The sequence below is a fragment of the Neoarius graeffei genome, chromosome 1 (genome assembly GCF_027579695.1).
Source record: "Neoarius graeffei isolate fNeoGra1 chromosome 1, fNeoGra1.pri, whole genome shotgun sequence".
NCBI lineage: Eukaryota > Metazoa > Chordata > Actinopteri > Siluriformes > Ariidae > Neoarius > Neoarius graeffei.
This window is the reverse complement of record NC_083569.1, coordinates 74,411,721-74,555,899: the sequence shown is the minus strand read 5'-3', so window position 1 is coordinate 74,555,899 and position 144,179 is coordinate 74,411,721. Positions and strand designations below refer to the sequence as shown.

The 144,179-nt window shown below is 42.0% G+C and overlaps 1 protein-coding gene across 1 annotated transcript; it reads left to right on the top strand.

The window, feature by feature from the left end:
- The first annotated feature begins 64,412 nt into the window (after positions 1 to 64,412).
- serpinh2 (serine (or cysteine) peptidase inhibitor, clade H, member 2) lies at positions 64,413 to 143,442 on the top strand. Its single transcript, XM_060924823.1, has 5 exons — positions 64,413 to 64,668; positions 74,602 to 75,206; positions 97,432 to 97,524; positions 106,726 to 106,958; positions 141,156 to 143,442. The coding sequence occupies exons 2-5, from the start codon at positions 74,612 to 74,614 to the stop codon at positions 141,450 to 141,452; spliced, it is 1,218 nt and encodes a 405-aa protein (XP_060780806.1). The 5' UTR covers positions 64,413 to 64,668; positions 74,602 to 74,611; the 3' UTR covers positions 141,453 to 143,442.
- The last annotated feature ends 737 nt before the right edge of the window (positions 143,443 to 144,179 follow it).

The window sequence follows — 144,179 nt, the reverse complement described above, 5'->3', positions numbered from 1 at the left end:
CAGAACCTGAACCGCAACATGGATAACATCATGGAGAAGCTTTTGGCTTTGCAAAGGAAATGGATTGATTCAGAGACCAGAATGGGGGCGGCACGGTGGTGTAGTGGTTAGCGCTGTCACCTCACAGCAAGAAGGTCCTGGGTTCGAGCCCCGGGGCCGGCGAGGGCCTTTCTGTGTGGAGTTTGCATGTTGTCCGTGTGGGTTTCCTCCGGGTGCTCCGGTTTCCCCCACAGTCCAAAGACATGCAGGTTAGGTTAACTGGTGACTCTAAATTGACAGTAGGTGTGAATGTGAGTGTGAATGGTTGTCTGTGTCTATGTGTCAGCCCTGTGATGACCTGGCGACTTGTCCAGGGTGTACCCCGCCTTTCGCCCATAGTCAGCTGGGATAGGCTCCAGCTTGCCTGCGACCCTGTAGAAGGATAAAGCGGCTAGAGATAATGTGATGTGTGATGTGAGAGACCAGAATGGACAAACAGAGTAGTCGTGTAAAAGAATGCGTCTACTCGCCCCAAGACCCAACAATCCCAATCTTATCTGCTTTCGGCTCCCTCAGACAGCACTGGCCTCGGCCAAGGCCGTTGCTGGGACAACAACTCCCCCTGAAGATCACTGCAGCGAGACACTCTCGCATCCCTTCACCCACTTCCCACGGTCACCGCTTTTACCCCCAGTGTGACAAGCGGGTGCGCGACCAGCGCCATCATGGCTGCAGGAACAGACGGCTGCTTGCTTGCGCTGGGTTACCTCTACCTCCACCCCTCCCCCTACCCCCCGATCACCCCCCCTCAAGTCCCGAGTTTTCATGCTGTAAAGTGTACTTGTGTTATTTTGTGCTTATGTGCTAAGGTGTTTTTTTTTAATGTTCCCACACTGTACTCCTCACAGGAACATAGTGTGGGGGTTGCTTTTTTCTCCTCCCCTCTCATCATGTTACTCTGTATTTTTTCTTTTCATCCCTGTCTTCCTGTCCTGTCTACTCCCTCTCTGTCAATTGTGTGTATGTAAGGACATGATGGTCAATTTCGCTGGTACTTGTGACTAGTGACAATAATGCCGCTTTTCCACTACAAACACGGCTGAGTCGGGCTGAGCTGTGCCGTGCTGAGTCGAGCTGAGCAGGGCTGTTGGAGTTGCATTTCGACTACAACCGCGCTGAACCGTGCTGGCTGGAAGTGGGTGGACACATTGGGTGGAGTTAGCGAAAGTGGGTGGACGTCACGTGATGTCGTTAAGCAGCACAAACAGTGACATCAGTGAGCTTTTAAGCGGTAGTCTCACGACCCGAATAGTAAACAATAAACATGGACATGGAGTCGTTAGTGTTGCTGGTCTTGGTTCTGTGGCTTGTTGTCACCGACAACGCCAACAGATACTGGCAAGAGCGTATAGATGAGGCAAGGCGCATAAGGCTTCAGAAATTCTCGTAATTCGTAATTCTTCTTCTTCCGGGTTTACGGTGTTTACAGATCCCAGCGTGCTCGAGGGGCATGTGTGGGCATGTGAGGACACTCCTCCTCACCAATCAGTGCACAGGGGAGTGTCTGCTCACGCCCCCAGCCTCACTCGGCTCACTTTGGCTCGCTTCAGCCCCACTCCAAAACGGTGCGAGTTTTAGGGGCTAAGCAGGGCTGAAGCGAGCTGAGTCGTGCTGTTTTTTGGTAGTCGAAACGCGAGCCGTGTCGGGCTGAAGTGAGCTGAAGCGAGCTGAAAAAGGGTAGTGGAAAAGGGCCATTAAGGGTTCATTCATTCATTCATTCATTCATTCAAGTGGTAGAAAGTATACCGAGGGAGGAGCACATGCTGATAGGAGCAGATTTCAACAGACATGTTGGCGAGGGAAACAGAGGAGATGAGGACATGATGGGCAGATACAGTGTAAGAGAGAGAAATGTGGAAGGGCAAATGGTGGTTGATTTTTCAAAGAGGGTGAATTTGGCAATAGCCAATACATACTTTGAGAAGAAAGAGCAGCACAGGGTGACGTTTAAGAGTGGAGGAAGATCTACACAGGTAGACTACATACTCTGCAGAAGGGGTAACCTGAAGGAGATTGGAGACTGTAAAGTGATGGCAGGGGAGAGTGTAGCTAGACAACATCAAGTGGTCGTGTGCAGGATGAGCTTGAAAGTGAAAAAGAGGAAGCGTGAAATAGTGGAGCCGAAGATTAAGTGGTGGAAACTAAAAGAGGTTGAACATCAGAAGGAGTTTAGGGAAGAAATGAGACAAGCATTGAGTGAGTGGTCATGGAAGTCTGCCAGAAGATTGGAATACTACTGCTGTACTAGTAAGAGAGGCAGCAAGGAAGGTGCTAGGGTGGTCATCGGGAAGAAGGAAGGAAGACAAGGAGACAAAGAAGGTGGAACAAAGAAGTACAGGAAATTATAAAAGAGAAGAGGCTAGCAAAGAAGAATTGGGACGAGCAGAGAGATGAGGAAAGCAGGCGGTTATACAGAGAGACAAGACAGAAGGCAAAAAGAGCGGTAGCGAAGGCAAAAGCAGATGCATACCAGGAGTTGTACGAAAGACTGGAGACCAAAGAAGGCAAGAAAGATCTGTACAGACTAGCTAGGCAGAGAAACAGGGAATCGAGGGATGTACAGCAGGTAAGAGTGATGAAAGATGTAAATGGAAACGTGCTGACAAACAAAGAGAGTGTATTAAGAAGGTGGAAAGAGTACTTTGAGGATTTATTAAATGAGGAGAATCCAAGAAAGAAAAGGTCAGATTCATTGGAGACCGCAAATCAGGAAGCAGAGTTGGTTAGTAAGGATGAGGTGAGGGCAGCCATGAAAAGAATGAAGACTGGGAAAGCAGTCGGACCAGATGGTATCCCAATTGAGGCTTGGAGATGTTTGGGTGAGACGGCTGTGGAGTTCCTAACGAGATTGTTTCATAAGATCCTAGAGAATGAGAAAATGTCAAATGAATGGAGAGTGTGCTAGTCCCAATATACAAGAATAAGGGAGATGTACAGAGCTGCAGTAATTACAGAGGAATAAAATTGATGAGCCACACCATGAAGCTATGGGAAAGGGTATTGGAGGCGAGATTGAGAAGAGAGGTAGCAATCTGTGAACAGCAGTACAGGTTTATGCCAAGGAAGAGCACATCGGATGCAATTTTTGCTCTAAGAATGTTAATGGAGAAGTACAGAGAAGGCCAGAGAAAGCTACATTGTGTGTTTGTAGACCTGGAAAAGGCATACGATAGAGTGCCAAGAGATGAGTTATGGTATTGTATGAGAAAGAGTGGAGTGAATGAGAAGTATATTAGAGTGGTGCAAGACATGTATGAGAACAGTGAAACAGCAGTGAGGTGTGCAGTTGGAACGACTGAATGGTTCAAGGTGAAGGTGGGACTTCATCAAGGATCTGCTTTGAGTCCTTTTTTGTTTGCCATAGTGATGGATAGCTTGACGGACGAAGTGAGGCAAGAGTCACCATGGAACATGATGTTTGCGGATGATATTGTGATATGTGGTGAAAGTAGAAAGGAGGTTGAGTTGGGTTTGGAGAGATGGAGGTACGCATTGGAACAAAGAGGAATGAAGGTGAGCAGGAGCAAAACAGAATGCATGTGCATCAATGAGAATGGGGATGAGAGTGTAGTGAAAATGCAAGGAGCAGACGTAAAGAAAGTTGGTGAATTCAAGTACCTGGGGTCAACTGTGCAGGAAAATGGGGGCTGCGATAGTGAGGTGAGAAAGAGAGTGCAGGCAGGGTGGAGCAGTTGGAGAAGGATTTCGGGAGTCATTTGTGATGGGAAAGTCCCAGCAAAAGTGAAAGGTAAGCTGTATAAGACAGTAGTGAGACCAGCTGTGATGTATGGATTGGAGACCATACCCTTAACGAAGAGACAGGAGGCAAAGTCGTAGGTGGTGGAGTTGAGGAGTTAAGGTTTGCGATGGGAGTGACAAGGTTGGACAGGATAAGGAACGAGTACATCAGAGGGACAGCACATGTGGAGAGCTTGGGAATTAAGCTAAGAGAGATGAGACTGACATGGTACTGTATGGGCACATCCTGAGAAGAGATGCAGAGCATGTGAGAAGGAGAATGTTGAGGATGGAGCTGCCAGGCAAACAAAAACAAGGAAGGCCAAAGAGGAGATACATGGATGTGGTGAGAGAGGACATGAAAGTGGTAGGTGTGGTCGAGAGGGATGCGGAAGACAGGGAGCAATGGAGACGAAATATCCGCTGTGGCGACCCCTAATCGGGAGCAGCCAAAAGAAGAAGAAGAAGAAGAGAGATGCTCTCAGGACCTCCCTGATCCATGTTGATGCCCCACCTGAAAATCACCCAATGCTGCTGAGAATGGCCCCACATGGATATATCAAAAATCACCATACAATTACAGTGAATAATATCACACAGACATCCTAAAGATGGCCATGGATGTTATTCCTGGCTGTGTTTATTTCCTCTTTCTCATTAGGTTTATTTTTGTATATTAAACTTTAATTTAAATTCTGTACACAGATTTCTGTAAAGCTGTTTTGTGACAATACCCACTGTTTAAAGAACTATATAAATAAAATTGAATTGATTTGAATATGAATCAATATGGTAGAATTAGAGAGAATTTTAAGTTATATTCATAAATAATCATCCCCTTTCCTGCCACAGTGAGCTATGGATGACATTAATAAGGCAGAATATCTGAGGAAAATTTACCAATTTGAGTGATATCAAGGTTGGGCATATACACAGAAACATTCAAAAGGTGTCTCTTTGAGTTGATGGGTTCAAGGATTTGCACATCTTTTACACTCAAAAGGAAATCATATTATCACTCAGTCATATAGACTTTTTTGTATAAAGCACTCCAGGAATGGCCACAGATATGGGCCTCCTAAAACACACACACATTTATATGTATGTATGTATGTATGTATGCATGCGTTTTAGGGCCTCATATATATGTGTGTGTATGTATGTTTTAGGAGCATTATTTAAGCTCAATGCTCTTACAAGTTCATAGAACTAAAAACGTAAAAAATTAACCAACGAAACAAATACACACGGGTGGCACGGTGGTGTCGTGGTTAGCGCTGTCGCCTCACAGCAAGAAGGTTCGGGTTCGAGCCCCGTGGCCGACGAGGGCCTTTCTGTGCGGAGTTTGCATGTTGTCCCTGTGGGTTTCCTCCGGGTGCTCCGGTTTCCCCCAAAGACATGCAGGTTAGGTTAACTGGTGACTCTAAATTGACCGTAGGTGTGAATGTGAGTGTGAATGGTTGTCTGTGTCAGCCCTGTGATGACCTGGCGACTTGTCCAGGGTGTACCCCGCCTTTCGCCCGTAGTCAGCTGGGATAGGCTCCAGCTTGCCTGCGACCCTGTAGAACAGGATAAAGTGGCTACAGATAATGAGATGAGATGAGACAAATACACACAATTTAATACAAGAACTGATTAAAATAATAAGTCTTAAGTTTAGATTTAAACACGTTAATATTCTCAGCATTTCTGACATGGAAAGGCAGAGAGTTCCACAGTTTTGGAGCACAGACAGAAAAAGCTCTGTCACCATAGCTTACAGTGTTTACTTTAGATATGGCTAATAGGTTCTGGTTAGAGGATCTGAGAGTGCAAGCAGGCTTGTAGGGATGGAGTAGGTTAGAAATATAATCAGGAGACATGCCGTTTAATGCCTTCTAAGTCAATAGCAAAACTTTGTAGTTGATTCAAAGTTTAACCGGAAGCCAGTGGAGTTTTTGCAAGACAGGTGTGATGTGATCAGATTTCTTTGATTTTGAAACAAGCCGAGCAACGGTATTTTGCAGTAGCTGGAGTTTAGAAAGATCAGAGTCTGGAAGACCAAATTGAATGCTATTGCAGAAGTCTAGACGGGATGTGACGAAGGCATGTACTTGCTTCTCACAATCATCCTTGTTTAAATATTTGCGTATTCAGCCAGTGTTTCGTATAGCAAAAGATGCAGATTTGCAGATATTATTGATATGTGAGTGCATCCTTAGGTGGCTGTCCAAAGCAATGCCTAGACCGCGGGCGACAGGGACTGGTACAATAACAGAGTCACTCATAGAAATACTAGGTATAAGTTCACGCTGTTTAAACCTAGATGAGAGATGGGCAATCTCAGTCTTGCTAGTGTTACATACAGTACCAGTTTGTTTGCAGTGCACCAGATAAGTATATCCTTAACACAGAGCTCTTGTTTTGCTATTTCGGCAGAACGGTTCCTAGCTGAATCAGTGGTGACATATAGTTGTGTATCGTCTGCATACATCATACAGTCAGTGCCTGTATGATGTAACTGGATATGAATGCATTATTCGGAATGAATAGATGTGCTCTATAGTAATACAAATAAAGTGAATGTTATTCATTACTTCCTTAATATTGTTATCCATTACCTTACTTCTCTGAAAGTAGACTGAAAACAATCATGAAAAAATTAGAATGTCAACAATAAGCTCCCAGTGCCAACACAAGACATATCCAAGTAAAGCAGTTAAATGAGGTTTCCGATTTTAAATATGCAACTGACAATATCATAAGGAATGAGACACTGGTAAAGACACGTGCAGTCTTCAGAAATTCTTTCCTCTTCATAAATGTTACATTCCATATGCTTTTGCTTCCTCCATGTCAATGAAATCATCATATAGTCAGGCATGCTGTACTGTCAGATGCCTTGTCTTCAGAGTCTTTGCTAAGCTTGGAACATTTGTAGACGTTGTTGCTGTTATTTGTCAGCGAGTTCCTCACGTCAGCAGCACAGTTGCTCTCTTCCTGCTGGGCCACAAAAGCAACTGCAGGATCCAAAGCCAAAATGGAGCTCAGGCTTGATCTACAAAAGAGCAGCGCATGATCAGTGTTGGGGCCAGGGTTTCAGCAGAGAGGGAAAAAACAGCTTTCAAAAGACCCACTCGAAAGATACACATGCAGCATAATGACATCCATTCAAGTGTATTCTCTCTCAAGTGTGGTTTTGTGTTTTCTTTCTCTTGTCGCTCTCTCTGGGTCTTCCATTAGTATACAATCTCTTTTCCCTGTTTTTTTAATACATGATGATGGAAATAGGGAGCAAGGGAAAGCAAACTCAAAATACAGGATGACGCACATTGTCAAAAAAAGGACAGCAAATTCACAGATGAAGCACAGAGTCTGAATTGAACGACCGAATGGAAGGGAGAATGAGCGAGAGTCAGAGACAGAAACAGAGAGGGAGGGAGGGACAGAAGGGGTAAAAGGAGAGGTAAAGTGGTATAAGCAGGGGTTCGCCTTCCCTCCTCCTCCTCTCTCGTTATCTTTATTAACACCTGCTGCGCTAACGAGGCTGCCTCTTGGTTGCCACGGCAACAACTTGTCACACAACACCCCTTACTACACACCTGCTTGAATAAACCCCACATATCCGACACATGCATGGCGGCAGGATGGTTAGCACTGTTGCCTCACAGCAAGAAGGTTCTGGGTTTGAGCCCAGTGGCTGATGGGGGCCTTTCTGTGTGGAGTTTGCATGTTCTTCCCGTGTCTGCATGGGTTTCTTCCGGGTGCTCCGGTTTCCCCCAAAGACATGCAGTTAGGTTAACTGGCTACTCTAAATTTTTCATGTGCATGAATGGTCGAGAGGACAAAACCTCTATAATAATCCTGTTGAGGGCAATGGGAAACTACTACTGTCATTCTGCTGTCAGGGCGGTTAGGTTCTACATGTGATTAGGTTAACATGGGGCAGCCATGGCCTGATGTTGGGCTGAAGTGCCCTTGAGCAAGGGCATCTAACCCGCAACTGCTCCCCGGGCGCTGTAGCATGGCTGCCCACTGATCTGGGTATGTGCGTGTGCTCATTGCTCAATTGTATGTGCATGTGTGTGTTCACTGCTTCAGATGGGTTAAACGTAGAGGAGGAATTTCACTGTGTGCTTAAGTCTGTGCTTGAGTGTATGTGTGACAAATAAAGGCTTCTTGGCTTGGCTCATTCTTTCCTAGAAACTCTGATGGATGTCAGAGCAACCATGTCACTGATGTCACTATATATATACACACACACACACAACCATCATACACAACCATCATACAAAACCAGTTGCAAGTCATGATTTTGAGATAAATGAGGAAATACGTTATGTGGGCTAAAATAGCCAAATTTTAGATTTTGAAATAATATCAGAGTATAATGTCTACACTTTCATGTTTTGAAAGAATTTTGCAGGAATTCATACCTTACGACCTTTAAAATGTGCTTTTATTGAGGTGAAGTATTCAAATTCCAGTAGAAATTTATGGAAGGGAAAAAAAGAGCAAATATGCCCTTCAGACTTTGTACCAATGATTTTTTTTTTGTATTTCTGAAGAAAATCCTTCATGCCTGTTATCAAAGTACAGTGGAGATTTCCCACTCATGAGATCCAGTATTCATTTTGGTGTAATTTCAATGAGCTAATAAAATGGTATAAAACAAACTCATCTTTGTGTAAAGAAAATTTGTATTATGATTATGGGATTTAATCTCTTTCTTGCTATGCATGATCTATAAGATTGGCTGCACTACTCCTTTGCATGTACAGTTTCCAACACACAGCCCATTTCCTACTGTATATGACAGTGGCGGAAGAAATCGCATAACCTTAAATGGCAACGACAGACAAAAGTAGAGCAATTTAATTGCACGGATATCTATAGCCATCCTTCCATCCATTATCTGTAGCCGCTTATCCTGTCCTACAGGGTCGCAGGCAAGCTGGAGCCTATCCCAGCTGACTACAGGCGAAAGGCGGGGTACACCCTGGACAAGTCGCCAGGTCATCACAGGGCTGACACATAGACACAGACAACCATTCACACTCACATTCACACCTACGGTCAATTTAGAGTCACCAGTTAACCTAACCTGCACGTCTTTGGACTGTGGGGGAAACCGGAGCACCCGGAGGAAACCCACGCGGACACGGGGAGAACATGCAAACTCCACACAGAAAGGTCCTCGCCAGCCAACGGGCTTTAACCCAGGATCTTCTTGCTGTGAGGCGACAGTGCTAACCACTACACCACCGTACCACCCCGATATCAGTAACAAAGATGAATTTGAGGATGACTTTAACCCCAAAAAAGACTGATTTCAATTTCAAGTTTGTCATGGAAAGTGTAACCTGTGGTGAATTTGCCTCAGTGCTAGTCAAGTTGACCAAGTCGAGTGAGAGAAAGCTTCAAAATTAAGATGAGTCATGTTTTATATCTTGTGGGCAGTTACTATGATCTTTCTGTAGTGTGTTGTGGAAGTTGTTGTTGCGAGGGGCATCATAGACACCATGGGAATAATTATAAATTTAATGAGTATGAGTATATATTCAGAAGTCTTACAGAGGCTTGACATTACATCATTAGTTTTATATGCACTGTGTGGACAATGCACAGCACTGAAGGCACATAAAATGTAAGCAACCATAAACCGGGACAAGAAGTTTCAGTCACATTCAGTTCCAAGACTTTGACAATGTATACAGACACAGATAGACCTTTCTTTTTCATGCCCTTTCATTTTTAAATTGACAAGCATGGGTTGTAATGCCAATAACCTGGCGACTTGTCCAGGGTGTACCCCACCTCTCACCCACAGTCAGCTGGGATAGGCTCCAGCTTGCCTGACACCCTGTAGAACAGGATAAGCGGTTACAGATAATGGATGGATGGGTGGGTTGTAATGCTGAGTGCCTACAGTGGCTGCACATTAAATTTAAACTCAGCTAAATTTCATGAAATAGGCCTAATATCTTTTATTGTATGCTGTATATTTGGTTTCCTACAGCTCAATGAACCCCTCTTTTTTCCAGCTGCATATACTAATCGAGCCTGATGGAACACCATGCCATCACCCCAAGAAATGATCCAGATAGTTTTCCAGTCACGTTTCCCCTCACCTGTACTTCCACTGACTAGGCAACAGTATCTCTACAAACACATCCAAGCCTTTGTTCCTGAGCTCTACAAGAACATAATGTGCCCTAAACCAGATGTGCTGCCTCCAGATGGGCCGAAGGATGAAGAGGTGCAGGTGCAGCTAGATAAAGGACAAGAAGGACAGATTTGAGGTAATGGATGTAGACAAGGACGTGCACAAGGCAGCAGAGGGAGCATGATCATGGGTAAGGCTGTGGCCATGGCAGAGGGGTTGAAGCAGGGGGTCTTCTGTTGTTATTCATGAACTATAGACAACATTTTCAAGGAACTTTAGAATATTGGAGCTTTTGAACTGTAGACCAAGGGAGAAAATACAAAGGGGAAAAAAAAATCCTGTAAAAAAAAATTGTCAATATGTTAATAACATGTGCCTAAAAAGGTATGGTGAAGAAAAATTGTGTGTACATCCGTGAAGCCATAATAAATATGTGCCCTAAATTTAATTTTAATATATTTTTTGAAACGTGTTGCTAGAGTTTATGGAGTAAACCTGACAAGTAGATTTCTCCATTTCTGACTTTTTGTAGAAAGTAAAATCCGACTATTTCAAATGACTATATCTCAGTGGTATATTGGTCAAATTTCTTGATCTATGCATCATTGTAAAGATTTTTTATGGCCTTTCATGAAAACACAATAAGTCAACTTTGAAAAATTGACCCATATGACTTGTTTTGTAATGGAGGGTCTCTCTCTCTCTCTCTCTCTCTCACTCACACGTTTGTGTGTGTATATATATATATATATATATATATATCCATTATCTCTAGCCGCTTTATCCTGTTCTACAGGGTCGCAGGCAAGCTGGAGCCTATCCCAGCTGACTACGGGCGAAAGGCGGGGTACACCCTGGACAAGTCGCCAGGTCATCACAGGGCTGACACATAGACACAGACAACCATTCACACTCACATTCACACCTACGCTCAATTTAGAGTCACCAGTTAACCTAACCTGCATGTCTTTGGACTGTGGGGGAAACTGGAGCACCCAGAGGAAACCCACGCAGACATGGGGAGAACATGCAAACTCCACGCCAGCCGCTGGGGTTGAACCCAGGACCTTCTTGCTGTGAGGTGACAGTGCTAACCACTACACCACCATGCCACCCCATACCGTACCATGAGGAGAGATAACAAAATGGTGGCGCATGTTGCTGAATCAATGGAGGAGGAAATCAACTTGAAAATAAAACCCCCAAAATGATCAAGTATTTAAAAGAAACAGAAATAGCTAAAAGAATATAGCTTTTTGTTGTTGATTTACCCCCAATATCTTCTGTTCCACACTCCAGCCCAGTCAGTGGCGGTAATGCACTTTTAAGTTGGTTTGCCAACCACCAAAAAACCCTAAAGAAGAAGAACAAGAAAACCCCAAAGAGGCAGGGTACACCCTGGACAAGTCGCCAGGTCATCACAGGGCTGACACATAGACACAGACAACCATTCACACTCATTCACACCTACGCTCAATTTAGAGTCACCAGTTAACCTAACCTGCATGTCTTTGGACTGTGGGGGAAACCGGAGCACCCGGAGGAAACCCACGCGGACACGGGGAGAACATGCAAACTCCACACAGAAAGGCCCTCACCGGCTGCTGGGCTCGAACCCAGAACCTTCTTGCTGTGAGGCGACAGTGCTCACCACTACACTCCCATGTCGCCCCTTTCAAGAATTATTATTGTCGCATTTTTCACAAATTGCTCCTGTCATTTCACCGGTTTGTTTACATTCTAAGAGGAAATCATTTTGTCAGACGTTTTGTATAAAGTTTTTATTTATCGAATTTGCAAAAAATAAAAATGCTCTGTTTCTCAAAATACAGCGAATGTGGATAGAATAAAACAATTATTCCACTCAGTCTTGTCATACATGGCTTGTTGGCTATCAGCTCATATACGACTCGATTTCGTGGAATAATTGTTTATATATAATTTGTGAAAGAACACAAATAGAGAACAAATAGGGACTTTGCACATATATTCTTACACACACACACGTGCGTCATATGTCATTTAGTGGTTTCTGTATCTGCTGTATCAGCTGCCAGCTTGATGTGACAAGATAAAATCGTTTTAATGTGTTTGTGTGTGTGTGTAATAAAGCTGTCTGAGCTGATCAATTGAGACCTGTGCATGTGTGTGTGTGTGTGTGTGTGTGTGTGTGTGTGTGTGTGTGTGTGTGTGTGTGTGTTTATCACCTGTTTGGTCTCATGTAGCGCATACATGTGCTGAACAGACAATGTAATTGCACTAATCAAGAAAAGGAAAGAAAAGCAGTGAGAATACACACATTGGCCCATTTATCAGGAAATATAGGTCTAAATAAATAGTGTTTAAGCATAATTACCTATTGAAGCCCGTCTTTTATTATACACAGTTTATTATCTCCATCTCCCCCATCCATCAGTGCACCACCACTGAACAGATATTGTTTGAGAGTTGAACCATTCTCAGCACTGCAGTGACAATCACATGGTAGTGTGTTTGTATGTGTGGAGCTGGTATGAGTGTATCACGTACAGCAGTGTTGCTTGGATATTTAAACACTGTATACATTTACAGGCTACTTTCCACTTACGTATATCTTGTAGCTATTTGTAGAGGCTATAGCTCATCATTTTCCATACACAGTTTGTGCTAATCATGCTCTTGTCCTTCTGAGACAGAGACCGATGTAGATGATGCTGATCAAAGTGAGAACTCATTTCCCTTTTGGAACTTATACTTCTGACATTTTGGCATACACAGATAAATGGGTATTAAATATAGAGGTAAATGGGGTGTCTTTCTGCGCAATTAGACTGGATTTACAGTGGTGCTTGAAAGTTTGTGAACCCTTTAGAATTTCCTACATTTCTGCATAAATATGACCTAAAACATCATCATATTTTCACACAAGTCCTAAAAGTAGATAAAGAGAACCCAGTTAAACAAATGAGACAAAAATATTATACTTGGTCACTTATTTATTGAGGAAAATGATCCAATATTACATATCTGTGAGTGGCAAAAGTATGTGAACCTCTAGGATTAGCAGTTAATTTGAAGGTGAAATTAGAGTCAGGTGTTTTCAATCAATGGGATGACAATCAGGTGTGAGTGGGCACCCTGTTTTATTTAAAGAACAGGGATCTATCAAAGTCTGAGCTTCACAACACATGTTTGTGGAAGTGTATCATGACACGAACAAAGGAGATTTCTGAGGACCTCAGAAAAAGCGTTGTTGATGCTCATCAGGCTGAAAAAGGTTATAAAACCATCTTTAAAGAGTTTGGACTCCACCAATCCACAGTCAGACAGATTGTGTACAAATGGAGGATATTCAAGACCATTGTTACCCTCCCCAGGAGTGGTCGACCAACAAAGATCACTCCATGAGCAAGGTGTGTAATAGTCGGCGAGGTCACAAAGGACCCCAAGGTAACTTCTAAGCAACTGAAGACCTCTCTCACATTAACATTAGCCAATGTTCATGAGTCCACCATCAGGAGAACACTGAACAACAATGGTGTGCATGGCAGGGTTGCAAGGAGAAAGCCACTGCTCTCCAAAAAGAACATTGCTGCTCATCTGCAGTTTGCTAAAGATCATGTGGACAAGCCAGAAGGCTACTGGAAAATGTTTTGTGGACAAATGAGATCAAAATAGAACTTTTTGGTTTCAATGAGAAGCGTTATGTTTGGAGAAAGGAAAGCACTGCATTCCAACATAAGAACCTTATCCCTTCTGTGAAACATGGTGGTGGTAGTATCATGGTTTGGGCCTGTTTTGCTGCATCTGGGCCAGGATGGTTTGCCATCATTGTTGGAACAAGGAATTCTGAATTATACCAGCAAATTCTAAAGGGAAATGTCAGGACATCTGTCCATGAACTGAATCTCAAGAGAAGGTGAGTCATGCAGCAAGACAGCAATCCTAAGCATACAAGTCGTTCTACCAAAGAATGGTTAAAGAAGAATAAAGTTAATGTTTTGGAATGGCCAAGTCAAAGTCCTGACCTTAATCCAATGGAAATGTTGTGGAAGGACCTGAAGTGAGCAGTTCATGTGAGGAAACCCACCAACATCCCAGCGTTGAAGCTGTTCTGTATGGAAGAATGGGCTAAAATTCCTCCAAGCCGGTGTGCAGGACTGATCAACAGTTACCAGAAACGTTTTACGCTACGTTCACACTGCAAGGCTTAATGCTCAATTCCGATTTTTTTGTGAAATCCGTTTTTTTTGTGAGGTCGTTCACATTAACAAATATATGCGACTTGTATGTGATCCTCAGTATGAACGAAAAGCGACCTAAAAGTGTTCCGCATGCGCACTGCAGGATACGACGACGTCACACGCAGTGAGCATGGCCAGTGTTTACGGAAGTAAAACCGCCCGGTTGCGGTATGACTCATCCAATCTAGCTTGAATAGCTGCATCCCCCCAAATGGAAATCAGCTCCCTAACCTCTGCGTCCTTCCATTGAGAAGATTCAGAACCTTCACAGCCCGAAGCGTCCCTCGCATTGATGTCATGCGCAGGGGCGCAGATACGTTTTTGGAACTGGGGGGGACAAAAAACTGGGGGGGACAAAGCTGCCAGCAAACCAACCCCAACCCCGATATGCCTGTCAGACTTGTTGTTAGTAACCATAGCAACCAAGCTCGAGCTCGCAACCTGTGCAGTCTGCGCAGCTCAACCAACCGAATATCAGTCTTTGTTTTGTTTTATGTGAGTTGTTGCAACTATGTATACACTGCCGTGCACCTCAATAAACCGAATGGTAATTAGTCTTTTGATTTTTCCGTGAGGTTTGCCTTATGCAAAGAAAGACAGCATAGATGTTTTTTCCTCCCTATAAGTGGGGGGGACCGAACGAGGTGAATTTAAATATGACCCGTCCCACCCTCTATCTGCGCCCGTGATTATGCGCCATGTTGTTGTAACTTTTTTTGAGAGACCCGCCGCCTACTTCAGCGCAGAATAGTGACGTTTGTGGCTTGTTGATGACGTGTAAGTCGGATGAATGCGACCTGGCGGTTCAGACTGAAGTCGCATATGAAAAGAGCGGATAGGAATCGGAATTAGCACCACATATCCAAACGGCCTGGGTCGGATTTGAAAAAATCGGATCTGTGTCGTTCATATTGTCAATAAAAGATCGGATACAGGTCACATATGGGCGAAAAGATCGGATTTGAGTCACTTCAGCCTGCAGTGTGAACGTAGCTGCACAAGGGGGTCACACCAGATACTGAACGCAAAGGTTCACATACTTTTGCCACTCACAGATATGTAATATTGGATCATTTTCCTCAATAAATAAATGACCAAGTATAATATTTTTGTCTCATTTGTTTAACTGGGTTCTCTTTATCTACTTTTAGGACTTGTGTGAAAATCCGATGATGTTTTAGGTCATATTTATGCAGAAATATAGAAAATTCTAAAGGGTTCACAAACTTTCAAGCACCACTGTAAATGTAATTTTGTCTTTTCTCACTTTTGGGACTAATCCGATTTTAAAATGCTGTAACTTGTACTGAGATATGTACAAAAGAGAAATATATTTCACTTCAGGAAACCATGTAGTTTTCGGATCTACTGTATACAATAGAAAATGCCAAGATTTGCCAGTGTGACGGGGTTTCCCAGGCAGCCACATACACTGTGGGCCAAAGGTTTATGAAAAGCTGACATTCAGACTCTTATACGCTTATTGAGCATCCCAGTCCAGATCTAGTTCCCATTTGCAGTTATAATAACCTCCACTCTCCACTCCGACCTGAACCCTGAACCTCCACAGTTCATTCCAAAGGTTTTCAGCAGGGTTCAGGTCGAAGCTTTGAACAAGGCATTCAACGTCTTCTACACCATCCATGTCTTCATGGCGCTTGTTTAATGCACATGCCTTCTGCTCGTTTTGCGCACAGAGGCATTGTCATGTTGGAACACATTTGGGCTTCTTAGTTACTATCAAGGGAAATTGTCAAGCTACAGTATATAAATTGTGATCTTCCAACAGTTTGTGGAAGATCCACATTGGGTGTGATGATCAGGGGTCAATATACTTTTGGACATATATTGTATATCCAATCAAAACTAAACATGAAAACTAATTTGAACCTACAAATGAGAAAAGATTATAATTTTAATGAGAAAAATAAAAATGAAAATGATAATGACATCAATATACAGAATGGTTGGTCTCAAAATAGGGTCTACAAAGCATAGCCAGGGGCTCTGTGATGATTTTTTTTTTGTCCTTTTTTTAATTTTGGTAAAGAGCTGGAAATCACATCCCACTGCTATCAAATGTATTATATTTCTTATTAAGTTATTGTTATTAGCTGGTTTGACTAAGTTGAATTGAATGAGTTTAACCCAAACCTCAAAGACAAAAACAATTCAGCCAATAAACATATTAATATCAACATGGATCAAAAGCTAATTTTAATATAAATGTTTTATGTGAGTGGAAAGTTCAGGAATAAAAACACTGTGGCTCTAAAAAAAAATAGCCAGGATATTACGCCCGGGGTTGTACAGATGTAAATAATGCGCCTAATATTATAGTAGTTTCATAAAATAACTCTGAACTCAGGAGTTTATTTTACATTAAGGGGTCACTGGCTGCAAAAAGTTTGAGAAGCTCTGATATAGAGTGTGTGATGGAGGATAGAGGAAAGAACTGAAAGAGTGATCTGTAATTGTCTCTTGCGGCTGTCCATTTCTGAAAGTGCAGCTTTGGTCTGTAGTTGTGTGAGAGAGAAACAGACTGGAGATAAATGATGAGAGAGGCCGGGCTGAGGGCAGAAGAATGCAGTATTGGACTCTTTCGTGTGTGTGTGTGTGTGTGTGTGTGTGTGTGTGTGTGTGTGTGTGTGTGCGTGTGTGTGTGTGTGTGTGTGTGTGTGCGTGCATGTGTGCTTGTGTGTGTGTGTGTGTGTGTGTGTGTGTGTGTGTGTGTGTGTGTGTGTGTGTGTGTTAGAAAAAACTGAGTGTGATTGTGGGAGAATCAACATTGGGAATTAACTAGGATAGTTTCATTTTTTTCCTCAAATCATTTTAGCATAAATCACATTATTGACATTGCCGTGTTTAACATATTGCCATAACCTCCTCCAAATGACAATTAATAAATGTATGAAGTCGTTCAAAATTATAATCAACTATTCAATTTAAATTACAGCAGAAAATCTCTCTCTCTCTCTCTCTCTCTCTCTCTCTCTCATCTGTAAATTTCGCTATAACAGTCTTCTTTACAGATGGACTGGTACAAGCACACAGCAGGCCTGCTTAATTATTAACCAGCCAAATCCATAATATGAATATTTAATATAATCATTTGTGTGTCAGCCCTCGCGCAAACACTCATACAGGAATATGGGTGTGTGGGAATGCTCTGTGTGTGTGTGTGTGTGTGTGTGTGTGTGTGTGTGTGTGTGTGTGTGTGTGCGCGCTGATGAGGTCATATATATATATATATATATACAGTGGTGCGAAGATATGAAGTTCATCTTCGAGTGGTGAATATATGTATTCAAGGGTGAGCGAAGCGAACAAGTGAAATATTTTTCAACATAAGAAGATAAACTTCATATCTTCGTGCCACCACGTAACCTTCATTTTATTATATGGACACAAAAAAAAAAAATACACAAGTTAACCCTTTGATGCAAAACATGGGTCAAAAGTGACCCGGCTGAGTTTTTATCTTCTATATCTTTGCAATAAATTAATTCCATCATTCAGTATTCAAGGTATTCCTCAATTAACTTGTTTTTGATCATCATGCATCCTTATTTTATTTTTTCCTTTCTTACTTTTTGAATAAAAACCCTTTTTGTATCACTACCCTTCTAATGCACAACATGGGTCAAAAACGACCTGCATTCATTTTCCAGGTTATTTCATGTATGGCTGAGTGTTTCTATGATATACTTTTGAAATAAATTCATTTTGTCATTTACTTTTCCAAATATGCAGTAAATATCTTGTTTTTGTTTAGCACAAATCATCATTTTTATTTTCCCTTTCTTAAGTTATGAACAAGCACAGCTTTTGTAATTCTACATCAAGTTTACACACATGGGTCAGAAATGACCCGCATGCATTTACTACAGCGTTTGGTGGGAACTGTGAATTGTGTCAGACATTTCACAGCTCAGCACAGCGCCCTTTGCCCATCTAATACATGGAAATAATGTTTTACAATTGTTCTAACATTACCTTAGAAAAAAATTGATTATGGTTAGGTTACCTTGAGAGTGAGTAGATTACTTGTCAGAAAGTTACAAGTAATTACTATTAGCTACCGAGCTGTTGACATATTCTACTTTAGTTAGCTAATTTTATTGTAGTTGGGTTAGCTAACTACATTGTTAATAAATAAATAACTGGCCCCATTCACTGCTAAAGTAATTACTTGAAGCAAATTATTATTATAGTATAAAGACATTTAATTTTAAATCACACTTGGATGACCCATGTGTAGTAATATAAAAAGTATTTTTGTTCATAAAGTAGGAAAGAAAAAATTAAATTTATGATTTGTGGTAATTAAAAACAAGATATTTAAAGAATACTTGGAATATTCAATCATAAAATAAATTGATTTCAAAAGATAGAACAAAGAAAAACTCAGTCAGCATGAAATAACCTGGAAAATGAATGCGGGTCATTTTTGACCCATGCTGTGCATTAGAAGGGGTGTGCATGTGTTTTGCATCAAAGGGTTAATCAAACGAATTTGAATTTTGAACCGGTTCACCATTTTGACAACGCGCATGTAGTCAGCAGGAAAACACTGGGAGTGACGTCATCAGAGTGAAATATTGGGAATTATTTCACTCAGGTCCGTGATGTATTTCGTATGAAAAATGCAAGTTTTTCAACACAAGAAGGTAAACTTCATATCTTCAAGCCAACATGTGATTTTCTCTTGATTATATAGACAAATTCACAAACAAAGAATACCCAAATTTATCAAAACAATTCACTGATATCATCCCGAGTGAGGATATTGGAAATTATTCTGTCCACACTCACTGGATATGAGCAATCGCGCACTTTGAATGGCTACTCTATCACGAGGCAATCAGCTCATTTACCATGAGTAGCAAAAAACAAAATGGTGGCTTTGTTATCAAAAACAGTTATTCAACTCAATTTCATCATACATGGCCTGTAGCCGACTCAGCGCTACGCGGCTCATCAGCTATCAGCTCATGTACGACTAGATTTCGTGGAATAACTGTTAAATATTTTACTCAGTGTCCTGGATGTAGTTCATAAGAAATATATGAGTTGCGTATTTCCCAGTAAAGCACTTGTGTGTGTGTGTGTGTGTGTGTGTGTGTGTGTGTGTGTGTGTATATATATATATATATATATATATATATATATATATATATATATATATAGTACTGTACAAAAGTCTTTGCACAGTATTTTTTTTCATACAAACTTTGTTATAGATTTCTATTTTATGACTTCTACATTATCGAGTCAGATACAGTGGTGCTTGAAAGTTTGTGAACCCTTTAGAATTTTCTATAGTTCTGCATAAATATGCCCTAAAACATCATGGGATGACAATCAGGTGTGAGTGGGCACCCTGTTTTATTTAAAGAACAGGGCTCTATCAAAATCTGATCTTCACAACACATGTTTGTGGAAGTGTATCATGACATGAACAAAGGAGATTTCTGAGGACCTCAGAAAAAGTGTCGTTGATGCTCATCAGGCTGGAAAAGGTTACAAACCCATCTCTAAAGAGTTTGGACTCCACCAATCCACAGTCAGACAGATTGTGTACAAATGGAGGAAATTCAAGACCATTGTTACCCTCCCCAGGAGTGGTCGACTAACAAAGATCACTCCAAGAGCAAGGCGTGTAATAGTCAGCGAGGTCACAAAGGACCCCAGGGTAACTTCTAAGCAACTGAAGGCCTCTCTCATATTGGCTAATATTAATGTTCATGAGTCCACCATCAGGAGAACAGTGAATAACAATGGTGTGCATGGCAGGGTTGCAAGGAGAAAGCCACTGCTCTCCAAAAAGAACATTGCTGCTTGTCTGCAGTTTGCTGAAGATCACGTGGACAAGCCAGAAGGCTATTGGAAAATGTTTTGTGGACGGATGAGACCAAAATAGAACTTTCTGGTTTAAATGAGAAGCTTTATGTTTGGAGAAAGGAAAACACTGCATTCCAGCATAAGAACCTTATTCTATCTGTGAAACATGGTGGTGGTAGTATCATGGTTTGGGCCTGTTTTGCTGCATCTGGGCCAGGACGGCTTGCCATCGTTGATGGAACAATGAATTCTGAATTATACCAACGAATTCTAAAGGAAAATGTCAGGACATCTGTCCATGAACTGAATCTCAAGAGAAGGTGGATCATGCAGCAAGACAATGACCCTAAGCACACAAGTCGTTCTACCAAAGAATGGTTAAAGAAGAATAAAATTAATGTTTTGGAATGGCCAAGTCAAAGTCCTGACCTTAATACAATGGAAATGTTGTGGAAGGACCTGAAGCGAGCAGTTCATGTGAGGAAACCCACCAACATTCCAGCATTGAAGCTGTTCTGTATGGAGGAATGGGCTAAAATTCCTCCAAGCCGGTGTGCAGGACTGATCAACAGTTACCAGAAACGTTTAGTTGCAGTTATTGCTGCACAAGGGGGTCACACCAGATACTGAAAGCAAAGGTTCACATACTTTTGCCACTCACAGATATGTAGTATTGGATCATTTTCCTCAATAAATAAATAAATGACCAAGTATAATATTTTTGTCTTATTTGTTTAACTGGGTTCTCTTTATCTACTTTTAGGACTTGTGTGAAAATATGATGATGTTTTAGGTCATATTTATGCAGAAATATAGAACATTCTAAAGGGTTCACAAACTTTCAAGCACCACTGTAATTACAAAAACATTTTAGAGTCCAAACGTTTGTTTTCCAGCAAAAAATTTAATGTTACAGAAAAAAAATGTTTGTATCTGAGCAGCATATTCCATCAGAGATGACTTTTCAGATTAAAAAAGGAAACATAATGAAGGCTGCTGGGTTTTGGTGCAAAATGAAGAAGCGAGTGTGACAGTCAAAGCGTCCAGGAGAACTGTGGCTGCTTCTGTAAGATGCTCACTAAAACCTACAGCTCATTTCCGCATAAAACTGCACTCATTGTACCGGAGACTACTATTTTTTTTAAAGCGAAGGGTCGTCTCACACCAAATATTGAGTTTGTTTGATTTATTATGGCTTACTGCTGTTTATAGTATTATTTTTAATGTTGAAACATTTCATTATTTTTAAGCCATTTTCTGGTCTACAGCACTTCTTTACATGGGCCTAAGACTTTTGCACAGTTTTCATCTCATCTCATCCCATTATCTCTAGCTGCTTTATCCTGTTCTACAGGGTCGCAGGCAAGCTGGAGCCTATATATGCGTTTACAAAATGTTGGGGGTGCATATCAGGTTTGGCTAGGTGTATACATGAAAAAGATAGTGTGTGTGTGTGTGTGTGTGTGTGTGTGTGTGTGTGTGTGTGTGTGTGTCTGTCTGAGAGAGAGAGAGAGAGAGAGAGAGAGAGAACACTGCGTGTAAGGCCTAGATTACATGCTCTTCATGCTCCCTTTCACACACTAACACCACAAATAAACTGTCAAAAAGTTACTGAAAGGGAAAAAGAGAAAGAGACACACAGGCAAGTGACAGAGACAACAAACGGAGGAAAATAAGACTGAATTCAAGAGTTTGAAATGTGCTCCGTGTGTGTGTGTGTGTGTGTGTGTGTGTGTGCACACGCAAGCGTGCGTGCGTGCATGTGTGTGTGTGTGTGTGTGTGTGTGTGTGTCTTGGTTTGGTGCTCAGTGAAATGTGCAGGTGTTTTGGCAGTGAAGGCAATTCACATGACACTCTCTGATATCCTTGTGAATGACACACACACACACACACACACACACACACACACACACACACACACACACACACAGTTCTATTTTTGTGAGGTATTGCTCCTTCATTTTGACCCTAAACCTTAAACCCCAAACCCTAACCTTAGCCTCAGCACCTGAAATCATTTCTTTACTAAACTGCAGCTTTTTACTCTTGGCAAAACGCTTCATCATGGTAAGATGGGTAATGTGTGTCATGTCAGCCCCAAAATTGATGCTGGACTACACTTCTCAGAACACCCTGCGGACTGCAGCACCTATGTGCGACGCTCATCACCACGTTCACAGCCACCGGACTCCTCGTCCTGCACACCTGTTAATGATTACACCCAAACACAGGTGTAAACAGACTCTGAACCTCACCTCCCTCACCTCATTGTGAGGTAACATGTTCACTTAACCTAACCGTGCCTGACATTACGAAGCCTCAAGTTCAAGTTTTCCTTTTGATCTTGTTTTGGTTTCTGGCTTTTGAGTGTTTTTGGAAGTTGTCTCGCTCATACATTCATGTGTTTTGGACTTTAGCCTAACTACTGATGTTTGCTTATCGCCTGACTCAGTGCTTGTTTTTTACTTTGATTTGCTTCATGTTTTGGACTTTTTCCTCTCGGTGCTGAAATAAACTTTATTCTGCATTTGCATCCGCCTCCCTCTCCTGACAAAATGAAGCACTTAGTTGTTGTCGGGCTCCACAGAGAAACTTTAAAAGTTTCCTCAGATGGACAAACTGAAACATTTAGGTTTCTAGATTTAATCTTTTTCCCAGTCTGGGTGCCACACATAAATCACAAATTTAATATATTCCAGTCATCAGAGGGATGGTTGGTCACCACACAGATTGTGTGTATGTGTGTGCATGCTAAACATCAGGCATCCTCAGGGTTTGTTCCTCTGGTGAAACCTGTAAAAATTCTGTATAGAACTTTTTAAAAACACTGAGAACCATCTTTAACCATCAATAAGTTGTATTCAGTCTGTGAGTTTACAAACCAGTTTGGTCGCCGTTCTGCAAAGAGCTAGTGAAACCTTCTCCGACTATTTTTGCTGTTTCGAGACCAATGCATGGTCAAGATACCTTCAGAAAGATGTTCTTTGCAATGGGATAGATCCTTACGCGTTAACAAAGAAGGATTTGGAAAATTATCCAGCCGTTGAGTTCCCCGACATCTCAAACCTGGTGCTGCAGACATCGTTCTACACGGATAAACAGATGAAAATCTGGAAGAGCATGGAGGTGAACAACTTTTTATATGTGGCTGGGTTAAAGATCTGGGGATCAGGACACTACATGATAAATCCTGTATCATTTATGCCCGGGTAAGTAGGCATTTTTGGGCTTTTTGTACACGTCTTTGCGACGGTTGCGAGGATGATACAAATTTTAATATTGGGTGTAAACAAACCACAGCCACTCAATTCTCAATTCTCCCTGCTCTTTTCTTCCAGGTAAATCATTCACATAGATCCACAGAAACACCAAAACATTACGAGATAATGGAAAACGGCAAGAAAAGTCATTTGCACATCCAAACGAAATAAATCAGAGGAATTTACAAACCTTTCGCAAAGTGATCACTGCAAACTCAAGCATTTTTCGACTCTGCACCCTTCAATCACAGTGAATGGTTTAAGAGCCACCTTTCTGGTTATCTTTAGGTAAAATCCGTTGCTCTTTCACTCTTTATCACTTCATGGAGAACCCAAAAGAAACTTTTATCAGTTTCATGGTTTGTTCCATTTGAGTAGCCCAAAACAATGCAAGTCTAGGGCATTTTAACGATTAGCGAGGCGCCCCAGCGATAGTGACGCTTTGTGAACAGTGAGGTCAGCTGACCACCACTTCATGTTTTGCATATTGAATGTGGCGGATGTCAAAGTAACATGCAACCCAGCAACTCACTTATTAAACCTTTTTTTTCTAAGATTGTGGTGTCATTGCCATCATTGGGTCAGAGAGAAGGAAATGAGTTGAGAAGAGGTATGAGTATATGTGGAGGTGTAGAGTAAGTATATGCGATGAAGGGAATACAGTAATGAATACATTTCATTAGTATTGATATTTAAGTATTGCTTTAGGATTTCACAATTTATTGAACGTTAAAGGAACAACTGGATGCTGAAGAGGTAGAAAGAAAGGAAAGTGGATCTCAGGTTGAAATATAGAGGAAAGAGTACTCATCGTATTTTATATATGTATATGATGAGTACTTTATGTTATAAACCATGAGTTGGCCGAGTGGTTAGCATGTCCACCTCTCGACTGGGAGCTCATGTGTTCTACTCACCACTGGGTCATACCAAAGACCATTATAAATATGGTACCTACTGGCATCTGTCAAGGAACGCTCCATACAGATGGAAGTAGGGAGTCAAACTTTGGTGGTTACCAGAGGACTGGCCCCCCACTGTAACCCTAGTTATGTAATAGCCAAGAGGCCAAGGGCTACTGAAACAGAGATCGGCACCACCTAATGCACCTTAAGGCTACATCCACACGACAACGGCAACAAGATTTTTTTTTTTAAATATCGCGTCCACATGGGCAACGGATCAGTAACATTTCAGGTACATGGCAACGCAACGCTTGCTGAAAATGATGCAATACACATGCCACACCACTACGTGCGCTGTAAGACGGTCCCATCGGAGACACCAGAACAATAGAAGAAGTAGACGCATGCGCATAAACCCCTTCTTCTGTAGAATTAGCCACATAAAGTTTTGATTATTAATCAGTAGTGTAAAATGAAATACGCGGAAAGAGGAATGAATGGGGGTAGATGGAAGCCAGTACGCCTACATTCTGATATCCTCCAGAATTCTTTAATGGTCCGGAATAAATTGAATGCTACATGTTGATGGATTACTTTGTTCTTCTACGCCCTTTTTGAGGAATGTATTGTCGGACTTAAACCAACATCTGAAGAGGTGAGATCGCTCCTTTTTTTTTCTTATTTTTGCTGGCGGGATTGTTTTTGTTTTTGGAAAGCGCACGGGCGGTGCACGGTTTGGTACTGCTTCCGCAGTGTTTGGACTAAAGACTCTGCCCTAAGGGCTATTCTCTCTCTCTCTCTCTCTCTCTCTCTCTCTCTCACTTTGCACCATTACACAATAAATATTCACAGTGAAAATATTTTGTAAGCGCGTTTCATGAACCAAGTTATAGGATTTGTTGACAACTCGCATCGAGTTCGTTACACTTCTACCTGGCATGAAGCACTGACAGTCATGTGGTTGTGACGTCATCGTAAACAAATCCGTTCTACTCATCCAGACGACTTCGCAACGGCGCCATTGCCAGATTTTTTCACTCTGGAACCCGTTCTCAAAAGATTTCGTTTTGGGGCACCCAAAACGCCGGTGCCGTGTGGACGCCAAGCCGAAACGATAAACAATTTTATCAGATTCACCTAAATCCGTTGCCGTGTGGACAGGGCCTAAAGGTCCCTGAAAACCTCTTAAGGCTAAGAGTGTCTTTAACTGCCTCTTAAGATCCATTGTTAAGCTAACGTGGTTTTCCCAAACAATATCGTAGCCAAAGTAGTACTTTATGGCCCTTTTCCACTACCCTTTTTCAGCTCACTTCAGCTCGCTTCAGCTCACTTCAGCCCGACACGGCTTGCGTTTCGACTATCTCAAAACAGCACGACTCAGCTCGCTTCAGCCCTGCTTAGCACCCAAAACTCGCACGGTTTTGGAGTGGGGCTGAAGCGAGCCAAACCGAGCTGAGTGAGGCTGGGGGCGTGAGCAGACACTCCCCTGTGCACTGATTGGTGAGGAGGAGTGTCCTCACATGCCCACACACGCCCCGCGAGCACGCTGGGATCTGTAAACACCGTAAACCCGGAAGAAGAAGAATTACGAATTACGAGAATTTCTGAAGCCTTATGCGCCTCGCCTCATCTATACGCTCTTGCCAGTATCTGTTGGCGTTGTCGGTGACAACAAGCCACAGCACCAAGACCAGCAACACTAACGACTCCATGTCCTCCATGTTTATTGTTTACTATCCGGGTCGTGAGACTACCGCTTAAAAGCTCACTGATGTCACTGTTTGCGCCGCTTAACGACATCACGTGACGTCCACCCACTTTCGCTAACTCCACCCAATGTGTCCACCCACTTCCAGCCAGCACGGTTCAGCGCGGTTGTAGTCGAAATGCAACTCCAATAGCCCCGCTCAGCCCGACTCAGCCCAACTCAGCACCGCACGGCTCAGCCCAACTCAGCCGCGTTTGTAGTGGAAAAGCGGCAAAAGTTTGCTCTTAATTTACGATGGACCTGGATCACTCATTCACAACAAAGAGCGTCTCCTCAAAGTCGAATACACAGACTGTGCATGCGCCTCCGAGGGACACTCACAGTTAATGGGCGGAAACTGGTGTTGAATCTGCTGCCAGTCTTCAATTATTTTTCTTGTACATTGCAAGCACATCGAGTTAATTATTAAATAAATATACGCAAAACAGTATGAATATATTTCAATATGTCATTGAATTAAATACGGATATCGCAATGTCACATTGATATTGCGACATTTTGATCAAATTTAACTCCATTAAGCAAGTGATTATCTCATTTAGTGTCATAAATGAGACACATTTCTGCACCTGTAACATTGTGTGTGTGTGTGTATGTGTGTGTGTGTGTGTGTGTCAGGGAGAGCATTGCCAACTTGGCATTGTTGATAAGAGTTGAAATAATCCTGACTGCATGTTTGGGTAACAGTGAAATGAGCGAGCACGGGGAAAACATTTACTTAATTATTTAGCTTATTATTTGCTCATTCTTTCATGTAAACGTTTGTTCATTTAATTAAAATACATGCTTGGAATTAAAAACAAAGTTATTGCTCAAAAATGTAAAATAGTTTCATTTATTAATAACCACATGATATATGTAATATTTAACAATGATACAATATATTAACATATTTTAAGCACTTTATATTTCATTGGATTTTGGTTAAAAATGTACACCATTGTGACCTCATCGACTGGATTTAGCAACTTAAGGGACTACAGTACGAATGCCTTTAGTAATTACTTACGCCTATATCGAGGACATGCGTTGCAAAGAAGCTCTTGAGTAAAGTTGCTCTTAAGAGACTTTCTTATGAGTGAGTTTGGGAAAACCACGTACAGAGACAACGTTCATTGCTTAAGAGAGTCTTTTAAACTCGTTCTTTAGCTCTAAAGTGTAACGCTATCAGGAAACCTGCCCCTGGTTAGTACTGGGACAGGAGACTGCCTGGGAAGATCAGGTCCTGGCATGGGAAGGACTTTTGACTTTTATGTTTTCCATAAATTTATGTCACTATACTGAAACATGTCTCTCCTCATGCATTATCATCTGTATTTACACAGCTTAGGAATATGGATGTGCTACTGCATTAAATCATCATTTTCCCATAATGGCTTAATATTCACTTAATCACATGTTCGTTTCCACGTTGTAAACATGTTGTTTTGGCAGATTTTTCATGCCCTGTGCACCTGCGTCCCATGGCTCCAGGTGTGCGATCTCTGTACGTTTACGTGATAAGGAAACTGATTGCACTCTGCCACCACCCAGCGATCGAGGCTGATCACATGACATGATTTCCCATCAGCACTCATCAGCGCGCTGCGTCACACAACAGCCTGCAGCCCTTGGATTTCAGATGCGCCAGGCTGAATTTCAGAGGCAGTGTTTGATTTGAATCTGAATTTAAATGCTCAACCTCATTATGATTTCCATTATTTAATCAATTATTCATGAGGCAGGCGAATCATGCTTGGCAAACACCCCGTCAGTCCGAGTGTCTTTCGAATGATTTTATGCTTGATTTTGTATCTTTCTTGTGTCTATCTCTCTTTCTGTCTCTCCATCTTTAATTGTATTTTATTGTCTTTCATTCTTTTTTCGTCCGTCCCCCTTTCTTTTGCAGTATGCCTCTGAAGTGGGTCTCTGGAGCACACTTTCTGCAGCTTCATAAAGAATCTTGCCTGCAAGCTTCAATCATAAGTGTGTGCAGAGAGAGAGAGAGAGAGAGGATAGGGTATCCGTGACAAAGAACGAAGGATGGTGAGAGATGGAGAGGTGGCAGATGGAGGGATATGAGAGCTTTGGGGCGCAGTGGAAACAAATGGAGAAACGCTACCTCGGTAACCATCGTATCTGTGATCAATAATGTGTTGACAGTATGAGCGAAATGGACAAATGGGTCGACAAAAAAGGAGATTGCTCATTGGGAATATCTCAGCTTTTCTCATCCAAGCGAAGAGCTTTCAGAGGAGGAAATTATGTTTAAATAAAAACCCCTCTCTTCTACCAACGCACTCCCTCTCTCTCTCTCTCTCTCTCTCTCTCTCCTCCATCCACGGGAAGGTAAATAAAGAGATGTAATGAGAAAAGTTGTGACCGCTGAGGGGGAAAAAGTACCATTGTGCGCATGTATTAGCGGCCACAAATTACAGATGCTAAGAGCACCTCCGCTCTTTGACTCCCCCCTCACCTACTCTTTACCCACCCCTCTGTCCTCAGCAAAGATAAATAGAGCTCTGGAAAAGGATGGAGGGAGGCAAAAAAGAAACCAAGACAAGGATATTGAAAAAGAAACAAATGACCTTCTCTTGTTTTCATTACATTTGGGCCCCTGTTCCTTTGCTCCCTCTCCACCGCTAATGGTTATTTGCCTTGGTGGAAAGGCGGCTGCATTCTCATCGAGAGGAGAGTGCAGAGTAAAGAGAACGACAGGAAGAGCGGTACGAGTGCTGGGGACAGAAGAGAGGAGGGAAAATATTTCATTTAGTTCCATTTTCATCCCTGGTGACACGGATCTGCCTCGTCTGACTGTAATAAGAGAAGTGAGATAGAGGAGGCAAAGGATGGAGGGAGAGAAAGAGAGAATTGCCTGTCAATATTTGCTCCCTTTGGCTCATAGCATGGAAGTTGAAACATTACACAGCATCTCTCCCTGTAAGCCAATTCGATAAAGCCAGGGTTTGTTTGGGAGCATGATGGCTCCAGGGGCAACTCAGGGAAATAACAAGAGATGACGAAGAATGACTGGGGAGATAAATAGATGGTGCTGAGTGTGAGAGGGGGAAAAGAGAGAAATGAACAGATGGACAGACGTGAAGAATCAGAGAGAGAAATGAGGCAATGCAAAAGGGAAAAAAAAAACTTGTTAATGCAAGTAAAAGCACCAGAATGAGCTTTGGATAAAATCTATTTAAGTGCACTACTCTAATGATTAGAGCGTAAAAAGGAAATTAATTTTACATTAATTCAGCTCCTTCGTACATTTGCTGATTTATTACAGTCATTTTTATCAGTGATTAAAAATAATGTTTCGCTCGGTATTTTGGATGATTAGTTGAATAAAATGGAGAGACTCCAAGTCTGTCAAGGTTCAGAATTTAAACAGCTAAAATATATGTTAATAATAACAACAACCTACATAACACACAGCCTGTATTTTCCCCTTCTCCATATTGGTACAAATGTCACTCCTTAGCTAATAATATCACTGTTACTGCCTATAGTGTGAATGCAGGACTCAGGTGAGCAGGTCATGACCTTGTCTCCCACCTGCTTAAGCCATCCATCATACTGAATGGGGGCGGCTACTGGCTGCTTCGAGCTGTCTGTCAACCTGAGTGGGAGGGGTCAGAGGTAACCGTGGTTCCCCATCTGGTTAGGAGGGCTACATCACGGGTGGTTGATGGGGTGAGAGATCGGCCACACCCCTTTCTTCTTTCATTGATCTGAAATATTAAAAGGAGAAGTTACCCCACCCACCCACTGCAACATCCCAGCATGAGACTGATTGGTGTGTTGGGGAGTGGGGTGGGGGGTAATTATGTTTGTATAGACATGGCATTTGCGATAGACAGATGGACCCCTCCCCTGTCTCCATCGTTCTCTCTCACTTACTCACGCAAAGATAAGCTTCTGAAATCCTCCCACTCCTACCTTCATGTTTTACTCACCTTGCATTCTGAGATGTCCATGTCATGACCTTTGTAACCCTACTCTTTACCAGACTGGACAAGCATATGGAGAGAGAGAGAGAGAGAGAGAGAGAGAGATGCGAACCAAAGAGCAGCAACACAAAAACAAACCCTAGACACACTTAGCACATCAGGACATCAAATCTGCAAAACCCTGATCTCTCAGACACCTTGTCAGTAAAGTCTCTTCGTAAGGAAATTGGCGGTGTAATCTGTCACAGGGTATCTGATGCAGAACATTCACAGAACATGTTCAAAACTGATTGCTGAATGCCACCTGCAATGATGGACTACTCCTGATACGGTCTACATCAATTAGACTGCAGCCATCTTACCTGTCATGTACTTGCAATGCAAGCATTTCAGTCTGCACTAAGACATAATGGAGGTTGCCACTCTTGGTGCATGCGTGCGTGCGTGTGTGTGTGTGTGTACATATACATAGACCACAGCAATTGCAGTGTCAGCTCCCGCTTAGATCAAAGCAACAGCAATGGCTCATTTTATCCACCTCTGGCATTCATCCACTTATACACACACAAATACAACTCCAGCGAAAGAAGGGTGTTCTAATTCAGATGCATCAAACACATTTAAGCCAGGAGTCCAGGTTGAATTTGGTCCAAAATATTAGGGAGTTGATTATAGGGGTCAGTGTTTCTTCTTTTTGCTGAGTATTATATGGCTGTCCATTGTCCAACATACAGTGTTGTAGAGAAAGGTACAGTCACTGGGGCAATTTAGGGCGAGTAATGAGGTAAAACTATGAAATAATATTGTGATTTGAAACAGGTGATGTCAACAGGTGACTGTAATCATGATTTGTTACAAAATCAGTATCCAGGAAAGGCCTAGTCTTGGAGAAGCAACGATGGGCCGAGGATCTCCAGTTTATCAACAAATGAAAATTATTGAAATATTTAAAAACAGTATCCCTCAAAGAAACATAGGAAGGTATTTGGATAGTTCACCCTCTATGGTCCATAATATCATTAAATGATTCAAGGAATATGGTGGAATTTTGGTGTGGAAAGGGCAAGGGCACAAGCCAAAGCTGAACACCCGTGATCTCTGATCCCTCTGTTAGGACTAGGACTGTTTTGGCCTCTAGAGGCCGCTGTTATTTCCTTTTTGTGTCATGTTTGTTTTGGCCTCTAGAGGCCGCCACTGTTCCTGTGTTTTGTGTTTTTGTTAATTGCCTGTTTAGTCCTGATTATCTTCACCTGTGTTCAATTTAGTTTGTGTATTTATACCCCTGAGTTCAGTCCTCTTGTCACGGAGTCTTTGTGCTGTTATGTTTATCTCCAGTTTCCTCTGTACCGTGTTCTTTGTTTTGCACTTTGCTTTTCTTTTGGACCTAGTACTTACTGTGTTTTTGGATCTTCTGAGCTTTGGTATTTTTGCCTTTTCTTTTCTGGTTTTTTGGCTTTTGTTTTGTACTTTTGGATTTTTTATTTTTTCCCTTATATCTTCTGAGCGTTTTTGGATTATTACTTTTTGGATTTTTTTTTTGTGTATATATTGTAAATAGGCGGCACGGTGGTGTAGTGGTTAGCGCTGTCGCCTCACAGCAAGAAGGTCCTGGGTTCGAGCCCCGGGGCCGGCAAGGGCCTTTCTGTGTGGAGTTTGCATGTTCTCCCCGTGTCCGCGTGGGTTTCCTCCGGGTGCTCCGGTTTCCCCCACAGTCCAAAGACATGCAGGTTAGGTTAACTGGTGACTCTAAATTGAGCGTAGGTGTGAATGTGAGTGTGAATGGTTGTCTGTGTCTGTGTGTCAGCCCTGTGATAACCTAACGACTTATCCAGGGTGTACCCCGCCTTTCACCCATAGTCAGCTGGGATAGGCTCCAGCTTGCCTGCGACCCTGTAGAAGGATAAAGTGGCTAGAGATAATGAGATGAGATGAGATATTGTAAATAAACCTATTGATACTTTTTTCTACTTCTGCCTCACGCCTCTGCATTTGCGTCATCCCCCTGGTGGCCTAGTGGGGGTTTGCTGGATTATCACACCAACGAACCAGGTTCGAATCCCAGCAAAACCCTAACACCCTCAGACGGCACTGCATCAAGAACCATCATTCATCTATAGCCGATATAACCACATGGGCTCAGGATTACTTTGGCAAACCTTTGGCAAGCTACAATACAGAGTTACATCCACAAATGCCAGTTAAAACTTTACTGTACAAAAAGGAAGCCTTTTATTAACTGAGTCCAGAAGCGCCATCAACTTCTCTGGGCTCGGAGATATCTGGGATGGACCATCACACGGAGGAAATGTGGATTGTGGTCAGACGAATCAGTATTCCAAGTCTTTTTTTGTAAGAACTGGATGCTCTGTGTTCTGTACCAAAGATGTAAAGGACCATCCAGACTGTTACCAGCAACAAGTCTAAAAGCCAGGGTCTGTCATGGTATGGGTTTGTGTCAATGCCCTTGGCAAAGGTAATTTACACTTCTGTGATGGCAGCATTAATGCAGAAAAATACACTGAGATTTTGGAGCAGCACATGCTGCCTTCAAGATGATATCTTTTCCAGGGAGATTTCAACAACACAATGCAAAGCCACATTCTGCACACATTACAAAGGCAGGGCTGCGGAAGAAGAGGGTGCCTGGCCCCTCTGCCCCAATAGAGAATGTGTGGAGAATTTTGAAACAAAACTATGGCAATGATGAGTCTGTACTGTTGCACACCTTCAGACCTGTTTGCAGGAAGAATGGGACAAACTAACACCCGAAACGCTTCATCACTTGGTGTCTTCAGTCCCTAAACATCTTTAAGTGTTGTGAGAAGGAATGGCAACGTTACAAAGTGCTAAATGCTCTACTGTCCCAACTTTTTTTAGTGTTGCAAGAATCAAAATAGAAACAAGTGAAACATCAAATAGTGTATTGTGTTGGGTGCAATATAGGTCAAAGATTGTTTGCCAATCATTGTTTTCAGTTTTAATTTCGATTACAACTTACTTTCCCAACTTTTTCTGATTTGTGGTTGCATTTATTTCATGCAAAAGCATTTAATTGCATTATTTTTTGAAGGCATTGTTGCTCTACAGCATCTCTGCATGTTCTCAGGTGATCATGGGCACCATACATGTCAGATGGGGGAACTCCCTAAATAGAGTCTTTTGCACAGTACTGTGGAAATGCTGATGCTTATAGTATCAATAGTAATAAAAACAGAAATATCAATAATAATAATAATAATAATAATAATAACATTATTACATAACATATTACATTACATAGGGGCGGCATGGTGGTGTAGTGGTTAGCACTGTCGCCTCACAGCAAGAAGGTCCTGGGTTTGAGCCCAACGGCCAACAGGGGCCTTTCTGTGTGGAGTTTGCATGTTCTCCCCGTGTCTGCGTGGGTTTCCTCCAGGTGCTACGGTTTCCCCCACAGTCCAAAGACATGCAGGTTAGGTTAACTGGTGACTCTAAATTGAGTGTAGGTGTGAATGTGAGTGTGAATGGTTGTCTGTGTCTATGTGTCAGCCATGTGATGACCTGCGACTTGTCCAGGGTGTACCCCGCCTCTCGCCCATAGTCAGCTGGGATAGGCTCCAGCTTGCCTGCGACCCTGTAGGACAAGATAAGCAGCTACAGATAACGGATGGATGTATTACATTACATAATAACTATTGTGTAAAAATGAACAAAAGTTTTCTGCTGAATGCAATCAGCTGCATTTGCATGCCCAAAAATCTCCATAAAAGGTCAAATGCACAGAGGGTTGAAAAAAAAATGACAGCAAAACAGTGAAAGAAAGGGCAGAAAGAAGTGGAAGGTATTTTGCCTCACTTCTAAGCCAATAAAAACATTTAGCAGCGTAACAGAACCTGAAAAGTGCTGAAAACCGGAAAACCTCAAAATCTACAGACAAATTAGAGACAGGGTGAATTACGTGTGAATTAAGTGAAGTCATAAGAAAATGATGTGTCATGAAAATAGAGGATAAAAGATCTCCACTTTTCCCAGGTGATCATGGACACCGCACACGTCAGACAGGGAAACTCCCTAAATAGTGTCTTGGCAGACCTGCTGGATCTAAAGGATTGCATAGTATTTAAAGAAGATGCCATTGCAAACAGAACTGATTTATAAGCCAGCTTTCATCCTCTGAAAAAAAAAACATTCACGTCTTTAAAAATCCTTTCCCTCATAAGTGTGACCTGTGCTAAATCTCCTGTCAGCAAAGGTATTTGTTTATGGCTTACAGCTATGCACAGAAAGAGCAGCCCATCCTCTGTTTATACAGCAGCGTTTCTTTTATTATAACTGAATAATTAGTTTTATTTGTCTTAATGTGTGGGTTTGTGTTGGCTCATTTTCTTTATTTTTCATATTTTTTAATTAATGGCAAGAAAATAAAATGACTGGCTTTCACAGAATTTTCTCAGTGGTATTTTTAGTCTCTTAGTGAACTAGCATGAGGATGTGTTTTGACAAAGAATCCAAAGCATTTCTATAAATTGTTCTGGATAAGGGCATTTGCCAAATCCTGCACACGTAATAAAATAAGCATTTTAAACTTAGCAGTATTTTCCATATATCAAAGTGCAGCAGTCTGTGCAAATCATATGATTTGAAGTTGATCACGTTGAGATTTACATTAGTAAATGTAATGCAAATTTACACACTCAAGAGCATGAGTAGGATGTGAATGTTTTTCTGGGAATTACAGGATATTCATGAAGACCAAATTTCTTCTGTAGATGCTCCTAGGAAGAATTTATAAATAAATCTCTTTGTATCCAGCTTGATAAATTAGCCACATTAAAAGTAAGGGCACTAAAAATACAACCCTATTTACAGAAAAGTTGGGATATTTTCCAAAATGCAATAAAAACTAAAATCTGTGATTTGTTAATTCGTGTGAACCTTTAATGAACTGACAAAAGTACAAAGAAAAGATTTTCAATAGTTTTACTGATCAACATAATTGTATGTTGTAAATATAAATGAAATTGGAATTTGATGCCTGTAACACACACACAAAAAAAGTTGGGACAGAGGCATTATTACTATTCTATTACATCACCATTCTTTTTATTAACACTTTTTAATCATATGGGATCTGAGAATACTAATTGTTGCAGTTTTGCAATTGGAAATTTTTGTCCATTCTTGCTTGATGCAAGACTTCAGCTGCTCAACAGTCCGTGGTCGCCGTTGTCTGATTCTCCTCTTCATGATGTGCCATACATTCTCAAAAGGAGACAGATCTGGACTGGCAGCAGACCAGTTAAGCACACACACTCTGTGTCTATGAAGCCACACTGTTGTAGCCCATGCAGAATGAGGCCTGGCATTGTTCTGCTGAAATAATCATGAACTTCCTGGGAAGAGACATCACCTTGACGATGTCTCTCTAAAATCCCAATATATCAATGGTACCTTCATACACATGCAACTAACTCATGCTGTGAGCACTGATGCCCCCCTACCATTACAGATGCTGGCTTTTGCACCTTTCTCTGATAACAAACTGGATGACTGTGTTCACCTTTGGCACTAAGAACTCAATGCCTGGTTTTCCTGAAAACAAGCTGAAATGTGGACTCAGCTGACCACAGCACACATTTCCACTGTCTTTCAGTCCATCTGAGATGAGTTCAGGCCCAGATAAATGAGCGGCGTTTCTGCATAGAATTGATGAATGGCTTCCTCTTTGCATAATACAGTTTCAGCTGGCATTTCTGGATGCAGTGGCGGACTCTGTTAAGTGACAACAACTGTGGCTATATTTGTCACATTAGCACGACGGTTTCTCAGCTAGTGCTGCCTGAGGGCTCGAAGGTCATGCACATTCAACTGTGGTTTCCAACCTTGCCATTTATGCTCTGAGATGTATCCAAATTTTCTGAATCTTTTCACAGTATTATATACTGTAGATTTTGAAAGACCTAAAATTTTGCATTGAGAAATGTTCTTTTTGAATTGACTCACAATTCTCTCACGAATGTTGGCACAAAGGAGTGAGTCACGACCCATACTTGCTTGCAAAGACTGAGCCTTTGGTGCTGCTCCTTTTATACCCAATCATGAAACCAATTAACCTGCTTATTGTGGAATCTTCCAAAATGGCGTTACTTGAATATACTATAAATTTTTCAGTCTTATTTTGCCTCTGTCACAACTTTTTTTGAGGGGGCTGCACGCATCAAATCCTAACTTCGTTTATATTTACAAAATACAATTAAGTTGGTCAGTAAAACTATTGAAAATAATTTATTTGTACTTTTTTCAGTTAAATAAAGGTTCATGTGGATTAACAAATCATATATTTTTTTATTTTATTGCATTTTGGAAAATATCCCAACTTTTCTGGAAATGGGGTTGTATGCAATAAAAGTTAAAAATAATTCCAATACTAATGGCAACAAGAATAACAAGGATTTGGATGTGAGGGGTTAAGAGCTTACCCTGGGTTCCTTTGTGACTGCATGGACTATTACACACCTTGCTCTTTGAGTGGTCTTTTTTGGTCGTCCATTCCTGGGGAGGGTATCAGTGATCTTGAATTTCCTCCATCTGTTTGACTGTGGATTGGTGGAGTCCGATCTCTTTAGAGATGGTTTTGTAGCCTTTTCCAGTCTGATGAGGATCAACGACTCTTTTTCTGAGGTCCTCAGGAATCTCCATTGTTTGTGCCATGATACATTTCCACAAATGTGTTGTGAAGCTCAGACTCTGATAGATCCCTGTTCTTTAGATAAAACAGGATGCCCACTCTCACACCTGATTGAAAACGCCTGGCTTGAATTTCACCTTCGAATTAACTGTTAATCCTAGAGGATCACATACCTTTGCCACTCACTGATATGTATTATTGGATCATTGCTCTCAATACCCGTAAATAAATAAACCATCAAGTATAATATTTTTGTCTCATTACACTGTAAAACCCGATAAGGTCACTGAGCTCAAAAATTTTATTGAAACCAATTACATAAAATTTTTTGAGGTAAGTAACTTAAATTTTTTAAGGTAAGATTTCTTAAAAATTACACTATAGTTACACTTAATTTTTAAGAAATCTTACCTTAAAAAATTTAAGTTACTTACCTCAAAAATTTTTACGTAATCGGTTTCAATAAAATTTTTGAGCTCAGTGACCTTATCGGGTTTTACAGTGTAGTTTTGAAGTGACAAAAACAAAAGGTTTGGTTTTCCCTTTAACCCCTATCCCATTTCCTTTCGCTTTAGCCACTTGGATAATGAGGGTTCCAGTTGTCTGACTTGCAGCCAAAATATCTCATCTCATTCATCTCATTATCTCTAGCCGCTTTATCCTGTTCTACAGGGTCGCAGGCAAGCTGGAGCCTATCCCAGCTGACTACGGGCGAAAGGCGGGGTACACCCTGGACAAGTCGCCAGGTCATCACAGGGCTGACACATAGACACAGACAACCATTCACACTCACATTCACACCTACGGTCAATTTAGAGTCACCAGTTAACCTAACCTGCATGTCTTTGGACTGTGGGGGAAACCGGAGCACCCGGAGGAAACCCACGCGGACACGGGGAGAACATGCAAACTCCGCACAGAAAGGCCCTCGCCGGCCCCGGGGCTCGAACCCAGGACCTTCTTGCTGTGAGGCGACAGCGCTAACCACTACACCACCGTGCCGCCCCAGCCAAAATATAAAAGTCTCAAAGTCCTTAATTTAGTAGTAGCATTGCAAGTGCCATTCACTCTTAGATGCTGCCACCAGGTCATAGAACAGGCCATGATGAGACTGAAGCTGAGGTCAGTGATGGTATCTGCTAGCCCGCCTTCCCCCCCGCTATGCGTAAAGCACCCCAATTTATAGATTAGTGCTGCACCACCTTTAGAGGGCGCACACTCACAGACAAAAGCATCCATCCATCATCTGTAGCCATTTATCCTGTCCTACAGGGTCGCAGACAAGCTGGAGCCTATCCCAGCTGACTACGGGCGAAAGGCGGGGTACACCCTGGACAAGTCGCCAGGTCATCGCAGGGCTGACACATAGAGACAGACAACCATTCACACCCACATTCCCACCTACGGTCAATTTAGAGCCACCAGTTAACCTAACCTGCATGTCTTTGGACTGTGGGGGAAACCGGAGCACCTGAAGGAAACCCACATGGGCAGGGGGAGAACATGCAAACCACACAGAAAGGCCCTCATTGGCCGCTGGGCTCGAACCCAGGACGTTCTTGCTGTGAGGCGACAGCGCTAACCACTACACCACCATGCCGCTCTAGACAAAAACATAGCAATGCTTAACTAAATTATGTACATAGAAATAAACTTAAATATGGCTCCTACAAGTTTAATTGGATTCTTTAATTCTACTTTTAGGATCTCATCTCATCTCATTATCTCTAGCCGCTTTATCCTGTTCTCCAGGGTCGCAGGCAAGCTGGAGCCTATCCCAGCTGACTACGGGCGAAAGGCGGGGTACACCCTGGACAAGTCGCCAGGTCATCACAGGGCTGACACATAGACACAGACAACCATTCACACTCACATTCACACCTACGCTCAATTTAGAGTCACCAGTTAACCTAACCTGCATGTCTTTGGACTGTGGGGGAAACCGGAGCACCCGGAGGAAACCCACGCAGACACGGGGAGAACATGCAAACTCCGCACAGAAAGGCCCTCGCCGGCCACGGGGCTCGAACCCGGACGTTCTTGCTGTGAGGCGACAGCGCTAACCACCACACCACCGTGCCGCTCTAGACAAAAACATAGCAATGCTTAACTAAATTATGTACATAGAAATAAACTTAAATATGGCTCCTACAAGTTTAATTGGATTCTTTAATTCTACTTTTAGGATGTGTATGATAATGTTTGTGGTCATATTTATGTAGAAATATAGAAAATTCTAAATGGTTCACAAACTTTCAAGCACCACTCTATGTTCTAGATTATACTCTATATCAAGGTATGACAGGTGACCAAATTCACAAAGCTCCACAATGTGTGCTCACTGATTCATCTATCACAATATCATGTCATACCACGATGTGCAGTCCAAAACCACTATTAGTTACACGATAAGGTCATCGATTAGTATTCTACTCCATACACAAGGAGGCATTTGGCTAGTCTAGGTCTAACAGCGAGCTACAGCAGACCTCTGCTATGATTTGAAAATGGAAATATGTTAATGATTTAATAAATCTTTTCCCAACCAATTTAAAGTTTCTCCCATAAAATTGGGCGCAAACACATTCAGAGATTGTCTTCCATTCATTTTCAATCCTGTTTCTTTTATCTTCCATACCTGTGTGTGGATGTGTGTGTCTCAGTGGCCACAGCACAACTGTTCCGTGACTGTAGATAATGACAGGACCCAGCGTAATTAGCCTGCAGTAAACAATTAACACAGCAAAACCATTTTAATGCAAATCACCAAACCTCACGATAACCACACACAATGCAGTCCAAATACATCCACACTTAATGTGATCACCCTCCAGGTTAGGATTTACGTGCGGGTGTGTGTGGGGGGGTGGGGGGGTGGGTGTGGGTGTGAACTTATTTGTTGTCATTTTTAATTGTTATTTTTCCCCCCTCCTCTGTTTGCTGCCTCCATTGAAGCATCTGAAAGGCATGGCGATAATGAGTTCATCTCTAAAGCCTGGAATCACAATCAAATGGGAAACAGACATTTGAGGGTACGAACATTGTGTGTGTTCGTGTGACTGTCTGTCTTCCTTCGACAGTTGTTTGTGGACTTGAAGTCAAACCTTAATCACAAAGTCCTCTGTCTGTAATTATGCCGTCGTTTTCTACCTTCCTTCCTTCCTTCCTCCCTCCCTCCCTCCCTTCTTTCCCTCCACTTTCCTCTTCTCGGCACTAATTCACTGTTTTATCTCGAAATGATCATCCACAACCAGTCCTGCCTTTCATTTACAGCAAATAAAATATCTTTAATTTGCTCACAGGATGAAATTTGAAAAGACGCCGCATGATTGTTATAAATAGAAGCATTTCATTTCCTGAAAATGGACATCATCTTGCAGCGACTTGATTTGATTTGATTCAGAAGCATGCCATAATGTTTCCATTTTGCAAGTCACTTAAACATCTCTCTTTGAAGGAAGCCCGTTTTCACTTTACAGAGGAACGCCTGGCAGCAAAATCAATGTGCATTGTTTCATCGGCCGTAACATTTTGCATTATGCAGCAAAGAGATGCTTTTGAAGTCGTAAATGAAAGGAAGGTTTAATCGTTTAATAATACCACTTGTTTCCTTGATCGGGTTCAGATGTTGCAAGTTACTTCCAACACCCAATACCCAACCCCACAGCCCCTCCCTATTGTCCCCAGTCTTTATATTCAGATTAATTGCTGCAATAGTGAACACAGTATTCAATTAATTATGCAGTAGCAGAAAACTGGAGAGAATCTGAAAGCGAGATGAGAAAAGAGACAAATTGATAAGTGGAGCAAAGAAGAAACAAGGCCTTTGCCAGTAAAACCAGAGGAAAAAAATGGCAGAGATGAAGAGAGAGGAAATATGAGAGAAGCAATAAACAGAATGAAGGATGAAGGAGTAAATGTGAAAATTGTTCATTATAACAGTACAAAGGGATGTTGATCTATCTATGAACATAATTAATTGTCATAATTCTTCAAATGAGAAAAGGGATACTTGTTCAGACTCCCACACACTGGAGCACATGCTTGGGGCTTTTACAGTAAACAGGATCTTTCCATCTTTCGAGAGGTATTGCTTTCTAATTTGATCTCGTGTTCATCTCTTTATCTCCAAATAGGTTTCTCATATTTTTTTGCTTTGTCTTTTTTTCATTCTTTCTATTCTTTTCTCCGTGTGCATCTCTCACTCTGTTCCCAGCTGCATCCCCCTTTACTCCCTCCTTCCTCCTCTCACCCTCTCTTTCGCCCCGCCTCCTCTGCCCACTCCAGATCAAGAGCTGGTTCCTTCTAATTAAAACCCTTAATCAAGCTCCTAATTAGCCTAATCAGAGCCTTGTAAATCATTTCCGCCTCTCTCCTCTTTCCAAGACCCAGACCAAGGGTTCTTTTTTTCCTTTTATCAAATCTTTCACTCCGTTTGAATGCAGCCAAATGCATCAGAGCTGATCTGCAATGTTGGGAAAAAGGGACCAGCCATACGAAGGAGATGCGAGAAGTAGCTGATGAATGGAAGAGATTTGACGTTCTGGTGTTTGATCGGGTGCTTCTGCCGAGGTTATCAGTCACTCAATTGAAGCGAACTTATGTGAATGAAGCTTTTGACGGATACTTGTGAATCTATATTTTAAAACATCCTGATTTAGAAATGCATCCATGCTGCGATGCTGTGTGTGCTTGTTTCTTGAGCAGATGATCATTCTAATGATGATGATGATGATGTGGTTGGCTGTTTTTCTGATGATGTTGTTTCTGTGTGAAGTGGGGTAGTGAAAGGGATTTGATGGTCCTTCAGATGAGGGGATCTTAAACTGCATCCAGCTTCTGTTGCAGGATTTTAAATCTGTTTAATATTGTATTTTTAATCAGCATACTTTCGAGAATGTTACAATTTTTACTTTATTTAAATATGTTGATACCGCTGCTCTGTTAAATTCTTGAATCTAATTGTTAAACATTACTGTTTCTATAGCAACAACTTGTATAGGGACTTCTACACCGGACACTCCATATAAACGGATTTAATGAGCTGCATAATTTTTTCTTATTAAATTCAAAAGAAAGTTGGAGAATGGCTGTTTATAGTTGTTATAATGTAAGTGACTTATTTTAAGGACATTAAATATAACGATGTAACTAAAAAGTGCAAAAAGTATGATGCGTTGTGAATAGAAAGTTGTTCGTGTTGGCAAAATGCTGCAGTACAAGCGGAATAAGGGGGGAGTCATGGCCTAATGGTTAGAGAAGCAGCTTTGGAACCAAAAGGTCGCCAGTTTGATTCCCTGGACTAGCAGGAATGGCTAAGGTGCCCTTGAGCAAGGCACCTAACCCCCAACTGCTCCCCAAGCTGCTCTGGGTACGTTGTACGTACGTCGCTCTGGATAAGAGCGTCTGCTAAATGCCTGTAATGTAATAAATAAAACACTTTGGTGTGTTATTGGAAAACAATCAACTTGACCCCTCTGTTTCATGTTCGGCCACTTGACACTACCCCATTGTTGACTATTTTCATATCGTAGTGTTTTTATTCCTTACTTAATCGAATTATATCTCATCTCATTATCTCTAGCCGCTTTATCCTTCTACAGGGTCGCAGGCAAGCTGGAGCCTATCCCAGCTGACTACGGGCGAAAGGCGGGGTACACCCTGGACAAGTCGCCAGGTCATCACAGGGCTGACACATAGACACAGACAACCATTCACACTCACATTCACACCTACGGTCAATTTAGAGTCACCAGTTAACCTAACCTGCATGTCTTTGGACTGTGGGGGAAACCGGAGCACCCGGAGGAAACCCACGCGGACACGGGGAGAACATGCAAACTCCACACAGAAAGGCCCTCGCCGGACCCGGGGTTCGAACCCAGGACCTTCTTGCTGTGAGGCGACAGCGCTAACCACTACACCACCGTGCCGCCCCGAATTATATATAGTTTAATGAAAAACCTATCTTGAACTAGAAATCCATGCTGTTTCTTCATCTGTCTGTTCTTTGAGCAGATGATCCTTCAACAGCAAAGTACACGAATGGTATGACTATCTGTTCTTCTGCTGCATTTCTATGTTGAGCACTGAGAATCATTTTGTGCTATAAAGAATGCAATGCCATAGGAAAGAAGGCTCTACATCTACAGTTCTTGTGCAATATTAATGTATATTTATATTTTATCATTTACAAGCAGGGTGGCACCGTTGTGCAGTGGTTCGGACTGTCGCCTCACAGCAAGCAGGTTTTGGGTTCAAACCTGCCAGTCAACTGGAGTCTTTATGTGTAGATTCGCATGTTCTCTTCTTTCCTGCACTCTGATTTCCAACAACAGTCCAAAGATACGGATTTGGTCAGCTGGTTACTCTAAATTGCTTATAGGTAGAAATCTGAGCGTGAATGGCTGTCTGTGTCTCTGTGTTAGCCCTGTAGTAGACTGGTGACCTGTCCACACTGTCAGAAATCAGGGTACAGTCGGGGTCCATTTCTGTCCCCCATGGTACAATCTACACTAATGTACCCCACAGGACTCATTATTGGACCTCAAGGTAACTAACTGTACGTTTTTAGGATTAAAGAGGGACATATATGTTCCCAAGCAGTATATAAAGGGTACAAATCAGTACCTTAGAGGGTACTGCCCCAGTGACAAGCCATTGTACCCCTAAAGGTGCAAGAAGGTACATTATTTTCGAAGAGTGCAGGGTGTATCCCACCTCTCACCAGTGTTATAGTTGAGTCACTTAACCTCGAGCCCAAGTCCAGTTTCGAGTCTCCAGTGTTCAAGTCCGAGCCATTAAAGAAAATTTCAGGTAGAGTTCAAGTCGAGTCCACTATTGATCCGAGTCAAGTCTGAGAACAAGACTCCAGCCACACCACTTGACGGTGGCTGTTGATGCCTTTATGTGAAAGTGTCTCTGCTACTGTGTTGGACAAACGTTTCTGCTTGACTGCCCCATTTTAGTTGATACGCTACAGATAAAAAGCTTGTTCATCGCTCAGCAAGCCCCGCCCACTATCAACAGGGTAAATAACATGAGAGAGGGTTAACACTAGCTAGTTCATCGGTCAGCAAGCAAGCCCCGCTTTCAACAGGGCAATGAACATAGCGTGTCACTTCCTTCTCTGGGTGGAGTCTTACCAAATGATGATTGAAGTTTGAGCTTGTCTCCGTCGTCTCCTTGATAGTTCTAATACATATGGAACACATAGCAGTGCATTTTTTCCCACTGCACGAGAAGTCTGTAGAAGTAAAACAAACAATCCTAGCAGTGTTCTCTCCAGGCATTTTAGCGCCATTAATGTTAGTTTGTTCCTGAACATGACATATGAACAGGTGAATGTGCATCCTCTTGCACAAAATTAGTATAAAAATTAATGTAGAGATAAATATCTTATGGCAAATTATTATGACGTTACAAAAATAAAGAAAAAATCCAAGTCCTCGTCTCCAATTTACGAGTCCGAATGCAGTTAATGCACGAGTCTGAGTCATCAGTGCTCAAGTCCAAGTCAAGTCACGAGTCCTTAAAATTAGGGTACAAGTCAGACTTGAGTCCAAGTCCTGGACTTGAGTACTACAAGCCTGCCTCTCACCCAATGTCAGCTGGGATTGGCTCCAGCTTCCCTGTGACTATCAGAAGGACAATCATCAAAATGACCTTACAAGCATCTCAAATATCTAACAGCTGATTGTGAATGAGTACAGATAGCTTAGCCATGCTGCCGTGTGTCCCTGTGTTGTCTCTTGCCAGCCACTGAGGCAGTTCATGAAGCAGTCTATCTTGGTGCTTGGCACTGATGATTTCATTTGAGTGGTTTATGTGGGGGCGGCACAGTGGTGTAGTGGTTAGCGCTGTCGCCTCACAGCAAGAAGGTTCTGGGTTCGAGCCCAGTGGCTGACGAGGGCCTTTCTGTGTGGAGTTTGCATGTTCTCCCCATGTCCGCGTGGGTTTCCTCCAGGTGCTCCGGTTTCCCCCACAGTCCAAAGACATGCAGGTTAGGCTAATTGGTGGCTCTAAATTGACCGTAGGTGTGAATGAGAGTCTGAATAGTTGTTTGTGTCTGTGTCAGCCCTGCGATGACCTGGTGACTTGTCCAGGGTGTACCCTGCCTCTCACCCATAGTCAGCTGGGATAGGCTCCAGCTTGCCTGCGACCCTGCACAGGATAAGCACTTATGGATAATGGATAGATGGATGGATGGATGGATGGTTTACGTGGGTGAGTGCAGCAGGGCGAGAAAGCTTTGTGCATACCGTACATCCAAATGAAATTTCATTGCAAATTCTGACTTTAACTTACACAACGCAGTGATAAAACGTGTATATTATAGTCTGCACATAGATCTAGCATGTTTATTTCCCATACTGTGAAACAAATCTCCACACATTGAATTTAGTGCCGTTGGTGGCTTTCTACCTGCTACTAAACTGTGGATTAAGCCCAATATCTGTGCTGCTTTCATTATACTGCCTGCTCGAATCTCCTGCCTGTTCCCAATACTAACACCATATGTCAAACGATCTCTCAGCCTAAAGCAACAGCCATGGGAACTCAATAACTTAAATCCACTTATATTGTGGGTATAATCTAATTGCTGTGACCAGGAGTAATATACACTGCGGAGTGTGGACTGACCCGTGCCATAGCTAATGGTTTAAATCGCACAGTTGATACTGATAGCAGTGCATGTGGAATGAACGTTATAATAGAGTTTTGGACGAGCATAAGGGACAGAGGCTTAAGACTTGCTTTAGCCGGATAAAGGCATAATAGAAAGCCATTGTTTTCTGCTTTCTCTCTTGAACTGTTTCTCACACAGACACCGAAAAGCACGGTCTCTCTTTCACTAGCCCTCCTGTTTATGAAGCCGTCTAAAAGCCCTGAAACGCACTCGTGATCTCCTGTCAATGGAAGCGGCAACCGTTATGTAGATAAATGATATCACCTGTTGATATTCTCCATATCGTCTGGGGTGGGTATATTTGTGTATTTTCCCCTCCATGTCTTTTTTTCCCTCTCTCTCACTTTCTCTGCACTGGAGGCAGGTAATTTTTAGGGTGAAAGCAGTGCTCACTCACACGTTCTCCTATCCCTGCATTTTAATCCTTGAGTGATGGCGGAGCTGTAAAAGGCCCTGAAAATGACTATCTCTCCTCCAGACATTAGCTATCAGTCATGAATAAACCAAACACAGCACTGCTTTTGCCTGTACCTGCCTGCGGAACAACACACACACACACACAAGCTAGAAATATGGCCACAAGGTGTTTGAGGGAGATGCATAGAGACAATTTGTAGTTTTTCCCATGGAGGTGTGAATGAGCTGTCTATTCTTACTCATATGTCATGCGACATTATGCTTCATGCTCAAACATTAAGAGCATGTTCCTTTTATGCTCTGCCCAGAATAGACCCAGGATGAGGGGAACATTATGGCTCATTCTCGCCTCTCCCTGCCCCTCTAGCGCAATTTTTCATGAGAATGCAGTCCCTACTTACTCACCTCTTAGTGCCAGGGGCAGCACACTCATCACTCAGAATCAAACACACTCGCAACACACATCAAAACAACCCCTCTCTCTCTCTCTCTCTCTACCCACACACACACACACACACACACACACACACACGGGCTGTTCTCTTCTGTATCTCAATAATGCATAATGCGTAGTGTTGTAGCCGTTTGCAGCTTCCTTCCCCCTCCCCACCCAGCCTGCTCTCTGCCTCTGTTCCAGGCTATCAGACATGACAGTGCCAGCTGCGCTCCTGGCAGTAACTACGAGGAGGAGGAGGAAGAGGACGAGGAAGAAGAAGAGGGAGGGAGGGAGCTGAGAAAGAGAAAGCAGGAGGAGGCAAGGGGAAAGAGAAAGATAGAAATGAGAGGAGAAAGCAGTTGAGTGGGGATTGGGGGGGGGCAGATTGCACGCAGTAGCAGCGTCTGTTGGGTTCCCCGCTGGTTTGAGTCATGTTTAAGAGTGCTGCTGGCTGCAAATTTGGATGGCGAGCTGATCTGGGCTGAACTGCATTTGATTTATATAAAGACAGCTGTCAACGCTGGCACTGGTGCCACCTCCAAACTCATCACTGACTCAGCCCTGAGCAATTAACTGCACCCGTTGGCATTGTCTGTGCTCAGAGGAAGGAGAAAGTGATAGAGGGAAGTCGAGCGGGCGTGGTTTTTTGACAACCTGTTCGAACAAGTGGTTTATTCCGATCTGTATCTTTTCTTTAACGTCTGCACACAGGTTTGTTTGCGTGCACGAATGTGTCGGAGTGTGTCTGTTTAACCAGACGGTGGGTTTGTGTTTGTGTTGTGTGTGATCATGCCTGACTTAGTTCAGATAATTGGACTCGGAGCATATGTCTGGATTTGAATGTGTGAATGTGTGCAGAACGCAGACATTCCCCATACCAAAAAAAAAAAAATTCTCAAAATTCTCCTTCGGGCTGAGGAGTGTGTGTATGAGTGTACAGGGTCAATCAGGCCCTCTCACTAGCTCATACAAAGCCCTTAAATCTCTCAGCCTGCAAATAGATGGAGAGCAGATGGGGATGTGAAGTTCTGACTGTGGTGAGCATAACCGTGTGTGTGTGTGTGTTTCTCAATCTTATAAAATGATCCCCCATAAACCCCTCCCCCTTCCCTTTCCAGAATATTGAAACAAAGCACGGCTGGTCAGACGTGTAGCCTAGATGTGTGTGGGTATGAGTTTAACTGAGTGTGTGAGAGGCGGAAAAAGAGCTTGTGTGTGTGCTCTTGTGTATTAAGCTCTTGCTCCTCTGGGTCAAATTCAGCAGGCTGAGGTACTCCAGAGTCGGTTTAGTTTAAAAGCCTCTGGAAGAGAGCTGCAGGCCCATCACTCATCACTCCCACATCCAGCCATGTGCAACAGGGTGATGATAGACGCCACCCTTTCCCACTGATCTGAGACCAGCCGAGCAGCTTCTCTTACAATAGTCATCCTTAGGGGAAACTGTTCATACATCAGCACAGAAAAAAAGATCAGCATATAACAAAATGTCACTAGATCCTACGGGCCAAGAATGATCCTGTGCTGATGGGATGAGAGGAGAACTAGCACTCCAGTGTTTGTCCCAAAACCCCTCCGTAACAAAGATAACTGTGCGTGTGTGTGTGTGTGTGTGTGAAACCATAATACACATTTGGAAACTCAATCACAACCTAGCAGTACTGCAAATATCATTTACAGCGTCTTGCAAAAGTATTCATCTCCCTTGGTGTTTGTCCTGTTTTGTCGCATTGCAAGCTGGAATTAAAATGGATTTTTTGGGAGGGTTAGTACCATTTGATTTACACAACATGCCTAACACTTTAAAGGTGAAAATTGTTGTTTTATTGTGACACAAACAAAAATTAAGATGAAAAATACAAAATCTGGAGTGTGCATTGGTATTCACCCCCCGAAGTCAATACTTTGTAGATCCACCTTTTGCTGCAATTACAGCTGCACGTCTCTTGTGGTACGTCTCTATTAGCTTAGCACATCTAGCCACTGGGATTTTTGCCCATTCCTCAAGGCAAAACTGCTCCAGCTCCTTCAAGTTAGATGGGTTGCGTTGGTGTACAGCAATCTTCAAGTTGTGCCACAGATTCTCAATTGGATTGAGGTCTGGGCTTTGATTAGGCCATTCCAAGACATTTAAATGTTTCCCCTTAAACCACTCCAGTGTGGCTTTAGCAATATGTTTAGGGTCATTGTCCTGCTGGAATGTGAACCATCATCCCAGTCTCAAACCTCTGGCTGACTCAAACAGGTTTTCCTCCAGAATTGCCCTGTATTTAGTGCCATCCGGCTTTCCTTCAGTCCTGACCAGCTTTCCTGTCCCTGCAGATGAAAAATATTCCCACAGCATGATGCTGCCACCGCCATGCTTCACTGTAGGAACGGTGTTCTCAGGGTGTTGGGTTTGCGCCACATATGCCATTTCCCATGATGGCCAAAAAGATCAATTTTAGTCTCATTTGACCAGAGAGTCTTCTTCCATGTGTTTGGAGAGTCTGCTGCATGCTGTTGGGCAAACTCCAAACATCTTTATTTTTTCTTTAAGCAATGGCTTTTTTCTGGCTTTTTTTCTTTGTGGAAGCCCCGCTCTGTGGAGTGTACTGCTTAAAGTGGTCCTATGGACAGATACTCCCATCTCCACTGTGGATCTCTGCAGCTCCTTCAGTGTTATCTTTGGTGTCTTTGTTGCATCTCTGATTAATGCCCTCCTTGCCCGGTCTGTGAGTTTTGGTGGGTGGCCTTCTCTTGTCAGGTTTGTAGTGATGCCATATTCTTTCCATTTAAGTATAATGGATTTAATGGTGCTCCCTGGCATGTTCAAAGTTTGGGATTTTTTTAAATAACCCAACCCTGATCTATACTTCTCCACAACTTTGTCTCTGATCTGTTTTGAGTGTTTCTAGCAGGCTTCAGTTTTGCTTATTATAAGCCCAACCCAAAGCCAGGGGTGTTTCAGTGATTCTAGAAGAATTATGTGTATGATAAACTGAGGACTTTGGGCCGACTGTGAGTTTTACAAGACAGCATTTATAAGTAAGACAGTCAAGCTGGGTGATTAATGAACGTCATTTCTACCTGCCTATGGACACTGGCACGGTGCTAAAATTAACAGTATTCCATGCCAGCACTTGAAGAGAGAATGAATGAAATGTTATGTTTGAAAAATGCATATCTTGGCATTGTTATTCAGCTTTTTTGAATCAAATACACAGTATTTAATCCTTAGTCCAGCTAGCATAACTCTTAATTCATGTAGTGACATGTCACTGAAGGCTAACTGGCCCCAGCCAAATTAAACTGGCACATATGTATGCATGATTGATACAAAATCATTTTCTTTCTGTCTCCTGGGCAGAGTTTACACCAGCTTTGAGGTATTTTGAGATACAATTGCCTGGAAATTGCCGCTAAACATAGCTAACCAGGTCAACTATTTATCAAAGCTACATCTGAGGACTGTTTCATGTACTCACTAGAGCATAATCATGGATGGCATCTCAATTCAAAACAGTGCTTTATTACAAAATTACATTTAATCAATAACCTAAGTGGGAGGAAAACAGAAAGACTAGCATAACACGAGAAGTTCAGATTGTGAAATCAGTATTCAGTAAACAAATAGTCTGGCCATCAATTCGTTACAATCATCTGGGGTGTTTTTTCGTTTGTTTGTTTACATAGCATTTAAATGATATTTCCATTACATCAGTACATAGCATATTTTTCTATTTTGTCTTATTATGGTGTATAATTTTGATTCCCCTGTTTCCCAGAAATACAAATGTAAATATAAATATTGGCACCTTTAACAACATGTTTTTGATTTCAGGGCTCCTATAATCCAAATTTCCGAGGTAAGAACACACTCCAGGCCGAGGAAATTTCAGTTATAATGTTAGTGCTGCATCATAATGTTAGCTTGTGGTTTTAACGTTTAATGTTTTGGCAGGACCAAAAAAAAAAGAGGCATCATTCATCACTCCAGGGTGGACATTAGGGGCAACGCCACTGCTTACAAAGTCCATATGTGCTTAGAGCAACCACACCTTCAGGCTAACCACTTAACCTCTAACTCGATTGCGAATCTAATGTCTGAAAGCTGTGTGCATGACCTAGTATATGTTAGCTATGGAAATGCCTTATGAAGAGGTGACTGCTGTGCAGAAGAGCACAGCTAGAGGGGTCACTACAACTTTGGATATGAGACAAAAGCATAGCTTGAGGCAGAGAAGGGCATGAAGGCACATCTGTGGGGGTTGAAGGTGAGCTGCAGCAGGAGCACTGGGAGTGGTAAAGGTGTTGCATAGTGAAAGACAAGACCCGAGAGGATGAAAATTCACTACGCAGTGTCTCAGATTGCCCTGTGCGGTTTCCCAGGAGACTCGTTTATCCGTGATGCTGCCCAGGGCAGATAAATCACCTTCGCTGTGGTATCTGTGCTTATTATAAGCTTCATTGACTGTGATGGGTCAGAAGAAAAGGGTGATGGGAAAGGTTACTCTGGACTGGTGATATCAGTGCCAGTCTATTAGGTTGCTTATGGTGGTTAAGCTTGGGAAAACCTGGACATAGATCAGTGTGTAAAGGATTACTTGCTATTTACTCCATTGAGTGTGATTGGCATTTTAAGCCTTCTAGGCTACAAGTCCCCCAGTGCTGGTTAAGGCATCTCCAGTTACACAGACACCCCCAACCCACAAGCACACACCATTCATCATTACTAGTGTGCACTGTGGAAATCCATTGGTTATACTGTAAATAGTATGTGTTTGCGTGGATTTGACTGTTTAATGTCATGAGAGTCGGTTGCTTGTTTCAGTTTACATCCATGAATATCTGTACAGTGCATATATGATTAATGGTTTTGAATGGCAGAACATATGCTTGTTTGCACAGTTGTATGAGTTTTGCATTACACAGAGAGAGAGAGAGAGAGAGAGAGAGTCATACTCTCAGGACCCAAGTTTCTTGGGGTGTGTGTTCTGCTGACTATGTGGGTGTGTTATTGATTAGGCAGGGGTGTAATTGGGCCAGTATATGGGCTGTCATGTCCAGTCTGATTGTACTGTATTGGTGCTTGTCTGCCATTATCAGACCCTCTCTCCAAGCCTGATCCTCTTTCACCTTTTACGACCATCTGTATCTCCATCGATCCAGTCTGCTGGTGGTATCCCTCTATCAGTCAACTCTGAGGACTAACATTGAGCGATAGTCACTGTTATGCTTTTAGGAAGCACAGAACTGTGACCTGAATTTGGGATTAGCACCAAAGGAGCTGAGACATCAAGAAAAAAAAAGTGTTCAGGAACATTTTCTACACAGGGTTTTGACGGATCTCCATGAGCAGAGTGTTGAAGCGGCAGCAGAGCGATGGCGACCCCAGTCGATTACTGGGGGAACTGCAGCTCCATTAACCTCAGCTTGGAGGGAAAAAATATCTGATGGAGCCTGTGGAGAAGAATGGCAAATTTAAATTTGTATGCTAATGTAGAAAATAATATCCAAATTCTTTTTCGATCACCCCATCTGTCTGAGAGCAAGATAACTTCTGGAACAATACTGCCAAACTAATTAGCTAGCCCACGACACATCAACTATTGGTCCAACCACGACATACTGGATTTACATTGTAATGTGTACTACTACAATAACTAATATCCCAAACTAGAAAACCACCACAGTTGGGCCAATAGATGTTTGCATAATACTACAAGCTAATGCACTTATAATGATCTAACATAGCACACCATACCATTTTTGATGCTAATTTCTACACACTCTTAAGGTGATAATACATGGAGCAACTTTTTGGGCAATGTTGCTGGCAACATGCAACCAGATAAGACACAGGGCAACTAATTAGGGCAATAGACAATTGGCAACAACCAATCAGATAAGAGCAAATCTACAGTGGTGCTTGAAAGTTTGTGAACCCTTTAGAATTTTCTATAGTTCTGCATAAATATGACCTAAAACATCATCAGATTTTCACACAAGTCCTAAAAGTAGATAAAGAGAACCCAGTTAAACAAATGAGACAAAATATCATACTTGGTCATTTATTTATTGAGGAAAATTATCCAATATTACATATCTGTGAGTGGCAAAAGTATGTGAACCTCTAGGATTAGCAGTTAATTTGAAGGTGAAATTAGAGTCCAGTGTTTTCAATCAATGGGATGACAATCAGGTGTGAGTGGGCACCCTGTTTTATTTAAAGAACAGGGATCTATCAAAGTCTGATCTTCACAAAACATGTTTGTGGAAGTGTATCATGGCAGGAACAAAGGAGATTTCTGAGGACCTCAGAAAAAGCGTTGTTGATGCTCATCAGGCTGGAAAAGGTTACAAAACCATCTCTAAAAAGTTTGGACTCCATCAATCCACAGTCAGACAGGTTGTGTACAAATGGAGGAAATTCAAGACTATTGTTACCCTCCCCAGGAGTGGTCAACCAACAAAGATCACTCCAAGAGCAAGGCGTGTAATAGTCAGCGAGGTCACAAAGGACCCCAGGGTAACTTCTAAGCAACTGAAGGCCTCTCTCACATTGGCTAATGTTAATGTTCATGAGTCCACCATCAGGAGAACACTGAACAACAATGGTGTGCATGGCAGGGTTGCAAGGAGAAAGCTACTGCTCTCCAAAAAGAACATTGCTGCTCATCTGCAGTTTCCTAAAGATCACGTGGACAAGCCAGAAGGCTATTGGAAAAATGTTTTGTGGACGGATGAGACCAAAATAGAACATTTTGGTTTAAATGAGAAGTGTTATGTTTGGAGAAAGGAAAACACTGCATTCCAGCATAAGAACCTTATCCCATCTGTGAAACACGGTGGTGGTAATATCATGGTTTGGGCCTGTTTTGCTGCATCTGGGCCAGGATGGCTTGCCGTTATTGATGGAACAATGAATTCTAAATTATACCAGCGAATTCTAAAGGAAAATGTCAGGACATCTGTCCATGAACTGAATCTCAAGAGAAGGTGCGTCATGCAGCAAGACAACGACCCTAAGCACACAAGTCATTCTACCAAAGAATGGTTAAAGAAGAATAAAGTTAATGTTTTGGAATGGCCAAGTCAAAGTCCTGACCTTAATCCAATCGAAATGTTGTAGAAGGACCTGAAGCGAGCAGTTCATGTGAGGAAACCCACCGACATCCCAGAGTTGAAGCTGTTCTGTATGGAGGAATGGGCTAAAATTCCTCCAAGCCGGTGTGCAGGACTGATCAACAGTTACCGGAAACGTTTAGTTGCAGTTATTGCTGCACAAGGGGGTCACACCAGATACTGAAAACAAAGGTTCACATACTTTTGCCACTCACAGATATGTAATATTGGATCATTTTCCTCAATGAATAAATGACCAAGTATAATATTTTTGTCTCATTTGTTTAACTGGGTTCTCTTTATCTACTTTTAAGACTTGTGTGAAAATCTGATGATGTTTTAGGTCATATTTATGCAGAAATATAGAAAATTCTAAAGGGTTCACAAACTTTCAAGCACCACTGTATTCCCAGGGAAACAGATGCCACAAAGATGGACACTGAAACATTTGCAGCTGCTAATTTTGTCTTGGTTTCGGCTTTTATTTTGCTCAAATATCACTTCTGGAGCAAAACTGAAGATACTCTGGTCAAAAGATAATTTGTCATTATTTTAACATTAAAAGTCAAAATAATCACATTATTCTGCTAATAATAAACACTTTAAATCTCTTCAAAATGCTACTAGCCTCAATCACATATGCTATAACTAATAACTGACACATACATCACAAAAACATAATCGTTTAATTCTCATCTCTGCAAAAAAGAAAAAAGGACATGGACCAAAAGGTGGCTGCTGAGGAGGAAAAGGGGCTGACGGAGCTCCTGAAAGGCTTTCTTTCTTAGATCCTGAAGTTTGTACTGTTTCACCCTCGGGTTCCACAAGTAGTCATGCTCTGTATGTGAATTAGATCAGACGATAAAGTTAGACAACCTCTATTACAACTCACAAAAAAAAGAGCTGCCCATCACTTGACACAAGAGAGCTAAGGTTATCCCCACATAGCCAGCTATCCCGACATTTCTCAGCTAACTCTGACAATATCATTTTCAGTGACGAATAAAATGGTTTTGAACGTTCCTACTTTGAAAACATGTTTTTGATATGGTAATTTTCTTTAAGAAATTTCATTTACAACATGTCTCTGACAGCTCAAAATGCATCTCCGGGCATTTAAAAACTGCAGAGCTTCTGGGGGCCTCTGGCAGCTCCCAGACCCCTGGCGTTACTGGGTTGATGCCCCCCCCCCCCATTTTCTTGGATCCGTCCCTGGAGCGCCTCTGGCAATAGCCTTTCCAGTATTTTGATTGGTGGAGCTGAGGAACAACTTTTTAGCAGAGCGTTAGAATCAAAACTGAAGTCATTCATTCAATTTTGCTAGATCGCGTCATCCGCTCCTGGACAGGTGAACCATAGTCTCTTCTTGTAGGCTGAAGTGACATTGTTTATCATCTGTTATTTAGCCTTTAAATGTGTAGCTACATTTTGTGATGTTGTATATGACAGAACATTACTTGTCACACTGTAGTGAGATGTAGTGGTTGACCTAACAAACCGTAGCCAACTGCGGTCAATGCTAGCAGGAGAAAGCTCAGTGCAGCACCAATCAGTCAGCTGAAGTTGCTGCTAGCTATAGTGTTGCTGTAACAGAAATCCAGCTGAGATAAAATTGTAACAGTTCAACAGCATAAACTAACTTACACGCAGATTGGTGTGTTATCCCACAGAGTAGCTGGCTATGTAAAGCTGTAGGCTTATGGTAAAGTTACCAAAGTGTCAATAATTTGTATAATTTGTAGTGATGTGTAGCAGACTAAACATTTTGATTAAGGCTACTCATTTAGGCTTGGTCGTCAATTCAGCTATGGCTACAATTTAGGCTATGGGAGATCAGGAATCATTTGTATCCTCAATAATAATAATAATAATAATAATAATAGTTACCATACCTTGAAGTTGCTTGGATTGAAGTAAACTTTATTTAAACTGTGTTGTGTGTTTTGTATATTTTTATTGTACATTACTAGTGGCATACAGTTAGGTCCATAAATATTTGGACAGAGACAATATTTTTCTAATTTTGGTTCTGTACATTACCACAATGAATTTTGAACAAAACAATTCAGGTGCAGTTGAAGTTCAGACTTTCAGCTTTAATTCAGTGGGTTGAACAGAATGACTGCATAAAAATGTGAGGAACTAAAGCATTTTTTAAACACAATCCCTTCATTTCAGGGGCTCAAAAGTAATTGGACAAATTAAATAATTGTAAATAAAATGTTCATTTCTAACACTTGGTTGAAAACCCTTTGTTGGCAATGACTGCCTGAAGTCTTGAACTCATGGACATCACCAGACGCTGTGTTTCCTCCTTTTTAATGCTCTTCCAGGCCTTTACTGCAGTGGTTTTCAGTTGCTGTTTGTTTGTGGGCCTTTCTGTCTGAAGTTTAGTCTTTAACAAGTGAAATGCATGCTCAATTGGGTTGAGATCAGGTGACTGACTTGGCCATTCAAGAATATTCCACTTCTTTGCTTTAATAAACTCCTGGGTTGCTTTGGCTTTATGTTTTGGGTCATTGTCCATCTGTATTATGAAACGCCGACCAATCAGTTTGGCTGCATTTGGCTGGATTTGAGCACACAGTATGTCTCTGAATACCTCAGAATTCATCCAGCTGCTTCTGTCCTGTGTCACATCATCAATAAACACTAGTGACCCAGTGCCACTGGCAGCCATGCATGCCCAAGCCATCACACTGCCTCCGCCGTGTTTTACAGATGATGTGGTATGCTTTGGATCATGAGCTATACCACACCTTTGCCATACTTTTTTCTTTCCATCATTCTGGTAGAGGTTGATCTTGGTTTCATCTGTCCAAAGAATGTCCTTCCAGAACTGTGCTGGCTTTTTTAGATGTTTTTTAGCAAAGTCCAATCTAGCCTTTTTATTCTTGAGGCTCATGAGTGGCTTGCACCGTGCAGTGAACCCTCTGTATTTACTTTCATGCAGTCTTCTCTTTATGGTAGATTTGGATATTGATATGCCTACTTCCTGGAGAGTGTTGTTCACTTGGTTGGCTGTTGTGAAGGGGTTTCTCTTCACCATGGAAATTATTCTGCGTTCATCCGCTACTGTTGTCTTCTGTGAGCGTCCAGGTCTTTTTGCATTGATGAGTTCACCAGTGCTTTCTTTCTTTCTTTCTTTCTTTCTTTCTCAGGATGTACCAAACTGTAGATTTTGCCACTCCTAATATTGTAGCAATTTCTCGGATGGGTTTTTTCTGTTTTCACAGCTTAAGGATGGCTTGTTTCACCTGCATGGAGAGCTCCTTTGACTGCATGTTTTCTTCACAGCAAAATCTTCCAAATGCAAGCACCACACCTCAAATCAACTCCAGGCCTTTTATCTGCTTAATTGAGAATGACATAACGAAGGAATTGCCCACACCTGCCCATGAAATAGCCTTTGAGTCAATTGTCCAATTACTTTTGGTCCCTTTAAAAACAGGGTAGCACATGTTAAGGAGCTGAAACTCCTAAACCCTTCATCCAATTTTAATGTGGATACCCTCAAATGAAAGCTGAAAGTCTGGACTTTATGTCCATGTTCATTATATAACTATAACTTGAATATGTTTCAGTAAACAGGTAAAAAAAACAAAATTTGTGTCAGTGTCCAAATATATATGGGCCTAACTGTATATGGTAATTAATTTAATATACTTACTTCCATGGGTCTAAAACATCTATTTCAGTTTGCCTACAATTTAAGAGTCTATAAATCTAAACTATGGACCCATACCAGAGATTTTCACATTGTCTTTAATTAATATTAACCTAAAGCAGTTGCAGAATCAGCCTATGGTGCACTCAGTGAGGAAAATCCTACTTTTTATGCAATGCATGATCAGAATACATGAAAAACAGAAATGCCCATCCCCACCTTATTACAAAGATGAAAACATGAGATGTTTTAATGATATTTTCACTGCTGAAAATATCTTCTTCTCAGAAATCTGGTCACCTTATCCTACGTCACTCTACCCAATAGAGAATGAGCGTTGAATATGGTTTACGATATTGCATGGTGGTCAAGACAACATGACATCACACATCGGAGGAGTTAAACATCCACGCTAGCGAGCGGCTGTGATGATGTGTAAACAAACATGGCAGCCAGATTTGCTTCGTTAAATATGGAAGATTTTGAGATAATTTTGAAAGACGCATTGAACACCCAAAAGGAATGTATAATAATAATAATAATAATAATAATAATAATAATAATAATGGCATTTTTCATGGTCTATCAGATATATTCCATTCAGCTAGCATGATACTGAATGAGTTGAAGGTGCTAGCTGAATGGAATATATCTGATAGACCATGAAAAAATCCAGCCAATATTATTTAAATACTGTATACTTAGCTACTGCAGTCAGTAAACAGTACTCCAGAATAGCTACAGATACACCAATAGCTCAGTGTGGCCCAAATACTAATCATGAATAGAGCAGCAGCTATAATTATGGACTGTTCATGCTTGTCGACACCTTTTCAGGTTTACCAATAAAAAAACAATTTTACAAAGGTGAGTTTCAGTTACTACAGTTATTATTGGTTAATCAACCAGAAGACCACCCTCGCCCTTTGATCTTGTCGTCTGATGACACAGCTCTTTACCCGAGATCGATTTTTTTCAGTACGATCAGCAATTTGAAGAAAACCCAGACATTATCATCGCAGGTAAGCATGGTGGAAAGATCATGGACAGGTTTTTACTGATCAAATTCATCGATATTTCACGATCTCCTTGTCGAAACCGACTTTGTTTCTTATGCTTTCATTTGACAGTCGCCATTTTGTATCTAAACGTGCATTTGAAAAGTCACGTGAGGTGTCGATAATAGTGATCACTTTCACCGGTGTCCACCATTATCACACGCTGTGGAATTAAGTGACATTTACAGCTGTTATGGATCGATCTTTGTGTAACATTGTTGAAGTAGATGAAGTACTTTAAAAAAATAAAAAAAGTGCTGTGATTTATAATAAATTTTTTTCCTGATTCATAACAGAATGAAATGTTTATAGAGCATTTGGAATCTGATTGCAGTAAATAGAATTAGAGCAGAATTAAATTCCTAGCATATAAAAAATTACATGCTTGAAATATTCAGATTTTTCTATTCCATTCGGATTTTTTTTTTTTTTTTGCAGTTTGCTGTAAATATCTACTACATATTACAATATCAGTAGACATTTTATATTTTGGTTCAAGAAGTGGCATGCGATTTTTTGACCTGGATTTCCATGTGGTTACAATGTCAATTGCTTGTTGATATTTATTGGTAAACTACAAAATTAGAAATTAATACAAACAACAACGAATGATTAACAAAATGTGATCTACAAAAATACTTAAAAAGTGGGTAGAAAGTGGAACAAAAAGATTTTTTGACAGGTTCAACATTATCAGTTCATTTGTTTACAAACATTCGAATTACTTCCTCATTTACGTAAGCACCGACATCCATATAATTATATAAAATATGTTTTGTACTAAATATACGTCTACACTGTGTAAAACAAAATTTAAATAAAAACTATGTTTTGTTAATACCACATACCGATTATTTTTTTAATAAATAATCATCTGGGTGTCGATAACTGGACGAAGGTGTCGATAACTTTGAAGAAGAGGAATGACTTTACTGTCACTGCACAAATGTACAACGAAATTTAGTTCAGCATGTGGGAAGGAGAATGTTGAGGATGGAGCTGCCAGGCACACGAAAACGAGGAAGGCCAAAGAGGAGATACATGGATGTGGTGAGAGAGGACATGAAAGTGGCAGGTGTGGAAGAGAAGGATGCGGAAGACAGGGAGCAATGGAGACCAAAGATCTGCTGTGGCGACCCCTAATCAGGAGCAGCCAGAAGAAGAAGAAGAAAGAAGATCAAAGCTGCTGCATACATGTGCGCCGCCACTCTTGGGCACTTCAGCCCAAGGTCATCCCATGTTAACCTAACTGCATGTCTTTGGACTTTGGGAGAAACCAGAGCACCCTGATCAAACCCACGCAGACATGGGGAGAACATGCAGACTCCACACAGAAAGGCCCTCGCCAGCTGCTGGGCTCGAACCCAGAACCTTCTTGCTGTGAGGCGACAGTGCTAACCACTACGGACAAAGGTGTCGATAATTGTGGAATGGTGCCACGTGATCTGACACGCTAAATAATCAGGAATCAACTCTTTTTTTTGCAGTGGAAGTTTGAGTAATTATTCATGCACAATTTTGACTTTTGCAACGGCCAGAAGATCGTTAAGGTGTCGATAATTGCTCTAGTATATCCCCAAACTGTATGTCATTCGACCAATGGGTTTACGATCAAATTCATGTATGGATAATGGGACATGACAGTATAAACTGCAGTTCAACCAGGAGAAATACTGTTTCGAGACCAGATGAAGGTGTTAAAGGTCATAGGCAAAGGTTTTCAATTTATGCACATTTGAAACTTTATATGTTAAAAAAAACCCTCTGTAATTTTCTTCTGGTCCCAAGAAGTACTGTTAATAAGTAATAATTAAAATAAGTTAGAATAAGGGGGCGGCACGGTGGTGTAGTGGTTAGCGCTGTCACCTCACAGCAAGAAGGTCCTGGGTTCGAGCCCAGCGGCCAATGAGGGCCTTTCTGCATGTTCTCCCCGTGCTTGCTTGGGTTTGCTCCGGTTTCCCCCACAGTCCAAAGACACGCAGGTTAGACTAATTGGTGGCTCTAAATTGACCGTAGGTGTGAATGTGAGTGTGAATGGTTGTCTGTGTCTATGTGTCAGCCCTGTGATGACCTGGCGACTTGTCCAGGGTGTACCCCGCCTTTCGCCCGTAGTCAGCTGGGATAGGCTCCAGCTTGCCTGCGACCCTGTAGGACAGGATAAGTGGCTACAGATAATGGATGGATGAAAGTTAGAATAAGTTAGCACGGATCATGGCGAATTTCTGCTCGGCAATTTTCGTGACCACTCGGAGCGTGATGTCATTCATGGCAAACAAACCGTTTGAGTTGAGTCCACTTCCGTTTATTTGCATTGCCGTTCGGCTTGAATGCAGACGTGCGTTCGGGAATTTCCAAAGAAAAACCATGCCTTATTGTTGTGCAGTGAACTGTACCAATAGGACGGGTTCAGGAAGAAGTTTTTACCTTTTTCTGAGAGAGGAGAAGAGGCAGAGAGAGTGGATTGTGCGTGTGAAGCGAGAGGGTTGGCAGCTGGGTAAATACGCCACTCTGTGCTCTGATCACTTTTCGAAGAATCCCCATCTGTTAGAGAGTTTAGGTGTCAGTGTCAGACAGAGAAGGCTCAAACCTGACACTGTTCCGACAAAATCCGAACACAAAATCAAGCAGTCAAAGAAGAAACGGAGCAGCAACGCTCAAGCAAAAAGGAGAAGATTGTAGGTAAACATTTTTACCTTTGCTTGCAATTGACAAGTCAAGAATCCTGAGGGATCCTGTACAGTCATTGTGGAAATGAGACTGTTATGTATGTACCGTGATTATCTATTAGTAATACTTACCTCCAGAGGACAGACTGCCACGAGCGCATAAGGGAATCTTCCTGTGTAACCATAGCGACATTCAAAATAAAGAAGTAACTGAATCAGCTGTAAGACGTTGTCCTCCGTGCTCTGTGTTTATCAAGTAATAATGATTACTATGAAACCTTAAGGGAGCAACATAACATAAATTGGCGACGAGTCGTGTAGTCCGGAAGACTTTCCATGAACTGTCATTGAATGACAAGTCAGTTTTTGTGAGTTTTGGACTTAAAGAACGCACGCAAAGTGGTTAGCTAATGTGCTAACGGCACCAATTGTCATCCGAGGAGGAACAGTGAGTGATTCAACAAGTGTTTCAACAAGTGTCTCAAGTGTTTCAACTGTGTAAACAATTCCAGAAAGAAGTAAAATGGCTGGAATAATTGGACATATGGACATTTTTGACGAGTCTGGTGAGCAATGGGCAACTTACATTGAACGTTTTGAACACTACGTTTTGGCCAATGACATTACTGTTGCTAAGAAACTGCCAGTGCTGTTTAGCATAATGGGACCAAAAACGTATGGACTGCTTCGGAGTTTGGTAGCTCCCGTGACACCCGGTGAAAAGTCGTACGAAGATATTGTGACTGTGCTAAAAGACCACTTCACTCCGAAACCGCTTGTTATAGCTGAACGGTTTAGATTTCACAAGCGAAATCAGGGGGAGGGGGAGACAATAGCGCAGTACGTAGCAGTGCTAAAAAGACTGTCAGAACACTGCGAATTCGGGGCTTATTTGGAAGACACACTAAGGGACAGATTCGTGTGTGGGCTGAAATGCGAAGCTGTACAGAAGCGCCTATTGACAGAGGATAAGCTCACGTTTAAAAGGGCAGTGGAAGTGGCAGTGTCAGCCGAGACAGCAGCACGCGACGTACAGCAGTTGAGCAGCTCCCTGAAAGTGAATGCGGTGTTCTCCCAAAGTGAGAAATGTCGCCGCTGTGGGAAAGCAAATCACAATGATGACAACTGCTGGTATAAAGACCGCGAATGTCACCAGTGCGGGAGGAAGGGCCACACGAAATTAATGTGCAGAAGTAGTAAATCAAAAAGTAACAACGAGAGAGAATACAAACAGAAAGGGGGAAAGCATGAACAGAAAAACAGTAACAGACGCAGTGGGAAAGATAAAAAGAAAAGGATACATCACGTCGAGGCGAATGAAAGTGATAGTGAGGGAACAGGATCAGGCAGTGACAGTGACTTGGGACTGTATGCAGTGTCACAGAAGGGCAAATACTCACGCATAACAGTAAAACCAAAAGTCAATGGGAAGAGAATGGAGATGGAGTTGGATACAGGGGCAGCTGTGTCACTCATTCCATACGAACTGTACCAAAGAAAACTGCATAAATTCCCTCTGCAACCCACTGATATTGTCCTTAGGACATACACAGGAGAGCCATTGGCACCTGAAGGCGTAATTACAGTGCAAGTAGAATTGAATAGGCAACATGCTGACTTGCCACTGTATGTGGTGAAGGTGGATGGACCACCATTGTTTGGCAGGGAGTGGCTGAGAGCCATCAAATTGAACTGGCGAGATTTAAAGACTGTACATGCAATTGAGCACAGAGAGACAGACAGTTTAGAGGCAGTGTTAAAGAGACACTCCGCTGTTTTCTCTGACAAATTAGGCACCATGAGAGGAGTGAAAGCCAGGCTCACTCTCAAACCAGACAGCACACCCAAATTCTGCCCACCACGCAATGTGCCCTATGCTCTCCGACCGCGAGTAGAAGCCGAGCTGAAATGCCTCACTGAGCTAGGCGTCATCTCACCAGTGTCGCACAGTGACTGGGCAACACCAGTGGTGCCCGTAAACAAAAAGGATGGCACCGTGAGACTTTGTGGGGATTTCAAAGTCACCCTTAACTCAGCTCTGTGCGTTGACAAGTACCCAATACCACGCATCGAGGACTTGTTCGCTTCTCTCGCTGGAGGTCAACACTTCAGTAAGCTAGATCTATCTAACGCCTACCTACAGATGGAAGTAGAAGAGAGCTCCAAGAAGCTACTTACCATCTCAACGCAGAAGGGACTCTTCTGCTTCAACCGTCTGCCGTTTGGTGTAGCGTCATCGCCCGCCTTGTTCCAGAAGGCAATGGACCAGGTGCTCCTCGGCCTTCCACACACTCACTGCTACCTGGATGACATCCTTGTCAGTGGTCCTGATAAGCAGACACACCTGAACACCCTGGATGCTGTCCTGCACAGGCTAGAGGAGTACGGCCTGCACCTGAAGAAGGAGAAATGTCTCTTCTTCCAGGAGTCCGTGGAATACCTGGGCCACATCATCGACGCTGCTGGGCTTCACAAGTCACCGGAGAAGGTACGTGCCATCATAGAAGCACCAGCACCAGCCGACATAAGTCAGCTCAGATCTTTCTTAGGAATGCTGAACTACTATGGACGCTTTATCCCTGACCTGAGCACAGTTTTACAACCGCTGAATGAGCTACTTAACAAAGAGAAAAAGTGGCAGTGGACATCAGCCTGTGCGTCAGCGTTTCAGCAAGCAAAGACACTTTTAACATCGCAAGAGGTGCTCACTCATTACAACCCTGAGCTGCCTCTCCGTCTTGCTTGTGATGCTTCACCCTATGGGGTCGGAGCTGTGCTCTCCCACGTCATGCCGGATGGCAAAGAAAGACCAATTGCTTATGCATCGAGGACCCTGAGTAAAGCTGAGCGTAACTATGCTCAGATTGAAAGGGAAGCTTTAGGCATAGTGTTTGGCGTACGGAAATTCCAGGGATATTTCCTCGCTTAGAGTCAGCTATAAATAGTATAATGCTTGTATTACTATTAGCAATATATTATATTAGCAATATAAACAAATCCACGTTATATTATAGGGATTATGTGTGTGTGGCCGTGTGGTTTAATTATTCTTCAAAAGGGCTCTTATTTAGTATTATGACGAAAGTAAGAATTTATCATAACTACCAGGATAAATCATTTGGGCATGAGTCTTGTTGAGGTCCAGGGTCACCGCGATCAGAGTCGACCGAGTCGCTGTCCGATTCCGAGGCCGCACGGTCAAACCAGTGAGCCACGTTCACCGATTGCTTTGCAACGGCCATAGGTTCATATTGGTTTCACCTCTCGATATTCAATTTGGACAGTTCCTACTTCAAAATCGCTATCGCTTTCAGACATTTTACACAACCTCTTACAACCAAAGTCCGTACTCGTGTGCTCGGTTCGCAAGTAAACACAGAACTGCTCCCGGTCTGTTTGGCTTGAATGACGTCACGACGATGGCCCCCTGGCAGTAAAAAGTACGTGTAAGTGAGATGTAAACAAACCTTCGGAACTTGCGCAAACCAGTATATTTTAACCGTTTTATTCAATTTTAGGGTGCAAATTAGACACCAGGAAGATTGAATTCACTTTTTGGGTCATTCTTCTAGAAAATAAAGTTGATATTCTACGTTTCACCTCCGACCCTTACCTATGACCTTTAAGTTGAATTAGCAGGTCACTAATTAATGTGGTGATGTACAGCACAGTTATAGTGTACTGTAATGAACTGAGTGAAAAGAGTGCTTTATAAGACAGAGCAGGTCTTTTTTTCTTCTCCATGTTGGTAAAAGGAAAAGAAATCTGAGTGCAACAGGTTTGTCAGAGCTCACATGAGGCAGGAATCAGAGAACGTGGCGCAGGTTAAACAGGAGTCTGATTGTTTAGACGCTGTGCTGAGGCACTTTAAGGAGGCGGTGGGAAACTGGGAGGACTGGAAATACTTAACGGGGCGTAATGTGAGAAATTTCGAGAAGGCGCTAAATGCCTTGACTGGAGCACATGCTTCATTTTGGCTTGAAGAAAAGTAAAGGGAAAGCAAACAAAACAAGTAAAGAGAGCTTCTTCTGCCACGTTGTAAAGAAAGTCCAGCACCGGTTTATTCCTGTTCTGGAGAGAGAGAGAAAGAGAGAAAACTGCAGCACATTAACGGTAAAGTTAAAATCTCAGGGGCTTTTTTTCACTTTCTCTTTGCGTATGCTGCACATCAGAAAAGTGTGTGTGATATCACTCTGATCAAAAAGCATGGCTTTTCCTCACCCCTTCACTTTCACACCCTGTTTGACAACTTTTTCTTTTTCTTTCCTACTTGACTCGATTGTTTATAAAACCTGTTCCTTCGTTTAACAACTGGACCATAAAACCGTGTGGTTTGTTGTGTGTGAAAATGAAGTCTGAGGCCTGAAGAGACAGAGATCTGCAGAAACTTTACATTAAACCCTATAATCCTGCCATTATACTCTATTTAAAATAACTCTCACAGCTCTATAGAATGCCATTTAGGTCAATCTTCACTAAAACCAACACTATGGCTATGAAATGAATAAATAGAGCCCGGGGGCATAGCTGGGGGGTGGTGGTCCTGGGGTGCCCGTGACCCCCCTTGTCGGACCATACATTTTTTCAATAGCCGCATAAGAATATTAGAAAAGCACCCACTGTAATTTTTCTAACTTTTTTTTTTTAAACTAGATTGTCGCCTCAGCCTTATTAGGGTTTCTATAACCTCGTATGGACTTCCTGTGGTTTGGGCGCGAAAACCCAGTTTGTCAGAGTGTGTGCGGGAGAGGCGGATGTAAGTGTGGATATGTATGGGTAATCATATGGGGCCGAGTAAAATTAAGGATTAATTTCACAAGTGAATTGATCCTTAATTTTATGAGGAACCATGCAATTACTTGTTTATAATATCTCATCTCATTATCTGTAGCCGCTTTATCCTGTTCTACAGGGTCGCAGGCAAGCTGGAGCCTATCCCAGCTGACTACGGGCGAAAGGCGGGGTACACCCTGGACAAGTCGCCAGGTCATCACAGGGCTGACACATAGACACAGACAACCATTCACACTCACATTCACACCTACGGTCAATTTAGAGTCACCAGTTAACCTAACCTGCATGTCTTTGGACTGTGGGGGAAACCAGAGCACCCGGAGGAAACCCACGCGGACACGGGGAGAACATGCAAACTCCGCACAGAAAGGCCCTCGCCGGCCACGGGGCTCGAACCCGGACCTTCTTGCTGTGAGGCGACAGCGCTAACCACTACACCACCGTGCTGCCCCTGTTTATAATATATAGAGCCAAATTCATATTTCGGAAGCCATTCAAGTTCACAACATTTGTCATTCACATTTTCTGAACCAATCAGGGCGCGAGACTATCTTGCACGTTTGAATCAGTTTCTAAAGCGTCTTTCATCATGACACGGCGACACGACACGAGGATTTTGAAAGTGGTTTACAAAATTTTATTGGAACTTCTGTACAAAAGCCATTTTGTTGACAAAATTTGCTAATTTTTGTAACTGTAACCAAGCAACAAACTACCCAATAGCATTTCAGAAATACGGCTCCGTGTTAAGGAAAAAAATCCCTCCTTGATTGACCAATCAGAATTGAGTAATTTGGTCCTATGTATTATAAGTTAAATAATGCACAGTGCGATATGAGCATAAAGTGCGTGAAACACACACAACAGGCAAACAGTCCGAAACAGCAGGCAAAGTTGTAATCGAGGAAACAGGCAGGAGGTCTATAGAACTTTTTAGTTTAAATGAGAAGCATTATGTTTGGAGAAAGGAAAACACTCCATTCCAGCATAAGAACCTTATCTCATCTGTGAAACATGGTGGTGGTAGTATCATGGTTTGGGCCTGTTTTGCTGCATCTGGGCCAGGACGGCTTGCCATCATTGATGGAACAATGAATTCTGAATTATACCAGCGAATTCTAAAGGAAAATGTCAGGACATCTGTCCATGAACTGAATCTCAAGAGAAGGTGGGTCATGCAGCAAGACAACGACCCTAAGCACACAAGTCGTTCTACCAAAGAATGGTTAAAGAAGAATAAAGTTAATGTTTTGGAATGGCCAAGTCAAAGTCCTGACCTTAATCCAATGGAAATGTTGTGGAAGGACCTGAAGCGAGCAGTTCATGTGAGGAAACCCACCAACATCCCAGAGTTGAAGCTGTTCTGTACGGAGGAATGGGCTAAAACTCCTCCAAGCCGGTGTGCAGGACTGATCAACAGTTACCGCAAACGTTTAGTTGCAGTTATTGCTGCACAAGGGGGTCACACCAGATACTGAAAGCAAAGGTTCACATACTTTTGGCACACAGATATGTAATATTGGATCATTTTCCTCAATAAATAAATCTCATCTCATCTCATTATCTCTAGCCGCTTTATCCTTCTACAGGGTCGCAGGCAAGCTGGAGCCTATCCCAGCTGACTACGGGCGAAAGGCGGGGTACACCCTGGACAAGTCGCCAGGTCATCACAGGGCTGACACATAGACACAGACAACTATTCACACTCACATTCACACCTACGGGCAATTTAGAGTCACCAGTTAACCTAACCTGCATGTCTTTGGACTGTGGGGGAAACCGGAGCACCCGGAGGAAACCCACGCGGACAACATGCAAACTCCACACAGAAAGGCCCTCGCCGGCCACGGGGCTCGAACCCAGGACCTTCTTGCTGTGAGGCGACAGCGCTAACCACTACACCACCGTGCCGCCTCAATAAATAAATGACCAAGTATAATATTTTTGTCTCATTTGTTTAACTGGGTTCTCTTTATCTACTTTTAGGACTTGTGTGAAAATCTGATGATGTTTTAGGCCATATTTATGCAGAAATATAGACAATTCTAAAGGGTTCACAAACTTTCAAGCACCACTGTATCTGGAGTAACTATAGTTATTTGACGGCCTGAAACCATACGAAATGGGAGTGAAGACAATGCATTGCTGCCAACTGTGACATACCCAGACATCATCAACTACTTAATTTTTTCGCCAAGTCCATACACTACTGAGGATCTGAACTGTTTCAAGGGGCTAAAAGCCTAAAACCAGATGTGCTGTGGCTGGGTCAGGGAACGAAAAGCACGGAAATTTGGTGACAAATGTCTGGTGAAAGCAAAGGTGTGTAGTGTGTACATTACATGTACAGTGATATACTGTAGATCATGAGTGCATATCCCCTGTGGGCCTACCTCAGCTGACAGCAGATGGCTGATTGTGATTTTTAACTTTAGCTTACTCTCAAGAGAACATACAGCTAGACAGTAGAAATATAGTGTCATGTTTAATTTTAAGACCTTGATCAAAACGTAAAAAAACCTCATACCTGGTACAAAGTGAACTGAACACACTCTTATGTTGTCCAGATTTTTGTCAGACACATCCTGGTTTAGTTTGGCAAGCCAGAGATGACGACGCTCCTCTGACAATTTTCTGGTTTCCTCCCCCTGATTTTTGATTATTTTAGGTAATCAGTAGAAGTGCAGATGTTTCTCACGATCTGAGTGATTGTGGCAACCCAAAACTCATCTCATCTCATTATCTGTAGCCGCTTTATCCTGTTCTACAGGGTCGCAGGCAAGCTGGAGCCTATCCCAGCTGACTACGGGCGAAAGGCGGGGTACACCCTGGACAAGTCGCCAGGTCATCACAGGGCTGACACATAGACACAGACAACCATTCACACTCACATTCACACCTACGGTCAATTTAGAGTCACCAGTTAACCTAACCTGCATGTCTTTGGACTGTGGGGGAAACCGGAGCACCCGGAGGAAACCCATGCGGACACAGGGAGAACATGCAAACTCCGCACAGAAAGGCCCTCGCCGGCCACGGGGCTCGAACCCGGACCTTCTTGCTGTGAGGCGACAGCGCTAACCACTACACCACCGTGCCGCCCGCAACCCAAAACTCTGCAGCATTATTTGGTTAGTTTATCGAAAAATTCACGAAGCTTGCTTTGCTCTTGATGTGTCTAATGCCACCAATATGGCCGACTTCCGGTTTGATGATGTCATGTGAAAACACTATTTATTTGACGTGACTTATTTCATAATTACACATTTATTTATTTCATCTCATCTCATTATCTCTAGCCGCTTTATCCTTCTACAGGGTCGCAGGCAAGCTGGAGCCTATCCCAGCTGACTATGGGCGAAAGGCGGGGTACACCCTGGACAAGTCGCCAGGTCATCACAGGGCTGACACATAGACACAGACAACCATTCACACTCACATTCACACCTACGCTCAATTTAGAGTTGCCAGTTAACCTAACCTGCATGTCTTTGGACTGTGGGGGAAACCGGAGCACCCGGAGGAAACCCACGCGGACACGGGGAGAACATGCAAACTCCGCACAGAAAGGCCCTCGCCGGCCCCGGGGCTTGAACCCAGGACCTTCTTGCTGTGAGGCGACAGCGCTAACCACTACACCACCGTGCCGGCCCATTTATTTATTTATTTATTTATTTATTTCAGGGGACTTTTATTTCATATCCGAGCACCATACTTAAAAGAATATGGAAATGCATCAACCTGATTTTTTGATGGCTTTTGCAACCATACAACGTACACGTACCACCACAGGGAACCTGATCGTAAGTGCAAGGTGCCATGTCTCAAACACTTGACCACTGGACGACAAAATTTGTATCTTTATTTGCATAAGAGAGATGGGTTTTTTTGTTTTTTGGTGTTTTTTTTTTAAATCCAGTGCTTATTTTTAATTTGCTTTTTAAAAAATAACGGATTATTTACTAACACTGTAGTAGCCCTTGGCATTAAGAACAACAGTCGAAAGTCTCTGATGGGTGCATGTGTGTTTTATTCCTCTTGAACACAAGTACGGTATAGCACTGAACATGGAGCACCGTGAAAACTAAAGAAAACAAAACAAAAATAATTAACATAACTTGGTTGTAAACAAATACGCAGTTTTGCAGAGTAATGTTTACAGACTGAATGTTACACATCTCGCTCCGCTCAACCAAGGATGCAGACCTCTACAGGTTTGCCAAACGTGCACCATTAGCTTCTGTGCTCAAAGTCTTGTGCTAAACCACAGTTCAACCAATGCACCAAGCACAAACAAAAAATGCCCAATGAACAACGCACACAAACTTTACATTGTGCATGAATGGCATCAGGATGACAGACAGCAAAGCTTTAAAACATACCATGGTAATAAACACAGCAGTGAGCATCTGTAGCATAACAAATACAGCTTCCTGGGCTGACAGCACTGCCCGGAATATGAATAATGAGTGACAGCTCTGGCTGCCACTTTGAAACACATTTTACGCTTCTTGGGAGCTCCGTGTTTAGACAATAAATAATCAATCAATCAATCCACATTTATTTTCCAGCTCTTTTTATTTCCATCTGTTATATTCAAATGAATGTGGCGTGGTTATCTCACAGATTCAGACCAAAGCCACAGTGCTGAATCACTGAATATAAGAGAAGGCAGATGTCTGGGAGATGGAAGGACAGTCGGCTACACGGACATTATTCATTGTTTTAGTATCCACTGATAAACCATGTTGATCAGTTTGATCTGCTCAGGATGGCATGGTATCTCTGAACCCACCATATTGTCTGCAGAACAGCTTTCATATACCGTATAGATTCAGTACAGTATTGCCAAAATATTCTCACCAGAAGTCACCATTGGCTCTCTGAAATGTCACGACAAGTTGCGAAATTGGCAACAGTGATTCAGTGCTGTTCTGGTGCTGCTGTTTTGGTCTGAATCTGTGAGGTAACCACGTCCCATTTATTTGAATATAACAGATGGAAATAAAAAGAGCTGAGAAATAAATGTGACGTTCGGAAATAAAAATCTCCTGAAATAAATAAAAGTGGTCCTTTGAAAAATGTCATTTTGAAATAAAAAAATAACTATGTATTTAGGGTGGTGTAGTGGTTAGCACTGTCGCCTCACAGCAAGAAGGTTCTGGGTTCGAGCCCCGTGGCCGGCGAGGGCCTTTCTGTGTGGAGTTTGCATGTTCTCCCCGTGTCCGTGTGGGTTTCCTCCAGGTGCTCCGGTTTCCCCCACAGTCCAAAGACATGCAGGTTAGGTTAACATGGGGTGGCCATGGCTTTGGATTGGGCTAAAGTGCCCTTGGGAATGGCACCTAACCCACAACTGCTCCCTGGGTGCTGCAGCATCGCTGCCCACTGCTCTGTGTGTGTGTGTGTGTGTGTGTGTGTGTGTGTGCGCTCATTGCTCACTTGTGTGTGTGTTCACTGCTTCAGATGGGTTAAATGCAGAGGTTAAATTTCACTGTGAATTTCCTGGCTTTTTACTGAACTATTATCATCACAATGGTCATATTGACTCGTATGTACATTTATTCTGGGTGCGATTTGCTGGGGGGGATCATCCCCCCCTCTGGTTTTTATCTCTGCTGAAAAAAAATCCTCGGGGACAACCCCGTCAATAAAACAAACAAACCAAAAAAAAAGTTGACATGACAGGCATGTTGTGACACAGTTTTCTATGGTCTACATTGCACTCACTTTCAAAATGACCTGAAGTGGCAGCTTTGATGTTCACGAACGTCCCCAGCAAATAGATACATTGTAGATAATAACAATATCTTTGCGTTCTATGCAGGGATGCAAACAGCGCGCCTTTTGGTGGATGCCGCCTTTTTCACGGCCGATTTTTTTTTTTAGGGGGGGCGTTGGAGTGTCTGATTATAGTTTCAAAGTAAATTCTGTATTAAAATTACTAAATAAGCAAATCCGTTACAGTCCATGAAACAGGAAGTATAAGGATGAGAAAAAAAAGAGTTTAAATCGGAAAGCTGCGCACAATGTGAACTGCGCCATCAGAGCAAACTGTTCATTTAGTATTCATGTATTTTAGTGATTTTTGAGTCACTGTCCATTTAATCCGGAGGGAGAGAAACATCACAGCAACGCGACAAGCAATGCGAACTTTGTTGTGTGTTACTGTTCGTGTATTTAGTCAGAGAGATAGGAAGATGAATTTACTATCTCTGGTTTAGTGTTCGTTTTCATTTAGTGTTATTCATTTGATATCATCGGATGTTATTGAGCTGTTAGCCTATTGTTACCTTAATTTTGTGATCTCATCTCATCTCATTATCTCTAGCCGCTTTATCCTTCTACAGGGTCGCAGGCAAGCTGGAGCCTATCCCAGCTGACTACGGGCGAAAGGCGGGGTACACCCTGGACAAGTCACCAGGTCATCACAGGGCTGACACATAGACACAGACAACCATTCACACTCACACTCACACCTACGCTCAATTTAGAGTCACCAGTTAACCTAACCTGCATGTCTTTGGACTGTGGGGGAAACCGGAGCACCCGGAGGAAACCCACGCGGACACGGGGAGAACATGCAAACTCCACACAGAAAGGCCCTCGCCGGCCCCGGGGCTCGAACCCAGGACCTTCTTGCTGTGAGGCGACAGTGCTAACCACTACACCACCGTGCCGCCTAATTTTGTGATGTTTCATGATAAAAAAATAAAAAACCATCCCCCCTTCTGTTTTTTTGACAAATCGCACCCTGCATTTATTTATGTTTGTTGTCTCACATTTATTTCAGGTTTTATTTCATAATTTTCAGTTTGGTTATGTGTTTGTTTGTTCGTTTATGACTTAAATGGCATTCCATAGAGCTCAGAATTAAGAACTTTATTAATCTTTATTGAACTTCAAACTTTTTTTCACAATAGAAAGGATAGTTTCATTGCTCTGTCTTTTTTTTCATTAAAACCTCATTTTTCTCGAAACAACCTTGGAGACCATCAGTTGTTTTTTGAATTATTATTGTTGAATTATTAATAAAGATGGTCTATGATACTGAAACTTGTATCAGCTGATTAATACCAATTAGATTTTTTCTTTAAAACAACTACACGCAATCAATCCTAAAGAACAAAACCACTCTATTCTTTTCATATATAAACATTTTCAGTTGCCAGAAATTCAAATAATTTTCACTTGTAACAGAATCTGATTCATTTGATTTGCATTCGTTATTTTTTTCTCTCCAGTATCCAGTATCTTTCCAATTTTTTTTTCTGGTATTGGCCTGATTCCAATCCTGAGTATCAGTTCAGTGCCCATTCTAATTATTAATTATTAGTGTTGATTGCATGGTTCTGTTTACCATTGATATTAGCTAACCTTATGTATTCTGGTGTCTTCTGGTACATAGTAAAAATGTACATAATCCTACTAACAGTAGAGATATAAACTCTTGTCGATGACTTATTTGATGTCACACTTGGGGATAAATAATGACTTACAAGCTACTGATTCGAACCTCCGCCATGATAACAGGGCAACGATGAGAAAGATTGGAAAATTTAGCTATCAAAATAATTTTTGAAGCTCCCACTTGTATTTATGGTTATGAGTAAAGTTAAACACAGACAGAGCTGGTCAAACAGCAGTTCAAAAAATATTTGAGATTTTCTAATCATCTTTCTATTCTGTTGTTTTTAAGAAAATGTGTATCTGATGTGGTATTATTAGCAGAGGTGGACAGTAACAAAGTACTTTTACTTGAGTACTGTACTTAAGTACACTTTTTGAGTATCTATACTTGATTTTTTTTTTTTTGGAAACTCATGACTTTAACTTCACTACATTTGAAAGGCAAATATCATACTTTTCACTCCACTACATTTCTATCAAGGTCCTCGTTACTCGTTACTATGAAGCAGCTTTGAAAGTGGATGTTTTTTCTTTTCTAAAATGTGATTGTTTTATCGCAGGTGACAGTGAGACAGTCTGTCAGTAATCACTAGGGTCACGTCACGTCTATAGACTGTATAAAATCAAGTTCAGTGATTTCTCAACAGCGTTATTTAACACGATCAGTTGATGGCAGAATGGAAGGAGGTGGTTCTTCTGGGGAATGCACGCACACCCATGGCCATACCTAGAACCCATGTTCCGGTTTTCTGAAAGGATTAAAGATACATTTAATTTTAAATGTTTGCCGAAAACGAACCACATCACGGCCTACAAAAACTCGCCGTCCAACCTGCGGGAGCATATTGAGGTATATAAACGTTTTATTCCAAGAGAAAGCTTGCAATGAAGTTGTCTGTGCTTTTAGAGCTAGCGATAACATTGCAAACATAGCTATGCAGTCTGGTTAGTCAAATGACTTTCTGTGGATTTGCCCGCCAAGTCGCCATCGCCTTGTCCACGGCTAATATTTACACATAACTTAGACACCGTTAGTTAGCATGTAAAAATGGAGTTATGCTAAAATAAATAACGTTAACTTATCTGAAGTCCTTGCAGAAATGTTTTAGCATAATCTTGCAAAATAAACAATGTAGAAATCTTTCTTTTCTAGTAGCGTTAGCTACCCAATATGATTTCGAGTTTGTTAGCATGTCAGGTGGAGCTTCACTGACTAGCTAGCTTAACGTTAAACCACCATGATGGCACAGCATGCGTTCATTTTGTGAATTCACATTTCTGTCTTTGGTAACGGCGTTCGGTTTTGTAAGCGTTGTGGCAATAATACAATGATGTGTTGACAGAAAATGTACTTTTAATACTTAAGTATTTTTAAAAACAAGTACTTCAGTACTTTAAGTAAAAATTTGACTGGACAACTTTCACTTGTATCAGAGTAACATTTGACCAGTGGGATCTGTACTTTGACTGAAGTAATGAAGTTGGGTACTTTGTCCACCTCTGATTATTAGCAGTGATACAGAAACGGTTTGCTTTCTACCAGCTTTATCATATCAACCTGTCATTTGGCGTTTGGTAGCTCGTCAGACAAAGCTACGTCTTGCAGATGGGAAAATGGATAGAAATGGCTAACTAACTAATGTTAGCAGTGCACCTGAAGCAAGCAGAAAATCATACCATTCAGCTGCATAATTCAAAGTCGACTACAGCTCTCAGGTCACTAAACTGGTACCTACAGTAACCTTATGGTCTAGTTATTGGGTCCAATTCCTGTCCAGTTTAGTCACAAAAGAATCAGCAATGTTTATTGGTAATATTTTCACACGCCACATTTTTATTCCCTAGCTTTTCTGCTATGCTGTCAACTGCTGCTCTGTGTTTAGCACTGGCCTCAATGGTCAGCCCCTCCACATCCCAGCAAAACCTGACCTCAGGTGAGCCCCAGCAGAAGATTTTTTCATCCCTGAGTCACCCCAGCTGGTCCCTAGGGCTGCAAGTTTATAGGGCCCTCCGGAGTGAAGGCTCTCACATCAACACCCTCATTTCTCCTGTACTGCTTGCCAACTCGCTGAGCGCGTTGAGCCACGCAGCCAAGGGAGCCACAGCTAGGCAGCTCCAGGAGCTCCTAAAGACTGACAAGGATGAAAAACAAGCTGAGAAATCTTCACCAAGTCCACTTAAATCCATGAGAAAAGCAAACGGAACCAGCTACACACTGCATGTTTCCTCAGCTATCTTCTCCAAACAGGTTTCCACTCTGGAGAGTGGCTTCCTGGAAGAGTTTGAACTGGATCATGTGGCTTTAGGTGCAGGGGATAAACTGGGAGATATGAAGAAGCTCAGCTCCTGGGCCAGAAGTGGAATGGGAGGCATAAAGGAGATGCCGCTGGGTGAAGGACCAGACGCTAAAGAAGGAGCCCTGATCTTGGCCAGTGCACTGCATTTTAAAGGTGAGAAAGATAAGAGAAACTGATCTGTCCAGATCAATACATTTTCCCCTTAAATTAACTGAAGCACCAAATCTGATTCAGACCACCACATAAGCATGCATGTAATGCTAAATGTTTGAAGGAAAATATATTTGCAGGTAAGTTTTGTGATCGTGTTATAAGAAGTATGCCTCGATATTACATTTCCGTCTGTCATAAAACAAGGCATACACTAGTGCAGTCAAGCTGATTATTATTATTATTATTATTATTATTATTATTATTATTATTATTATTATTATTATTTTCCTTGTGTAATTTACATAGTTAGTTTTAAAATCAACATCGACAGCTCCACACAACAGAGCGACCTGGCAGCCAAAATTCTCTCAATCTTCCGCTTTTAATGAAGCAAACCTGGCGGCCATGTTTGTTTACAAACTGCCAGTCACTCACTAGCGCAAAAGGTTTACATCTCCGATGTGTCTCTTTTCCAGTTTTTCGATGTCCGTTAGTATGCTTTTCTCTTGTAAATATGCATGAAGAATAGGTAATGAAGTTTTGGTAGCCTTTTGGGTGTTTAGTGTGTCTTCAGTTTCAGTTTTTAGTTCATTTACAGTATTTAGTGCTTAACCCTAGCAGTCGCACTGAATTAACCCCGTCTTCTCTCTCTCCTGGCCGACAAAGAAATTATTCTGTGGATGTGCAGCAGAAAAGTTTTGTCATCGAATCTTCGCATGAGCTCTGATGTGTGACGTTGTGTTGTCTTGACAACATGCAATATTATAACAATATTGCATGCTCATTCTCCGTTGGGGAGAACGGCGTAATACATGGAGGATAAGCGATATAATAACAATATTACATGCCATTAGTAAACCCACTAGAAGGGAATAGAATACATGTTTTTTATTCCATGGAAAAAGTGGCCCGTATGTATAATAATTAAATAATATTGTCTGGCGTTGAGTGGTATATCAGATATATTCCATTCAGCTATCATTATATTGAACGAGTTGAAGATGAGTTCAATATCATGCTAGCTGAATGGAATATACCACGAAAAAAAAGCCATTATTATTATACATCCGCATTCCTTTTGGGTGTTCAACACGTCTTTCTCTTTCAAAATTCTCTCAAAATCTTCCATATTTAACGAAGCAAACCTGGCGGCCATGTTTGTTTACAAATTGTCACAGTCACTCACTAGCGCTAAGTTTTACGTCTCTGACGTGTGATGTCATGTTGTCTTGACAATCATGCAGTCTTGACAAACCGTATTCAACGCTCATTCTCCATTGGGTAGAGTGATGTAATACACTTAGGATAAGCGATATGCTAACAATATTGCATGCGCATCTCATTATCTCTAGCCACTTTATCCTGTTCTACAGGGTCGCAGGCAAGCTGGAGCCTATCCAGCTTTGCCAAGGGCTACTACAGTGTTAGTGACTACGGGCGAAAGGCGGGGTACACCCTGGACAAGTCGCCAGGTCATCACAGGGCTGACACATAGACACAGACAACCATTCACACTCACATTCACACCTACGCTCAATTTAGAGTCACCAGTTAACCTAACCTGCATGTCTTTGGACTGTGGGGGAAACCGGAGCACCCGGAGGAAACCCACGCGGACACGGGGAGAACATGCAAACTCCACACAGAAAGGCCCTCGCCGGCCACGGGGCTCGGAACCAGACCTTCTTGCTGTGAGGCGACAGCGCTAACCACTACACCACCCTATATTGCACGCTATCGAACCAAATGAATGAAACCCACCAGAAGGGAATAGAACATATTTTATTCCATCAAAACATGTCCTGTATGGATAATCATTATTTGTATGGTCGACTGTGTCATACATGAGCAGTATGTGTTTGAAATATGGGTGCAAAATGTTTTTTTTTAATGGCTCATAACTCAAAGTTTGATTTGTTTTAGACAAATGCTTAGTTACCAAAACAGTACTACAATATGAGAAATAAATACCAGAATTTGAAATCTCTGACATGTTTAACCCTCATCCTACCATGCTATTTTACACCTTAATCTTACCATGTGGGGTCCGTTTGGACCCCAATACTTTTCTTTAAAATTAAAGCTTATAAAGACAAAATCACCAGATAAGTTTTGTTCAGAACATCTTGTATTAATAACAGTAATACACTAAAGGGCCCAAGGCATAAAGAACACACTTAACCTTCATCCTACCAGCCAATTTTACATACACAAACTACCAGGCGGGGTCCGTATGGACCCCAGGAGGGAATACCTTGAAATCAATGCAGTAAGAACCAATTCAATGCAGCAAACAGACATAACTTTATTGAAGAACAAAATCCACTATGGCTGAATATCAATGATGTATTATAAATGCAATAACATTGCAATAATATTGCAATAACTAGCAAACATGTAGCAAATTATAGCGCCACAAAAAAAATTGGCATTATATACATGATTTTTGCAGCTCATGCAGCTGTAAAACATTCTGGATTACAACTTAGGTCTTTTCTTACAGAATTTAAAACAAAAAAGTAATTGTAAAATAATTTCGGGCTTTTGTTTTGCAGCCTGTGCTTATTGCAGCAGTGGGGTCCACACGGACCCCAAGAAGGAATGCCTTGGTAGTTTCATTATGGAACATAAAAGAAATAAAAGAAGTTAACTTTCAGTGTGCTATTCAATTATAAAATGAAAGACAGATAAACTTTACTCTGGGGTCCGTTTGGACCCCAGTAACAAATTAATTATACCTTCACAATGCAAAAAGCTGATCTTCCGGTGCTTTAGTGTTTTAATTAAGACATAAATTCCGACAAATTCATAAAACGGTGAGGCAGTATGTCACATATTTTTAAAATGGCAAACAAACATATAGGTGCGGGGTCCAGATGGACCCCACTTGGTAGGATGAAGGTTAAATGTGGAGATACAGAGGACCAAAAATGCTCCAATTTTTTTTACAGACTTCAACAGTACATAAAGAGGTAAACATGCAATTGTCAAGTCAAGTCAGTTTATTTGTATAGCGCTTTTAACAACAGGCATTGTCACAAAGCAGCTTTACAGAAAAATATTTTGGATCTTCAGTTGCAGCTGTGTTGCAATATTTAAAGATATCTTGTCCCTGAGAACAAGTCCTGAAAATTCCTTGCATTGAGCTTAAATAGTGGGAACATTTTTTTCTGAAATCTGGTGATTTGAGGCAGATTTAACCAAACAAAGTGGCGTTCCACCCAGCTGACTAGTCAAGAGCATATAATAGCTGTATTCAAAATAGAGCAGCAGCAACTATACGTTTCAAACCATTTGAATTACATTAACATTATAGCATACACTCATAAGCCACTTCATTAGGAACATCCCATACCTGCTGTTTGATGCAGTTCTCTAATCAGCCGATCCCTTGACAGCAGCACAATGCATAAAATCACGCAGATACAAATCAAGAGCTTCAGTTAATGTTCACGTCAAACATCAGAATGGGAAAAAATTGTGATCTCAAAGTGTGACTTTCACTGTGCTGGTTTGCGCCAGATGAACTGGTTTGAGTGTTTCAGAAACTGCTGATCTCCTGGGGTTTTCACACACAACAGTCTCTCAAGGTTACACAGAATGGTGCGAAAAACAAAAAAACACTGAATGAGCGACAGTTCTGTGCATAGAAACAAACACCTTGTTGATAAGAGAGGTCAGAGGAAAATGGCCAGATTGGTTCGAGCTGCCAGGAAGGATATAGTAACTCAAAGAATCACTCTTTACAACAGTGGTGAGCAGAAAAGCATCTTGGCAGGCAACAGTCAGTTGTCAGGTCAGACAGGAGTCTGCTACTGGTACTGGTCTGCTACTTGTAACCTAGTACTACCTGCCGCATGGACGGGTGGTAACCCCCCCCCCCCCCCCCCCCCCCACCAGTGTATACTGGTGAGGAGGGTGGCATGTCACCCAGCAGGTTAAAAACAAGACCTGTCTCAGGGCAGATGAGCTCCTGGAGAGTCAATGGCCAACATGTAACTGGTGGTTCTGACTGTCAACTCGACATCAGCTCCAGCATTAAGCAACAAGTCGTCTCTGTGACCATCTGAGCTATGCTCTGTTGTCTACAAACGGAGGTTCTCACCAAGGGATGCTGCCCTTGCACCAGGCAGTGTCGGCATCTCAGGTGCAGCCTCACAGTTTATAGTATTATTAGTATTAATGGTAGTACAGACTAGGAGAGAAGAAATGGCTACCGCATACGGGGGAACGGATGCACCACACGATATGGCAGTGGTGACAAGTAGACAATGTCCGTATCCTGCTACCGCGCTCGGGGTGACCAACGGACGACAACATCTCCATAAGTATAACGCGCCCAAAAAACAGCTTTTTACTCTCGGCATTTGGAATGTTCACACGACTAATGACAGCGACTTTTTGATAAGACCAGAACGTGCAACAGCACTCATTTGTTGTGAACTAGAGAAAGCTAATATTGACATCTATGCTCTGAGTGAAGTACGGCCACCTAGCACTGGGAATATAGTTGAGAAAAGTCATACAATTTTCTAGAGTGGTGGAGTGGAGAGAATAGCAGGCGTTGGCTTTGCTATTTCCAACAGGCTAGCTGCTCAAGGTGTCAGTCCAATACCAATCAGTGACAGATTCATGTCACTGCACATACAGTTGAGGAGCAGTGGTTATTTGTCTCTCATCAGTGTATATACGCCAACCATGCAAAGATCACCTGAAGAGAAGGAGGTCTTCTATGGAAGGCTTGGAAGTTGCATATCTGCAGCTGATAATGACCTCATCTTAATCCTGGGTGACTTTAATGCTCATATGGGTAAAGACCGGAAATCACAGCCGAATGTTATTGGCAAACATGGTGTCGGAAACATGAACCCCAATGGCCTTATGCTGTTGGAATTCTGTACCAGATTTCAATTCAGCATAATGGGTACAATGTTCCAATTGAAAGATAGTTTGAAGAACACATGGCAACATCTACGTTCGAAGCACTGGCACCAGCTTGACCATGTTCTATCGAATCAGGCTGCCAGACAGTATATTAAAGTGACAATGGTCAATCAAGCTACACAGCAAATTCCCCAGTGTTGAATTAACACCCAGAGTGTTGATTTAACACCCTATGTGTCCAATTGGATACAAATGAACTCTGAAAGTGTTAATTCAACACCGGGGAATTTGCTGTGTACAAACTGCTTTATTGATCATAAGCTTCTAGTGTCCAAGTGTTGCTTCTCTCTCAAGTTCTGTCTCACCGTGGGCGGCACGGTGGTCTAAGTGGTTAGCACGGTCACCTCACAGCAAGAAGGTTCTGGGTTTGAGGCCGGCGGGGCCTTTCTGTGTGGAGTTTGCATGTTAATATGGGACGGCCTTGGGCTGAGGTGCCCTTGAGTGAGGCACCTAACTCACAACTGCTCCCCGGGCGCTGTTAGCATGGCTGCCCACTGCTCTGGGTATGTGTGTGTGTGTGTGTGTGTGTGTGTGTGTGTGTGTGTGTGTGTGTGTGTGTGTGTGTGTGTGTGCTCATTGCTCACGTGTCTGTGCATGTGTGTGTTCACTGCTTCAGATGGGTTAAATACAGAGAGGAATTTCACAAGCATGTGATGAATTAAATTTCTTCTTCTTCTTCTTAAAGAAGAAACTACAAGACCACCAGAAAAGTTGGACAAGCGCTTGGATAATGACAAGAAAGCAAGGTTAGAGCAGTTTCTCGATGAGAGGTTGTGCACTTGTAACACTGACTATGACGAGCTTAAAGAAATTCTCCAAAATGCAATGACCCATGTGTTTGGAAAGAAGAAGAGGAGAGTGAATGATTGGTTTGATGATCAAGATGCAGAAATTCAAAATCTCTTACAAGACAATCTGGACAGACACACTTTGAGAAGACACATTAGAGTGCTCAAGGACAAGTGGTTCCAACAAAGAGCTGAAGATGCAGAGTGGTACTCCAAGGAAAAGAATCCTTAGTGAGTTCTATGCCACTCTGAACTCTGTCCATGGTCCTAGAGCTAGATCTTTGCATCCAATAAGGTCCAAAAACGGTGAGCTCCTGACTGCTCCCGATGTTATCAAGGACAGATGGGTTGAGCATTTTAGTGATCTGTTAAACCAGCCAACTGATGTCGACTTAAGCATTGCTGATGAGATAGACCAGCTCCCAATCATTAAATCAATGGATCACCCAACTGAAGTGCAAGAACTGGCTCAAGCTCTAATGAACACCAGATTAGGGAAAAGCCCAGGTGCTGATGGAAACCCTCCTGAAGTACGTGTGTATGGCGGTAGCCACCTAAAGGCTTTTCTACTTACCTTGTTCAACATCATCTGGGCTTCAGAGATAATCCTCTTGGACTGGATTGATGCGATTATTGTTATTTTGTTTAAAAAGGGTGACAAAAGTGAATGTAGAAACTATAGAGGCATATCCCTACATAGTGTTGCTGGGAAAGTCTTTGCTGATATCATCCTTTAAAGGTTGCAACTTCTAGCGGAATTAATATACCTGGAGTCCCAGTCAGGGTACCGTAAGGGATGGAGTACTATCGATGGGATTTTCATGTTTCGCCAGCTGATGGAAAAAAACAGAGAGCAGTGCAGTAACTTGTATATAGCCTTTGTGGACTTCGTTAAAGCGTTTGACACTATCAATCGCGAGCTACTTTTCATCATCTTTTGCGAACTAGGCTATCCATCAAAGTTCACAAGAATCATCAAGAAGTCATATATTGATGTACACGCAAGACTCATTATTGATGGTGAATTAACCCAGCCTCTTCAATGCAATAGTGGTGTTAAACAAGGCTGCAAACTAGCACCTGTGATCTTTGGCATATATTCAGCAGTGCTACTGTGGTTGGCTTTCAAGGACGTCAAGCAGAAATGTATTATACAGATTAGATTCCGTTAAGATGGTGATCTCTTTAATATGAGCAGACTTAAGGCAAAGACTAAAATACTAACAGAGTACATCAGGGAGGCCCAGTACACTGATGACATTGCAAGATTCAGCGATACGCCAGAGGGCCTGCAGCTGCTTCTGACATCCTACAACAACTTGGCAAAGCACATGGGCCTGCGTATTAATACAACCAAAACACAAACCATGTGCATTGGTAATACAGCGGATTTTTACATAGACGATACGCTAAATTAGCAACAATGTCACCCGCTTTAAGTACCTCGGCGGCTATGCCACCAGTGACTGCTCTATGCAGGAGGAACAACCATCTCGTATTCAGGCGACATAATGTGCGGTTGATTACAGAAGAGAGTGTTTGATTCCCATGACCTAACAGTCTCAACTAAAATCAGTGTGTATAATCAGTGCCTAATGCCTATTCTAATGTATGGTAGTGAGACGTGGACTTTATATCAATGCGAGGTTAAGCTGCTTCATACAATACAACAGCGCCATCTACGTCTTATCTTAAAGATTAAATGGGATCATTTCGTCAGCAACGAAGATGTGCTGAAGAGGGCAGGGGTCGACGACATCGAATTTCATCCATCCATTATCTCTAGCCGCTTTATCCTGTTCTACAGGGTCGCAGGCAAGCTGGAGCCTATCCCAGCTGACTACGGGCGAGAGGCAGGGTACACCTTGGACAAGTCGTCAGGTCATCACAGGGCTGACACAGAGACAAACAACCATTCACACTCACATTCACACCTACGGTCAATTTAGAGTCACCAGTTAACCTAACCTGCATGTCTTTGGACTGTGGGGGAAACCGGAGCACCCGGAGGAAACCCACGCGGACACGGGGAGAACATGCAAACTCCGCACAGAAAGGCCCTCGCCGGCTGCTGGGCTCGAACCCAGAACCTTCTTGCTGTGAGGCGACAGCGCTAACCATTACACCACCGTGCCACCCACATCGAATTTCAGTGAGTGAAAAGTCGCTTACAGTGGTTCAGTCATGTCTGTCGAATGAATGATGGCAGACCAGCAAAGGAACTCTTTATATGGTGAACTGGCTCATGGTTCTTGACCGATAGGACGTTCTAAACTTTGCTTTAAAGACATTTGTAAGAATGTTTTAAAGTGCGGCCGTTTCTTAGACGTATGGCAAACTTGGGTGGAAAACGGACAAAAATGTATAAAGCTAATAAGTTTAGCATGCGACTCCTACAACTTGAAGAGAATCACAGAGTATGACAAGCGCAAGGAAAGGAGAGGAGAGAAAAATAAATAATACTATACTGTTTTTTAATTTATTTATTTAAATTACCCATTTTCGGGCTGAAGCATTAATATGCAACAGCAGAAGACCACATTGGGTTCCACTCCTGCCAGCCAAGAACAGGAACCTTAGAATCAAGAACAAGTTCCTATTAAAGTGGCCAGTGAGTGAATTACTAATAGCATTAGTGTGCTATTTTTGTGCGTGGTCATGCCTGTCCGTAACCACTTAATACATTTATTAATAATATTCATATTCTTAATCCACAGTTCAGTCAGTGGATTATTCATACAGAATTACATTTCTGCTCATTAGCTCGTTATGCCAATACTGTATTTCCACTTCACACCCAATCCCAAATAAAGGCTAAAGCAGTTCTTGACTGAAATAAAGACTAGGGGTGTAACAGTTGGATGATTTGGAACGATGTATTGATTTAAAAGGCAATTATTTGAAATGAATCAGGCAACAGTCCTAAATTTATAATTGCTAATTATAATTTATTATCAAAAAAAGGTGGACAATAATTAATATTTTTAAACTGATGAGTAAATTGACTAACAAAGTGATTTGCCCATAACGTAACATGTACCATAGCAGATTTAACAGTATCTTCAATTATCAAATAATTGCCTTAAAGCGAGAGATGGAAATTTAGTTCCCTCTGAAATTTGCTCATTGTGATATATGTTTATTTCTGTAATATCTCACAAAATATCAGGCCATTCTGTGGCTGGGAAGTTATTTAATTTGAGGGGCTTCCCGAGCAAATAATGTGCATGAAATCGCTCGCTTCACGCAGACCGAGGAAGTCCATATGTGTGTGCATGCACAGGTTTACCTTGACCGTGCACTGACAGTTCCATCATTCTGTCGCTAAACGAACAGCTGATCACACCGAGGTGCTCGCTGACCACCAATATTTATTAGTTTGGTCCTGCATTTCTTTTCCTTCGCATATACTGTAACATAACGTCTTTTCTACTCACTTTCCATTACTGTAGTCGGTCTTTCACGTTTCATTTGCACACTTGCGTCCGTCATTTTTCTCTCCTGTTTCAAATTTATATCCCACAATGCCCTGTGTGAACGGGGAAAGCCCACCACATGATGCATGACGCAGTATCTTGAATTGGGTCATGGTGAAGCAGGAAAAAATAGTGGCGAATTTAGGGCCATGTGGCTTTAAATTCATTAATTGTTCTATTTTTAAAAAATCTAATACAATTGGAAGTCTGTGATTCGAATTCAGTAGCTTTCGATCCACTAAAGAAAAATAATTGAGTGTCGGGGAAAATTCTTTTTATGACCTACACTTGAAAACTCTGACGGGCAGTATAGCTTTAAGGATTAAGATTGTACAGTATTATATGAAGTGGAAGCCTGAGGTTGACACCCCTAATAAAGACAGTGTTTGCGTCCTTCTCCCAACATTTTTTGGGTTTATCACTTAAAAATGAACACATTTTGGATGAGACAACAGCAAAGCTACCTGAAGTAATTCTCAGGTATGTGACAGACAATCATATAATTGTAGGATACAGAATGATCATTGTCACATACTGCTACAAGGAAGGTATATATGGGTCTGTCTCAGAAACTGGGTACTGTGGGGGTCCCCCACTAAATATACTCACAGTTAATAAACTATACGGTTTTGAATGGTGATGTTGGTTTTAATTTGAAATAAAATGATGAAAGAAATAATACAGATAAAACTAAATCTTTGATGTGAATACTCTATTCAGAATTTGACAAAAATTCTGCAAATTTGTAGAAAAATGGCGGCTTGATCTGGGACATGATAAATGGTTGACTACATCGCATTCCCTTAAAAAGGTTGTAGTCCACTGAAAAGTCTACAGTTATCACTAATTGTATTTTAAGTTGTAACTTTATACACCTAAGGATTGGTGCGCTCACAGAATAATCATAACCATAATAAAACATCATGCAAAATATTTCATCACTGTCGTAACTCCATTTTCCGCATACCCAAAACCAATACGATCGTGTGTTTTGATCTAAACGGAAAGCCTCAGGGTCAAGGTCACTACCTCACCAAAAATAGTAACTTAAAATCACTACGCCATATAAACATTTAGTTATAAATCTGCGATTTTGTTTTTTAAAACGCAAGCTGAAAGTTAGGTATATAATACGTTTCTTACAGAATATGTTACGATAGTAGCTGGTCTTGTATGAATTTCTGAGCTATAAAATGAGTTGTGGTATATTTTTTTACCGTAGCGTGTTATTTGTGTGCGGGGAAGGACACACATTAACAATTTGCATGTGTAGAATGGAATTTTCCACTCCAACAGTTAGAAGTTGATCGTGCTTCCATTTGCGGTCTTTCTGTTACGCGGGTGATCTGTTCAAACGCTATCACCGAAAAGGTGATAACCTTTTAGTGTCCGGTGCGGTAGTGATGTCCCGTTGCTCGCGCGCCGCAGCAGAGACCCACGCGACCTTCAGCCGGTACAGTCGCTGTTCTTTTCCCACCGCCGTTATTCTCATCTTTCCGGTGTGTTCTTGATTTTTCCATTGTGTCCTATTCCGCCATATCAAATACTCCAAATGTATCATATTATTCATATTCAAGTGAATAATCAATTCAGTCATCATAACTTGGCATTTTTAACCCAATCAATCAAAAAGAGGAAATTTATTCAATATTTTCACTCATCTGTGAAGGAAGGGCTTTAATTCTTCATGATGTAGTTATTTTATATGCAAATCAATTTTACAAAAGCATTTGAATTGTAATCAAAAACATTTTCCACAGTGGAGGCCAGATAAAGCAAGATACTATCTTTATTCTTATTAAACATGACAAAAGAAACATTGAGTGTTAGGTAAATGCAAAAAAAAAAAAAAAGTAAAATTAGAAAATTTATTTTATGACCATAATGTCGGGCGGCACAGTGGTGTAGTGGTTAGCGCTGTCGCCTCACAGCAAGAAGGTCCTGGGTTCGAGCCCCGTGGCCGGCGAGGGCCTTTCTGTGTGGAGTTTGCATGTTCTCCCTGTGTCCGCGTGGGTTTCCTCCGGGTGCTCCGGTTTCCCCCACAGTCCAAAGACATGCAGGTTAGGTTAACTGGTGACTCTAAATTGACCGTAGGTGTGAATGTGAGTGTGAATGGTTGTCTGTGTCTATGTGTCAGCCCTGTGATGACCTGGCGACTTGTCCAGGGTGTACCCCGCCTTTCGCCCGTAGTCAGCTGGGATAGGCTCCAGCTTGCCTGCGACCCTGTAGAAGGATAAAGCGGCTAGAGATAATGAGATGAGATGAGATGAGATGAGATGAGATGAGATGAGATGAGACCATAATGTCCCAAATGAGAGACCAGTTTCTGAGAGGGACCCATATATATATATATATATATATAAGAGAGTCTTGATAGTACACAGTGTATACTGGTTGTTCAAAGTATGCCATTCTGAACACTGTGAGTGTTTTATGTTGGTTATGTCGTGGGCTTTGTGTGTGTAGGACGCAGTAACAAGTGTCTTCTCTGTCGTCCTCCTCTGCATACGGCACATTGATAACACCGTTAGTTTGTTCCTTACAAGAGATTGTTGGGAACGGGTCCAGTACAGATTGTGCTCATGATGACACTAGACGTAGATTGATTGTGTGCTGGTGCTTGATAAATAGACTACGTACAAGTGCACGTCTGCTCTGTTTGTTTCAGATTTGATTAGTTGTTACAGAATTGCATCTCGGGGGGTTCATGTTGTATGCAGCTGATTAAAATGTGTACCCACTAAAATCACCAGTGCTAAATTAACTATAATTGAGACAAATTTACTACAGGTTAATTTCCTCGCAGATTATTCAGCGTTAGTGATTTTTTTTTTCCCCTTTGTGGAATGTAAATGTGTACCTGGAAACATGTGAAAACCTTGTGTGTGTGTGTGTGTGTGTGTGTGTGTGTGTGTGTGTGTGTGCTCCCTCAGTTGGTCTGCACAGCTGATAACTAATGATACTCCAGTCTATCATGGAGAGCTTATTTATCTTCCTATAGGGGGTGATGTGTCCTCCTGAATAATTTAGGAACAAGCGTCCAGAGCTCTTTCCCCACGGTGAGACCTTCTATCTGCACACACTGCGCTGCTGCTTTTAGTCCTCACTAGGCATTCCATTTAGTCTGCTTACGTGTTTTGGACAGATTTCTGCATCACCTGATTTCTTCTCTCTAGGACACTGTAAAGTATTTCACTGCACTGTAATGGACCGTATATTCGTATACACTGGGGCAAAAAAGTATTTAGTCTGTCACCAATTGTGCAAGTTCTCCCACTTAAAAAGATGAGAGAGGCCTGTAATTTTCATCATAGGTATACCTCAACTATGAGAGACAAAATGAGAAAAAAAAATCCAGAAAATCACATTGTCTGATTTTTAAAGAATTTATTTGCAAATTATGGTGGAAAAGAAGTATTTGGTCAATAACAAAAGTTCATCTCAATACTCTGTTATATACCCTTTGTTGGCAATGACAGAGGTCAAACGTTTTCTGTAAGTCTTCACAAGGTTTTCACACACTGTTGCTGGTATTTTGGCCCATTCCTCCATGCAGATCTCCTCTAGAGCAGTGATGTTTTGGGGCTGTCGCTGGGCAACACGGACTTTCAACTCCCTCCAAAGATTTTCTATGGGGTTGAGATCTGGAGACTGGCTAGGCCACTCCAGGACCTTGAAATGCTTCTTACGAAGCCACTCCTTCGTTGCCCGGGCGGTGTGTTTGGGATCATTGTCATGCTGAAAGACCCAGCCACATTTCATCTTCAGTGCCCTTGCTGATGGAAGGAGGTTTTCACTCAAAATCTCACGATACATGGCCCCATTCATTCTTTCCTTTACACGGATCAGTCGTCCTGGTCCCTTTGCAGAAAAACAGCCCCAAAGCATGATGTTTCCACCCCCATGCTTCACAGTAGGTATGGTGTTCTTTGGATGCAACTCAGCATTCTTTCTCCTCCAAACACGACAAGTTGCGTTTTTACCAAAAAGTTCTATTTTGGTTTCATCTGACCATATGACATTCTCCCAATCCTCTTCTGGATCATCCAAATGCTCTTTAGCAAACTTCAGATGGGCCTGGACATGTACTGACTTAAGCAGGGGGACACATCTGGCACTGCAGGATTTGAGTCCCTGGCAGCGTAGTGTGTTACTGATGGTAGCCTTTGTTACTTTGGTCCCAGCTCTCTGCAGGTCATTCACTAGGTCCCCTCGTGTGGTTCTGGGATTTTTACTCACCATTCTTGTGATCATTTTGACCCCACGGGGTGAGATCTTGCGTGGAGCCCCAGATCGAGGGAGATTATCAGTGGTCTTGTATGTCTTCCATTTTCTAATAATTGCTCCCACAGTTGATTTCTTCACACCAAGCTGCTTATCTATTGCAGATTCAGTCTTCCCAGCCTGGTGCAGGTCTACAATTTTGTTTCTGGTGTCCTTTGACAGCTCTTTGGTCTTGGCCATAGTGGAGTTTGGAGTGTGACTGTTTGAGGTTGTGGACAGGTGTCTTTTATACTGATAACGAGTTCAAACAGGTGCCATTAATACAGGTAACGAGTGGAGGACAGAGGAGCCTCTTAAAGAAGAAGTTACAGGTCTGTGAGAGCCAGAAATCTTGCTTGTTTGTAGGTGACCAAATACTTATTTTACCGAGGAATTTACCAATTAATTCATTAAAAATCCTACAATGTGATTTCCTGGATTCTTTCCCCCCATTCTGTCTCTCATAGTTGAGGTATACCTATGATGAAAATTACAGGCCTCTCTCATCTTTTTAAGTGGGAGAACTTGGACAATTGGTGGCTGACTAAATACTTTTTTGCCCCACTGTATAACAAATAAAGGCTTATCTGTAAACATGCCTCAGCACTTTTATCGTCTGTATCCCGTGCTAAAGGGTTTTAAACATTCACAAGGCTATAATGCTGGAATATTTCTGTAGATCACATTCTGGAAGTTTGAAGAATGATTTTTGGAATAATACAACAAGTTGAACACACTTTACCATTAATGAGCTTTTTAGCATGTATAATAATTGAAGTATGATTAATGCACTTGGGTTGAAAGTACCGCCTGCAACCATGGATGACTGGATTAAAAGCATGGTTTTGCCTTCATACTTCTTTCTTCCGTCACTTTCTTTTTCTTGATAATATTGATTCTCCTTTCAACAGGCAGAGGTGGTATGAAGTCTGATTGTCTGTCTTTTTCAATACAACGCACCAGTGAAAATAACTGATGATTGACTGTGGATTGATAAGTAATCTAATTAATTTCTTTTGTTTCACGTTTCAACTTAATTATGCTGGGGTTTTTTTTTGTTGTTTTTTTTTTTCGCCTCACATGCCACAGGAGTTGGTTGGTCACGTTCATTCAGAACTGAAATACACAAATTAGATTAGACACTAGATTAGAGCACACGAATGAGATTATGAAAATTGACTTGAGCTTGGATTTATAAATTTGACAAGTAAATCATATTATGGCTGGAGGGTCCAATAGTAATTTCGTTCCATACATACACCATTTCTTTCCCACATCCATCAAAACCATTTTCTTTTTCTCTTCCTCCATATTTGAGCACGCTTTTTTTTTAAAGAGTTCAGTCAGTCAGTCCACATTATTATTGTTGTTTTTCTCTGCTGAGTTTGGCTATAATTATAATCAGTGAAATCTTCCTCCAGTCCACTCAAGTCCATACAGTATATAGAGGATATTGCATGGTTGTGCGAAGATATGAAGTTTATCGTTGCAGCGTATTGGCTAACTTTGTTTGAGCACTCGCCAAGCTTGGTGAGCACCTCTCAGGAAGCATTCGCCGCATGTATCAGACCCGTACATGACTTAACTGGGGGGTGTCCATTTTGACAATTGTTCATAAAGTATTCTGAAGTTCCATATAATTTAACTTCTTTATGTATTAACTAAATGAGTATTGGAACAAATGAATAGCTCCATGAGATCCCTGGTGAGTTTTTTTGGACATTTTTTGTACATATACCACCCCTGTGCTATATACAAACTCTTCTGAACCCCCACTTTGTGCGGCCCTGATAAATATATACACATAATTGAAGATACCTGTTATAGTTCACATGCATATAAAAATAAAAGCATTTTCTGTATCATTATTGGGGGCCCAATAATGGACTTTACAGGCCCGCGATACGTGCAAAGAGGCACTGTGCCCCTTTCTGGAAAATTTCTGGATCCACCAGTGAGTCCATTTAAAAAGCTCTCTGATGCATGGATTCTGTATATTTCAATGTCATTTGCTAGCACTGTGTTCACTCTTAATCATTTTTTTAATAACTCAAATAAATTAACCGATTAAAAACTGCTCCGGTATTGTCTCAAATACTTGACTTTTTTTCATCCAATAAGAATAGATTTCGGTGGCACAGTGGTGTAGTGGTTAGCGCTGTCGCCTCACAGCAAGAAGGTCCGGGTTCGAGCCCCGTGGCCGGCGAGGGCCTTTCTGTGTGGAGTTTGCATGTTCTCCCCGTGTCCACGTGGGTTTCCTCCGGGTGCTCCGGTTTCCCCCACAGTCCAAAGACATGCAGGTTAGGTTAACTGGTGATTCTAAATTGACCGTAGGTGTGAATGTGGGTGTGAATGGTTGTCTGTGTCTATGTGTCAGCCCTGTGATGACCTGGCGACTTGTCCAGGGTGTACCCCGCCTTTCGCCCGTAGTCAGCTGGGATAGGCTCCAGCTTGCCTGCGACCCTGTAGAAGGATAAAGCGGCTAGAGATAATGAGATGAGATGAGATCTCTGTAAAAATAATTATAATGGTAAAAAAGATCCTTTTTTTTTTTAAAAATGATCAGAGACAATCATGAGGAAAAGGGGAAAAAAAGCAATAACAGTGAAGGGGACCACTATAAAGATATGTAAGGAATGGGGTAAAGGTGAGAAAATAAGAGGAGGTAATGAAGGGGGGGGGGGAGCCAGGAGATACTTTTCTTGGGGCAAATTTGATCAGATACATGGTTTAACACACAAGCCAGATACGCGCGATGGAAGTGGTAATATGGCAGTCAGATGGCTTCACTCGTCTCTAGGAAGGGGAATAAGCTATGAATCTGTGGTTGGTAGAAGAGAGCAACTGGACTTGCTTGAAAAGTCTTGAAGACGTTTCGCCTCTCATCCGAAAGGCATCCTCAGTTCTGTCTGTCTAATAGGGAGTATCAAGTATTTATCCTCTCATGGATCATCATAGAATCCGAATCAGAATGCTGATGGCTGCATTGTACGTGGCTGATGACACCCACCTCTGTTCAGTGATGGTCGTTCCAGGTTGACAAAAATGAATGGTCCTCTCTGGCTAAGATGTCTGCCAGAGAGGATCGGATGAGAGGCGAAACGTCTTCAAGACTTTTCAAGCAAGTCCAGTTGCTCTCTTCTACCAACCACAGATTACTATGTACCTGGATGACTGAGTATCTTCACAGATATGTTTCTACGCACTTTGGGATGAGATCCCTTCGACTGGTGCGGGAGTATGAGAGGACTTCCAGAAAACTGGCAGACATCTTAGCCAGAGAGGATCGTTCATTTTTGTCAACCTGGAACGACCATCACTGAACAGAGGTGGATGTCATCAGCCACCTACAATGCAGCCATCAGCATTCTGATTCGGATTCTATGATGATCCATGAGAGGATAAATACCTGATACTCCCTATTAGACAGACAGAACTGAGGATGCCTTTTGGATGAGAGCCGAAACGTCTTCAAGACTTTTCAAGCAAGTCCAGTTGCTCTCTTCTACCAACCACAGATTACTATGTACCTGGATGACTGAGTATCTTCACAAATAAGCTATGAACTCTCCAGATTTTATATAGAGCTTCGTGGGTGCAGCGGATAGCATGTCCACCTCATAGCTCCAAGCTCCCAAGTTTGATCTTGTGTTGGATTTCTGTATGAGTTTCCTCCAGGTTCTCTGGTTTCCTCCCACCTCCCAAACACACACCATTAGGTGGCTTGGCTATACTAAATTGCCTCTAAGTGTCAAAGTGTGTGTGTGTGTGTGTGTGTGTGTGTGTGTGTGTGTGTGTGTGTGTGTGTGTGGTACCCTGTGATGGACTGGCATGTCATTTAGGTTGAATTCTTCCACCTTCCTGGAGATAGACTCCGGATTCACCGTGAACCTGACCAGAATAAAGCGATTACTGAAGAGGAATGAAGGAAGGAATATTGTAGCTACATGTATCTGGTTCTCTCCACTTCCCTTTGTGTGAATGCGCTCCCACACTCTGGCTTTTAAAAAACATGACAATAGGGAGCTTTTTAGAGGCAGACTGTTTGTAAAGGTTAGCAGCATCATGGCTTTGGTGTATCCAACAATGCACCATCTGAGCAACAGTAAATCATGCTCTTTCCAGGTTGTTGCACAGAGCTTTTTTTATTTATCGTAGCGTTGACATGTCGTAGAGAAAGGAACACGTGATTGGTCTTTTGCAGTGTTAATCAAATGGCCTCCTCCAGTGAAAGTGAGCGTAGACAGAAAGAAAACCATTAGGTTCTCGTGTAACAGCTATAATACTGGCCTGTGACGCTAATTATAGTCTCCAGTCCGGTTGTTGAAATCCACAGCAGTGTAGTTTCCTGTTTTATTTGTGCTGCTGTAACGTATATGTGACAAACAAAGCCGCCATCGTCGTCGTCTTCTAACTTGACTCACCGGGTGATCATGAGACTCCCTCGTGAGTCAAATCAATTATATTGTACTAGAAATTGTGTTGTAGCTGTGGAAGAACAGATTTGTACAGTCGGTCTCTGTAGTATCCTCAACTCTCTTGTTCTGGTTTGTCTGTTTCCTCTTCTGCTAATTATCCCTCCCCACTTCTGCATATGCTGATCTTTTACACTGCTGTTGTACGCTTATGAGAGCATTCAAGGACAGAATGGCAGAAAAGAGAGAGAGAGAGAGAGAGAGAGAGAGAGAGAGAAAGGACAGACAGAGGGCCGGTAGTCCTACCCAGGAGAGAGTCTGTCCACTGCAGTTAATTAATTAAGCCTTTGTTCTTCCTCTGTCACATACAAACAGTAATGGAAGAGGGGGAGAGAAAAAAAAAAGAAAGAATCAACTCTCTCCCAAAAAACACCCACACGCAATAAACATGGAAATGGGCACAAACCCACAAGTGCACATCCGTGTACGCTTTAATAAAAGCATCTCCCAAAGCAGCACGCTGTTCTGTAATCAGAGTTGATGAGAGAGGAGGAAAATGGCTTACCTCATTTTGTTTTGTCCTTTTATTTTTCTCCCTGAGCATCGTTTGTGGTTGGGCGCTTGGGTTATTTAAAGTGGGAGTGGAATCGTGATGCAAAGCCTCACAATAGTGGTATTGTTTGGTTTTTTTTTTTTCCTGTAGTGTAATTAATGGAATAGATGTCTCACTATGGCCAGGTTCCTCTCCAGTTCTCTCTCTCTCTCTCTCCTTTTTCTTTTTCTTTCTCTGTTGTACATCAGATGTGACATCACCCAGATGAACATGCAGGTTTGATTGTCTCGCAGCCAAAACTGTGGTGTTGAGAACTTGCATGGCATTTTAGGCACTCGCACTGCAGAAATCCTCTCTTACTTCACTACCCATTAATAACCGACAGATACCATGACTTGTGTTTTGGAGTACTCGGGTTTCGTCATCTCTATAATCAGTAACCAAAGATATCTTTCTCCTTCAATTGTTTTCACACGTCTAATTGAAGCTTTTGCATACCATCGACTCGTACGCTGTGTTTGGCACAGAGGTGGACAAAGTACCCAACTTCATTACTGAAGTCAAAGTACAGATCCCACTGGTCAAATGTTACTCTGATACAAGTGAAAGTTGTCCAGTCAAATGTTTACTTCAGTTAAAGTACTGAAGTACTTGCTTTTAAAAACACTTAAGTATTAAAAATACATTTTCTGCCAACACATTGTTGTATTATTGCCACAACGCTTACAAAACCGAACGCCGTTACCAAAGACAGAAATGTGAATTCACAAAATGAACGCATGCTGTGCCATCATGGTGGTTTAACGTTAAGCTAGCTAGTCAGTGAAGCTCCACCTGACGCTAGCAAACTCTTTTCAAACTCGAAATCATATTGTGTAGCTACCGGTAACGCTACTAGAAAAGAAAGATTTCTACATTCTGTTTATTTGGCAAGATTATGCTAAAACATATTTCTGAAAGGACTTCAGATAAGTTAACGTTATTCATGTTTGCGTAACTCCGTTTTTACATGCTAACTAACAGTTAACTAGCTATGTGTTAACGTTAGCCGTGGACAAGGCGATGGCAACTTGGTGGGAAAATTCATAGAAAGTCATTTAACTAACCAAACTGCATAGCTACATTTGCAACGTTATCGCTAGCTCTAAAAGCACAGACAACTTCGTTGCAAGCTTTTTCTTGGAATAAAACGTTTCCATCCCTCAATACACTCCCGCAGGTTGGACGGTGAGTTTTTGTAGGCCGTGATGTGGTCGTTTTTGGCAAACAAAACAAACATCTCATCTCATCTCATTATCTCTAGCCGCTTTATCCTTCTACAGGGTCGCAGGCAAGCTGGAGCCTATCCCAGCTGACTACGGGCGAAAGGCGGGGTACACCCTGGACAAGTCGCCAGGTCATCACAGGGCTGACACATAGACACAGACAACCATTCACACTCACATCTACGGTCAATTTAGAGTCACCAGTTAACCTAACCTGCATGTCTTTGGACTGTGGGGGAAACCGGAGCACCCGGAGGAAACCCACGCGGACACGGGGAGAACATGCAAACTCCGCACAGAAAGGCCCTCGCCGGCCCCGGGGCTCGAACCCAGGACCTTCTTGCTGTGAGGCAACAGCGCTAACCACTACACCACCGTGCCGCCCCAAAACAAACATTTAAAGTGAAATTAATCTTTAATCCTTTCAGAAAACCGGAACATGGGTTCTAGGTAAAGCCATGAGTGCGTGTGCATTCCCCAGAAGAACCGCCTCCTTCCATTCTGCCATCAACTGATCGTGTTAAATAACGCTGTTGAGAAATCATTGAACTTGATTTTATCCAGTCTATGGACGTGACGTGACCCTAGTGATGACTGACAGACTGTCTCAGTGTCACCTGTGAAAAAACCCAATCACATTTTAGAAAAGAAAAGAAAAAAACATCCACTTTCAAAGCTGCTTCATAGTAACGAGTAACGAGGACCTTGATAGAAATGTAGTGGAGTGAAAAGTACGATATTTGTCTTTCAAATGTAGTGAAGTTAAAGTCATGAGTTTCCAAAAAAAATACTCAAGTAAAGTATAGATACTCAAAAAGTGTACTTAAGTACAGTACTCAAGTAAATGTGCTTCATTACTGTCCACCTCTGGTTTGGCACACATCCCATCGACACATACGTGCACTTTCCTTCAAGCGTAGGGTCAGGTGTATTTCCATAATGCATAACATTTCCGTCTAAGGTTAAACCAACAAAGCTGCTTTGTATAATGGATTCCACCAAAATTAATTATTATCATTAATTTTTAAAATGATTATTCTGATTTAATGGGCGGCACAGTGGTGTAGTGGTTAGTGCTGTCGCCTCACAGCAAGAAGTTCCAGGTTCGAGCCCCGTGGCCGGCGAGGGCCTTTCTGTGCAGAGTTTGCATGTTCTCCCCGTGTCCGCGTGGGTTTCCTCCGGGTGCTCCGGTTTCCCCCACAGTCCAAAGACATGCAGGTTAGGTTAACTGGTGACTCTAAATTGAGCGTAGGTGTGAATGTGAGTGTGAATGGTTGTCTGTGTCTATGTGTCAGCCCTGTGATGACCTGGCGACTTGTCCAGGGTGTACCCCGCCTTTCGCCCGTAGTCAGCTGGGATAGGCTCCAGCTTGCCTGCGACCCTGTAGAAGGATAAAGCGGCTACAGATAATGAGATGAATGAGATGAGATTATTCTGATTTAGTCCAGCTAGCATTTGAGGACATCGTGCAAGTCGAGTTGTCATTTCAGCTTTGAAAGTAACAGGTGAGTTTCCCCTTTAAGACTTGAACATGTGACAGAACTCAAAGCAACCATCATTATTATTGCTCACATAACTCTGTATTAAAAAGCTGTAATGAAGAGAAATGGGTGGCAAAGTAGCACGTGGCACTAAAGTAATGGAAAGTTAAAGATCCGGCAGTGACTAACTGCTTCCTACAGACCCAGCTCACATCAGGCTTTAAATCACCCTCATGTCTACATAAAGAGGACAGACTTCATACTCCGTTATAGCAGCCAGAGACTGTTAATGAAGACCGTCTCCGTCTTATCTCGCCCCATAAGCCGACCAGAGTGTATTTGAAGTAGTGGGTTACAATAATGGGGTGAAATGCTGTAACCCCACATTGTGTGAAGCTGTCATCCCATTATAGTAATAATGGATATTTCTTTCATCTCTCTCGTTCTTTCTTTCTCTCTTTCTGTCTTTCTTTCATTCTGGTCTGTTGCAAATACACACACCTTTCTGTGGCTAATTCAACAGGGAGAAAAGACTAGTGAAAAAAAGCACATGTGACTATAATTCTGCTAATAGTCTCTTTATCGAATCCCATCTTTGTTATAGAACGTAATGGGTTTAATGGACTGCAATAATATGTCCTGTGCCGCCACCCCTCCCTCATGTGTGCAGCCTCTCTCCCTCTCTCTCTCTCTCTTTCTCTCTCGCTATTGCCTTGTCTTAATTTCATCTCTCTCTTTTCTCTCTCACTGTGTCCCTAATGTAGTTTTGTATGATTTTCGGTCTAATAGGATCTAATCTGTCAAGTTCCTAGTGGAAGCTGGCTTTGTTATGAAGGATGGCCTCATTCGGTTGCACAAAACAAGATTGGCTGATGTTCATTTCTACTTTCTGTTAATGGCTTTAAAGAACCGTTAAAAAGAGAGAGAGAGAGAGAGAGAGAGAGAGAGAGAGAGATACCCAACTGTGCTACATGCATGTTCTCAGATGAATTATGAACAGATGAACAGCTGGCTTTTTTTTTTTTCCTATTTTTCTTTAGGGCTTTGGGATCGTGGCTTTGACAAAGAAAATGAAGACCTGCGAAACTTTTTGGGGACCAAGTACACCAAAGTGTATATGATGCACAGAGCAGGTAATTGGTTTGCTGTCGATATTACTCTCTTTGCAGCACTTGCCACTTTTTTATTTTTAGCTCATCCGGCCACAGGCCAGGCCTGATGAGCTTATGCGATCATGCATCGTCCATCCACAATTTACAAAAATAGGTACCCTATGCATACACGTACTATGAATACATGGCTACTGCTTATAAATAAAATTGTTTTCTGATCCCATGTCCATACAGTAAATATAGCATATACTATATATTTACTTTACTTTATGAGGCAGTAGCCACAAAAATCCAACGTAATCCAAAAATGAACAATTTAAAAATCACAGAAGTAAAATATACCAAGTGTCTGTACTTTATATTATTCTACTCTTACCTCTTACAGTTTTCCAAACTGAAACCTCCGAACCGAGGCTGACATACACATGCTGTCGCCATGACCCAAACTCTTCTCATCTCATTATCTGTAGCCGCTTTATCCTGTTCTACAGGGTCGCAGGCAAGCTGGAGCCTATCCCAGCTGACTACGGGCGAAAGGCGGGGTACACCCTGGACAAGTCGCCAGGTCATCACAGGGCTGACACATAGACACAGACAACCATTCACACTCACATTCACACCTACGGTCAATTTAGAGTCACCAGTTAACCTAACCTGCATGTCTTTGGACTGTGGGGGAAACCGGAGCCCCCGGAGGAAACCTACGCGGACACGGAGAGAACATGCAAACTCCACACAGAAAGGCCCTCACCGGCCACGGGGCTCGAACCCAGGACCTTCTTGCTGTGAGGCGACAGCGCTAACCACTACACCACCGTGCCGCCCGACCCAAACTCTTATTTCCCGAAAAAGGCCCAGCGCTAGAGCTCAGTGGTCTCAATACTCTTTTCGACAACTTCCTGTAACAACTCGGAAGTGCATCACATTGACATCACGCATGGGATCACTGGCTGAAGAAGGCGAGGAAAGGGAGACGACCTGGAGTATATTTTAAAATAGGAACGCACTTTCCCTCGGTAATCAGCATAAACATGTCTGAAAGCGATTTCTTTAACCTAGTCCATTTATTTCGAATGGTGAACCAAATTATATACACTCAGCGGCCATTTTAATAGGAACACCTGTATGTGCAGTGCACGACTGTTACACTCTTACAACACAATGACATAGTGGCTCCGCCTCTATGAGGCAGCAGCCACAAAAATCGCTCCTCCTTCTCCAGGATTGATCGGATTTCAGTCAAACTCACAAATAAGGTTCCCCATGTGGGTGTGCATAAAAGTTGTCAAGATGGTGGCGTCACCTGTCATATTTACGATTTTTTTTTCCCTCTGTGCTCTCACGGAAGGCAGTCGCATCTCTGCTCTGCTCTCCTCTCCTCTCCTTTTTTCCTGCTTGTGCTCTTTGTTCATCTCGTCTGCCTATACCTTTTTTTTTGAGAGACTTTCTCCGCATTGAATTTCTAAACTAAAAAAGCATGGATTTGATAAACTCTTTTTGACAGCTTCCTGTAACAACTCGGAAGTGCATCACATTGACATCACGCATGGGATCACTGGCTGAAGAAGGTGAGGAAAGGGAGACGACCTGGAGTATATTTTCTCCCCATGTATACTCAACCTGGAGTATATTCTCCCCATGTCTCCCAACGAAATTGACACAGTTTCTGGGTTCGGGGGAACCCACCTGTCCTGCCGGAACGTGTGTGGAGGACATTGAAGATATCTACCTATTCGGAACCATGATTACAGGACTTTTGCTGATTGGATTAGGCATTGCCCTGGTATATCGAGGAAATCAGACAATGGTGACAGCTGTTCAAAGCCCCACAAAGCTGCCTGATGATTGGAGTGGTGGGCAAAGCTGTTGGCACTTGGACTGTGGACATTCAGAACTTTAACCACAAAATGGTTGTTATCTCGGAGCAGCTTTCAGCTTTGCAAGGAATATGTATTTCGGAGACCAAACGGAATTGAATTGAACAGAATGGACGTAATGGACAGATATGGACGAGTGGTGTGGACATGTAAAGACTGCGTCTGTTTGAAAGACTAAACAATCTCTATCTTATCGACATTCGGCTCCCTGAACAGCACTGGCCTCGATCAAGGCCGTTGCTGGGGTAATATTTCCCCCAGAAGGTCACTACTGGGAGACACTCTCACATTCCTTCCCCAATTTTCTGCAGTCGCCGTTTTTCACCCCCAGTGTGACAAGCGGGTGCGTGACCAGCGCCGTTTGCATGGCTGCAGGAGCGGACGGCTGCTTGCTTGTGCTGGGTTACCTCTACCTCCTCCCCTCCTACCCCCTTACCCCTTCCCTCCCACCCCTGATTACCCCCTCCTTCCCCCCCTCAAGTCCCATGTTTCAAAGTGTACTTGTGTTATTGTGTGCTTTTGCGGAGGTTTTTAAATGTTCCCACACTGTACTCCTGATAGGAGCATAGTGGGGGGGGGGTGTTCTTTTTTTCCTCATCTTTCCTTTTTTTTCTTTTCTTTTTCTTTTATCCCTGTCTTCCTGTCCTGTTCCCCCTCTGGAAGGACAGGTTGATGGTCAATTTCACTGGTAACAGTGACAATAAAGGGTTCATTCATTATGGGTATCTGAAATTTCAAACTCACGCACAACAACAGTGGCCGGCATGAGCTACAGCATCATTAAGGCTATTTTTATTTTTATTATTTATTTATTTATTGCCCATTCGAAATCAACTACCCAGTGTGGTTCTTTCATAACCATGATTTTGGGACTTGGCTATAGCAAACAGTCTACAAACAATGACATCATTTCCTTCAAATAATCACAGAACTGTTGGCGAACACGGCGTAACTGGCACTAAGAAGCCCGAACTTAACACTGTCGAAATTTCAATAAATAAGTCACCTCAAACACAATTTAATATATTAACGCTAATAACCACAAATGCAATATATTTGTCTGTTCTACAATCTAAAATCTGGAAGGAAATCATGTTATGCCAATTTCCAGATAATCTAATCCATGTCCCCTAAGTGAACTTGATCGACATGGCTATTAGTTTCCTACCAGGCAAAAGCCTGAGAACTCTGCTTGAAACCATTTATGCTTTTCCATGCTTTAAACTGTGTCTAATGTCAGCGGTTAATAAGCATGTCCTGTTCAGAGATTTTCAATTCATATAGAAATTAATCTACAATGAGATGGTCACCCAAAAGAAAGGAACTGCAATCCTTGAGGGCCTTAACCAAGCACAGTTTGGTGATTTCTATTTATTTATTTATTTATTTATTTTTTTATTTATTTATTTTTCAAGCCCCAAACCACTGACTAAATCACTGAGTTGAATTGTGTGTCCTTGAGCAAACATGCAGGATTTGAGAGAATATATCTGGAAAAATATATTAAATGTTTTCCAGCCGAAACTAAAAAATAATACTTTTCAGCAAGAAAACATTTGATTTTGGTATTGGCACACATGGGTTTAAAAAAAAAAAATTATTAAAAATGTCTGAGCTAATTAGGGTAATTCCAGATTGAAAAGATGTGTGAAGTTGTGATCTTTAATTGAAGTACACATATTGTAAGGACTTTTTTTTACATGTGTCACAATTCTTGACATGTCTTTCATCTGAGTGCTTTGTGTAGCCTCCAACAGCACAGCCTCGCTTATGTATTTTCCTCTGAAGTTAAACCCACAGGTTTAGAGCATGGGATTGCGATGGTCACATCAAAGGATCAATTCTGTGGTTTCGAACCATGTTTTGTGGTTTTGTGGACAATGGTTTTGATTGTCCTGCTAGAAGATCCAAGCACAAACTGGTTGTAGCTTCTTGGCATAGGCAGTCAGATTTTCATTTAAAATCTCCTCGTACTTCATGGAATCCATAACGCCATTTATTTTTTTCGCGGTCCAGTTTCCATCAAATCGAGAAAGGAAAACACTGCATTCCAGCATAAGAACCTTATCCCATCTGTGAAACATGGTGGTGGTAGTGTCATGGTTTGGGCCTGTTTTGCTGCATCTGGGCCAGGACGGCTTGCCATCATTGATGGAACAATGAATTATGAATTATACCAGTGAATTCTAAAGGAAAATGTCAGGACATCTGTCCATGAACTGAATCTCAAGAGAAACTGGGTCATGCAGCAAGACAACGACCCTAAGCACACAAGTCGTTCTACCAAAGAATGGTTAAAGGAGAATAAAGTTAACGTTTTGGAATGGCCAAGTCAAAGTCCTGACCTTAATCCAATCGATATGTTGTGAAAGGACCTGAAGCGAGCAGTTCATGTGAGGAAACCCACCAACGTCCCAGAGTTGAAGCTGTTCTGTACGGAGGAATGGGCTAAAATTCCTCCAAGCCGGTGTGCAGGACTGATCAACAGTTACCGCAAACGTTTAGTTGTAGTTATTGCTGCACAAGGGGGTCACACCAGATACTGAAAGCAAAGGTTCACATACTTTTGCCACTCACAGATATGTAATATTGGATCATTTTCCTCAATAAATAAATGACCAAGTATAATATTTTTGTCTCATTTGTTTAACTGGGTTCTCTTTATCTACTTTTAGGACTTGTGTGAAAATCTGATGATGTTTTAGGTCATATTTATGCAGAAATATAGAAAATTCTAAAGGGTTCACAAACTTTCAAGCACCACTGTAGCTTGTCAAACAGGTTTGTTCTACAGTAAATATGGTTTCCCTTTCAGGCGCTCTCATTTTCTGTTAGAATTTGGTAAAGAAAACAATACATATATTATTTACCAGCTTAAAGTCGGTCCGTTTCGTGAAATACCGTGACCTCGGCCTTGGAAATACCTCAGCTCAGAGGCCTCGGTCAGTATTTTCAAGACCTCGGTTACGGTACTTGGCGATACAGAGCTCCCAGCTGGTAAATTTATATATATATATACACACTAACACAGTTCCCTGGACCTTTGGAGGAAAAACAGCCCCACAACATCATTTATCCTCCACCAGTGCGGAACAGGTTCTGGATAAACATCTTTTTTTTTTTACACTGAAGCCACCTTGAGAGTTTGATGCAGCAAAGCTGTTTTTTTTTTTGTCTCATATGTTCACTCTGATGAACATTAAAAAGTGAAATATAAATGGAAACATGTTTAATTACACAAGCATGACTTTTCATAGTGGTTTTTTTTATCTTTACATATTTAATCTTGGAACGTACTGTACAAAAGTCTTAAGCACCCAAAGCATTTATTTTTTTTCCATACAAACTTTGTTATAGATTTCTATTTTATGACTTCTACATTATCGAGTCAGTAGAAAAACATTTTAGAGTCCAAACATTTGTTTTCCAGCACAAAATTGAATCTCATCTCATCTCATCATCTGTAGCCGCTTTATCCTGTCCTACAGGGTCGCAGGCAAGCTGGAGCCTATCCCAGCTGACTACGGGCGAAAGGCGGGGTACACCCTGGACAAGTCGCCAGGTCATCACAGGGCTGACACATAGACACAGACAACCATTCACACTCACATTCACACCTACGCTCAATTTAGAGTCACCAGTTAACCTAACCTGCATGTCTTTGGACTGTGGGGGAAACCGGAGCACCCGGAGGAAACCCACGCGGACACGGGGAGAACATGCAAACTCCGCACAGAAAGGCCCTCGCCGGCCACGGGGCTCGAACCCGGACCTTCTTGCTGTGAGGTGACAACGCTAACCACTACACCACCGTGCCGCCCACAAAATTAAATGTTACAGAAAAAAAGGGTTGTATCTGAGCAGCGTATTACATAAGATATGACTTTTCAGATGAAAAAAGAAAACATAATGAAGGCTGCTGGGTTTTGGAGCAAAATGAAGACGCGAGTGTGACAGTCAAAGTGTCCAGAAGAACTGTGGCTGCTTCTGTAAGATGCTCAGTAAAACCTACAGCTCATTTCCGCATAAAACTGCACTCACTGGACCGGAGACTACTATTTTCTAAAGCAAAGGGTCGTCTCACACCATATACTGACTTTGTTTCATTTATTATGGCTTACTGCGGTTTATAGTCTTTTTTTAATGTTGAAACATTTCATTTTATTATTTTTAAGCCATTTTTTTGTCAACAGCATTTCTTTACACGTGCCCAAGACTTTTGCAAACTCTGTGTGTGTGATATATATTCCACGAAATCAAGTCGTTCATGAGCTGATAGCAGAAGAGTCGCGTAGCACTGAGTTAGCTATAAGCCGTGTACGACGAGATTGAGTTGAATAACTGTTTTATTCTATTCACATTCACTGGATTTTGAGAAAGAGGTTATTTTTATTTTTTGCAAATATCGATAAATAAAAACTTTATACAAAATAATTTCGGCTTAGGCGGACTTCTTAAAAACCTATCAATGGCTGCATGAATTGACTTTAGTGTTGTTTTTTTGTAGAAACTGCCGTCTTGCTGTCATGCCGAGGTCTAGAATAGATTTCAACGTTTATTTAATTCTTCCTTGGACATTTCAGTTCTGTAATTTTCAAATGCCTTTGAGCTTTTGAACCAGTCTAAAGAATTCAACAAATTTTAATGTTTAAAGATGAAGGATGTAAACAAACCGGCGAAATGTCAGGAGCAATTTGTGAAAAATGTGATAATAATAATAATAATAATAATAATAATAATAATAATAATAATTCTTGAAAAATGAAAAGATATGTTCTTACCATCAAATAGTTTCATTCCATATTTTGTTGGTTTTTTTTTTTTTTTGTATTTTTGGGGGTTTTGTTTTAGAGTTTTTATTTTGTCCTCAGTTCAGCAAAACGCTCCGCCATTTTGTTTTTCTCTACTCACGGTATATGAGCTGATATCCTAGTAGTAGAGTAGCCAATCAGAGTGTGTGTGTGTGTGTGTGTGTATTTATATTACACATGAGCTTTCTTGTTTAAGCTAAGTAACCACAAAGGTGTTCTATCATAACTTTTTTTTAACCCATCTTTACCAAGCCTACCAATTGTTTTATATAAGAGAGAGAGAGAGAGAGAGAGAGAGAGAATGGCACAGAATGAACTTTAGCAATAAATCCAAACCAGTGCTACTGAAGACACCGATGTTCACGAGGCCTTGGCTGATTTACGATGCTATTAGGACTCTCCGATGGGTTGTATCTACTGCCGATGGACATCAAGTTGCTGATGCCAGATTGATTTTTTTTTTAACACCATGGAGATGTGCTGTCGCAGCTCAAAGGTGCACAGTAGTAAAGTATACTAACTGATTATGTGGTCAACCATGTCTCTTCACTGTCCTTTGTTCCTGCACTTCACCACTGACTGTTGTTTCTGACTGCAGACATACTCTGATTGGCTGCAGCCAGAAGAGCCCGTCTATCTGAATCTGTGCTCCAAGAGACTTGAACTTTAGCAATGCAGCTGCTACATCAGATAATATTAGTGTCAAAAAGTGACTGGCGAAAGGATTTTGATTTAAAGATGGACATATGGGATAGTTTTATATTTCACGTGATCTCCCACAGTGTTCCTTTTGTTTATATATATATATATATATATATATATATATATATATATATATATATATATATATATATATATACACATACATACAGTGGGGCAAAAAAGTATTTAGTCAGTCACCAATTGTGCAAGTTCTCCCACTTAAAAAGATGAGCGAGGCCTGTAATTTTCATCATAGGTATACCTCAACTATGAGAGACAGAATGGGGGGAAAGAATCCAGAAAATCACATTGTCTGATTTTTAAATAATTTATTTGCAAATTATGGTGGAAAATAAGTATTTCGTCAATAACAAAAGTTCATCTCAATACTTTGTTATATACCCTTTGTTGGCAATGACAGAGGTCAAACGTTTTCTGTAAGTCTTCACAAGGTTTTCACACACTGTTGCTGGTATTTTGGCCCATTCCTCCATGCAGATCTCCTCTAGAGCAGTGATGTTTTGGGGCTGTCGCTGGGCAACACAGACTTTCAACTCCCTCCAAAGATTTTCTATGGGGTTGAGATCTGGAGACTGGCTAGGCCACTCCAGGACCTTGAAATGCTTCTTACAAAGCCACTCCTTCGTTGCCCAGGCAGTGTGTTTGGGATCATTGTCATGCTGAAAGACCCAGCCACGTTTCATCTTCAATGCCCTTGCTGATGGAAGGAGGTTTTCACTCAAAATCTCACGATACATGGCCCCATTCATTCTTTCCTTTACACGGATCAGTCGTCCTGGTCCCTTTGCAGAAAAACAGCCCCAAAGTATGATGTTTCCACCCCCATGCTTCACAGTAGGTATGGTGTTCTTTGGATGCAACTCAGCATTCTTTCTCCTCCAAACATGACAAGTTGAGTTTTTACCAAAAAGTTCTATTTTGGTTTCATCTGACCATATGACATTCTCCCAATCCTCTTCTGGATCATCCAAATGCTCTCTAGCAAACTTCAGATGGGCCTGGACATGTACTGGCTTAAGCAGGGGGACACGTCTGGTACTGCAGGATTTGAGTCCCTGGCGGCGTAGTGTGTTACTGATGGTAGCCTTTGTTATTTTGGTCCCAGCTCTCTGCAGGTCATTCACTAGGTCCCCCCGTGTGGTTCTGGGATTTTTGCTCACCATTCTTGTGATCATTTTGACCCCACGGGGTATGTCTTCCATTTTCTAATAATTGCTCCCACAGTTGATTTCTTCACACCAAGCTGCTTACCTATTGCAGATTCAGTCTTCCCAGCCTGGTGCAGGTCTACAATTTTGTTTCTGGTGTCCTTTGACAGCTCTTTGGTCTTGGCCATAGTGGGGTTTGGAGTGTGACTGTTTGAGGTTGTGGACAGGTGTCTTTTATACTGATAACAAGTTCAAGCAGGTGCCATTAATACAGGTAACGAGTGGAGGACAGAGGAGCCTCTTAAAGAAGAAGTTACAGGTCTGTGAGAGCCAGAAATCTTGCTTGTTTGTAGGTGACCAAATACTTATTTTACCGAGGAATTTACCAATTAATTCATTAAAAATCCTACAATGTGATTTCCTGGATTCTTTCCCCCCATTCTGTCTCTCATAGTTGAAGTGTACCTATGATGAAAATTACAGGCCTCTCTCATCTTTTTAAGTGGGAGAACTTGCACAATTAGTGGCTGACTAAATTACTTTTTTGCCCCACTGTGTGTGTGTATATATATATATATATATATATATATATATATATATATATATATATATATATATATATATATATATAATGTGCCCTTTTCTTTGCGCATGTGTCTACAGGGGTGTATCGTCACTATGAGGACATCGAGAATATGGTGCAGGTGCTGGAGCTGGGTCTGTGGGGTGGAAAAGCCAGCATGGTGCTTTTGTTGCCTTTCCATGTGGAGAGTCTGGCCAGGCTGGAGCGCATGTTGACACTCGAGCAGCTGGAGAAATGGCTGGGGAAGCTGAGCAACATGAGCATGGCACTGACTCTGCCCAGGGTCAATATCAGTAGCACACTCAGCCTACAGGTATTGCACCATCTGATCGCAGATATAAAGAAAACAGCACACACTACAAGAGCGTGTCAATTATTTTGTATCGGCTTATGTTTTAAATGTCTTCATTCACAGGAGCAAGCCTGCAGTTAGACGGATGTGCAAAGGGATATGTATTTAAACTAGTGCTGGACGATTTTTCCTGATTACTGCAGTGAATTCAAATGAATGTTTTATTCAGATTAATTTGTGAACGTTTATATATTTAAATTTCTAATTAAAACATCCATCAAAGCTATTTAAATTTTTCAACCAACACGAAGGAAAACACAACCTTCTTAGCTTGATAAACGCCTCCGTCATCCTCCGCTACTCCCAAACACTGCTGCACTTCGATAAAATACTCACCAAGATAAACAGGCAGCACTTCACTGAGGACTGAGCTCATCGCCAAAAAAAAAAGGTGGAAATATCACTTCAGAGATATGGAATTGGCACAGGTTTGAAAAGTCAGATTAATAAGTGAATGTAATATATAATGCTGCATTCCACATGTCATGGAAGTGGTAATTTGCCAGTCATATTTCTGTCAATTTCGTTCAGCAGATAAAGTGGAAAAATGGACTGGCCGAAAGGTCCAAAGGGGGATTATGTCATGGCGATGTCCGTCCCGGGGAAGGGTGTTCACCTTCTGAAATCAACTCCTCTCACAATTTTTGGAGGAATTTCACGAAACTTGGCAAAAGACATTGTTGTATGTCGGTAGTACACATATTGTTATTTTGTTCAATTCGGTCACATTTTACCAGAGTTGTGGCCCTTGATTAACAGCCTTGTACTTTCACAATTTAATGAGTGTGCTTGCCTTCTGACATCAACTTCTCTCACAATTTTTGGACGAATTTCTCGAAGCTTGGCAAAAGGCCTTGTTATATGACGGTAATACGCATATTAATTTCATTTGTGAAAATTTTACCAGTCTTGACCCTTGATTAAATAACTTGTACTTTGAGAATTTCATGAGGGTGTACGTTCTTCTGAAATCAACTCTTCAAACAATTTGTGGAGGAATTTCACCAAACTTGGCAAACGGCTTTGTTATATGACAGTTATACGCATTAGGGTGCATCAGTTGCCCTCATTTTCATAAAATCTGATGCATTTTTGTTTGGGTGTTCCTTTTCACCAATAAAGACATCCTGTAAAATTTTTTGACCGTATTCAAAAGTCTAATGGTGGCACCATGAGGTTCATTTTTTGCCAAAAAACACTTAATGTTTTCGCGTAAGGTTTGAATTACAATGTTGGACTCCATTTATTGATTTCTTGTGAGCCAGAGATCATGTTAAGAACCTTTGCAAGGGATTGAGAAGCATTAACGTGATTCATAATACATTTGTATTGTTTAAAAGTAGTTGAACAATGATTCAATGAACAGCTAAAACTCAAACTGTGCTTGATAATATATTTAGAATCTCATCTCATCTCGTTATCTCTAGCCGCTTTATCCTTCTACAGGGTCGCAGGCAAGCTGGAGCCTATCCCAGCTGACTACGGGCGAAAGGCGGGGTACACCCTGGACAAGTCGCCAGGTCATCACAGGGCTGACACATAGACACAGACAAGCATTCACACTCACATTCACACCTACGGTCAATTTAGAGTCACCAGTTAACCTAACCTGCATGTCTTTGGACTGTGGGGGAAACCGGAGCACCCGGAGGAAACCCACGCGGACACGGGGAGAACATGCAAACTCCGCACAGAAAGGCCCTCGCTGGCCACGGGGCTCGAACCCGGACCTTCTTGCTGTGAGGCGACAGCGCTAACCACTACACCACCATGCCGCCCTATATTTAGAATATGTACTAAAAATGTGTATCTAAGATATTTGGTATACTCTATAAGGTGCCATAATGTTTCATGAAAAGTGATCGAAATTTTGTCATAAAAGTCATAAAATAGCAGCTTTTTCAATAACTTTGAGCTCCTGGTGCCACCATTAAACTTTTGAATTTTGTCAAAATATTTCACCCAGTGTGTTTTCTTACCAAAAGGAACATAAAAACAAAAATGCATCATGATTGGAGGAACTTTTCATTTTTAGGGGGCAACTGATGCACCCTAATACGCATGTTCAGATTTCATTTAATTTGGGCAAATTTTACCAGAGTTATGCCCTTGATTATTAACAAACTTGTACTTTGGCAATTTCATCAAGGTGTGCTTGCTTTCTGAAATCAACTTCCCTCACAATTTTTATCCCTCACTGGCCGAAAGACCTGAAGGGGGATTATGTCGTGGTGATGCCCGGTCGTCCGTCCGTCCCGGGAAGGGTGCTCATCTTCTGAAATCAACTCCTCTCACAGTTTTTGGAGGAATTTCACGAAACTTGGCAGGATTCTTTGTTATATGTTGATAATGTGCATATTGCAGTTTCGTTCAATTCAGTCGCATTTTACCAGAGTTATGGCCTAGTTGCCAGTGGGGGATATTGTGCTCTCAGAGCACTCTTGTTTTTTCACAACGAGTTTCAAGTAGTCAGTGTGTTTTAGATTTAACAAGCGAATGTGTCTGTATGTTGGTTAATCTAAAGCTAATATGTACACAGTACAGTAAGTGCTACAGTGTGTATTTCTGATGTGGTGAGCAGCCATGCTGATTTGATGTATGAACTCATTTTTCTAATTTCTTATGTAGGTGTATTTAGTTTTATTATTAGCTATATTTAGTTAGTTGTTTTAGTGGTTAGGCACTTTTGAAAACTGTCTAGTTGACAGTTTTCAAGGAACTAGGAGTTGTGAAAACTACCCGAAGTTGGCTTTTTCATTGTGGTGACATTTCATGTCGCGAAAGACATTACATTACAGGCATTTAGCAGACACTCTTATCCAAAGCGATGTACAACACACCCAGATCAGCCTGGAGAGCTGTTGTGGTGGTTAGGTGCCTCGCTCAAGGCCACTTCAGCCATTCCTGCTGGTCCAGGGAATTGGACCAGCAACCTTTTGGTCCCAAAGCTGCTTCTCTAACTGTTAAGCCATGGCTACCCCAAATTTTATTCTTGGGTGAACTGTTCCTTTAAGGTGTAAGATACTCGGATTGAGGTCTATTTATTGGCTTGATTAATCGACATGAGCAAGATTAAGTCGGTGAGAGGTTCTAAATACTGTATCTGGTTTGATACAGTATGGTATATTTTCAGTTAATTGTCCAGCCCTGTTACCTGTTATACCTGTTGTAGTCTTAAGTGTTTGAATTAACAGCTCATTCCATGTTCTAAAAGTGCACAGGCAACTTAAATACACACATGGAAAACAATTATTCTTCCCATAATATCCACGTTTCACTTGATAATGCTTTTGGTCTGCATTTACTCTGTTGCGAGAGAGAGAGAAAGAAGGGTTCACCAAGTTGTCCAAAAATAGTAATAACACCATTTATAGCAAGTAGTGCAAATGAAAGGCTTTTTAAATTATCCTTTATTTAAGAGAACCATTGTTTGCACTATTTGCTATCGATGGTGATGTTACTATTTTTACACAGCTGTCCATTCAATAAAATTTCCTGAAGTCCCTTCTCATCTCATCTCATTATCTCTCACCGCTTTATCCTCTTCTACAGGGTCGCAGGTGAGCTGGAGCCTATCCCAGCTGACTACGGGTGAAATGCAGGGTACACCCTGGACAAGTCGCCAGGTCATCACAGGGCCGACACATAGACACAGACAACCATTCACACTCACATTCACACCTACGCTCAATTTAGAGTCACCAGTTAACCTAACCTGCATGTCTTTGGACTGTGGGGGAAACCAGAGCACCTGGAGGAAACCCACGCGGACACGGGGAGAACATGCAAACTCCGCACAGAAAGGCCCTCACCGGCCATGGGGCTCGAACCCGGACCTTCTTGCTGTGAGGCAACAGCACTAACCACTACACCAGCGTGCCGCATATGGTGTAAGAAAAGGGGGAAAAAATAAAATTCATGTTCAGGAATCGTTCATTTTAAAATTTTTTAAAGATTTTTTTTTCTTCAGTTCTGCCCACTCCAAAAATTATGCATGTCATGAAGAAGTGGCCAAATCCTCATGCCCATCATCACAAAGTTGATATGAGCGTACATTTAGCCTGCGTATCATATGGGTTCGTGCATCTTCATGCCTTTATTTCTGTTATCCTGAAACTGGAACAGCAATGGCATCATGTAAGCCAACAAGGATAACATATTAAAGTTATATTTGATAGCTTACAACCTGCTCTTAGTTCGTAAGTCATTTAATCTGAAGGTATGATGAATTATGGCATTAGTTAGCATCACCTTACTAGGAAGCATTAAAAACAACTTGGAGCGTGATGTATTCAAAAATATGTCTGTCCATGTCAGAAATGATGCAAGTCACTTGCCTTGGGCAGTCTATGAATAAAAATAAATAAATAAATAAAATCAATATGACAGGTACACATTTCGAGGCTAGTTATTTGTCCACGCCTGCAGATTTAGCATATCCGTCATGTTGAAATAACTCCAGAGAGCCTCGTGATGCTCTTTTAATTTGAAGTTAAAAGCTTTTTCATCTTCATCCTCTTCATTGACAATTTTACTTGAGCAAGCTTTGGCATCAGCGGCGATGTCTGTCTGTGCAGTCTCTGTATATTGATATCTGCTCTTCTCAGGGGTTTTGGCTTGGCTGCTGAGAGAAAATGCATAGCGCTGCTGCTGCTGCTGCTGTTGCCCTCTTCACAGCATTCTCTTTACTCACTATTGGATCCAACACCCTCTCAGACCCCTTTCTCTCTTCTGTTTCTGTGCTCCAGAATTGCTCTTTATACTGGAAAAGCACTAGCAGGTCCCCTGGCACACCCTGGTTTTTGTGCCAGAGCTCTCACAGGCTCAAGTAAATCTTGGGCAAACGCACGAACCGCCAGCTGCTCCAGGCTGGGGATAGAAAGGCCGCAGGGGGTCAGATGCCCAGCCAGTGCCACCTTGGCCAGTCTTGCTCCAGGGAGGAGTCCGTCTGGGCTCTGACAGCAGAAAGTGGTACAGCGTATGGGTGTCTCTCCAACAAAGCCGGATCCAAAATATACAGTGAAATCCAAACTTGAGTGGATTTGTTATTGTTCCCATATATATCTTATTAAACCCTACAGCCCGGACAGGTTTGCTGTTGTCTGACAGATTTGGATTGCAGTTTTGCTTCTTAGTTTGTGCCAGCAAGTGTATGTCAGCACACCTAGCTGCTCTTCCTCTTTTGAGTATGCAGTTTTCTCTTTCTGCCATCCTTTCTTCCCGAGAAAAAGTTTCCCCTCGCTCTGAGAATGAACTGATTAATTCTCCAGTGCCTTACGTCTTCTCTCTTCCCCCACATCTTTACTTCTCTCTGTCTGTCTACTCCCATCTCTTTCCCACTCCCCCTTCATCCATTCCATTCTGTCATCTCTCTGTCTGTGCGCCTCCCCCCTCCACTCCACCTGACCCAAGCTCATCTATCTCCTGCTCTAGGGTTGCCCATTCCTCCTACTCGTTCTCCCTCTCCCTCCTTTCATTCATCACTTCATTTTCCACCTCAGATTTTTCATCTGCCCTCATGCTGTCTCTCGTTCCTTACTGGTTCTCTTTTAGTGGCTGCATCTTCACTATTTCTCTCTTCCGCTAGAGTACTGGGGTCCTCTCTGTATTTTCAAAGCTGCTCGACTCCTCTTTCTTTGTTGTCAGCTTTTTTTTTTGCGCTTTTCATCCACATCATCTTCTCTATCATTATCCTTCTTCTCTATTGTTCTGTAATCCTCACTTCCTCAACTGCTTCTTTATACTTCTTCTCTGTTCCTATGCTGGACAGGCATTCACCTACAACTGGGGTCAAAGATTAATTTGTCTTCTCCTTTTCCCAAGCTGAGCACACAGCACTGTGCTGTTGCCTGTTGCTGTTTTCGAGGCTCGCTCAGCATGGAGTATACTAGCTTATTGCTCTCCATCAAATCGAGAGCTGCACACATGGCCTGATTACAACCCTGCTGGATCTCTTCCTTGTTTACCCCCAGAGCTATAAGCCTCCAGCAAACCGGATCCCAACAGCAGCACAAACACTGCCCCATCTTCAACCTTCTCCACCTGCTTGAAGCCGGGACTCGTGCATTGACATAATCCAAATTTAACTTGGCCAAGATGGAGGCAGTGTCTGAACTGTGACTTGGTGGATGTGAAAAGCTGAGAAATAAAGATTAAGAGGAAGGGTTTGCTTAGAGGTGGCACGGCGGTGTAGTGGTTCTCACTGTCGTCTCACAGCAAGAAGGTTCTGGGTTCGAGCCCAGTGACCGACGAGGGCCTTTCTGTGTGGAGTTTGCATGTTCTCCCCGTGTCTGTGTGGGTTTCCTTCGGTTTCATCCAAAGACATGCAGGTTAGGCAAATCGGTGGCTCTAAATTGACCATAGGTGTGAATGTGAGGGTGAATTATTGTTTGTCTCCATGTGTCAGCCCTGCGATGACCTGGTGAATTGTCCAGGGTGTACCCCGCCTCTCGCCCATAATCAGCTGGGATAGGATCCAGCTTGCCCACGACCCTGTACAGGATAAGCGGCTACCGATAATGGATGGAATTGGTTTGTTGAGACCTGTGGGCCTGTAACAGGGCTGGAGAAGTCAAGCTCGAACCGTGCAATCTTCACGCTGAAGATCTGCAACCTATAGGTAATGCAGCAGGATAGGGTTGAAGGGTTTGAATGATGGTAGTATTCTTCTTAAAGCACCTATAGAGGAAGACCGTGAAGGTGGCGCATTTTGTTTTAGAAAGAAGAACGGGGGATAAGGAGTACAAGGACAGCGGTTAGTTCGACATGACAGGTCCAGATTAAAGTGAGTGAAGATATTCCCTCGGCGCCACCTGGGCTGAATGGTTTCTCGAGTGTAGGACACCGTATCATTAAGCATTGTAATTCAGGGTGAGAAATACAAGTTGTGTCAGATGTCCACTGGCTGCTGCTGTCATGTTTCAGTGCTCGTACCTGGCCTGAAGTACAAGATCCCAACATTAACCCGAGCTCGGAGAGGCAGTCCTGAAGGAATCAAGGTTTCTCCTGAAAAAAACCCACTGGCTTAACTTTTCTGGTTTGCTTCACCTGCACCCACACACACAGACGTGTGATGTTTTCATAAGTGATACCCCAGCATATGAAGAGAGGCCAAGTCATCCCCTCTTGACAGCATGACATGAATAGAGCTGTATTACTTTCTTTGACAAGATTCTCTGCTCCTTTTGCTGCTCTCTCTCTATCTTTCCTGCACTTGTGCCTTGGCCTTTCTATTTTATGGTCTGTCTCTCTATTTCTCAATTTCTTTTTGAGTATTTGAGGGAATATTACAAGAGGCCAGAGGCTCTGTTAACCCTCCACCCTCCCACTGACAGTCAAGTGATATTGCCTGATGCTGTCTCTTCCTCTCTCGCTTTCTCTCCGCCTTCCCAGTGGCTATTGAATGTATTCACCCACTTTCATTTTTTTTTTCAAAAAAACCTCATAGCATAGAGAGGCTAACTGCAGAGAAATAATTTTCCCACTTTTCAAGTGAAGTACGGCTTGAAATGAACAAGAAAATGGGCAAAAAGTGTTGCATTAGGATTCACTCCTCCTTTAGATTGAACTTTTCCTATGGGATTATTTTACCCCTCTCACCTTGCCCAGGACAGGTCATATTTCCAATCTAAATCATCAAGCAAGGAGAAGACTAATCAAAGATGGTTTCAGGTCAGCAGGTTTAAGCGAGTTACACAATTTGCTGGCTCAGACTGTTCGCAACTCCACAGCTATGGCCCTGTGGTGTGAGCCCATAAAAAAAAAAAAAAAGTCATTACTTGGGCAAATTTGCCTTGAGTCACATTTCAACTATGCAAAACCACCAGACTTGTGGTGGAAGTGTTTGTGTTTTGGTACATTGTAAAAAATGTTCCTCTTTGTGTAAATACAACCCGGTTCATGTCCCCAAAAAGAACTCTCATTGTTCAAGGCAGCATCATGCTTTAAGCTACAGGAAATGAGACTCCAGAGGGAAGAAAACTTTAAAAGAAAACCAAATCCAGAAGAACAATTTTATCACATGCACACTTAAAGGAGATACGCAGAACCTTTATTTTTAAATACATTTCTGAGTGGATAGTATCTCCATCCTTGACTCTTGTATGCTGCATAAATGGGAATAAAAATATATATATTTTTGAAAGTTAAAATCAACAGCAAAGTTGGCATTTGCGCTGCCCCGCTGAGCCAGCCAGCCCTGAGTGCATGGCATCACAGTGGGAACCGGTTTTAAGGCCGAGGCCTTTTACAGCTATAGACCAAAGTCATATAAATAAAAATGTATGGTGAAAGTAAGAAATCCCGTTACCGACTTGCTCAACTAAGACTGATTTGACTTCACTGATTGTGGGTTGACTCTCATTAAAACAGGATAGGTGTTATAACTTATGCAACATACATGTACATGCATGCATTTTCACTGATAAAACATAAAAGGCTAATTAAATAATCAGATGAACTGAGAATCACATTCTGAAGCAAATTAAATAATCTTATACCGGTAACTTAAACACACAATACAAGTTACATGTATTAGTCTAAATGCAGGTAAACAACGAGTGTTGTTGTTTTTGTTGTTTTATATCCATATGAGAGTCGCAGCTTACCTGTCTGTGTTCTCACTTCTTGAAGGCCAATCTTGTGGCCAATTGTTTTGAAACAATCTGACTTTCAGTTCTTCGTTCAGTTCTCCGTTCATTCACTTCTTCCACGTAAGGGTGAGATATTGCTGCTGAAGCAAGCATATCCAGCGGAGAAATCAGATGACTGGGCCACTCATTCTCCGTTTTCTCCATACTGAGTTACTCCGCCATTACTGCTCGGCTCAGGCAATTACTAAAACCCGGGATGGGGTGTCTCCGGTTTTAGCAACAACCGCGGGGAGGTCACTGCCCGAGCAATATGTCCCGTTCTGTCCCAGGTTTTAGCAAGAACCCAAAGCTCACACTCCAGGAGAACTGGTGCAACTGAACTTACTTTCTTTTTCTTGCAGTTTTCTTTTCCTTTAACTGTTGGTACTGCACCCTCTTTCAATACGGGCTTATAGCCAAAGCTCCTCAACAGATCAGAGGTCTCGTACAAGTCTTCAGTAAAATGTACAGAGCAAGAGGAGAGACCACCTCGCAGGCGCCCAATGTGCCTGTGAACTACTCACAAAACGCGTACAAATCTTTGCAGTTTGAACATTCTTGGGTCATGAATGCAACGTAAATCCACCTTCTGTCGTGTTGCTGCACCCATTAGCAACACATCTACGTGGCATGGCAATAAATTAGCTCAAAATGGAGGATCGGAGTTGCAGTCAGCTGTGTTTTAGTATAGCGGAAATGGCAATGAGACCAATAGACTTCCTGCGGTGACGTCACGGATGTCAAGGTTGTTCACTCAGACCACTACCTGTATGAATCACTTTAATCGTAAAAATTACTACAACCCCGATTCCAAAAAAGTTGGGACAAAGTACAAATTGTAAATAAAAACAGAATGCAATGATGTGGAAGTATCAAAATTCCATATTTTATTCAGAATAGAACATAGATGACATATCAAATGTTTAAACTGAGAAAATGTATCATTTAAAGAGAAAAATTAGGTGATTTTAAATTTCATGACAACACATCTCAAAAAAGTTGGGACAAGGCCATGTTTCCCACTGTGAGACATCCCCTTTTCTCTTTACAACAGTCTGTAAACGTCTGGGGACTGAGGAGACAAGTTGCTCAAGTTTAGGGATAGGAATGTTAACCCATTCTTGTCTAATGTAGGATTCTAGTTGCTCAACTGTCTCAGGTCTTTTTTGTCGTATCTTCCGTTTTATGATGCGGCAAATGTTTTCTATGGGTGAAAGATCTGGACTGCAGGCTGCCTAGTTCAGTACCCGGACCCTTCTTCTACGCAGCCATGATGCTGTAATTGATGCAGTATGTGGTTTGGCATTGTCATGTTGGAAAAAGCAAGGTCTTCCCTGAAAGAGACGTCGTCTGGATGGGAGCATATGTTGCTCTAGAACCTGGATATACCTTTCAGCATTGATGGTGTCTTTCCAGATGTGTAAGCTGCCCATGCACACGCACTAATGCAACCCCATACCATCAGAGATGCAGGCTTCTGAACTGAGCGCTGATAACAACTTGGGTCGTCCTTCTCCTCTTTAGTCCGAATGACACGGCGTCCCTGATTTCCATAAAGAACTTCAAATTTTGATTCGTCTGACCACAGAACAGTTTTCCACTTTGCCGCAGTCCATTTTAAATGAGCCTTGGCCCAGAGAAGACGTCTGCGCTTCTGGATCATGTTTAGATACGGCTTCTTCTTTGAACTATAGAGTTTTAGCTGGCAACAGCGGATGGCACGGTGAATTGTGTTCACAGATAATGTTCTCTGGAAATATTCCTGAGCCCATTTTGTGATTTCCAATACAGAAGCATGCCTGTATGTGATGCAGTGCCGTCTAAGGGCCCGAAGATCACGGGCACCCAGTATGGTTTTCCGGCCTTGACCCTTACGCACAGAGATTCTTCCAGATTCTCTAAATCTTTTGATGATATTATGCACTGTAGATGATGATATGTTCAAACTCTTTGCAATTTTACACTGTCGAACTCCTTTCTGATATTGCTCCACTATTTGTCAGCGCAGAATTAGGGGGATTGGTGATCCTCTTCCCATCTTTACTTCTGACAGCCACTGCCACTCCAAGATGCTCTTTTTATACCCAGTCATGTTAATGACCTATTGCCAATTGACCTAATGAGTTGCAATTTGGTCCTCCAGCTGTTCCTTTTTTGGACCTTTAACTTTTCCAGCCTCTTATTGCCCCTTTCCCAACTTTTTTGAGATGTGTTGCTGTCATGAAATTTCAAATGAGCCAATATTTGGCATGAAATTTCAAAATGTCTCACTTTCGGCATTTGATATATTGTCTTTGTTCTATTGTGAATACAATATTAGTTTTTGAGATTTGTAAATTATTGCATTCCATTTTTATTTACAATTTGTACTTTGTCCCAACTTTTTTGGAATCGGGGTTGTATATTAGCTTTATTGTTAACGCTTAAAACTATTCCTGTGCCATTCTTAAGGTCTCAAGGCATTTATAAACAAAAGTGAGGCCATGGTTCTGCATATCTCCTTTAAGCACAGTGAATTTTCTCTCTGCCTTTAACCCATCTGAAGCAGTGAACACACATATCCAGAGCAGTTGGGGATTAAGTGCCTTGATCAAGGGCAGTTCAGCCCAATCTGAGGCCAAGGCCGTCCCATGTTAACCTAAACGCATGTGGGGGAAACCGGAGCAAACCCAGACAGACACGGGGAGAACATGCAAACTCCAGACAGAAAGGCCCCTGTCAGCCGGTGGGCTCAAACCCAGAACCATCTTGCTGTGAGGCGACAGTGCTAACCACTACACCACCGCGCCGCCCTCATATGACCACTATGCTCTCTATATATTTAAACTTTATGGGTTGCTCAGATAGGGACCGCTTACACATTTACACGAAGGATATCGTCACATTTTTGCATTGCACTATATACAGTACCAGTCAAACATTTGGACACACCTTCTACTTCATTGTGTTTGCTTTATTTTTATTAATTAAAATACACTTCATGTATTAAAGTAACGATGAATGTCATTTTTCTTTACGTAGTTGAGCGTTTTTTGACATAATATGGAGTACTACAGTTATGGAATAGGAATATTTACTGCATTTTTATTATTTACTGTACTATTTACTGTTTGATCTCAAACACATTAAGAAATCTTCAAAACCGGAAATCAGCAATCGTTGTGCTCTGAACCGCATTGCATGTTAAGAGGAGAAATTTGTGACCAGATTGTACAGAATGACAGTAATGTCAGCAAGAGTGCAAATAAAATGATGAGTGCAATATACAGTACTTATCAGATATTTAAGTTATTCCACGAAATCAAGTCGTACATGAGCTGATAGCCGATGAGGCGCATAGCACCGAGTTGGCTATAAGCCATGTACAACGAGATTGAGTTGAATAACTGTTTTATTCTATCCACATTCACTGGCTGTTGAAAAATGGAGCATTTTTATTTTTTGCAAATTCGATAAATAAAAACTTTTATACAAAACGTCCGGCAAAATAATTTCCGCTTAGAATGTCTACAAACTGGTGAAATGGCAGGAGCAATTTGTGAAAAATGCGATGATAATTCTCATCTCATTATCTCTAGCCGCTTTATCCTGTCCTACAGGGTCGCAGGCAAGCTGGAGCCTATCCCAGCTGACTACGGGCGAAAGACGGGGTACACCCTGGACAAGTCGCCAGGTCATCACAGGGCTGACACATAGACACAGACAACCATTCACACTCACACCTACGCTCAATTTAGAGTCACCAGTTAACCTAACCTGCATGTCTTTGGACTGTGGAGGAAACCGGAGCACCCGGAGGAAACCCACGCGGACACGGGGAGAACATGCAAACTCCGCACAGAAAGGCCCTCGCCGGCCACGGGGCTCGAACCCGGACCTTCTTGCTGTGAGGCGACAGCGCTAACCACTACACCACCGTGCTGCCTCCAATAATAATTCTTGAAAAATAAAAAAAGAAACGTTCTTACCATCAAATACTTGTATTCCGTATTTTTTGTGGTTTTGTTTTCGAGTAGAGTTTTTATTTCCTCCTCAGTTGGTTCAGCAACACGCGCCGCCATTTTGTTTTTCTCTACTCATGGTATATGAGCTGATATCCTAGTAGTACAGTAGCCAATCAGAGCGCGCTATTGCTCATATCCAGTGAATGTGGATAGAATAAATGGAGATGCTTGTATTGCTGGAAAAGGAGCTTTCAAAGTAGTCTAACACCAGGAGATGATTTACTGAACGTGACGCTATAGATGCAAAAACACAAACAAAACTTTAAAGTCAAGTTTATTTGTACAGCGCGTTTAACAACACACATTGTCGCAAAGCAGCTTTATGGAAAATTGAAGACTTTTTAAACATTTTATCCCCAATTTAAAATTAATTTAATTTAAAACACACACACACACACAATTTCTAGGTTTTTGTCCTTCAGTATATCAGGAAATGATACTGGAAGCTCAAGTGACAATGAAGTGATCAAAGTTGTGCTGCAAACTCCTCTCCCGCTGCCTGCCTCAGTGTCTCTCTCGCTGCTCTTCTCCATGATTGGGTTGAGCTGTGCAAACACACCCTCCATCTCTATGCGCTAATAGTGTTTACACCCCCGTCTTTCAGTTCGCCTCAGAGTTCCAGCCATCATCTAAGGCTGCTGACGCACACTCGCTCCTGGTTCTTGCTGTTCTCACTTCCTCTGTCACGCTCACTGCCTCCTCCTGTTCTTGTGGCTCTGTGAAGGAGACGCTATATCTGGATTCTTGTGCACTGTTACACAGTTGCCATGTATGTTAGCACTCACATCCCAGGCCTGGTCTGACCCAAATAGGAGTGCTGTGCACTATACATGGATAGTGGGAGGTGAAACAGGACTTGGAAAAAAAAAAACGAACAAGTCGGATGGGGGGTGGGGTGACGTGAGAGACAGAGGAGGGTAAAAATAGCCCTGACGGATGGCAGCAGTACAGCAGGACTGCACTTAAGGAGCAGTTATTGCCGACCATTAACAGCTAACAAGACCGAGGCTGGGTTCTCCTAACGAGGAAGAGGGGTTATGAGGTTATAGTCTGTCTGATTTCCGAGCAGCTAGACGCACACAAACACAACCAGAACCGAAAAGGAGCTGCGCACACGGACAAATCCACACATCACAGTGCCAAGGCTCAGAATGTCAGTGCGGCGCTGTAATTGGGAAGTGTGGACTCTGTTTTTGTGCCAGAGAAACAATAGAAGTCAAGAAAACACACTGAGTAGGTCATGTAAAGTAGTGCACATCTGTCAGGCTAGTACCCAGAGCCTTCGACTGAAGGTTAGCATCTCAGCCTTTGCTTGCACCCCAACAAAGCAACATGCTATTTTTCTAATGCGTACGTGGATTTATCTCTGTTCCGTATCTTCAATCTAATCTGCTTATCACTGATGTACAGCACGCCCGTGGAGCTGATGTCAGTGTGTCAGCGTGAGCCTGTGTGGGAGAGTAATTTGCTGACTAACTTCATGTAAAAGACAACGATCAGTCCATATGCAGGAATCCATTATGCTGCAGAGGAGGAAGCTGTGGAGGACTGACACATACAACCTTCCAATCCTAATTCCCTTTTCAGCAGCCAGGTACCCTCACTAAGCACTCATGATTTTTCATGAGCTGATAAACGTCGTAAAGTTGGCCTGGCGGAACAAGATGTGAGAGGGATAAATAAATAAGTGATGGTGGAATCGAGAGAGGGAGAGAGAGAGAGGGCCAACGTGAATAAGACATGAATGACAAAGAACCTGGGATAATCTCAGAGGCAGGTTTTATGAAAGGCTGCTTAGATGCTGTAAGGCTGAATAAAACATATGGTTCGAGGAAGGAAAACGCACGAACGCTCAAGCTCCTGTGCTGCAGTGTCATGAGTTGATGACGCATAGAAACCCACTAGCCAACCCACATCCTGTGGCATTCTCATCCATTATTCCTGCATGGTGGGTTTCTGTTGTTTTAGACAGATGTTGACGGTGATCTATAATGGTATGCTGCTACCGTAATATGGACATGTGTAGTTTGTCAGATGTAAAAAAAAAAAAAAGTCTGAGAAAGTAGCAATGTTTATTTAATCAAAAGAACAAATCAAGGGAAAGGGGAATGAAAGAAAAGATTTGTGCTGAGGGCAGAGTGAGATTGTGTGTGTGTGTGTGTGCACGCACATGTTTTTATATACTACCGGGGACCAAATGTCCTCACAATGATGGTAAAATCTGACAATTTCGGCCTTGTGGGGACATTTGGATGGTCCCCACAAGGAAATTGCTGTTGTGTTTTGTTTTGTTTTTAAACAAACTTAAAAAAATTTAATAAAAGAGCCAAAAAATTTCCTTTTCATTACTGAGGTTAAGGTTAGGGTTAGATGCAGACACAGCATTAATTAACTGCAATAATAACTATATCAATGGAAGGTCCTCACAAGGATAGTGAGACAAACGTGTGTGTGTGTGTGAGAGAGAGTGAGAGAGATGCTCGATTTCCACCCAGTGAAAGGCATTCGAGTTGAACCGTGTTTACTCAGGTTCCCTCTCTCTGTTTCTCACCTCCATCTTGCATTTCTTTCACTGCTCCTTCACTGTCCCTTCATCCGCCAGTCACGTTTAGTGCATTAGCAAACAGTCTGGGGTGATGCATTACTGCGTGACACATCACACACTTTCTGCATTTATTTCAAGAAAACCTTGGCCCTGTAGTGCCACGTTCATCCGACAGCTCTTCCCTCATTCTGTCGTCTTCTCCCTCCCGCTGAGCTCATCTAGCAAACTCTCGGTCTTCTCAAACTGTCGGAGATATCAAACTTCCTGCACCTCGGCTCGGTTTTATCTCATCCCTGAGGACTGCACTTACAAAGGCACAATCTGTTCAAAATAAAAATTAATCCGTCATAAACATGCCTATTCATTCCTGACAGAGGTGACACAGTCGCCAACAGAACGAGATTTCCAGGTTTTTGAATATTGCAGAAAGGAATATGACTACTTTGGGCACTGCCTGCTTCGACTATATGGACACCTGACTATCACACTCCTATCTGAGTATCCTAACCGACACCTACAAGCTCTTCTAGATCGTTTGGCTCGGGTCTCGGCAGATTATGGGGTGCTGGTGAATGTCAAGCAAACCAAGGTTATGGTGGTTAGTACAGTAGGTCACCCATACAAGCGGATATTTACATCGGGTCAAATAAAATTGAACAAGTGCATCGGTTCACATACCTTGGGGCAGAATTAAACAGCACAAATGAATGCAGCATAGAAATAAGGAGGAGGATAGGAATGGCACGCTCCATCTGTAGTAAACTCTGAAACATACGGAAAGACCACTCTGTATGCATCAACACCAAACTACGTCTGCTAAGGAGTCTGGTTTGGTCGGTTGCACTCTATGGATGTGAGACATGGACACTCAAAGCAGCAGATGAAAAGAAATTGACAGCATTTGAGATGTGGACATACAGAAGAATCCTCAGGGTACCTTCCACTGAAAGGATAACAAACAAGAAGACAGGGTCATCTATATCCCCCGCCCTGTATACCAACTATATACCAAGTTCCAAGATGATATTTGTCACATTTTTCAAGTTGTGCTGCAGGAAACCAACCAACCCTACCTCTTTACACTGACCTCAGCAGCCCGTGGCATAAGCCCACCAGACCGTTGGTCCAGGTGAGCTAAAAATTAAAATTTCTCACATTTCTTAGTATCAAAAGGCACATATACATTACTTAATCAACATATACACCAACTTTCAAGACCATACCACTCATACAACCCCGATTCCAAAAAAAGTTGGGACAAAGTACAAATTGTAAATAAAAACGGAATGCAATAATTTACAAATCTCAAAAACTAATATTGTATTCACAATAGAACATAGACAACATATCAAATGTCGAAAGTGAGACATTTTGAAATTTCATGCCAAATATTGGCTCATTTGAAATTTCATGACAGCAACACATCTCAAAAAAGTTGGGACAGGGGCAATAAGAGGCTGTAAAAGTTAAAGGTACAAAAAAAGAACAGCTGGAGGACCAAATTGCAACTCATTAGGTCAATTGGCAATAGGTCATTAACATGACTGGGTATAAAAAGAGCATCTTGGAGTGGCAGCGGCTCTCAGAAGTAAAGATGGGAAGAGGATCACCAATCCCCCTAATTCTGCGCCGACAAATAGTGGCGCAATATCAGAAAGGAGTTTGACAGTGTAAAATTGCAAAGAGTTTGAACATATCATCTACAGTGCATAATATCATCAAAAGATTCAGAGAATCTGGATGAATCTCTGTGCGTAAGGGTCAAGGCCGGAAAACCATACTGGGTGCCCGTGATCTTCGGGCCCTTAGATGATACTGCATCACATACAGGCATGCTTCTGTATTGGAAATCACAAAATGGGCTCAGAAATATTTCCAGAGAACATTATCTGTGAACACAATTCACCGTGCCATCCGCCATTGCCAGCTAAAACTCTATAGTTCAAAGAAGAAGCCGTATCTAAACATGATCCAGAAGCGCAGACGTCTTCTCTGGGCCAAGGCTCATTTAAAATGGACTGTGGCAAAGTGGAAAACTGTTCTGTGGTCAGACGAATCAAAATGTGAAGTTCTTTATGGAAATCAGGGACGCCGTGTCATTCAGACTAAAGAGGAGAAGGACGACCCAAGTTGTTATCAGCGCTCAGTTCAGAAGCCTGCATCTCTGATGGTATGGGGTTGCATTAGTGCGTGTGGCATGGGCAGCTTACACATCTGGAAAGACACCATCAATGCTGAAAGGTATATCCAGGTTCTAGAGCAACATATGCTCCCATCCAGACGACGTCTCTTTCAGGGAAGACCTTGCATTTTCCAACATGACAATGCTAAACCACATACTGCATCAATTACAGCATCATGGCTGCGTAGAAGAAGGGTCCGGGTACTGAACTGGCCAGCCTGCAGTCCAGATCTTTCACCCATAGAAAACATTTGGCGCATCATAAAACAGAAGATACGACAAAAAAGACCTAAGACAGTTGAGCAACTAGAATCCTACATTAGACAAGAATGGGTTAACATTCCTATCCCTAAACTTGAGCAACTTGTCTCCTCAGTCCCCAGACGTTTACAGACTGTTGTAAAGAGAAAAGGGGATGTCTCACAGTGGGAAACATGGCCTTGTCCCAACTTTTTTGCGATGTGTTGTTGTCATGAAATTTAAAATCACCTAATTTTTCTCTTTAAATGATACATTTTCTCAGTTTAAACATTTGATATGTCATCTATGTTCTATTCTGAATAAAATATGGAATTTTGAAACTTCCACATCATTGCATTCCGTTTTTATTTACAATTTGTACTTTGTCCCAACTTTTTTGGAATCGGGGTTGTAGTTTTCAAGTTCTGCTCCAAAAACAAAACCTACCCCAAGACTAACCTGAGAGACTACAGTAAGTCTGAAAATTGTTTCCATGGAAACATGAAAAATAAAAATTTCTCAAATTTCTTAGTAAGAAAAGGCACATCTACATCACCTTGTTAACGTGTACCAAGTTTCAAATCCGTATCATGAATAGTTTTGGATATATGCCCCAGAAACGAACGTTGCTCTTAGAAACTAAGTCAAAATCTATTTTTTATGTAAAAATTTGAAAAATTTTTCCAAAAAAAATCCAAAATAGCAAAAGGCACCAGTTCATATGTTTCTTGATATGTCTACAAAGTTTCATGAAGATATCTTCAGTAGTTTTAAAGATATGGCCCGGAAATGAAAACGTGACCGGATGGACGGACTGAACCCATTTCTATAATAACACCATCCTGGAAAGAATAAACACCAAACCAGTGATATTAAGTATGATAATCATGAGGAAGCTGTGCTGCTATGGACATATCTCCAGAGACTATAATTCCCTAGAGAGAGATATCCTAGAAGGAGGAGCTGAAGACAGACGCTCCAGAGGCAGACAAAGGCTAACATGGATGGATAACATCTGGAAGTGGACTGGCCTCACTCCACAGGAGGCAAAAAGAAAGACAGCTGACGGGTCCAAATGGATGAAAACGGTCTCCGAAGCTCTAGAAGAGTATGGAATGAGATGATGGTGGGTACCACAAAGTTGGAAGGACACAATTGCACAGGATGTCTTTGTATGTTGTAGTATTACAACTTCCCTTCACTGGAATGAAGAGACCTAAAGATGTTCCAGTATGATGGCGCCCCTGTGCACAGCAAGGTCCATGGAGATATAGCTTGCCACGAAGAACCTGAGTGTCCTGCACAGAGACTTGACCTTAACCCTGCTGAACACCTTTGGGATGAATTGGAAATTAATTGCTTCCTCACCCAATATCAGTGCCTGACCTCACTAATGCTCTTGTAACTGAATGAACATAAATCCCCACAGCCAGCCTCCAAAATCTAGTGGAAAGGACAGAGGGCTTTGTGCTTTCTAGTTTCCCTGCAACATGACATGCCACATTTATTTATCTTCGAGAGAGGGGAAAAAAGAGACGCTGGGGAGGGAATGGCTATTTATAGCTGCTATAATGCAGTCATGTGGAAAAAAAATGAGTACATGGAAATTGTAGTCTTTTCTCAGCATGTTTAATCAAGCAAACATTTCCCTCTCTTTGATACAATGCCTACAGATAAAGGTCATGTACTTCAACAAACGACATAAAATTGCCATTTTGTTGTCATTCATAATTTAAATTACTGTAAAGGAGAACTGAACTCATTTTTAAACTTGCTTTATTTCTTAATTAACATGTTATTCAATTACGTTTTCGGTTTTAGTAACCTTATATCGTGACTCGTATTGGCAGCTAATTGCAATTAAATATTATACTTATCGGCCTATTCGGTTTTTAGCCGTGTTGAATTTAGTTCGCTTGGTCCACGGCAGGCGTCGCTTATCCGCGTGATCTTCATGAGACTTGTGCGAGACTTCGAAACATGACGTGTCAGCCAGGTGTCAGTGCCGCCATTTTGAAAACTGTTTTCCAAACGAAGTATTGCACAAAAACGAGTTGAAATGACGATTACTGCCTACTTTTTTCAAACTTTCCTGATTGCTATCAAAACAAGCAAAACTTCCAGCTCGATTACATCAGCATTCTTTTGACAACGTTGGCAGATGTTGGTCACTTTGATTTCTGCTGTACGTTTTACTTCCATCCTACAATGTCTCACACAGGTCTCAACGAATCTCGTTTACAGCCATTGCTTTGACATATGGACTGATATATTACAGAGCATATTTCAAACACTCAGAACTTGCTATAGCAGTGACAAAATAGCGAACAAAAATGCATTCCTGTATTTAATAAAACGAGAAATTGAATTTTGATAATAAAAAAATTGCCTTCAGTTCCCCTTTAAAAGAAATCAGTGGGGGGAAAAAAGTAAGTGTACCCTTATATTTATCTCACACTTTTTTTCAAGTCCATAAAATTAGACTTGGATGTTCCAGATTAGCTGCCATTGATTAGAACCTCCTGCAGGTGAAGGAGCAGGTGGAACCCGTCTTATTTAAACCTGACATTGAGGGTCTGGTGTTCTCTTTACTATTGAAGTGTGTGGCGTCGTCATGCCAAGATCTAAAGACCTTATACAAAAAGGTTGTGGATGCCTATGAATCTGGCAAGGGATTTAAAAAAGATCTCTGAGTGATTAGAAATGAATCATTCCACTATAAGGAAAATCCTGTACAAGTGGTATAGATTTCAAACAGCTGCCACTTTGTCCAGGACTGGCTGCCCCAGCAAATTCAGCCCAAGAGCAGATTGTTTGATGCTAAGAGAAGTCTACAAGAACCCCAGAATTTCATCACTGGATCTGCAGGTAACTCTTGCTCCCATTGGTGTGAAAGTATATACGTCTACAATCAGAAAAAGATTGGACAAATTTGACCTGCATGGGAGACGCAGAGATGCCAACATACACGATTTGGGCGTAGCAGCTACGGATTTGAAGCATAATTACGGTGCTACGCTTAGACCTGAAAATAATACATTTTTCAACCAGTTATGTCCATGTGTCAATCAAATCAACATATTTTCCGGACTGTTCACGTCACTGTTAACGCTGATTCGGATAATTCCAGGAATTCCTATATCCTTATGTTCGCTGCGCTGTGATTGGCTGAGAGGTGGCCTGATTCATGCTCTTGGCCAGTCAGATCGCGTGTTAAATGCAGTGCTAAGAAAACACACAGTAGTGATGCATAGACTTCCTGGAAGCAAACTGTCTTCGTCGGCCATGTTCCAGAACTGAACCTTTCAATTTCTCTCACACACAGGTATGAAAAGTGAAGACAGGCCATGGATTGTGAATGATGGAGTCTCCGCCTAAAAAGAAGAGGCTATGTGAATAGCAATTTCTCACTGAATATTAACTAGGCCGTGTATCGTACAATCGAAATTGGACAATCCCCATGCCTACTGTACTCTGTGTAGGTGTGATTTCAGCATACTGTACAGTAATCCATCCATCATGTATAGCCGCTTATCCTGTTCTACAGGGTCGCAGGCAAGCTGGATCCTATCCCAGCTGACTACGGGTGAAAGGCGGGGTACACCCTGGACAAGTGGCCAGGTCATCACAGGGCTGACACATAGACACAGACAACCATTCACACTCACATTCACACCTACGGTCAATTTAGAGTCACCAGTTAACCTAACCTGCATGTCTTTGGACTGTGGGGGAAACCGGAGCACCCGGAGGAAACGCACACGGACATGGAGAGAACATGCAAACTCCACACAGAAAGGCCCCTGTCGGCTGCTGGGCTCGAACCCAGGACCTTCTTGCTGTGAGGCGACAGTGCTAACCACCATGCCACCTTGTACAGTAATCCCTGCATTTATTTTCCTCAAAAAGTAGCTCAAAATGGCCTAGATTGCATCTCTGAGCTTCCCTGAAATTTGGTTTCTGGGGACCCCCAGACCCCTGGCCTAATAGAAAGCCTTGCTTCCCTCAGCTTCACCTTGCTGCGTTTGGAGGTACTACTCTTTTTCATTTGTCAATGTTGGCATCTCTGGAGGCGTGCCAGGAAAAGCCTTTGCTGTCCAAAAGGAACACCAAAGCAAGACTACAATTTGCCAATGAACATGGAGGCAAAGACTAGGCCATTTGGAAAAACATGCTCTGGACAGATGAATCAAATGTGTGGCACGGACCAACAATAGCTTTTCAGCAGAAGAACCTCTTACCAGTTGTGAAGCATGATGGTGGAAATGTTCTGGTTTGGGGTTGCTTCACTGCCTCAGGGACTGGGAAGCTTGCATTCATTGATTCAATGATGAATTCTGAATCATATCCAAGAGTGATTGAGGATAATGTAAGGCCATCTGTTCAAAGCTGAACCGAAAGTGGACCTTTGAACAAGATAATGATCCTAATAGTAGAGGACCTGAGTTAGATATGTTTACACATAATTCAGAAGAGGATAACTCAACTGTTATAGGCTAATTTGAACCCAAGGAACAACTTGGGATGTGTGCCAAAATCTCTATCCCGGGCGAACAGGCCAAAAATTACCAATCCAAGATGGCTGCCGGTACCCATATTGAAAATATCAATTTTTGAGCCACTCACCACAGAAGTATGTGCAATACCTCATTTTATGGGGTTTTGGGTATGGGGAATCCATTAGTGACATCATTTTCATGATTGAAGGAAAAGAGAACAAGCTATGGTCAACGGCAAGGTAAAAAAAAAAAAACAGCAAAAATGGAATTGAGAGACCTATGCACATAATTTAGGGGAGTATAAGAAAGCAAGCATTTGATTAATATAAAGAAATTGTATTTTCAATCATACTATTATGATCAATGGAATGTTAAAGTGAAAATTACAAAACTTATTACTTTAATAGGCAGCAATATCTTGAAAGCCTAAATGTTTAACAGCCAACAATACAACTTTTATCACCAGATTATTATTGTTTACAGTGGTGCTTGAAAGTTTGTGAACCCTTTATAATTTTCTATCTTTCTGCATAAATATGACCTAAAACATCATTAGATTTTCACACAAGTCTTAAAAGTAGATAAAGAGAACCCAGTTAAACAAATGAGACAAAAAAATATTATACTTAGTCATTTAGTTATTAAGGAAAATGATCCAATATTACATATCTGTGAGTGGCAAAAGTATGTGAACCTCTAGGATTAGCAGTTAATTTGAAGGTGAAATTAGAGTCAGGTGTTTTCAATCAATGGGATGACAATCAGGTGTGAGTGGGCACCCTGTTTTATTTAAAGAACAGGGATCTATCAAAGTCTGATCTTCACAACACATGTTTGTGGAAGTGTATCATGGCACGAACAAAGAAGATTTCTGAGGACCTCAGGAAAAGCGTTGTTGATGCTCATCAGGCTGGAAAAGGATACAAAACCATCTCTAAAGAGTTTGGACTCCACCAATCCACAGTCAGACAGATTGTGTACAAATGGAGGAAATTCAAGACCATTGTTACCCTCCCCAGGAGTGGTCGACCAACAAAGATCACTCCAAGAGCAAGGCGTGTAATAGTCGGCGAGGTCACAAAGGACCCCTGGGTAACTTCTAAGCAACCAAAGGCATCTCTCACATTTGGCTAATGTTAATGTTCATGAGTCCACCATCAGGAGAACACTGAACAACAATGGTGTGCATGGCAGGGTTGCAAGGAGAAAGCCACTGCTGTCCAAAAAGAACATTGCTGCTTGTCTGCAGTTTGCTAAAGATCACGTGGACAAGCCAGAAGGCTATTGGAAAAATGTTTTGTGGACGGATGAGATCAAAATAGAACTTTTTGGTTTAAATGAGAAGCGTTATGTGGTAGTATCATGGCTTGGGCCTGTTTTGCTGCATCTGGGCCAGGACGGCTTGCCATCATTGATGGAACAATGAAATCTGAATTATACCAGCAAATTCTAAAGGAAAATGTCAGGACATCTGTCCATGAACTGAATCTCAAGAGAAGGTGGGTCATGCAGCAAGACAACGACCCTAAGCACACAAGTCATTCTACCAAGGAATGGTTAAAGAAGAATAAAGTTAATGTTTTGGAATGGCCAAGTCAAAGTCCTGACCTTAATCCAATGGAAATGTTGTGGAAGGACATGAAGCGGGCAGTTCATGTGAGGAAACCCACCAACATCCCAGAGTTGAAGCTGTTCTGTATGGAGGAATGGGCTAAAATTCCTCCAAGCCGGTGTGCAGGACTGATCAACAGTTACTGGAAACGTTTAGTTGCAGTTATTGCTGCACAAGGGGGTCACACCAGATACTGAAAGCAAAGCTTCACATACTTTTGCCACTCACAGATATGTAATATTGGATCATTTTCCTCAATAAATAAATGACCAAGTATAATATTTTTGTCTCATTTGTTTAACTGGGTTCTCTTTATCTACTTTTAAGACTTGTGTGAAAATCTGATGATGTTTTAGGTCATATTTATGCAGAAATAGAGAAAATTCTAAAGGGTTCACAAACTTTCAAGCACCACTGTATGTGTCACATAAACCAGAGTCAGGAACATAAAGAGTAAAGCAATAATATTAATAATACCGGTGGCCATCTTGGATTGGTAATTTTCAGGCTGTTCGCCCCGGATAGCGATTTTTGGCACACATCCCAAGTTATTCCTTGGGGTCAAATTATCCTATAACAGTTGAGTTATCCTCTCCTAAATTATGTGCATACATGTCTAAGCCAGGTCCTAGACTATAAGCACACTCGCAAATCCATCAAGGAACGGCTCAAAAAGAAGAAATGGAGGGTTATGGAATGGCTTCCTCAAAGCCCGGATTTGAACCCTATTGAAATGTTGTGGTGAGATTTGAAAAGAGCAGTACATGCAAGAAAACCCCCAAACATCTTGCAACTGAAGGGATTTTGCATGGAAGAGCGGGCAGAAATTTCAGCAAGCCGATGCCTGTCAGAGACTGGTGGACCATTATGCTAAACCTCTACAAGAAGTCATTTCTGTAAAAGGGGGCAATGCTAGCTTTCTGACGCCAAGGATGTCCTTTTTTTTTATTTTAATTATGAATGACTGTCAGTTGTATGTGTTTGTTGGAGTATATCACCTTTTATCAGTAGGCACGGTACCAAAGAGAGTGAAAAGTTTGCTTGTTTAAATATCTCGAGGAAAGTCTACAGTTTTCATGAGACGTACTTGTTTTTTCACATGACTGTATAAGCGATAACAGGAAGTAACTTGTCTCATGGATCTTCCACAAAATTAAATGTCGCGCTAACTGGGGCGGCACGGTGGTGTAGTGGTTAGCACGGTCACCTCACAGCAAGAAGGTTCTGGGTTCGAGCCCAGCGGTCGGCAGGGGCCTTTCTGTATGGAGTTTGCATGTTCTCGCCATGTCGGTGTGGGTTTGCTCCGGGTGCTCCGGTTCCCCCCAAAGACATGCGGTTAGGTTAATATGGGATGGCCTTGGGCTGAGGTGCCCTTGAGCGAGGCACCTAACTCCCAACTGCTCCCTGGGCGCTGTTAGCATGGCTGCCCACTGCTCTGGGTATGTATGTGTGTGTGTTCACTGCTTCAGATGGGTTAAATGCAGAGAGGAATTTCACAAGTGTGTGATGAATAAAGTTGTGCTTTCTTTCTTTCTTTCTTTCTTTCTTTCTTTTCTTAAACAGTTGAAATTCCTGCGTCATTTGTTTGTTAATAAAATTCAAAATTGTTAGTCAATCACTGTGGAGTAAGAGTAATAAAACACTTCAGGATGTTCAGTTCTCAGAAAATAATCTCCTTCCGAGTGGTAACAGCAGCTGTGCTTCGAGACGGGCACCACCCCGTCCTAATTTCCTATAACAGCGTGCCTTATCCTGTTTTATCCCTAACTGTTTATACTTCTCTTGAGGCTGAGAGTACACGTATGTACCGTATAATTTCGTCTGGCATATTATCATGATTTTTTTTTTATTGCCGTCACAATCTTTTTTTTTTTTTAGAAATTGGTGAAAAACACCACCTTTAGTTGCCACCTGATTTCTCCCTCCTGCACTCTGACCATTTTAAGTCCATTAGGGTGAATGTAAATGCAAAGAAATGTGATTTTTCCCCCAAATTGCTGAAGCTGACACTTACGATACTGCACCTCAGAATACTACATAACATGACAGATTACATATCAAACAAGAGCTTCAAGCTTGCACGCCCTTTTAAGTTGAACTAGCATCCACTTAACTGCTCAGAATAGGGCAAAATTATATAGTGTTGGCATCAAGTGGCTGCAAACTAATGGCCATGTAATGTAGGAACAGGCTTTTTTGTTGTCAGTAGCCTGGAGTGAATATACTTTTCTCACATTTCTCAGTCCGAAGCTGTAGGAAATCTGTCTCTGATCCATCACCGTCTCTAGACCCCTAATGTTTTCAGTGGTGGCACTGAACACTCAATAGCACTTTCTCGCTGAATATTAACTAGGCCGTGTATTGTGTATCGTGTATAGATATTCTGTAATACTGGCATAAAGAAGACACCTCAGTATTCCAGCTTTAATGATTTACACTGAATCGAATAAAGCTGGCATGAAGTCGCGCAAGCGTGTGTTTTTACATTGCACCCGAGAGCATCAGTGTCTAGAGTGACGTATCTATGCGCTGGAAATACCCCGATCATAGCGGCGTTGCTTTCAAAACAGCGGCAGGTGAACTGAGTTGTTGACATGCTTTGGTTAGCCGTGCATATTTATACCACTCTTCAAACACAAGCAAAGTTGCTGAGCAGCATATGCAACGTGTAATCACTTCTGTTAAATAATTCACATTTAAGGGAAGTAACAGCCTCATTATACAGTACTGTGTAAAAGTCTTAGGCACCCTATTTTTTTTTCCAGACAAACTTGGTTATATATTTCTATTTTATAACTTCTACATTATCGAGTCAGCACAAAAACATTTTAGAGTCCAAACGTTCGTCTTCCAGCACACAATTAAATGTTACAGAAATAAAAAGTTTGTACCTGAGCAGCATGGTGGTGTAGTGGTTAGCACGGTTGCCTCACAGCAAGAAGGTTCTGGGTTCGAACCCAGCAGTTGGTGAGGGCCTTTCTGTGTGGAGTTTGCATGTTGTCTGCGTGGGTTTCCTCCAAAGACATGTGGGTTGGGCTGAGGTGCCCTTGAGCAAGGTACCTGACCCCTGACTGCTCCCTGGGCACTTTGTGTGGCTGCCCATTGCTCTGTGTGTTCACTGCTTCAGATGGGTTAAATACAGAGGATGAATTTCACTGTGCTTGAGTGTGCATGTGACAAATAAAAAGGCTTCTTCTTCTTTCTTCATATTACATCAGAGACCACTTTTCAGATTAAAAAAGAAAATATAGTGAATGCTCTTGGGTTATGGGGCAAAATTAAAGGAAATAGCTTGCAAACAAACAAATTGAGCTAAACATCAGTCTTTATGTCTGCCCTTTATTTAAAAAAAAAGCTGCATGTTGAATTTGTTCTTAATGATATAATCACTAAAATGATAAAAATAGACGAGACTATTTTTTTGTCAGGGAGGCCGCCATAACTCCATCGTGCATGATGTCATTTTCCTTGAGCACAGCGGAGGTGTACAAGTGCATCCTATATGAGACTATAATATAATGTTATGGTCTAGCGTGACTTCTTGGTCAATTTGTTTGCATTTCTACACAAAAATTATGGCAATGCAGGATTAGAAAAGGAATCAGAATAAAGTCGTGGCTAGTTTATTGCCTGTTTAGTTTAAAAATATATATATTTCCCTGCTTATCTTCCATGTGTTTGATGCTTGACACGGCAGTGTTTTGTGGTGAAACAAAGTCGGGATCACGCCTGGCTTCTCGTGTCTCGCTTCTTCCCAGTGATTTTTTTTTTCATACAAGTCCTCCACAAAACAATCTTCTGTAAAATGCTCACTGCACAATCTGCTGCTTTTTCCAGGAGTAAAGTTTTCTCACTTTACTTGATGAAGCCACTCGGCCAAACGTCTTGGATCCAGGATGGAATGAAGAAGACGTGCGGAATCCTACGTGACGCAGTGCCACACTCACTTTCACCTCCTAATACTGTACATCCCTGTATCTGGCTAATCCAGTGTGGCCGTGCCTGGGGAAATGGCCCAATGGACTGATGTTACAACTTGAACACATTTTTTAAGCTAAAGTCTGCTGATTTTTTTTCCTCTAGAACATCCTGTATTAATGTATAATGATGACATTTCATAACCCTGTAGTTTCAAAATTTCCTGGTTAATCACTTTAAGAAGCGAGTGTGACAGTGTCCAGAAGAACTGTGGCTGGTTCTGTAAGATGCTCAGTAAAACCTACAGCTCATTTCCTTATCAAACTGCACTCACTGTTCCTCAGACTACTATTTTATTCTTTAAAGCAAAGGGTCGTCTCACACCAAATATTGACTTTGTTTCATTTATTATGGCTTACTGCTGTTTATAGTAGTTTTTTTATGTTGAAACATTTCATTTCAGTATATTTTAAGCCATTTTTGGTTGACAGCATTTCATTAAACGTGCCTAAGAATTTTGCACAGGACTGTATATAGCATCTCATCTCATCTCATTATCTCTAGCCGCTTTATCCTGTTCTACAGGGTCGCAGGCAAGCTGGAGCCTATCCCAGCTGACTACGGGCGAAAGGCGGGGTACACCCTGGACAAGTCGCCAGGTCATCACAGGGCTGACACATAGACACAGACAACCATTCACACTCACATTCACACCTACGGTCAATTTAGAGTCACCAGTTAACCTAACCTGCATGTCTTTGGACTGTGGGGGAAACCGGAGCACCCTGTATATAACATTTGTGTCCTTTTAGTCAAGCCGGAGGGGAGAAAAGTCTGCAACATGTTTGTGCAATCAGAAATATGTCGGAGGAGAAAGTCAAGAGAATTAGGAAGTGATTTGAGGCAGAATCCGTGCTGGTCTCGGAAAGAAGAACGTCAGTGTCAAAAACATCACACCCCTGTTCCGCCATGTCGGCTGTTCCTTTTAGAAGAAGAAGAAGAAGAAGAACAGCAACTTTATTCATCACACACTTGTGAAATTCCTCTCTGCATTTAACCCATCTGAAGCAGTGAGCAATGAGCATACACACATACCCAGAGCAGTGGGCAGCTGTGCTAACAGCACCCATGGAGCAGTTGGGAGTTAGGTGCCTCACTCAAGGGCACCTCAGTCCAAGGCCGTCCCATATTAACCTAACCGCATGTCCTTGGCAAGTGGGAGAGGAAACCCACGCAGACACGGGGAGAACATGCAAACTCCACACAGAAAGGCCCCCGCTGGCCGCTGGGCTCGAACCCAGAACCTTCTTGCTGTGAGGCAACCACTACACCACCATGCTGCCCTTTTACACAGACGTCGATTCCGGCTCTGTTACTACCAATCGTTCCGGCTCGGAAACGGAACACCGCAGACCCCCTGTTCCACAATTGTACGTTTTATACAGAACACGAGGTGGAATAAAGGCGTAAGATTCCCGCCCTGAACAGTATACGTAAAAGGGGTTATTATTTCAGCACGGGTTCTCATCTCATTATCTCTAGCCGCTTTATCCTTCTACAGGGTCGCAGGCAAGCTGGAGCCTATCCCAGCTGACTACGGGCAAAAGGCGGGGTACACCCTGGACAAGTCACCAGGTCATCACAGGGCTGACACACAGACAACCATTCACACTCACTTTAGAGTCACCAGTTAACCTAACCTGCATGTCTTTGGGGGAAACCGGAGCACCCAGAGAGAACATGCAAACTCCACACAGAAAGGCCCTCGCCAGACCTGGGGCTCGAACCCAGGACCTTCTTGCTGTGAGGCGACAGCGCTAACCACTACACCACCATGCCGCCCTTCAGCACAGGTTGTTTTGAAAAAATTAAGTGACTCTTCATCACTTTTGCATCCAACAAAAAGAAAAGCTGTGTTTATAAAATCTGGCATCACACAAGCTTGGGGATGGGGATATCTAATAACGTTGCACATTTCTAGTTGCTGTCAGCAGCACTATTGTAGCAAGGACATGCAGTCGAGGTCTTCATGGGCCAAGATTGGAGTGCAGGAGAGAAAATCAGCCCACAAAACCCCCTTTCATCTTCCTGCGAAAGTTACTTTTCTGCATCTGGAGAATATTAAATTGGAGGAACTAGGTGACTTTAGAGCAGTTACGACTTGAGTTTCTGCAGGCAGAAGGACAGAGCTTATGTAGGTGGTGGTTGAAGCGAGGACAAGGAAAGGTGGAAGGGATGAAAGAATGACATGCAGGTTAAAGTGAGAAAAGGCAAGTGTGAGAAATGAGCAGCGCATGGGAAAGGGGAGGATGCAGTGAGTGCAATAGGGCAGATGAGGGATGAGCATGCTCCAGAGGTGGTAGAGGTACAGACAGAGACAATGATGAAGTGGAGGGAGGAAGAATAATAGATGAGGACAATAAAAGTGCATTAGAGTGGTGGCTGTGTGAGTGGGAGAGAAGTTGTGAACCTGGAGAGTTGTGGTGGGTTGGACCATGCTACACAGGTGACAAGGATTGTCACTGCCTTTCTGTCCTTTCTCTCATTATCAACGCGTCTCTCCTGGCATAATGCCAGCACGGTTATGTCCGCTTCATTTAAATCACCACGGTAGAGCTGTTAATCCCAGCTCCAAGGTTTTTGGTTTTTTTTTTTTTCGTAAGCTGTTAAATGATGCCTATCTAACACAAGGATTGCACATTCGTGTACAGCAAGCCATAACCATAGGAATAATTTCAAGCACCATGTTTGGGCCACAGTGCATTTTTAGCTCATCTGGCCTATGAGCGTCACGGCCGTCGTTCACAATTCAGTTAAATCGTATCTCCTCTGTCATTCTCTAGCAGGGCTTTTCAAAGTGTGGGGTGCAGAGTTCTTCAGGGGGGGGCGCAACGTGAGAGAAAAAATGGATCGATTTTTAGTACCTGAAGCTACAGGGAGTGAGGAGACGGCCAAGCAAAAAAACAGAGCCTCCAGGATGTTGCGATTTGCAACTTCAGCGCAAATTCAACCAATCCCCGCGAATTCAGGGCGGTGTTGCAATTATATCCAATCACCGCAACTTTCCCGCAAATTTGACCAATCGTTGGCGTTGTCTTGAGGTGACATCGACAAACTACCTTCCGCCTTACTTCCGGATGTCTATGTTCAAGAGAAGCAGCATGCACGCAGTGTTGCCAGATTGGCGGTTTCAAGTGCATTTTGACGGGTTTTGAACATATTTTGGAATGGAAAACATCAGCAGTATCTGGCAACATTGCATGATGTGCGAGTCAGTGTTTATGTCGGCTTAAATTCTGTTGCTGAAAGTGTATTATGTTTACAGTGAAGGACTGTGTGCACTTTATTTTTTTTTTACTTAATACAAGAAATTAATGGATGCCAACATTTTTGCCAAAATGGTATTTTATTTTCCATTGTTTAGGCAGCTTCAGCATCATACTGTGAGATTCTGTTCAAATTGTTTTTTTTTCTTCTATGAAGCCTGAGCCATTTATTTTATTAGTTTATAATTACTGTTTAATTTAGTCTTCAGGAGAGACTGCCTGCACACAGTACTAGTATTAATAGTTTTTTTTCTTACATGAAAGCTGAGGCATTTATATTATATTTTAAGGTAACTTCATGTTGTGCTGTGAGGTTCTATGCACTTTAACTTTTGAACCAACAGGTGCATTTGGATAAGTAAAGCCTATTTTTCTGCATTTTTGTAGTCCTGGTAATCTTTTATATTGGTAAAGTTGTTTATAGGACCATTTCTCAGTGTCTTTCTTTTTTTTAATCAATAGTTTTTCAGTAATAACTTAATATTTAACGTATCATTCAATTTTAATCACAAAAAGAGAAAATCGCAACAATTTCTCGCAACTTTCACTTCCTCCCGCAATGTAATCACAACAAAAACCTAAACACCGCAACTTTCATCGCAATTTTTTTTGGAAACCCCCGCAACATCAGACATTTTAGCCCGCAACAATCACAAAAAAGGCCCGCGGAATCCTGGGGGACTGAAAAAAGAAGGAAGTATGACCACGATTATTTAAAGTTTGGATTTTCATGGACTGGATCTGAAGATGCTCCACTGCCACAGTGTGTTGTCTGCCAAGAGGTGCTAGCTAACGATGCTATGAGATGTTTAAAATGTGTAAAACAAGATGTTTTAAAAAGCACAGATGTTTAAAATGTGAAAAAGAAAAAAATAATGTGTACAACAACCATTTTTTTTAAATACGAATGGAACATTAAGTATAGCAACAACAAAAATTGTAAGGGGGGGCGCTGTTGTTTATTTGCTCTCCGAGGGGGGGCTGACTCTCCCACACTTTGAAAACCCCTGCTCTACGGATTTCTGTTCCGATTGTTTTGTTTGAAAGAACTCATCACGCCACACAAAACTTGGTTGGGTTTTTTTATCTTTTTTTTTTTTTGCTAAAAAGTTAGTAATTAGGCCAAATTAACGCATTTTCCAGGCCTCTCACTAGAATTTTTTTTTTATCTCTTCTCTCATTTCTCATCCAATTCCAATTCTGATCGATGCTTTGGGTAGATCTTCTCTTGAGGAACAAAAGTTGGCCATTTTGTTGATTTTCTTGTTGCAAACAATTTGTTCCCAACTTTTGTTTATTTTCAGTTAAATCATCCATCCATCATCTGTAGCCGCTTATCCTGTGCAGGGTCACGAGCAAGCTGGAGCCTATCCCAGCTGACTACGGGCGAAAGGCGGGGTACACCCTGGACAAGTCGCCAGGTCATCACAGGGCTGATACATAGAGACAAACAACCATTCACACCAATTAACCTAACCTTTGGATTGTGGGGGAAACCGGAGCATACCCATGTGGACAACATGAAAGCTCCACACTGAAAGGCCCTCGTCGGCCATTGGGCTCGAACCCAGAACCTTCTTGCTGTGAGGCAACAGTGCTAACCACTACACCACCGTGCCGCCCTAAATTGTGTCTCCTTCCTCAGTTCTCAATGGATTTCAGTTCTGATTGTTTTGTTTGAAAGAACCAGTACTTCTGCACAAAACTTGGTCATTGTATTGTCAAATTTTTGCCAACGAACTGCTAATTAGGTCGACTTTACGAATTTTGGGACTTCTCATTAGAATTGTATCTCCTCTCTCATTTCTCACCCGATTTCAGTTCTTATTGATGTTTTGGGTAGATCTTCCTTCGGGGAACAAATCTTGGTCATTTGTTTGTTTATTTTCAGTTAAATTGTATCTCCTCCATCAGTTCTCAATGGATTTCAGTTCTGATCATTTTACTTGAAAGAACTTGACCTTCTGCACAAAACTTGGTGATTGTATTGTCAATTTTTTGCTAACAAATTAATTAGGTTGACTTACATTTTCTTCTGACTAGAATTGTATCTCATCTCTCATTTTTCATGCGAATTCAGTTCTGAGTGATGTTTTGGGTCGATCTTCCCTCAGGGAACAAAATTGAGTCCTTTTTGTAAACAATTAGTTGGTCCTCGCTCACATTGTCGCATTTTCAGTTCTGTTTGATGTTTTGGTAGCCATGGTTGTTTTGATGACAGACCAGATGAGCTACTACGTTCTTGACATTCTGGTATTCGTTCATCTTCAGAAACCTCCACTTTATCCTGGTCGGGGTGAATCCTGGGAAAATTGATGAGAGGAAGGAAGCTGAATGAGATGCCAGTTGATCATTGTACACCACACATATACACGTTCACATCTAAGGGTAATTTAACATTGCCAGTCCACTGACTAGCATGTTCTTTTGGGGGAAACTGGAGAACTATGGGAACCTGATATAGACGAGTTGAATATGAAGCTGAAGCTGTGAGAAGCAATGCAACACCAGCATGCCACTCAAGGCCACACTGGAGAGAGGGCTAATCTTCATATAGTGTCCCGCAATCCTTCCTACACACACTCTGTGTGGGCTGTCGCTTCTAACAGGTCTCATCTGCAGGCATATAAACTACCTGTCATGCAGCCTCTTCCTATTGAATTCATATCAGAAAGGAAAACAAAGGAGGGCTGAGGTCAGATGGATCGTTTTTAAATTATTCATAAGCAACTCTTCCCCTGCCGCCGTCTTCAGCCGCTGTTGGCCAGCGTGAATTGTACACTGCCATCAAGGGCATCTGTCACACTTTCACTGATATGAAAGACAATATAGAAGAGCGAAAACAAATCTTTGAAATGTCATTGATTTATTGTATCACTGAGTGTATTTTCATTTGCTTATTTCATCTGTCTGGAGAATTGTGTGGATTTTTTTTTCTTTTATATGAAACCATTTACTGTCATGAGGGGCATAAATGTTTCATCTGTAGAATTACCCCTTGGCTGATGCTTTAGCTGCTTTTTAAATTAAATTTTCTTTGCATAATTGATATGGACCATTTTGCGTGCACTCGGTAGTCTTTTAGCACTGGGTAATTTGGGGCAAAGGCTTTTGATTCGTCTTTCACTAAGGTCTGCCTGAGCCGATATCTCACTCTATCTTTGTTTCCTTTGTTCTCTGTCTGTATTATTCATTTCTTCAGAAACAGCTCGCCGCACTGGGCGTGGTCGATGCCTGGGACCAGAAAGTGGCAGATTTCTCAGGGCTTGGGAAGGGAAAGCTTCATCTCGGGGATGTTCGTCATTGGGCTTCCCTGGAACTGGAATCTGATTCAGGCACTAAGGACAGCGTAGACAAGGAAGAGCATGTGGAGAAACCCAAACTTTTCTACGCAGATCATTCCTTCATTATCCTGGTGAAGGATAACAGCACCGGAGCTCTGGTGATGCTGGGTGCCCTGGATCTGGCAGAAGGGGATGCGCTGCATGATGAGCTGTAGAGGACGGATGATGTATGGATGTTGTTTTAGAATATCTCTTCAGTTTTTACTGACGCAAGAAAATGGCTCATCAAAGACCGTGGCATATAAGCCATTTGTCCAGTGACAATATATGTATATATTCCACGAAATCAAGTTGTACATGAGATGATAGCCGATAGCATAGCGCCGAGTTGGCTATAATCCATGTATGACGAGATTGAGTGGAATAACTGTTTTATTCTATCCACATTCACTGGATTTTGAGAAACAGGGCATTTTTATTTTTTGCAAATTCAATAAATAAAAACTTGATACGAAACATCCGACAAAATAATTTCCGCTTAGTATGTAAAGAAACCAGTGAAATGACAGGAGCAATTTGTGAAAAATGCTAAAATAGAAATTCTTCAAAAATAAAAGACATTCTTCCCGTCAAATACTTTTATTCCATATTTTGTTTCTTTTTTTGTATTTTGGGGGGTTTTCATTTTGAATAGAGTTTTTATTTCGCCCTCGGTTGGTTCAGCAAAATGCTCCGCCATTTTGTTTTCTTCTTTTTTTGGCGGTTGGCAAACCAACTTAAAAGGTGCATTACCACCACCGACTGGGCTGGAGTGTGGAACAGGAGATATTGGGGGAGGGAAGAGAAACTATATTATTTTATTTAGCTATTTCTGTTTCTTTTAAATACTTGATAACAAAGTGATGTATCTGACTTGATGCGCTCCACCATTTTGTTTTTCTCTACTCACGGTATATGAGCTGATAGCTGAGCAGTAGAGTAGCCAATCAGAGCACGCAACTGCTCATATCCAGTGAATGTGGATATAATAAATATATATGTATTTATTATGAAATATGGAAAGTGATGAGTGAGTAATTATAGGTGCAATTTTACAATACTATGAGTAGAAAAGAAAGACATGATTAAGGGTTGGTAGAAACTCATATTATTTCTAACACCTATCGAGCTCCATTAAACGTGCAAAGAAGAGCTAATGGAAGGTGTAAAACGATTTATTAGAGCTTAGAAAACCTCGGCGAACAATTTCACCCAGGCTGAACCTGGAACTCATTCCATTATTGTAACAAACGGGCTCACCATGAACGCACACCAGGTATTCACACACTGATAGCCCCCCTGAGAGATTAATCCTTTCACACTTGTGAAATATTCAGTGAATTGTTCTCATATCTCTCTGTGATAGTGTGCCACTTTTACTTATATTCATATTGGCATTTCAACACTTCTCCTTCTTTCATTTTAACACTCGGAGATCTAAAGACTCACTCAACACGGCAACGTGATCTTTTCTACTCAAAACAATTCCTTAACACTGATAGTCTCAAAGTCGGCAAGCTTTTCCAAACCAAAGCCAAAGGGTGCATTTACTTTCTCACCACACACCTCTCGCAGAGTAAATAACCTGACAGTTACATTGAACTCTGGCATGGGATGGGCTTGTTCTTTCTCTCTGTCTTTCAAGTTGTTGCCAAATAGATTGGGAGCTCCAGGGGGTCAGGCTCTAAGCTGGCATGCCAATTCCCACTCCCGGAGCAGTCCCCTGGGAGAAAGATTGCTCAACCAAGCTGTTATTGATGGGATCAGCGTAATACTAATGACGCTAATGACTCGAGACCACTGTCTCCACCACAGGCAGATGATAAACCTTTAATCTTTTAATGCCTCTCCGGATCAATGGATGCTGTGCTCTTGTGACACCGTTGGCTGTTTTGAGTGGTTAAGAATTACACTTAAAGTGCTTTTTGTGTTTTGTTTTTTAATGTAGTGTTATAATGTGTGATCTTCTTCTTTCGGCTGTTCCTGCTAGGGGTCGCCACAGCGGATAACGTCCCTCTATCTCCTCCTGTCCTCCGTATCTTTTTCTGTCACACCAACCATCCTCATGTCCTCCTTCACCACATCCATAAATCTCATCTTTGGTCTTCCTCTTTTCCTTCTACAGTGGTGCTTGAAAGTTTGTGAACCCGTTAGCAATTTTTATATTTCTGCATAAATATGACCCAAAACATCATCAGATTTTCACACAAGTCCTAAAAGTAGATAAAGAGAACCCAGTTAAACAAATGAGACAAAAATATTATACTTGGTCATTTATTTATTGAGGAAAATGATCCAATATTACATATCTGTGAGTGGCAAAAGTATGTGAAGCTTTGCTTTCAGTATCTGGTGTGACCCCCTTGTGCAGCAGTAACTGCAAATAAACATTTCCGGTAACCGTTGATCAGTCCTGCACACCGGCTTGGAGGAATTTTAGCCCATTCCTCCGTACAGAACAGCTTCAACTCTGGGATGTTGTTGGGTTTCCTCACATGAACTGCTTGCTTCAGGTCCTTCCACAACATTTCGATTGGATTAAGGTCAGGACTTTGACTTGGCCATTCTAAAACATGAACTTTATTCTTCTTTAACCATTCTTTGGTAGAACGACTTGTGTGCTTAGGGTCGTTGTCTTGCTGCATGACCCACCTTCTCTTGAGATTCAGTTCATGGACAGATGTCCTGACATTTTCATTTAGAATTCACTGGTATAATTCAGAATTAATTGTTCCATGGCTTTCTCCTTGCAACCCTGCCATGCACACCATTGCTGTTCAGTGTTCTCCTGATGGTGGACTCATGAACATTAACATTAGCCAATGTGAGAGAGGCCTTCAGTTGCTTAAAAGTTACCCTGGGGTCCTTTGTGACCTCGCCGACTATTACACGCCTTGCTCTTG

What these genes read in the sequence shown, in the direction of transcription:
- serpinh2 (XM_060924823.1), top strand. Translation starts at nt 74,612, where the DNA reads ATGCTGTCAACTGCTGCTCTGTGTTTAGCACTGGCCTCAATGGTCAGC. An exon ending in GTATATGATGCACAGAGCAG is followed by an intron (nt 97,525 to 106,725) that starts GTAATTGGTTTG and finishes ATGTGTCTACAG; the next exon opens with GGGTGTATCGTCACTATGAG. An exon ending in GTAGCACACTCAGCCTACAG is followed by an intron (nt 106,959 to 141,155) that starts GTATTGCACCAT and finishes TCATTTCTTCAG; the next exon opens with AAACAGCTCGCCGCACTGGG.